The sequence below is a fragment of the Prionailurus viverrinus genome, chromosome C1 (assembly GCF_022837055.1).
Source record: "Prionailurus viverrinus isolate Anna chromosome C1, UM_Priviv_1.0, whole genome shotgun sequence".
Classification (NCBI taxonomy): Eukaryota; Metazoa; Chordata; class Mammalia; order Carnivora; family Felidae; genus Prionailurus; species Prionailurus viverrinus.
Window position 1 is genome coordinate 132,891,576 of NC_062568.1, and position 144,179 is coordinate 133,035,754.

Sequence of the window (144,179 nt, forward strand, 5' to 3'; positions counted from 1 at the left end):
AAGATTTAATTTCCTTTTTCTTGTTTAAATATGTATCAAACCCTACAATGGACTTACCATAAAAATAAATCAAGCTACATAATGTCAGAAAATAACACTTTATGCATATGAAGTTCTAGTGCCATGGAAATAGTAATATAAACCCTCAGTGTAATGCCTGTTTTATCAGCCCAGTGAGATTTAAAATCATGACCTTCTTTTACCTAAAGCATTCAGAATTCTTTGGCATACTGAGCCAGTGGGCTGGCTCTGTAATCTGTCCTGACAATGGGTGAACCACCTTAATTTTGTGAGCCTTAGATTTTTTTTTTAATTTTTTAAATGTTTTATTCATTTTCTGAGAGAGAGAGAAAGAGAGAGAAAGGGCAGGGGAAGGGCAGAGAGAGAGAGAGAGAGAGAGAGAATCAAAAGCAGGCTCCACGGCCGGGAGCCTGATGTGGGGCTCAAACTCAGGAACCATGAGATCATGGCCTGAACTATAGTCAGACATTTAACTGACTGAGCCACCCAGGCACACCTCTGAGCTGTAGTTTCAACATCAATATGAAATGGGAGAAATGCACATTTGGGTGGTTTGTTGAGAGGGTGAGATGCAACAATGTTAATACATTTCTTGACACAAGGGCTGGCAGCATGTTGGAAGTACTCAAAAACAGTAGCATTAACAAATTAATTTGAAAAGACCTTTTCATCCATCAAAACTTGTTATACTTGAATAGATGGGGCAGTGGAATTTTAATTTTAACAATCCCCTCACATTTTAAAATTTAGCAAAACACATCAATGTGAAAATTCCGTTTTTCTTTTGAGTTCAATGAATGAGAAACAAATTTCTCATCAGGAAGTTGTCTATAAAACTTTCAGTGATTACTAAAGCATCCATACACGTCATGACAAAACATTTCCACTGTGAAATAAACTGCCATCAGAGGTACTTGGACCTCAGCCTTCATAGGAACTGGGTTGTTTTGTTTTGTTGTTTTGTTTGGATTTGTATAGAGTTCTGTCTACAATAGTAGATGTGAGTTTGCTGCAGAAGTCAAAATAGACCATGTTACAAGAACCTTAATGGGAGGCGTAAGTGTTGGTAACACTATGTGATCTATATCTCAAAAAACAAATTAACACCACACGCTTTCAGGACATATAGACAGAGATCAATGAAAAGATGTTCTTGCAAATGGAATATTGAAAGGCAAGCAATTGTACACTTCTGCCTTCAGCATCTTTCCATTGAAAAGCAAGTTTCAGTAGAGCAGAGGCTGCTTTTTCTTTCTGTTTTCCTCTTAACGTGGAGCTAGTTCAACTTTCAGGTATCACACGAACCTCTCTTGAAAAGCTCGCCATTAGGAATTATACCTGTGAATACAGTGATTTTATAAAGGGGGGATTTGTCTACAGCCCAAATCGGAAAGAAACAATCTTAACCTATGCATACATACACCACGTACTAGGGGGTTCTGGGGGGCCGCTGCTGTTCCATTCACAGACAAATGGGATGTAGTGTCGAGCTTAGGTGGATGGCAGTGGGGGAAAGAGGGCTGAGAGAAGACAGAGGTTCCTGCTTCGTATATTTTTTTTTTGAAGCACCATCATGCTACGAAGGGGGCCATGCTTCAAATCAGTTCATTATAAGTATTTGTATCCTTTTCCTGTCATTTGAAGAAACATTATGCAATTTAGAAAATTCATGGTGATGTTCTGTTTTCATCGGAGCTCAATGCTGCACCCCACGCCTGCTTTGTTGTTGAAAACAGGGTCTCCTCACAGCAGCTTCTGGATCTGCGGCAGGTGCAGTGGCCAAATATTAGAAAATCTGGAAAGCAAGAAGAGTCAGGAAATGGATAGGCGTAGTGATAGGGATGATCTCTCCCACAGTGAGATGTGTCTCAGGTCTGACTTATTGGTCTATTCTATTAGTAGAAATATGTGTTCCTGTGAAACGAAAAAACTTTGAACCACCATCCAATTAGTTTAAGAAGAAAAAAAAGAAAAGAAAAACTCTATTGGATAAATTGATAAGTCACACTTTTCTAAAAATCCAATTGCCTTTTGATTGGTTTTCTGGTAATTGTCATTAGGTAATCGGAGGCTTTCAGCACATTTTTTCCTCTTGTCAAACACAAAACAAAACTACAGAATGAAAGCAGCCATTACAAGCAGCTTCAGGTTTTCCTAAAGCCAGTTATAATTAAAGGGTTTGTAGCTGCTGTTATTTTGCTCGGGTCATTACCAACATGGTCAATTTTATGGGTCCCCCAGATTTTTTTCCTGATTGTCAGGATAAAAGTTCATTTGTGGTACCTCTAAGTGATAGGTCTTCAGAAGAAAAAAAGTCTATGAATCAAATGAAACTCAATCTGTATTGTGCTCTGCATGAAAACTCTCCCTTTCCTTATCAAATCTCTCCTTGAACACATCTGTCCTTGGGGCATTGTCCTATTTTCTCTCACTCTCCGATCAGCCAACATCAAATGTATCTTTAATTACAGCAGATAATTATAGAAACTATTTTTTTTTCTGGTTCTAGACACCATTCACATTTTCCAACTTATGAGGGCTCTAATTTGAAAGTCCCCCAATGACACTTTATTATTTGAGTCCAGAGATGGTGCCTTTGATATATTCCCTGACTATGAAGGGGAGACTCATCTTTCCATTTTATGGAGGCATGCACTTTTGACTCCATTGATATCAACCTGGGTGAGATCTGTAAATGTACTGTTAGATTTTTTTTTTGTCCCCAGAAAAATAATAAGCATGAGCAGAGAAATCAGTTAATTGCTTAAATCCCCCAGCAGGATGTTAGACATGAAGCAATGGTGTTTCCAACTTCGGAGTTAAGTTCTGCACTTTCCAATGATGAGTTTGAAGTGATAACGGGAGATGAAAAGAGGCTTTGTGATTACCGGGATAAAGTGCTAATCTGTACCACAGAACCTGCTGCAGCCATCCCTAACATTTACTCTGAAATGCTTTCAGCTTTTAAATCCACCCTCCAAAATTAGTAGGGGGTTAAAGTAGAACCCATTGGGAGGTTACATTTATTTAATATTCAGTTCTTTCTTGGATGAAATATTGCAGTCTATCCTCATAGGTATTTGTCAAACCATTAGAGTAATGGTTTATAGCTATTAAATGAAATTGCAGTTCTGTTTGTAAGTTCCATTTACACAGGATAAGCAAAGTGCCTTCATTTAGATTTAAAATACCTGAAATCTTAGCTGCAGCACATGAAGATTATATAGACGGTTAACTAATTCATCACCGTGGTGTGGACACATCACAGATAAACCTGCTCCAGGTGTCTAGGGCACACAAAAGCACACCCTGAGTCACGCTGTCATATACTATGCCATTCATTTTTTCGGGGCTGGGAGGCCTGGCACTGGTTGATTTTTTTTTTCTTTTTGGAACAGCTTACATTCTTTTGTTTTTAGAATCAAATGAAAAGGGTGCTTTTAATCATTGTTTCCAGCTCAGAAATATTTGATGTAGTTTCCTCTGATAATAAATGGAGAAAATGCCTAGAGTTAAAACAAAGCTTTCCTCAGAAACCTTCCACGTGCCTTTTCCCCCATGCTTTTCACTTTATAAGCAATTTGTGCAGACACTGCTGAGTACAAAGGAACTGAGATAAATCAAGTCTTTAGAACTTGACCCCTTTCACTAGGTGATGAGTCTGATTGCTTTCAATAGAAGAGACACTCTTATATTCAAATGATTAATTACCAAAACTCACATTTTGGGTTGGAAGGGATCCTCCAGACCCTGCCCCTTCCTCCAGAGAGTAAGCTAACACTATGCTAATGGCTTCCTACTTTACAGTGCCAGCTCCCGATGGATTCTCGTCAGCGTGCCCCACTTCTATTCGATACTTGATGCGCACGGATGCACACACACATAGAACTATTATCCTCGCGGGTCCTATGTTGCAATGTGGCATGAAGTGTCTTGGCCAGATGCACCTGGGTGTGAGTGAAACAAAGGTCCCCAAAAGATCCCCAAAGGTCCCCAAAAGGTCCCCAAAGATTCCTGTAGGAGGTGGTACCCCTCCGAAGGATAGGTTTGGTTTGAAGACTTGCCTTTAGCCTGGCCAAACTCCCTTACACCTGTGCGGTAGTCTGAGATTCCCCTGCCCAGTCCTTCCTTCCCCTCCTTCTTCAGGCCTCAGAGGAGCTCTCCCTGCCTTCCCCGGCTTCCTCCCCTCCAACCCTCACAGGGATACTCCCCAATTACTCTCTGGTTCATCTAATCCCCTCTTGGTGTCAGCTTCTCAGAAGACCTAACACAACAACGAAAACTTCGGAGTCTTTCCATGCACCAGACATCAAGCTACGTGCTTTATTTTGATTTCTCATATAACCCTCTTGACGACAATGAAGGAGATGCCCTTGGCGCTCTCTTTAGTCTATAGATGATGCAGTGGACATTCAGAGAGTTTCCCATGCCACACAAGTTGCAGGAGACAAAACTGGGATTTGTGGACAGAGGTTTTCAACCCACTGTTTTGAATTACTCTACGAGCTTGTTAAATTTCTTAACTTTGATGGGACTGGTAGAAACCAGAAAAACTCATTTTAAAGTTGGAAGGAATTTTTTTTCTTACGAAGAATACTCTTTGTCCTGAGAAAACCACTTAAAAGTCCGATTTAGTAACCTATATATATATATATATGAATATAATGCAATTCATACTTATTCTAGGAGAAAACTCTGTAACAATTAACTAGAACATGGGTACTCTTAGACCAAGAAACTAAGTGTTTTGTTTGGTAATACTTATTATTAGAAAACTAGTCATGTAAGGATGGCCTGTCCTGAAAGTCTAACATTCATGGCTGCTGGGAAGGGCAAGAAAGTTGTTCAATTTCCATTTTCAGACATCTCACTGAGGCTGGCTTCCTCTCTCTTTTCCTTCTCACTCTCTCTCTCTCTCTCTCTCTCTGACACACACACACACACACACACACACACACACATTCACAGTTTCCTGGAGATAGACTAGGACACCCGATGTGCAGCCCGAGCTGGGTAGAGGACATCCCAGCTACAGTAATAACTATTACCATCCATTCAAAGCCTATCCTGCATCAGGCACTGAATTCAGTGCTTTGCCCACATTAAATATGCAGCATAGCATTTAATCCTTTCAGCAGTTGCTATAAGGTTAGTACTTTTATTGGCATCCCAGTGTCAACATTTATGAAGCCAAGGCTTAAAAATTTTGAATAATTTACTCAAGGTCATACAACCAGTAGGAGGCAAATAACAGGACTCAAAACCAGGTCTCACTGTTGCTGGGCTCCAGCTTAATCACTGGGAGATACTTCAGCTAGAATTCAGACTCCCAGAGACTCACCTCTGCTCAAGCAACACATTTCAGAAATTCTGTACTCAAGGAACCCAAGCAGTCTTATAATAACCTTGTCCCAAATGAGAAAGGAATCATATACAACAGAGTTTTCCCAAATGGTTTATACCATGCCAAACAATGGCCCTCTGTGTTTTAAAAGTACAAGAAATTTTTAGAAACACTGACATTTCAATACAGTTTAATAAAATGCGGTTCTGTTATGCATGCCACTCAAACTTTAGTGTGTTAGAGGAACCACCTAATGGGCTTGTTAAAATACAGATTGCTGGATCTCAGGCATGGCTTTTCTGATTCAGTAAATCACAGAATTTCCATTTATAACAAGTTCCCAGGTAATGCTAAGGCTGCTGGCCCAGGGAACTTAGTTTAAAAACCACTGAAGGTCCCCCTTTTTCTTCCCTCATACCTAGGGTTTAATGTTAGGAAAATGACAAACTAGCTCAGATTCCTGAACCAATGAGAATGATAAGGCGCCAGTTAATGGAACAAAAGCCCAGAGCTGTGACAACAGTACACAGTGGGACTAGGACCCCAGATTATCACGCCCTCAACTCTGTCCAAGAAAATTCTGCCAAAGAGAGATCATAGGGGCTCAAAGCAGTGTAACCCTAACTCTGGGGCAGGGTGGGGCTTGCATCTATAAAAATGATGCTTTGCACATGTAAGACAGTGAGATAACAAGAAAGGTGCACTCAGAAAGCAACCTGTGGTCATTTTATTCTCTTTGCCTCGAGGAGATTTCAGTCAGGTCCCAAAGATTCTCTGGACATTCTTGACCATGAAGATGTCCTCTGGACACATGAATCGCCAGGATGTCTACTGATAATTAAATTACCAAGTTCCATGTAATATTCCATGCTCTGTACTGCATTTCGATTTCAAGCTTCTCCCATTTCCCCAGCTCACATCTGTTTCACATTGGAAACCTATAGTGGAGGAGAGGGGCACTCTATTTCTCCGTCTAACGTTCTATTCCTCTTCTCCCACTTGGTGGGTGGCCAGTGGCATCCCCAGGGTGGAAGGGGTCATGGAGGAAGGAGAAAAGATGCTGTGGAGGAAATCTCACTTCACTGACATGAGTGTAATCTGTGTTGGTTTCCTTGGACCCTTGCGGATTTGAAGTCCTCTCTCCAGCATGCTCAGGTGGAACACGTGATGTGGGAAGCATCCCCCGCTTTGGCCCTCTGCCCATGACCACCCCTCAGCCTCTGCACCTGAACAGAACATAGCAGCCTGTGTTGGCTGAGGTTCCTTCAATCCTTGCAGAAGCACTCTCGGGCTTCATTTTTAAATGCCCCTAAACAGACATTTTTGCTACAGATTACTTATCTGGTCCCTGGGAAACAGAAACTCATGACCTGTCAGGGGAAAGCGGTCCCTTCTCAAACGTAGCCCCCTGCTCTGCTGCCAGAGGTCAGTTTAGCTGTTCTCCAATCTATAGATTTTTTTTCAGGTTTGAATCAAATATACCAGGCTCCCTGATTCTAAGAACCACTTATAAAGCTCTCTAAGTAATGTCTTTGAATTCTTTTTTTTTTTTTTTTCCACTCCGGACTTAGACAGAAAAAGGGATATTTAACCACAGTGTTACACAGCCATACAAATCGAAGTTGGCTTCTAGGCTACTACAAAAGCCCTCCCTTTGCTAAACTGACAAAATTACCTTTAAGTCACGGTCAGTGAAGCCATCCTTGAAGTACCTCACTAAGACGACAGGTGTGAGAGGACATAGCAGTGTAGCAGATGGAATCTCTAAGACAAAGGGACACAATGATATTCTAGAGTTTTCTCCTGAGGGACTAGTGCTATCCTGAAATATCAAGTGTGGAAAACAACAGTTTCTTATTCTACAGTATTAAAGTAATTTTACTTTTCTTTGGTGGCTGTGGAACAATCTTAATAAATAATATAGTTTCCTTGGGTTTTAAAGAATCAGGGATACAAACTAGACAGCAGGTAGAATAGACAGTTATCTTCCTCATGAAAGCCAGCCAAACACACAGTTTACCCCTTCCCCCTTGCAAAATTCCAGTGAAATCACAGAATAGATATGAAAATAAAATCCAAAACAGCACTGGACAGCTAAGGAATAAGTGGAGTGGAGGGAGTAAAGCTGCCAGAAATACAAATAGTGAGGGATCCGTAGAAGATATAAGAAATAAAATAAATGGGAACAAACTGACAATAGAAACAACATAGAAAGAAAGGATGATAAAAGGCAGCCAGAGAACCATGTGAATATTTCAAAGAATCCCTCTAGAATGAGCAGAGGAGTAATTATATCTGGTGGCTCTATCGAAAGGGTAGAACAATCCTGCCCTCGCCCTCACCCATTCTCAGAACATCAGATCCTGTTCAGTTTTCCAAAGTAAGACCTCTGCCACCAAAGACTGTCAGAGAATGTTCTGTGACTGGAAATCAGTGTCCCCATTATGGCAATCATGAGGAAGAATCAGGGTGCCCCTGCACCCAAAAAACAAATTCCCATCGCACCCCACAGGAAATCCTACCAGGCAGCATGGCAACTCTTTTCCTAAATAAATCATCAGTTCAAGAGGAAATAAAAGCCAAAATATATTTAGAAGGCAATGAAATGATAGCACTACATGGCAACATCTATGGGGTGTTGCTGTGCCTTATCCTAACATCAGTATGTGCAATTTCTCCCGACTTAATGCTGGAGCTCCGTGTGTGTGTTTCTTTGACATAAAAATAACTTGGGTTCCAACTTTAGCCCTTAAGATGAGGCACCTCTACACATCATGGCACTTCACGTCGCCTTCACCACTGTGGGGTCCGTTTTCACCCCTGGCACTCTTACAAACACTTCATTTATTTAGCTTGGACTGGGAACTTCCCATGCATCAGCTTGTTCTGCCCTTTTGAAGAGACTCTCTAAATTTATTTCTACTTCAAAATGTGTCTAAATGTGCTTTGATTATTTACTTTTCTCTGCCTTATTTCTCACCACAAGCTCTCTAACTATACTTAGTTATTTGCTATTTCCCAATTTATGCTTTTATTTATTTACTTTTTATTTCCCTATTATTTTCACATGGAAAATATATGTTCACTTTTCACAATACTGTTGGAGCGTCATCCTTCCTGTGAAGCCTTTCTGGGATCCTTCAGAAGGAATTAGTAACTCCCTCTCCTGTGCTCCCATGTCTTTGTTCATCACCAGAGTATGGCAGTACGTACTTTTGCTCTTGTAATTATTCATGTGCCTACGTTCTCTTTAAGCCATGGGCTCCTTTTTGAGACTGATGGAATCGAAATCAATTTTTCGGTACCACTAGCACCTAGCATAGTACAAAAGGTAGGTAGCCACAAACTTATGTAGAATGAATGAATGACTCTCCAGGTAGGAGACAGATATGCCCTGTCTCCTCTTACTTGACGGTAGAAATTACTAGCAAATAATGAAAATTGGTTGGAGAAAACTCAGATGCCTAGGGTCAAATCCACAGTATATTGGGAAGTCATTTCAGTATTTTAGTCAATGTAGAAGCTTGGTAATATGATTTCTTGTAGAAACATTTAAAATTAATTGGAAGAAAGAAAAGGCTAAAGGTTAAAGGGGTCAGTGAGGAGTAAAAGACAAAATTCGGAGTCCTTAAGAAAGGTGTGTAGGAAATCCCTTAGGATGATTAATAAACTCTGATAACCCTTCCTACCTCCTCCCACAAGCTTCACAGGATACAATTACCTTTCTGCTGGTTCTATCTGGAATCTCTGAAATATCCACAGTTTGCCCAGGGGCCATCAGGTTTTGAAGTGTAGTAATGGCTTATAAAATAGTCTAAGAACAAGTTACTAAGTGTGAGCCTCCTCTTTGCTTTCAAGGTGGATCTCCTTTCTCCATGATTTGTCCCAGACTACTCTTGACTCACCATCAGAATGATATTTATCGGGAACTCCCAGTAAATAGAGATGCTTCCCCCATCAACACAAATAATATTGCATTACTTTTCTCGGAAGATAATTACCTACCTGCTGCTCAATTTGTAGCAATGAGTTCATCATTCTTTACCTAATTTCTAGACGTTGACATTTGCAAAACACCTCTGGCTAACATAGTTTTTAAAAACTTGTAGGTGCTCAATAAATGCCTGTTGAATAAATGATTCATTAATATGTTTTAATGGTGTTGGATGGTCTCAAATTTCAGTTTAAAGTATTCTGAATTACACACCCTAATTATTCTTAAAATAATTCATATACAATAAATACTGAACCTCTAAGAAACAATTGCTTCCAGCTATAATAAACCAGTTCAATCAATGATTTTAAATTCTATTTTTTAAATACTCAAAAATCATTTATCTTACTCCATAGTCAAGTGAATTAGCAAGAACAGAAGTATCAAATATAGAGTCTCTAGTTGGCTAAAAATAGATTATTAAAATGTATATATTAAATGATTTTATGAACAAAATAATTCAATAATCTTTATCATCACCAAATATGCATTAACTTATAAAATATTCCTACCCTAAAACCTTACATTTCTAAACACTTTAAGAGCCAGAATTTCTAGTTCATTGGCTATTCTAATTAATGGAAAAAAAAAAAACTATACCCACCCTATAACCAGTGGTCATAACCATAACCACACTAGATTTTCAAAGAAAGAGAATAAAATACACTTACTCTTAAAATAATTTGATTTGTGAATTCAGATTTTGCTTTAGGATATCATGGTACCTCAAATCTGTCAAGGTGAACTTTAGTTACTGAAGAATTATATAAGAGAAAAACCTTGTTGTCTTAGTATTTCAGGATGAATGATATTTTATCAACTATTTATTAGACCAAGGAAGACTTTTCCCCAAATACAATCTGAGCAGCCAGGCTAAAATTTGAGAGCCAGAAATACGCGTATTTGGGAACTTAAAAGAAAATGAAGTGATTGGGGATTTTTTTTTTAACATAAAAAATTAAAATGGTGGTGCATGTTCACAGGCACAAAGTGATTTTAGAAGATGCACTATATCTCTAACCTACACAATAAAGTGATTTAACATGTGTAGTCAATAGCCTTCCCAGGGTCACCATCTTGCTAAAGTCAACTCTACTTGAGTCTGGTGTTTCTAATCTTATTTTCTTGGTATTTTCTGCCTGGTTCTATCTTTCTACTTCCCTGATTGGCTTTTATCTTCTTGACTCTTCTCCTACCAGGTGGTAAACAAATCCCTGCTGAGTGGTAAACAAACCTCAGGGCCAGGCAGGACCTCTGGGAGTTGCAGCTGCCACAGTTATAAAAAGGAGCCTAAACTCTTAAAGAGATGAAGAACCTTTAAAGGAACTAGAGAGCAAAGCCTTGTAGTTTTTCTACAGTTTTACCATTTGTACTAAAGGTGGCTGAAAAGAAGTCAATAAGAGAGAAAGATAGCTACAGGCAATGGAACATGGAGAAGAGCTATTCAAAGCAATGATCTTCAAAAATATTTTCTTTGAAAGAAATAACAAAGCCCTAAGTCAAATATTATTTTACTGGCAACCACTACATTTTCTGCTATTGTAATAATACTTTCTCACATTTCCATGGTGCCTTGAAGTTTACAAAGCTCTTTCCCATATATTACCTCATTTGCTGAACCCAGTATGCTCCAAACTGCCTTTGCAGCCTTCTCTCCAACTCTTCCTCTACCCAGCTCAGGGTCCTTGCCAGACCCTGCGTACTCCTGTCTTTGAAATGTTTGCTGTGATCATCTTTATACAGTTCAAATTTCCTCCTTAAGTTGGCATACCCAAATCTTATTTGGCATCTAAGACCAGACTCAAAATATCACCTCCCCTGAAAAGCCTTCCTTGGTGACCCATCTGGAGGAATCTTACCTTCCTCTGTACGTTATGACAATGTCCATGCTTGTCAGTCAATAATAACCATGTTCTGTGTCTCATTAGATCCATTCTATTACTGTGGTTTTGAAATGTCCTACTATTTAATTTTTCCCCACTAGGTCTTGCCTCCTTAACTAAACTGCAATTCTCATGAAATCAGGTATGAGAACCTGAGCAGTTAATTTTGAACAAAGTGGACCTGATAGGTTATGTTTGGTTGACTGTATTAGTCAGAATTTCTCTCCTAGTGCAGAGGAGTAGAAAATGGAGTGGATTCGCGGACAATTGGTATCTACAAGGAATAGGGATCAAAATAGAGAGTTTGTGCATTCCTCTGTCACATCTGGTACTTTATCTACTTAATTATAAGTTTCTTAAAGGTAGAGACCTTGTCATATTAATAGAATGTATTTCAATAAATTAAAGCAGAAATAAGAGAATTTAGAAGGAAGGAGGTCAACCAGTAATTAAGAAACCAGAGTAAATAGTGAGTATGCCAATAGTAAATACTGGGAAGATAGCCCTAAGTGACCGAGGGTGAGAAATTTTGGAAACAAAAAATGGATTCCTGTGGCAGGACAACCAATAAATGCTTACATCAAATCTCCAAACAGATGGCTTCTGACCTAAGTGGGAAGAACTCAGAAATCTAAGATTACATTGAATGACAGACAGGGTAGGAGGGATTGTAGGACTTCCATCCAGGATTGCTTATGATAATCATTTAGGTCATGAAACAGAATGGGCCAGGGAGCAGATTCTGCATCTTCTATTAATTGGAATTCACAGCAGAGTGAATTGCATACAGCAAGGGCTCAATAAATATTTACTCAACTGAGCTATTGAGACACACATGTTATTTCTGGGGGTGTGTGTGTGTGTGTGTGTGTTGCTTCTTGATTTTCTATTTATTCTAAGATTGACAGGTCAACCTGATCCAGGCAGGAAAAGCTTTTGTCCGTGTGAGGAGAGTTGAATTTGGGAAGCAGACACTACTCACCACATCCTACCCTCCCTGTATCACAATTCTTGAAAGTCTGTCATTTGCGGTTCTTCTTTCTCTAACTCACATGTCAGAAGGAATTCACCACAGAATTCAACACTTCTGTTGTCTCTTTAATGACTGCTGGAGCCCCCGTCACACTCTGATACTTGTGAAAATGTTGAGGTAAATATACTTGCATAAACTAAGTGGCAGTTTCATGTCAGCAGACCCGTGGAGGATTTTGACCCTAGCAACCAATGTACTAAAAGCAACGAGTACATTTGCAAATTACCCCCCAACAATTAGCAGGGTAGAACAAAAGAATATATATTTTTATCTCTCAAAGTTTCTACGGTACAGGAATCTGAGTGTGCCTTGGCTGAGTGTTCCTGGGTCCAGGTCTTTCAGGAGGTTAGTCATGATGTTGGCCAAGGCAGCAGTTATCAGAGGGTTTGACTGGAGCTGGAGGATCCACTTCTAAGATGCCTCACTCCCATGGCAGGTGCATTGGTGCTGGTTGTTATAAGAGGCTGGTTGTTGTACTCAGTTCATTGTCACACCAAACTTCCCACTGAGATACTAAGTGTCCTCATGACATGGTAGGTGATCCAAGAGAAGAAGGCAAAAGTGGCAATGTCCTATATGTTCTGGCTTCAGAAGACACACACTGACACTTCTGCTGCATACTATCGATCACAAGGCCAGACCTAATGCAATGGTGAGGGCTACACAGACATCAATACCAGGAAGGGAAGACCACTGGGGTCCATCTTGGAGGCTGGTTACTACACGTGTGATCTACATGGACAACCCAAACAACATCACCTTGTGACCTGATATAATTTTCGGAAACACTGAGAAAAAAAATAGCATCAGATATATCTCTAAATAACCAATATAGTGTCATTATTATCTAAGATTCAGGAGTAAAGAATTTAAAACTTCTTAAAAAATTATTTGAGGAGCTGGACAAGGAGGTTTTCACCATAAAGTGTGGTGGGAAAATGCCAGCCTCATTTATTTCACCATGAGAGCACCAAGAACTTTAGAGACCATTACAAACGATGGTTAAAACCAACACCAGTCCATCACAAAGCAGAGCAAACAGTATTCTGTGCTTTGTGCATCCTCGTTGGAAGAAATGCAAATCTCCCTCCTTTCCAAAAATGGAAATTTGACATTCTTTAAGATAAATCCATATCCGTTAACAGAAAAAGATAATTAATTGAAATTGATTAAACTTTCAACAAAATTCTCCTCCATTATAAGGAACATTAGAGCAGAGATAGATTGAACCCAGAGTAAATCGGAATCCCAAGGGTTAAAAATATTTAGCATTCAATTGCTGGTTCACTTCTTGCCCTCTGATAACCAGGAACAAAATTGCTTTTCTGTTGCATAAAGTATCTTTCAAATTCAATTGCTTATCTCCTCATTCATTCAAGAAAGAGAGACCTCAGATTTACAGGAACCAGAGCCCATAATACAAATATAGTATATTAAACATACAGCAGACATCTTCTGAAAAATAACCAAAACACAGTCTATTGATTTTAACCTTCTATATCAAGGTATTCTCCAGTGGTCTCAACTGGATGCTGGCTATGAGAAATTCCAATTATTTGAATTTCTATATATAGGATAAGCATTTAGTTATCAACACACACCATAAAACATATTTTCATCTGTTATTAAAGCACTATTACTATGTGGAATTGAATGTATTTCTACTGTGAACTCAACTGCCAGTGAAGCGGGCGAGGCAGCATTTTTTGTAGGAGATTCTCTCTGCAGACCTGTTTTATGAGCACTGTCCTGTAGCAACCTTTGGATTTGCTTTTGGATAAACAAAATAAAACCTCATGGAGAGATTTTTGATACTCCTTCTTCTTTCCTCAGTCCCTTTTCACCTCCTCTTATATGCAATTATTCACTGCCTTGGTTTTAATGAACTGATTCGTTGTTGAAAATTGTCTTTTACAGTAATCACTGTGCCCAATGTCTGCAAGCTTGTACAAACCCTTCTCGTGCAGGATGATCCCTTACAGAATCCCGAGCTTACTTAATTTCAGCAAAATACCAAACAGTGGGGCTGAGATGTACATGACTTCTTATCGCACTGATTCCAATTTTGATTAAAACAAGTTTGCAGACTAGGAAATGGAGCCAAATTAAATGTATTTCTAGAATGGCATGGTAGTTGGTGATATCAGTGTTTGCTGGGATCTCCTAAAGAGCATCACTGCTCTTCATGGTCCAGAGACTAGCAGAATTGGAGTCGAATGGAGAGGAGAGATGAGGGAGAGAGCCAGAGGAGAGAGGAAAGCTGGTTTCAGCAGGAAGGTTAAAAAAAATCTAATTCAGTATCCTCTTTATGCAAGAACCGAGCAGCTGGTTTCTGAGAAAGCATGGTGGGTTTCCCATGTGCTTCCATAGATGATTTACCCGTTACCGAGTGGCTGCGGAAGACCAAAGCAAAAACACTCTGGGCTTTATTAGGTTTTACTTTTGTTTCACTGTTAAAACTTTATAACTCTTGTGATTCATGGCAGATTGGAGAAGAGTAAGTAGAAATGCAGACAATAAAGTTTAAAAAGAATAAAATAAAAGTCATCCACAATCCCAGAATAACCATTATTAATAATCTGGTGCATGTTTGTTCAGGATTTTCCGTTCACATGTTATTTGTCTGGATGAAATCATGCTATCTATTCAGTTCCACGTTCTATATTGTTCACCGATAATTCACTATCACCTCCTCATTATATAACAGTTAGAGGTCCCCCCACCCCCACCCGCTATCTGAAACTAGAGCATTCCTGTGAAAACTTTTGTAAGCTGAAATGGTGTAAAGCAAAAAAAAAAAAAGCAATTACCATTCATTTATACGGAAACATTTTTGAGAGTTCCCAGACCCCAAAAATAACCTCTCTTAGGCTTTTCTGATGCCTTAGGACACATCTTGCTAACAGAGGCAGAAAATAAATCGAGAGAAAGCACAGATGCTCACAGACACAGTTCCAAGCTCTGGCAGCTTGATGCGGAGATGCTGGGCGTAGTTCCCTGGGAGGGAGCTGGGCCGGGCCACTGCACTGCTGGGGTGCTCACTGCCTCTGTAAGAGTTCACTGCAGAATGACTCGGGAATGTTCCTTTGCCTTTTGGCTGCTGCTGCTTCTTCTTCTTCCTTTTTTTTGTAAAAGTAAAAATCCTCTTTTGGCTATCTTTTGGTTAGAGAAAAGTACTAATGTGGATCTTTGGTAAAAGTGAAGCATTGTAACGTGAACTTTCGAAAAGCAGGGAATACCTGTATTTAATATTTCCAGCTATGAAATAATTCATCATACAAATATGCCATAATTTTTTGACCATTTTGGTTTCATTAAATATTTTATCTTTAAATATGACATCAAACACCTCAATAAACAACTTTATGTTTACATTCTGGTCCATATTCCTCTAATTGTATTCCCAGAAAGGATTTCTAGATTAGGAACTTGTGACAGCAATTTATTTATGTAAAAACACTCTCCAAAAGATCATTCCTTCAACAAACAATGTACAGGAAGAGAATATGAAACCTAATCAAGCTCAAAAAAGCCTGTATCCAAAGTGTTGGTAAAATCCTCAGTGTACTTGCTTTTATCTTTTTATCCCCTTCTTTAATTCAAGTATATTCTACATACAGGGAAATGCTCTGGTTTTAAGTGTTATAGTTTGATGAGTCTTGACAAGTGAATATACCTGTAAACCATGCTCCTATCAATATATAGAATATTTATATCACCCTAGAAAGTTCCTAATGGCCCCTTTCTCAGTCAGCCTCCATGCTCAGAAGTTACTAATGTGGTCTCTCCAACTATAGGTCAGTTTTGCATATACTAGATGTTCATACACAATGTATCCTCTTGTGTCTTGCTTCTTTCCTTCAGCTTCATGTTTTCGAGACTTCGTTCATGTGGCAGCATATCAGTATTTAACTCCTTTTGACTGTTGAGTAGCACTGCATGAATATACTAAAATTGGTCTACCCATTCTATTTATTGGTAGAAACTTTGGTTGTTTCTAGTTTTTGACTTTTGTAAATAAAGCTGCTGTGAAATTCCAGTTGAGTCTTTTCAGACATGCTATTTCATTTTTCTTGGGTAAATTCTTAGGAATATAATTTCTGAGTCATAGGGCAAGTTATGGTTAACTTCATAAGAAACTGCCAAGCTACATTCCCAGTGGCTGCACCACTTAACACTCCCTCTAGCAACATCTACGAGTTTCAGATGCTCTAGCTCCTCGCCAGCACCTAGTGTTCAGAGTCTTTTTCACTTTAGCCGCTTGAGTGGGTATGAAGTGGTAACTAATCCCAACTATGTTTGCCTTGTGACTAAGAAGGTCAGTTTTTTAGATACTTATTGACCATGTTTCCTTGTAAAGTATCTGAGCCGCCAAATCTTTTCCCAATTGTTTTATTATTGAGTGGAAGGAATTTTTTTTGTGTATCTGTATTTGAGGACTTTATTTTATGATACTTTTTCATTAGACTAAATATTTAATATATAGTACACATTTTGATGTGTGCTATACAATATTTGACTACAGTCTATGGCTTGTCTAATAATTTTCTTACTGGTGTCTTTTTATCAGCAGAAGTTTTTCATTTTAATGAAATACAATTTGCCATTTTTAAAAATTATTATTTCTGGGGTGCCTGGGTGGCTCCGTCAGTTGAGCATCAGACTCTCAACTGCGGCTCAGGCTATAATCCCAGGGTCATGAGATCAAGCCCTGCATCAGGCTCCACTCCACACTGAGCATGGAGTCTGCTTAGGATTCTCTTTCTCTCTCCCTCTGCCCGTCTCCCCACTCGTGCACTCTCTCTCTCTCTCAAAAGAAAAACAAAACAAAACTTACAATTGCTGTTTATCCTGTTTACAAAATCTTTGCCTACCCTGTTATTCTTCAGTATTATCTTCTAGAAGCTTTGTAGTTTTAGATTTTACACTGAAGTCTAAGATTCATGTTGGATTAATTTTGTGAGTGTTATGAAATAGGGCAAAAGTGTTAAGTTATCCACCTGGGATCCAGTTGTTCCAGAAGTTGCTGTTTTAACAAATTTTTTTATGGGTTGCTTTGGCACCTTTATTGAAAATCTATTGACTTATAAATGTAGGTCTATTTCTGGCATCTGTGTTCTGTTCCATTCATTAAATCAGGAACAGTTCAAAGCAACAGTTGACTCCATAGTCTGCAATGACCACTTCCCCGAGACCCCTCAAATCCCCCAGATACCGCACGAGCTAAGCCAAGGCATTCTCTTCCACTGGTGTCACATCACAGTTCATTCCTCTTACAACTGCACCACAACAGCAAGCCAAGGGCAATTAGTACCCCACTTCCTATCTGTGGTGGAGTCCTCACTGTCAGCTGGCCAGTGGATGCTCCAGCTACAAAATCCCATTTTAAAGTCTACTTCCGAGGACCATTCCTGGCACCAAGTGGATATTGAAACAGAGATTTGCAAGCAGGAGGTTTATTGGAAAGTGCTCTTGGGGATAATAGCCGTGGGAAAGAAAGAGAATCAGGAATGAACAGAATGAGAAGTTGAAAATGCTATTCTCCGTATTTAAGAGTCTCTGTGGTTTTCCTCTCTTGTTGCTGGAGGGGAGGCAGGTGGGGGGATGGGCTACAACAGGTGATGGACATTGAGGAGGGCACTTGTTGGGATGAGCACTGGGTGTTGTATGTAAGTGATGAATCACTGGGTTCTACTCCTGAAACCAATACTACACTGTATGTTAACTAACTTGAATTTAAATAAATACATTAAAGAACAAAAACAAAAGACCCATTTGATAAGGGACTACTACTCAAAGAACTCTAACACTCAACAATAAGAAAACAAACTACTTGTTTTTTTAAAAAACTGGCAAAAGATCTTGACAGACCTTCCCAAAGAAGATACGTAGATGGCCAAAAAAAAAAAGGCTTATGAAACCATTCTGCACAGTCATCACATAAATGCAAATTAAAGCAAGATACCACAACACACCTATTGGAATGGCCAAATTCAAAACACTGACACCACCAAATGCTGGCAACAGTGTGGGGCAAGGGGAACTCTAATTCGTTGCTGGTGGGAGTGAAAAATGGTGCAGCCACTTTGGAAGACAGATTGACAGTTTCTTCTGAAACTATCCTTACCATACAATCCAGCAATTACACCCTTTGGTATTTACCCAAATTAATTAAAAACTTATGTCCACACAAAAATTTGCGTGCAGATGTTTATAGCAGCTTTATTCATAATAGTTCCAAATTGGAAGCAACCACAATAGTCCTCAGTAGGTGAATGGATAAACCAACTGTGGGGCATCCAAACAATGGGATACTGTTCAGCATTAAAAAGAAATGAGCTATGGAGCCATGGAAAGACATGGAGGAAACTTAAATGCATATTACTAAGTGAAAGAAGCCAATCTGAAAAAGACTACATATTGTATTGTTCCAGCTATATGGTATTCATGGAAAGACAAACTATGGAAACAGTAAAAAGATCAGCGGCTGCCAGGGCTTGAGGCGAGGGAGGATAAATAGGCAGAACACAGAGGATATTCTAAACTACTTTGTATGATACTGCAATGGTAGATGCATGTGATTATACATTTGTCTAAACCCATAGAATATATAACACCAAGCATGATCCCTAATGTAAACTGTGGACTTCGGGCAACAATGATGTGTTAGTGTAGGTTCAACAAATGTACCACTCTAGTGCAGGTTGTTGATAGCGGGGAAGGTTGTGCATATGTTAGGGCAGGGGTTATAAGGGAACTAACTCTCTGTACTTGCCATTCAGTTTTGCTGTGAATCTAAAACTGTTCTAAAAAATAAAGTTTAATAATAAAAAAGAAAAAAAAAAGAACTGCTACCGTGGGGTGCCTGGGTAGCTCAGTCAGTTAAGCATCTGACTTTGGCTCAGGTCATGATCTCAGTGTTCATGAGTTTGAGCCCCACAACAGGCTGTCTGCTGTCAGCACAGAACCCACTTCCAATCTTCTGTCCCTCTCTCTCTCTCTCTCTCTCTCTCTCTCAAAAATAAACATTTAAAAAAAAAAGAGGAAGAAATACAATTGTTACAGGTCCTAACCACCTCAGCTCTACAGGTGGCTAGGAAGAAAGGAATCCCCTTCAGAAGTGTATCAAATTGAGACAAGGGAGGGCTAAGCTTTGAACCCCTATATCAGCAGTTATTTGATATGGACTGCCCCTAGGAAGGGCACATAACCTTGAGTAAAGCGTCTTCCTTCCACTGAGGTAACAAGCCTATTCAAATAAAAGCACTGGTTTCCATTAGCTACAGAGTTACAGAAAACATATTTAAGATTGATTACTAATTTATCAGCATAAGTGTGGATGTCTGCCATGGTCCTTCTGGCTCACAAACAGGATAAATAAAAAGAGGAAAGATGGGTTAATTCACAATATGAATATGTTACCCATAAAAGCATGTTCTGAGAAGATATTTGAGTTCAGGCAGTTCTGGGGGGATGTGATCCAAGAAAGTACAAGTGAGGGAGGAGGGCAGTGAGACAGAAAAGGGAGAAAACCCAGTAAATAGTATGCCAGGGTTACCATTTTTGGAAATTGGGGCTCAATTCTGCTGGAATCTAATAAAATATTACTCAAAATGTCTTATAGAGGGACAGGAAAACTAGAGAACTAATCAACCATTTTTCATGGCTTGAAGACTGCCCCGTAGGCACTTGTTGGCTACCCTGCTAAACAAGCCTCCATGGCACTAGAGAAAGCTCTTAGGCTGAGAAGTAAAGATATACAAGTGTCTGAGATAGACAAGCTTTCAGTGTGTATGCAACTCAGACATGGGCCTAAGGAATGTCAGCTGGGTGTCAAGAGTACCTGCTTCAGCCTCTGTTACGTTCTTAATATGCTCTGGAGGTAGCAGACACAGGCAGAAGTACTAAGGTATTCTGTAGAAAGAAGAGCCCTACTACCCATCAATGGGCTCCTGTTGCCCCTTATCCAAGCAAGGACTTAGGCAGTTGGGAGAGAGGTATAACTAATGCTGATGAGTTCAGGTCTCTCATAGTGTTTCCTTGTACTCTTCCTCTATTGGAAGGTGTTACTCAGTTATATCAAGGTGATATAAGCATACTAACATATATTTGTTGATGTAATTACTTGGGGGAGAGCATAGTTCACTAAATAATGTATAATAATGGATGGTATTTCTAAAGTGTGACAATGTTCTAAACATAATGTATGTATCATCTCAATGAATCTTCAAACATGAAGGAATTAAGTATGGTATAAATATTACCCCACATTATAGATCAGAAATTTGAGACACAGAGAAATTGCATTAGTCAGCTATTACTATGATAATGCTGCATGACAACCCAAGAAGGTCACTGACTTGCAAAAACAAATATTTAGTTTTCTTACTAATAAGTTTGTGGGTTAACGAGGATGGCTTTGTGGCCTAAACTGAGAATAGTGGGAGAGGCCCCAGGCTACAAGCTGCAGTTTGGTTTTAAATCTGCTCGAGACTTCTCTCTTCTGGGACCAACAGCTACTCAGAGCATGCTCTTCCCGTGTCTGATGGCAGGAGTACAAGAGACCAAACCAAATCAGCAAGTACGTTTATGATACTCTATATCGGTAACGTTTGATCAAAGCTTCTTCTTGATAACATATCTGAACAAAGTAAATGATACAGCCAAAACTGACATCATTTGTGTGGAAAAACATAGACCCCATGCAAGAAGTGGAAGAAAGTGAAGTCCTACAGAGCATCAGTGCAGTCTACCACATTACCAAATAGCTTGCTCTGGTCACTAATAAATTGTAGAACTAGAACCAAAACCCAGTGTTTTTTTGACTCCTGCTCTGAATCTTTACAATATTCTGACTCCTCAGGAAGAACCATAGGGAGTTAGTGGAAATTTGGTGAAACTGAAAAGCTAACCTTTTAGAAATATATTTTCAAAATTCATGTATATTTGAAGAGTGACTGGTGGGCAAATAGGAGAATGGGAACAATAGAATTCTAGTCTTAGTACTGGGGACGGAATGGTTTGCCAAAGAAACTATAAATTGCTAGGAAATTAAAAACAAATGATCAAAAATGTCCAATAAAAATGAGTCTAGAGCGAGTTTCAAATCTTGATATCACTACCATTTAAACTGTTGCAGTCTGGTTTCTGGACTATTCCAAGCCTCAACTTCCTCCACTGAATAATGAGGGACAGTACTTAGTGCATTTGAACATTATGCTTAAAATAAACCCTTCAAGCTGATTTGAGAGAACTTATGAAAGAGGCCTACTCCCAATCCGGCTCCATAGTATGTAGGTAGCCATAAATGCGAAATTGGGGTGAGCACGATGTAATCCAAATCAATAATAATTTAAAACTCAGTTTGGATACCCATGATATATATAAAGATTTCATACAACTCAATAGCAAAAAACCAAAACATGAAAAAACCAAAAAAATTAATCCAATTTAAAAATTAAAAAAGGGCCTGAATAGACATTTTTCCAAAGAAGATATTCACATGGCCAACAGGTATATGAAAAGCTGCACATCACTAATCAATAGGAAAATGCAAATCAAAACTACAATGAGATTATCACCTCAGGGCTGTTAGAATGTCTACCATCAAAAAGACAAGAGATAAGGGTCCCTGGTGACCCAGTCAGTTGAGCTCAGGTCATGCTCTCACCATGAGCCCACTTCAGCTCAGGTCATGCTCTCGCAGTTTGTGGATTCGAGCCCATGTCAGGCTCTCTTCTGTCAGCACAGAGCCTGTTTCAGACCCTCTGTCTCCCTCTCTCTCTGTCCCTCCCCCACTTGTTCTCTCCCTCTCTCTCTTTCAAAAATAAACATTTAAAAAATGACAAGAGATAAATACTGGTAAAAATGTGTGGAAAATGGAACACTTGTACACTGTTGGTAGAAGTATAAACTGGTACAACCATCCTAGAAAACAGTATGGAAATTCCTCAAAAAATTAAAAATAGAACTACTATATGATCCAACAACTCCATTGCTGAGTATATATTTGAAAGAAACAAAGTTACTCTGTCGAAGAGATATCTGTACCTTCATGTTCACTGAAGCACTATTTACAATAGCCAAGACATAGAAACAACCTAAGTGTTCAATAATCCCATTTACATGGAATACTGTTTAGCCATGAAAAAAAGGATATCCTGACATTTGCAACAACGTGGATGTATCTTGAGGGCATTATGCTAACTAAAATAAGTCAGACGGAAAAAGACAAATACTGTATGATCTCACTTATATGTGCAATCAAAAACAAACAAACAAACTCATAGAAAAAAAAAGATCAGATTTGTGATTTCAAGAAGCAGGTGAGAGGTGGGGGAATTGACTGAAGGTGGTTAAAAAGTGGAAACTTCTAGTTATAAGATAAGTAAGGATTGGGGATGTGATGTACAACGTGATGACTATAGTTAACAATGTTGTATGGTATATTTGAAAGTGGTCAAGAAAGTAAAATGCAAATGTTCTGATCACAAGGGGAAAAAATTCACAACTATGTGAGGTGATGGATGTTAACTAAACTTACTGTGGCAATTATTGCATAATATAGATGTCTTTTTTCATTATGCTGCACACCTTAAACTTATCCAGTGTTGCTTGTCAATTATATCTCAATAAAACCAGACAAAAAATCAGTTTTGGGGATACACTGAATAAAATAAAGCTTCCACAAGCTTATTGACCATAATTAATTTTCTTTAATTCTATCCTAATTTGTAAGAATTTGTTAGACTTTTGTACAAATGCTCAAATTTCTTCTTGATGTTGGGTGTTTAACTGGACAGAAAGTTAGCTGAGTCAAAAATTTCCAACACACTCTTTCAGGGAAGTCTATAGTTTACACAAAGTATTATTTGGCTTTTGTGAGCTATTCTACCAAAGGGCAATGAAATACCATTCCAAGAATATCTCAAATATCAAAGAAGGGAAAGGCCCAGTTGACTTTTCTCCTCTCAAGCTGATTAAGAAAAGAACTATTTAGATTGTTCCACATACTCTGCAGGGTCCAGTTGAAGGGAGAAATATTCCTCCCATTGCTCTATAAGGCCTAATATCTCACAGGCAGTATGCTAGACTCTGGGGTCCTTGAGGCCTTGGAACATGTATTCTTGTCATGTATATTTCTTGTAGCACCTTGTCATGCTTTGCATATAGAAAGTTTCAAATAAAGTTTTGTTGAGTGAGTGAATGAAAAATTAATAAATTAATCTCAATACTTGTTTTTCTCTTTGTATCTACATCAGTCCCCCTGTGAAAACACAGACTGGATGTAGCCTACCAGGAGATTTGGAGCAAGAAGATACGGCTCATGCTTCTTAAGCATAGGAATCAGATATGCGTAAGGTCAAGGAGGAAAAAAATAAAGGTTGGATACCCATGGAACACAGTCAACTGCATATGCAACAGTAGCCATCCCCACAAGCAAAGCCAAGGTAGACCCAAAGATGGAGACCCAGGCAATTCAAGACGACCCAAGATAAACTATCCAGCAGATCTGCCAGCACATCTAATACTGCGTTCCACAATTTAAAAGGAATATGGATGATTTTTATGTTAAAAATATGTGACATAAAACTTAGGTTATTTGAAGAAGGGATAAAATAGGCTAGTTAACATTGTTTGAGGATGTGAGCAGGGGAGGGGCACAGAGAGGGAGAGAGGGAGAGCAGGCTTCATGCTGTCAGCCCATGACCTGAGCCGAAATCAAGAGTTGGCCGCTCAACGGACTGAATCACACAGGTGCCCTGAGATCAGTCCACTTTTGACTTCTCAAGCCAAACCAGAACTCAGCATTTATTCTTTACTTACCTCAGAGCAAAACAAAGTTTGTAAGGGCAAAGCATCCTAAAATGTGCTATTATTATGACAAGCTGCCATTTATTTCCTATCTGTGAATGTTAGGCTCTCTCTCTCTCTCATATACATACTTACATATTTATCTCCATTCTGTAGATGAGGAAACTCATGATCAATACCTTGCCAATGGTTACACAAGTAGCAAGTAACAGAGCAGAGTTCAGTCCAAGGTCTAGCTGAGTCCAGAGTCCATGTTCTTTGTAGTTGCCCACATGATCAGCAGGTCAAAACACACCTCGATCCATCAGAAGCTTTTCTATATCCTTACCTGGAAAAAAAACCTGACTTGTGTTAGATTATCTGATATCTCTCACTGTGTTTTACCCTAACTCACTCAGATGGGTATGAGTTGTCTTTCAGTTTGCTTCCATTTCCTTCCTCTCTCCTTCCTCAGCAGCTCTTTGAACTCCAGTCACTTACTCAAAGTATTTATACCTCTCTTAAATATTCAAACTTTCTTGCTATTAGCAGCCACCTTCTGCTCAGCCTCTTCAGTTCCACCCCCTCCAGCATGTATCTACAGCCAGCCTGCATTAGGCCTGGCATCAAAACGCTCACTGCTGCCTCCCACAGTGTTGACCTGCCATTTCATCGGCCAGGATTAGAGTCAAACACAGAGCCAAGCCCATGGCGCTTTCCCTGTGAAAAAGTACCATGACTTGGGCATTTAAAATGTCCACTGTTTCTACTTTTGTGTTGTCTCTAGGCGAGAGGGTGCTTCCTGAAATAACCCCATAACTTAAATAACCAGCTCCAACTACAATTTGGCTTTTCCACCACTTGGCAAGTCTAGTACCACCTGTCACTGAAATTCTGGTTCGTATTCTGAAGCGGGTATTCCGAACCTTCTTCTCTAACAACGAACAGCTAAACTAACAACTCTCTCTTCCCAGCCCCCGGATTTTCCCACTTCTCCCTTCCTCAACACTGCCTACTGATTCAAGTTGATTTGTACTTGTGTTTAATACCTCAGAGGAGAGACTCCTCCCCGCCCCTTTTCATCTCCACATATACCTGTTCTACATCAACTATTCTCTTCAAAAGGGCTGGGCTTTGGAACAAATGGAACTGAATTCAAATCTCAGCTTTACAATTTTATTTGTAACTATACACCCTCAGGCAAATCTCTTAGATTTTCCCAGGTCTGGTCTCCACAACTTTAAAATGGAAAGAACAAAGCCTATTGTGGAGAGTTTAGGAGATTCCAACACAATGTGGGCACATTTTGGGGGTTTTGCCTGGTCCTTTTTCCATCTCCAGTAATAAAACCACACTCTCCTTTTGGCTTGAATGAAGCTGATTGTCTCCATGGGATGTGATAAAAGGCCCTGTCCTGGCCAATTAGAGAAGCAACACCTTTAAGCACAGGAGTTGGTTCATGGACATAACCCAAGTGGGGCAGAGTCTACCTAGTGACTCATCTGATGATGACTGCGACAGAAACTTCTTATAATTTCTGGGATTGCTAACTACAAGGAGCATGCAAATCTAGAGCTGTTAGTGGCTATTTTTGAAAAAAAAAAAAAAAAAAAAAAAGGAGAGCCAGCCTAAGAATGGAGTTAAAACAGAAGAAAGCAGAGCTGAGAGATTTAAATAGGGAGAATTCTCGCACTGCTTAAGCATCCAATTCCTGGACTTCCTAGTATTATGAGAATACATGGTCGGCTTTTCTTCTGTTAGTTTGAATTGGGTTTCTGTCAAATGCAACCAAAACCTCTGATTAAGAAACATCTGCAGTATCCAGCAGGGTGCTTTACACACACAGTATTATATGTGCATGATATGCTGCTTTAATTACTCTGCTGCTTTCTTTGAAGAACATCTCCCTCTTTACCCATAATGCCCTCAAGGATATTATTCCCACACTTATCACTTTCCTCTCCAACATCTTGAGTTTCTCTGCATATTTTGTTACTGCTTTCAGTGTGCCCAATAGCAAAGATTCATTATTTACATTTTTAAACACTTGTTGGTTTACAAAGCCCTTTCATATGCAATTAATCCTATGGGATCAGTCACCATAACTAGACTCTTCTTTTTTTCAAATATCCCTCCCCCTTTTCTTTCCTATAGCTCTTACCTAGGTTCATCTCACCTGGATAATTGCACTCATTAAAATATATTCCATCTATGAATCCTGTCACTAAATTAAGCTTCCTAAAATGCCACTCTTGGCATGCCTCTTTTCTAGTGAAGAGTCAAAAATATCCCAGATAACTTTTCAAAAAAAAAAAACCCCATCTTTTTTCCCAATTAATCCAATATTGTACCTCAATTGGCACCGCTTCACTTATCCAAACTTATCATAGAACCAGATGGTTCTACCACTTACCAAGATCTATCTCTTACCAGCTATGTGACTTTGGTCAACTTATGTCTCTGCTCTGAGATTCTGATGGCCCTACTGCAACCATGTCAATTTCTTTACCATCCCTTACTCATCCTACACTCATTTCCTCCTGCTATATTTTTTATTTCAGTTTTTTAATTTTTTTTTTTTTTTTTTTTTTTTTTTTTTGAAAAAGCTAGACTGAGCACGAGCTGGGAGAGGGACAGAGACAGCGAGACACAGAATCCAGGCAGACTCCAGGCTCTGAGCTGTCAGCACAGAAGCTGATGTAGGGCTCAAACTCCCGGCCCATGAAATCATGACCTGAGCCAAAGTCAGATACTTAACTGACTGAGCCACCCAGGTGCCCCTTCCTGCTATATTTTTTAAAAAGCATTTTTAGGGGCACCTGGGTGGCACAGTCGGTTAAGCGTCCGACTTCAGCCAGGTCACGATCTCGTGGTCCGTGACTTCGAGCCCCGCGTCAGGCTCTGGGCTGATGGTTCAGAGCCTGGAGCCTGTTTCCGATTCTGTGTCTCCCTCTCTCTCTGCCCCTCCCCCGTTCATGCTCTGTCTCTCTCTGTCCCAAAAATAAATAAACGTTGAAAAAAAATTTTTTTTAAATAAAAAAAAAAAAGCATTTTTAAGGCCTAATTTATGTAATATAAAATTCACCTACTTTAGGTTTGTGATTCACTGATTTCTAGTAAGTTTACCAAGTCATACAGCCATCGCCATAACCTAGCCTTAGGCTACTTCTATCACCCCAAGAAGATACATTGTGCTCATTTATAGTTAATCCCATTCTCATCTGCAGCCCCATCTTCTGTCTCTATAGATTTGCCTTCTCCAGACATTTGATACAAGTGGAGTTATAAACTACTTGGAATTTTGTGTTTGGCTTCTTTCACTTAACATAGTATACCAGGTTCATTCCTGCCTTCATCCTTTGTAGGTTGTGTATCACACCTTTCCCCTTCCTCTCTACCCACCCACATCCTTCATTGTTGCTGCTGCTGCTGCTGCTTTGAGGTACAATTAGAGAAACAGCACTTTTATAACATTATCTTAGACTCACGTCAATTCACAATTTCTATTGTATTCTGAATCTCCAAGGGGCCTCTAGGCTTCAGTTGTTCCTTAGTTGCTTCACACAGTTATCTTATTTTTCTTGCCGAGAAAAAAGAAAACTCTTTATGGAAAGTGTTAGACACACTTGGGAAATAAATAAATGTTCCTTGAAAAAAGTAATGAATTGGGTATGACTACTTAGACTTTTCTTTACCAAGAACACTTTCCAAGCACCATACTCAGGTAGGGCTCACTTTAAGAGATAATTTTTTCTGGGGGGGTGCACCTGGGTGTCTCAGTCGGTTAAGCATCAGACCTCGGCTCAGGCTCAGGTCATGGGATCGTGGGTTCGAGCCCCACGTCAGGCTCTGTGCTGACAGCTCAGAGCTGGACCTTGCTGTAGATTCTGTCTCTCTCTCTCTCTCTCTCTCTCTCTACCCTTCCCCCACTCACACTCTGTGTCTCTCTCAAAAATAAATAAACATTAAAAAAATTTATAGAGAGATAATTAAAATAAAAATTTTAATGTCTGTTTTGGAGAGAGAGAGAGACAGAGCATGAGCGGGGGAGGGGCAGAGAGAAAGGGAGACACAGAATCCGAAGCAGGCTCCAGGCTCTCAGCTGTCAGCACAGAGCCCGACACGGGGCTCTGAACGCAGGGTGCTCAGATCATGACCTGAGCCGAAGTCAGACACTCAACCAACTGAGCCAACCAGGCGCACTAAGAGATAATTTGATTCAACTACAGAAGGGAAAGATCTAGTTGCATGACCTGCTAATTTCTATGCTGCTTATGCCAAAATCGCTTGCTAATGGACTGGACACAGACCACGGCTGTTCGAAACCTTATTCTTCTATCATCAATTTCCCCCATAAACTCTCAAATCTGGGGAACTGTCAATTCCTTGATCCAATGCTTGCTGATCAGTCTCTGCTGGCACCTTAGTACATAGCTACTATCTTGCATATGGTGGGTGCTGAACAAACTTGTGTATAATGAATGAATACGTGAATGCATACATAAGTGACGTGTTCAATTAAGCACGCAGGACCTGGCCTCAGCGATCTCAGGAGACCTAAATAGTCAGAAGCTAGTAGTAGCTTCGGTTAAGAATTCCACTTTGGACATTGCAAATGCTAAATAAAGATCCATACTTACTGCATGTCAGTTTGTCAGAAACATAAATAAAAATAAAAGAATTTAGCTATGGAGACATCACAGGAAGCAGTACAGACCCCAAATAAAAAGCAAGTGAAAAGCAAAAAATGATGATCTCCCTACTTTTCCAGGCTAACTCACTTACGCTTTAGGGGGTTGTTATATGTCACTTCCTCTGGTTAACATTCCTTTCTATCCCACGTTTCATCACCTTTCTACTTTTCTCTTATCATGTTTAACCTTTCAACAAATACTAGTTGAGTACCTACTGCTTGCAGGCAATGCCCTAAGGGCTTGTGATACAGTAGTGAGCAAAAGCAGAAAAAAGCACCATCCTGCATTCATGGAGCTTCCATTCTGGTGGATCATAGGTCATCATGTTTTCCTGCTTCATTGTCTGTGTGCTGGCTCCCCAAAGGCCAGAAATCAATCCTGTTATATCCACAACATCAACTCAATGCCTGCAACACAGTGGAACATTAGTGCATATTCGTTGAACAGTGTGAACACATGAGCTGCCATTTATTGAACATACCAATATCTCATTTAATCTTCACACTTGCCTTAAGAGGAACATATATACCCACCCTTGTATCAGTAACATCTTGCTATCCTGGTTCAGAGAGGTCAGTTAATGTGGCCAAGGCCACACAAGTAATTAAGCAAAAGATCCAGAATTCAAATGCAATTGTTTAACCCCAAAGCTATGTTCTGCTTTTCAAAACAAAAGGATAATATAAGAATAGTCAATAGGATGAGAATTCAGCTTACCTGGATTTGCACGGACCCGATGAAAACACACCTGACTTCCATCCAGCGTTTGGAAGTTAATTCCAGAAGCAGCCACCTATACTGAGACAGGATAAGATGCCAATTATGAAGTCAGTGACAAGAGAACAGAACTGTTATGTATTCTTGAAAACTAATCAGCACCTCAAAAAAGTCATTTACCATTATATCCACGTAAGCCAGTGTATTTTCCTAAAATGTTTTGGTTACCCCAGTCCTAAGAATAAAAGTGATGGGAATTTAAAAATAAATAACAGCCATGTTGTTTGTCCCCAAACCTAAAAATGTTGACGTTATCCTACGTGAAAAATGTATTGTTGTTATTTACAGTGCTATATTGTTTTCTAATTATTACATGTGTCTAAATCTCATTCCCCCAAGCCTGCAGAAAATGCAAAGTCCCTGTGGACATAAATTTCTCTTATCCTCTACAGCATCTAACAGGATGCTGAGTATAGACTTAGCTCAGGGTCTAAAAAATGGAGATAAATTTAGAAAATCTGGTCCAGGGATGACTGTCTTTTCTGTCAAATTTTGCCTCCCAAGATTGTATCCCGTTACTCCATATCATTGAGGACAACGCCAGTCTTTTGTTATATCTTCACATCATTTGAAAAGGCCAAGTCAGTTATTTGTCTCCTCACATGTTAGAGAGAAAAGCAGGTTTTATTTTAAAATTAGCCTTGCTCCATTTCGCGAATTCGCTAGAAAAGGTGCCTAAATTCACATAAATGGTGGGCTGAATCTGTGCTGATAGGAGAGAAAGAAGGCAAGTGTGTGTGCGCACTTGTGGGTGGCTGAGCATCTTCATAAACCCCTCAGCTCCTCGGGAGGAGCTCACAGTACGTGCCATGGAAACAGTGGTTACCATGGAAAGAATGTGCCATGGCGACGGGCTGAAGAAATGCCTACGTAAAACCAACTTACCATGTAACCTTATACCTTCCAGCATTTTAAAAAATATGACAGGATTAGAGCACAGTCCTCTGGGGAGTCTCAGCCCTCACAATGATCTTCCAAAACAATCTAGAAAGCGAGATGATAAACTGCAGGGCGTTGTGTACCTTGCTAAAGGGCCTGACAAGCAGTTGGGTGGAGAAATTGCCAACATCGTTTATCTACGGACTGCACTTCACACTATTAAATATTTCCTGTTAAAACCCACAAAGTATTACAAATGAAGAGAAAACATGGATAAAATTAACTTAAAGGGAATGGTTTCCCGACTTACTGAGATCAGAATTGATGTGTTTCATCTAACTTATCTGTTAATAGGCTTTCTTGATGCCCTCGTGTTACCATAATCTCCAAAGCACTGGACAAACCAGTACATTTGTTTATCTTTATCACTCTTTGCTTACTAAAGAACTTGCTTTTATTAAAGAGATCAATCACCTGCACACAGTTTAATAGCCTGTGCAGTACACACAAGGTAAAAGGAAAAAAAGCAAAAAAGGGTAAGGGGTGAGAGCCCTGTTTTCACAAAGCCCCAAAAGCATTCGAGAGGCAATAAAATAAACTTTCGAGATATATCTCTATCTCTCTACCTACACATATATATGCAATCTTAAAGGTAAAAAACTTGATTATCAAACTTAGTAATCTAAAACATTTCTAAATGGGAAAGTGAAGGCTCAAAAGCAATCATTGTGTCTACTCTGCACTCAATTTTGTCTGGTTACTTTAATATGCAGCCAAACGATGCTAAGTGGAGAGACGTGAGTACGTTATGTGTCTCATACACGGCTCCTCTCCCTTGCTTCCACGGGAGAGCCAGACATTTGTGCCTCGCAGCCAGCCACGAAACCAGGAGTCCAGCCGGGTTCAATGAGGACGTGGTATCCAAGGGCCACCATCTTAGACCTGAGACACAAGGCATTGCTGAAATGCCAGTGTGTAGCTCACTGTCCACATTGCAGAGTGAAGGGATACTGGGCGGCTTTGCTCCTGAAACCGCTCTCCTTCTGACACTGAAGAACAACCCTATCCACAATCTCTTAGTGCAAGCAACATAATATCATATTTTATCTAGTCTTCTGGGATTAAAAATATTGATTGAAATTTTCATTGGAAGCTTTTCTTAAAAGACACTTTCTTCCAAACCTCTCTTTCTACTCCATTGCAAGTCAGCTATTTTTCTTGCCAAAATGCAGGAAAGCAATTAGGCTCAAGGGTTTTATAAGCTGCACCAGTTCAGGGCAAATCTATTGAACTTTGCTGAGAAATTCTTGTTCATTCACTGTGAAAATTTTGATGGTTTTATCCTCTTTCTTGATAACCACTTAGTTTTAGAAACCTGTGTAATGTGTGTAGTGCAGGATTTAAAGAGAGGCCATCCTAATTAAAGTGTTGTGATGTTAAACCGGAAGGTGCTAAACATATTCCTTTGATAACTGCAATTTCAAGCTCCAGTATATGTAAGAAAGAACTGAAGCTGAAATACAAAGGAAATTTAGCAGAGGCAGTGATGGCTAAGAGAAAATATTAAGCTGATCTGCAAAGTGCCTCGCAGGTTTTGAGAATAAAGCAGGAGGAAGTGAAGAGCTGAGCCTTCGTCTTCCATCGGCTGTCCCTGTTGCTGGTGATTACAGCCATCTTTCACCGAGAACATATGGCCGTGTTTATAGCCATCAGGCAGCATTTCACAGAGCTACGACACCATGTGTCCACCAACTAGCCTTCCTGATTACAGTTAATTAGAGAGGAGGTGGGAAGCATTTTTTAAAATGATATTAAAGCACAAGGACGCCCAAAGTTCCCAGGCCTGTTTGCAAGACCAGGTGACAAGAGAGAGACTGATAGGAAAAGCGGAAGAAGCCAAGAGAAGCGGACATTTTGCACAACACTTTCCCTAAGAAATGAGCCAAATACAACAACAGCAAAACAAAGGAAAGAAAGCGCATGAACACAGAGACAGGAGAGCCTCACAATGCACTGTGCAAGATGTTACTTGGGAAACCTGCTAAAGCAAGAAACTACCTGAAAGTCCCTAATGCACTTTTTCAGGGGAAAAATTCCAAACCCAAACTACCATAACAGCATCTCTAAGAGTCACTTTGTAGTTAGCAAATCCAAGCTGCAGGGTGTTCAATATAAAATTACATAGGGCCCTATTATACGCTATTGAACCCATTTCATGGTTCAGCAATGCTGTTTGGTCTCCTTTTAACCTCAAAGTAAAATGCAAGGCAACCTATATCACCAGGTAAATACCTAGCATGATTTAAGAGCCTCAGCTTTTCAAAACTCCCCCCTTTGAATTTGCAACATTTCCTCCATAAGCCCCTGGAAAACAGACTTGGCTGTGGAGGTTTCCAGAGGGAGTGCACTGGGCTCACAAGCAAACGAAAGCCTTAGTTTAGTAATTCTCTTCCTCCTATGGTTTACAGACTTCCCCTCCAAAGGGGCGGCTGTGTGTGGGTGTGTGTGCGTGTGTGCGCATGTGTGGGTGGGTGTGGGTAGGTACCATTCTATCTATTACAGACACTTCTTCCTTTAGGCTCGTTTAAAAGTCTGAGAACACGTCCATTGGTAATTGTGTCATTTTTTTCCCCCTCTATTTCTCTCCTTTGCTGGAACTGGACCATAATGACATTAGATAGGTCGCACGATGGCAATTTAATGGCCTGAACTCAATCCACAGGTACATTGCTGTGGTCGCCTTGGGATCTGTTCTCATTGCTGCAACGTGACAGAAAATACCAGCAGAGTCAGAATGGATGGCCGACTGCACTGGTGAAGATAGAGCATCAGTGAGTGCAGAAGACATTGGCTCTGAAACCCCAGGGCCAGCCCAGCAGCTGCACCCGCACTACCCCACCCCTGCTGTTAACATGGAACACTTCACTCAGCAACATTCATTTACCATGTTCTCTGCTCAGAGCTGAGGGCACAGGGGCAAACAGAACGAACACACACAGGCCTGGCCCTCAAGTGGCTTATTGTTTCTCCAGGGAAAACACATAGGCATTCACATGAGCAAATGCACTAAAACACCAGAGACACCACTGTGATAGACCCACATACATAGTATAATAGTAGCACCTAATAACAATGGAGCTGAACTGCCTTTAAACATCCAGTATGGTTGGAACGGGAGGTGGGGGAAGCATTTATGGTCTGGAAATTTAAGAGCCCGATAGTAAATCCAAAGCACATGTAATACTTTCAAAGGCCCATGTGAGTAAAGGGATGGATTCTGAACTCCCTCAAAGAAAAAATATGAAGATTAGATTGAAGAAATTCCCTGAGCATACTGAGGGAAAAATATATAAATTCAAAACGTTATAGCGGTTATACAATTAACTAAATATGACATCAAGAGCCCTGGTGAATGCTTCCGTGTTTTAGGGAAATTGACCCTCTAATTTTTTTCAGGAAACCACACGATGGTGATAATCTCTTTCACAGGTTTGTTAGAATCAGAAGAGATTGTGTGTGCCTGTGTGTGAGTGTGTGTGTATACATATATATAACATATTTATATATTTATATATATATAAAAATTTATATATATACATATATATTTACATTAAATATAAAAATATAAATATAAATTTATATTAAAATATTTTGTAGAATCTAGGGCACCATTACAGTATTAGTAGATGCTATTGTGGCTCTATTGCTTTTAATCCTGTTTTCGTGGTAGTTAACTCTAAAACAGAGGTCAACAAATTATGGCCCATTGGCAAAACCTGGACCACAGAGGGCCACAGCCATTTATGTATTGTCCAAGGCTTTTATGCTATAATGGTAGGTTCTGTAGCTGGACAGGGAAAATATGGCTTGTAAAGCCAAAAATATTTACTATCTGGACCTTTACAGAAAAGTTTGATGAGCCCTTTAAAAGAATCACGTGATATCAATCTACCTTTCCTTTTTTTTTTTTTTTTGACATTTGTGTTTTTTTGGCAGAAAACCGATTCCTAGGAAAAGTTCTGTGATCAGATAAATGGAAAACACTACATATTGTATTCCCCTCGGGGAGATTAAAAATGTACTTTGGCATATGAAAAACTTTAAGAAGTCCCATATAAAAGAAACCTATTTAGATTCATTTCCCAAACTGAATGGGTTATGTTTTTCTCTATGAAAATATATTAACAAATCTAGTAAATGAGGTGGATTGGCCACCGAAGAGCAACTCAGAGCCCACTTCTGTGCCTTCTGCAGCACAGAGGCCGCAACATTAAATACTTATAGTTCAGCCTGCCTTGTGCCTATCCTTGGCAGTGTTCCATAGCTATGGTAAGATGGGGAGCCACTAGAGACAGGCACCCTTCCAAAATCAACAAGGGAGGCCTCACCTTTATTCTTTCCTGGCTGCCTTTGCCCTCCCCCTCTCGGCCAGAAGTTCGCAGCCGAAGCAGCCACCATGTGCTTCTAGGGCCAGTGAATGAAGGCAAAACCTTACATTTTAGAGAACGGTGGAGTGCAAAGATGGCAGAAGCCTAGGTCCTCGACTGCATCACTGAAATACTGCTCTAAGCCAGAGCTGCCTACTCCTGGACTTCATACCACATCGAATAAATAAACACTTTCTGTTTATGGCAGTGTAGGGAAGTACTTCTCAGGCTTTAATATGTGTGCAAATCACCTGGGGATTTGTTTCAATGCAAATTCTGATTCAGTAGATGTGGTGTGGGGACCTTCCCCACCTCCCAGGTGATGCAGAGGCTTGTCTGTGAATCACACGTTGAGTAGCAAGGTAATTTCTATTCTTTGCAGCAGAATACTGTCATAACTGATAGGTCCTCTGGAATTCATCTTGCAGGGAGAATACTTTGGGAAATTCTGAAGGAGGCTCATCATCAAGCTCCCTATTTTCATGAGGCATTTAGAAGGGAGAGTCCACCTACCATACCATTCAAAGGATTTGGACTTCCTTCCTGCATCATTTCTCATACAATATATTTCTCAGTATGGACCATGAGGCCGTGCAAATCTACAGTGAACCACTGTGTGAGGAGGTGATGCTTTCCACACATGTCCTTGGTAATAATGAAGAGATAATAATGAAGAGATTATTATTTGAACGTCATATAGAATTATAGAATCCTTTAAGATTTATCTGATCCTTTATTTATAGGTATGGGATCTAATGGCAAGAGAGGCCAACTGATTCCCCAAGTCACACAGGAAGTGGAGTGGGGAGGGCAGAGCTGGGTGGGAGTGCACCTGCTCATCAGGGTCTCCGTGCATGGATCTGCCCAATATTATCTCCCACTTTGCACAGAGAACATTTTCAAAAGAAACCGTGGGCTCCTCTGTAAAAGTGTGCCCCTTATATCACATATACATGACATACCAAGAGGAAAAGATCAAGTTCACATTTCCAGACTCTTCCTGCTCCCTGTGTATTAAGTGACAGCAAAGCCAGCCGTTTCCCTTCTCATCATGATTAACCCAGAGCGTTGGCAAATCCCCAACCTATTTAGAGATACAGATCCGCGAGGGAGGCTTTCCTCATTCTTTCTCTAAAATGTAGCTCCACTTGACCTAATTGGGGTTTGGGGAGATTCCAACTCTCACTTTTTTCATTTTTCCAAGTTTAAACCATGGGTTTGACAATGGGGCGTGTGAAGTATTTCCTACCGTCTTTATTAATTAAAGGAAAAATTTTCATCTTAGAGTCTTGAGAGTTTTAAGAACAAATGAAAAGTGGAGGAAATTCAGGAAGGGCTAAAATAGCTGAAATGTTCTATTTTTTCTTTTTAATAATTGGTGCTAAAGAAGGAATATGGGCTTTAGATTTTAAACGCTATCATTGAAAGCAAGAAGGTAGCTTCTAAGTGTTTTGACATGCAGAGGAAGGGTTCAGGGACCAGCCGGCAAGAACTTTGTCCTGCTCGTGTGTTTGATCCCACACCCATGCCTATGTTCTGCCTGCAGGCTTTTAACATAAAGTACTGCTCCTTCATTCTGTGGCTCTCCCTGCTCATTGGGTTTGTTAGGATCCTTTAATTAGTCACCAGTCAATTTTATTTTAAATTTGTATGATAATCCAGTTTCAAAGTTTAACTAACTAAGGTCAAATTTAAAAGGTGATTTCCTCAAGGCCATAAATCCAGACCATTGCATTCCCTAAAAATAGCCATCAAAACTTCTAAATCTTTGTCCTTGTCAATGATTTGAATACAATTTCTGTTCCAAGGACTCTAATGTGACACTAGAGTAAGCATTTACCTACCCAGGAAGAAGTTGCATAGTCCAGAAGGTCCACAGATCTGGATTTTAGACTCAGCTCAGACCCTCACTGGGAACCCAAGCAAGCCCTTTATGCTCGGAGGTTCTTAATTTTATTATCTGTAACCTAGGGATATAGGGCATATGATTATCTTACATGGTATTATGGGTTAAATTGCATCCTCCAAAAAAGACATGTTGATGTCCTAACACCCCTGTGCCTATGAACATGACCGAATTTGGAAATAGGATCTTTGCAGATGTAACCAAATTAAGATTAGGTCGAGTGCGCCCTAATCTGATATGACTAGTGTCTACATAAGAAGAAGAAAATGCCATGAGAAGACAAACACAGGGAGAACCATGTGACCAGAATAGCAGACAATGGAGTGATATAGCCACAAGCCAAGGAATGTCAAGAGTTATAGCCACCTCCAAGAGCTAGGAAGAGGCAAGGACGACTTCTATGGAGAGTCTCAGGAGGAACATGGCCTTGTTGACCCTTTGATTTGGAATTTCTAGCATCTAGAACAATAAGTTTCTGCTGTTTTAAGCCACCAAGTTTGTGTTACTTTTTTAGAGCAGCCTAAAGAAACTAGTACACGTGGTAAAAGTTACTTTGCAAATGTGATTAAGATTCTTGAGGTGGGAAGATTATCTTAGATTATCTGGGTGAGCTCAGTGTCATTACAAGTGTCCTAAGGGCCATTATGAGGGGGATATTTTGAGATGTGAGATATGAGAGGAGAATCTGAGTCATAAAAGGAAGGAGATGTATGACAATGGAAGCAGAGGGCCAGAGTAAAAAGAGATTTGTCAGAGATTTTAAGATGATATGGTACCAGCTTGAAAGATAGAGGAAAAGACCATAAACCAAGGGATGCAGCAGGTCCCTCGAAGCTGAAAAAGACAAAGAAACAGACTGCCATCTAGAGCCTATGAAGGTTTGGGGGCACCTGGGTAGCTCATTTGGTTGAACGCCTGACTCTTGATTTCAGCTCAGGTCATGATCCCAGAGTCATGGGATCAAGCACTGTGTTAGGCTCCACGCTGAGCATGGAGCCTGCGTGAGATCCTTTTTGTCTGTCCCTCTGCCCTTCTCCTGCTCGTGCATGCACTCTCTCTCTCAAACAAACAAACAAACAAAAACTTAAAAAAAAAAAAACTTATAAAAAGGTGGGGGAAGGAGTCTATAAAGATTTCATAGCCTGGCTAGCATCTTGGTGAAAATCATTTTGGACTGCCCTCCAGAAAAGTAAGATTATAAATTCTTGCTGTTTTAAGCCATTATGTGTATGGCAATTTGTTATAGCAGCAGTAGGAAACTAATACAAGATAAAAATTTCCCTGGTTAACCCCTAAACTTGTTTTACTAAAGACAAAGCTAAAAAAAATGTTTAAAAACCAAACAATTATTTTAGTATTGTCATGGTTCTAATTAATTTTAAAGATATACTAGGTACTCAGAACCAAACTTTTAAATGAATGGATAAACAAGTGAATCGAAATAGTTTTAATTCTACAAAGACACACTGACTAAATTGTGTTTAACAGTAATTCTGAAAGGGCAAAGAGCTTATAATAACAGCTTCTCCAATACATACATAGCACAGTGGCTTCCCTAAATATGAGCCTTCTCTAAACGTTCCTTTACTTGATTAATCAAAAACAAAGAAGGTTCTGGGCGCATGGGTAGCTCAGTGGGTTAAGTGTCCCAGTCTTGATTTCCACTCAGGTCATGATCTCACAGTTCATGGGACCGAGCCCCACATTGGGTTTATGTGGAGCCTACTTGGGATTCTCTCTCTCTCCCTTTCTCTCTGCCCCTCCCCCACTTTCTCTCTCTTTCTCTCTCTCTCTCAGAATAAATAAGTGAACGTTTAAAAATTTGTAGAAATTTAAAAAATTAAACACACACACACACACACAAAGTTCCTAGGAAGACCACATAGCCACTGGGATTGAAAGAAGGCAAGAAAAGGGTCCTGAATAAGTTCTTTCCTAGAGTATGCCAATATCCCTACAATCCTCACCCACTGAGAATATCAGAGTTTACAGAATGTGACCAGTTTCCTTTCCAGTAACTTTACTTCTTCAGATCACTCCTGGTGCCTACTTAGCAGCTAGACTCTTCCTTATAAATAGCCATGTTTTCGGCACATTAGGGCATTTCCCCTCTCAGGACTGGAGACAGATGTTCAAAGGATGATCCTAGCTGACAAAGCAACATCTGGCATTTAGCGTCTTGCTGTGACTGATTGTCTGATATATCACCCCAAAGTGAGGAGCAGCAGAGCCCTAGAATGTGAAATGGATCGTGCAGTGCCAAAGCTTCACTAAATGTGGAGACTTTGTATGTCAGAGCAGAGGGGAGAAAGAAAAAAAAAACACACCGTAGTAAACCATGATCGGTTTCATGACTCCAGAAGCCAAACCTAAGTAAGCTTCAAAAAGTTTATGTGGGAGCCATTTGAGAGATACAAAAAAATGTAAGTAAAAGGCTTGCATAAAAATATGTTACTCTCTGGTTGTTATTCCTAAAGCCAGTAGCAATGGTCTGGCTACTTGGCTTTGGTCAAAACCATATATTTTGTGACTCAAGACACAAAAGGTCTTTTTCCCACTGGAGTCACCCACATGTGATGTTAGAAAGAGATGTAATCTTGGGCAAAGTACTTCATCTGCAACTTAGTGTCCAAATATGCAAAAGTGGGTTCATTTCTACCTTATTAGATGGTCATGAGAATTATTTGAAATAACTTATATAAAGTGCTATCATAGCATCTGGCACAGAATTATGTTCTTAAATGATGAACGTTTATTGATCAGTTACCATGTGGTGGGTGGGCACTGTGCTAAGGGCTCTGGCTACGTTATGGAAGGTAACAGAGTGTGGTGGTTCCAAGCATAGACTGCCTGGGCTCCTATCCCAGCTCTACCATTGACTTTTTATACAACCTTGGGAAAGTAACTTAACTTTTGTGTGTGTCAGTGTCCCCATCTCTGAAAGCAGATAGTATTATATCAACTGCACAGATTTGTGGTCAGAAATAAATAAGCAGACATGTTCGACGAACTTATTAACAGTGCCTGGCACATGATAAGCATCTATAAGTGTTAATTAATATTATTATTGCCCCTTAATCTTTGCAACCCTTTGCTGTTGATACTGTCATTAGATTTATTCGGTCAACAAAGAAGCTGAGTTGAGACAGTCTAAGTGAGCTGTGGAACCAGGATTCAAGTACAGGTGGTCTTGCACTTGGTCCAAAACTGGAGGCAATTAAGTGATGCTGGAAGTCAGAGCCCACCAAATCTTTTCTGACCTTTCCTCCACCCTTTCCAAAGTGAACTGACTTTATGACTCTGGCGAATTTCTTAAGCACTCTGTGTCACATTCGTATAATGGGGAAAATATTATTGATGCCTCATCAGGTGATGAGGATTTAATAACATGACCCAACAAATTCCATATCACAGAGCCTGGCACATAGAAAGTCCTCAATATATGTTAGCCACCATAATAAATAACATTAGTAAAAGCCCTGAAGGCTAGCAGTCATTTTGTGCTGTACTACCTTTTGGGGAAAAAAAGTGCAACCAAGTTTTAATTCTCAGTGCTTATCGAGGACATTTTCCTCACTGTGACATTGTCCTAGGACTTTTCTGTAACAGCAGTCTGATTAGCTCTGGAAAAACACCTGGCCTTGGGAAATAGTCTTTGTGTCTTGCAATGATGGACAACACCTGGACCTTTTCTAAGGCTTACCTTGGACTGGGTTTGATGATGAGCAAAGTACCAGCTTGGTCAATGCAGAAATAACTGCTGCTGCTGGCAAACAAGTGACTTTACTGGTCCTGGAGTATTCACTAGTGTAGACCTGGTGGATGGAAACTAAACAGTAGTAGGTGACATCATGGTACCAGGCAACTGGCTGGAAAAGGAAAATCGTTCAAGGTTAAGCACAGGGTGGGGACTATTGGTGATAAAGCAGCACAACCTCCATGGGGGCAAATTGTATTCTCTGAATCATTAGTATAACTCTTGTACTTTTCACACAGTGTCTAAAATGATGGTGGGATAATTGATTTTGCATTAGCGATTTCGAGCATAGTATGTAAGAAATATTACAAGCCTACTCCCTAGTTGCTTGCCAAAGCAACCTTTAGAAACTGATAAGAAAACCTATTCTTTTTTTTTTTTTTTAAGCACAACAAAGGCCCTTCGTATCCCAGATATTGCAGAACAGGACCAGCCCCTCCTCACAGGTTGGTGGTACCCTATTAACTCGGAGTTGTTGGCTGTGACCCATCAAGTAAGTATTCATCGGATTTGTCAGGTTTGGGGGCAGAATACCCAAAACCTGGGTGGTGGGAGTGGATCTAAGTAAACCCAAGGTTGGCTAAAATAGAGTTCTGTTGTTTCCGTGTGGCAAATAGTTCTGCAGGCAAGCGTCCAGAGAGACCTTTACAAATTGTGAGAAATGGACACCCAGAGAGCGTCTGTCTAGAGTGATGTGAGCAGATGCAAGTTTATGTCACCATTACTGAAGTCCCTCTCCTCTCTCAGAGACACTTTAGAATTCGGGAGGCTTCAGGGGTGGAAGCCACCACTCTAGCTTGTCACGTTTGCCCCTAAGATCCCAAATTTCCAAGCCACTAGTGGTCCCTGCAGGACTGATGCTCTTATCTGCCCTACATCAATACTGTGGTAGGACTGGAAGCACCTTGTGTGGGGTCCAGCCTTCCTTGGAGCCTCTTCCCCTGTGGAGCTCAAAGCCCTTGTGATGAAAAGAACACCCCCCTCATCCCTGACCTGATCTCTGACTTTGCTGCTTCTCAGAGACAGCTTCTCTTTTGCATCTTTCACCATACGGCTGGGTGTGGGAGGGTAGAGCCTTCAGGAGACTTGGTAGTTTGACATTTTCCCCAAAACATGCCTCTGAAAACTTCTCCTGTTAGGAGACTTCCACATCTAGGAGCAACTTATTCCATCATTGAGCACCTCTGACCGTTTCTAAAGTTGAATCCCTGTCTTTTACCCACTGGTCTCAGTTGAACCCCCAGCAGCACCCTGACAATGTCCAACCTCAGAATAGTGAGGAAAGTTCATCCAGAGTACTGCATACATAGTAATGACTGCCCTTGGCACCACAGTCATGGGGTTGGGTTAATTCTTGATATCTGACAGGAAACCCAGTGGCACCATGAAGAATTGTCAAGGCTGGATGAATCCATCTTCTAAACTATAATCCTTCAAAAATTTGGAGCCTTTTGAGTTGTCATTTCTTCAGGCAGAACAACACCAGCTCCTTCAGAAATTTATTTCATGTCCCAACTTTTAAGTTCTCTCACAACATTGTTGTTGTTGTTGTTGTTGTTGTTGTTTTCTGAGCAAACGCCACTGTCCCCATCTCCCTCTTAAGATAGAGGATACAGAATTTATCACAAAAAATGTGAAGATGACTATGTGGGAAATGCTGGATGATGAGTCTCCCACCTGCAAAGCTAGTCCAACAAAAGGAAATGGACTATAAGAAGACAGCAGACGTGATTTGGATACAATAAAGAACTTGTGAATTTACTTTTAATTCAGTAAGCTTTAGGCCTGCATGCCTTCAAAAAGTCAATCTTTCTCTTCCTTCTCCTACCTCTTCTTTACTACACTAATGCCAACTATTTTTTTAATTTGAGGTGGCATCTCTTCCAGGCAGACTTCCCTAACTCCTTTAGTCGGGGTTGGGTGCTCCTTCCAGACTCCCGCCACACCTGTGCATGTCCCTGTCAAAGCACCTTCCACCTGCTTTAGATTGTCTGCTGAGCTGACATCCCTTCAACTTGATGGCTGGTGCCCAAGACACTGAATTATCGGACTTTTAACAATGCCTGGCACCAAAGAGGGGTGAAAAATATGTATTGATAGCAAATCGAGTGCTAAAACACTGGAATGAAAACCGTGGAACAATCTGGGAAGGTCTCCCAGCATTCATCGAAGACATGAAAGCTGATAGGTGTGTGTCCCTTGGGATTATCCTTCCACTCATTTACTCATCATTTATAACTAATGTGTGAGGAGAGCTTTGCCCCAGGCATTCCATACAGAGGATGGAGTCACATCTCTGGTACAGAACGATGACACCAAACAGGAGCGAAAGACAAAATCTCTACTGATTGCCAGTCATCTGATAGAGACCTTCACCAGCTAAAGCCCTTCTAGACTGGGATTTCTATGGTGGCCAAGGGATTTACAGTAATGTGGCTATAATAGAAATAAAAGAGGCTAGTGTGGAGGAGGTTTTCTGAGAATGGCTTTCGGGTTCCAGGAGCATGGGTCAAGAGGAGTACACAGGGGATGGGGCTGGGCTTGCTCCTAGGTGCCCTCAGCTCCCCTTCTGGGCTGTCTGCACAAGGCAGGGCAGGGACCACACTGCGCTGCTCTGATGGTCAGGCAGATAGAGCTACAGGGCATGATCACAATCCCAGAAGCACAGGACTGAGAGGTGTGGCAATAAAGGAAACTGGAATTCTAGAGACAAGAAAAAATAAATCCACTCAAGGAACCATCTCAACTAATCGGCTACTAGGCTCTGTTTGCAGAGGTGACATCACTGACAGTGCTTACAGGCAGAATAAGGCCAGATTTGCCAAGGGACATGTGTAGGCTTCCAAGCCTTCTAATCCCTCCTCAGCCACACCCAAAAATAAACTGTAGGAGGAAAATTTTATTTGGCATAATCGGATATTTTTGTCTTGCTTACCTAAACTGTCACAAGTGGTTGGTTAAAATAGCATAAAATGAGTGCTGTTTTATAAGAAAAAATTTTTTTCAGAAATTCCAAATAGGTAAATATCTTTTTTTTTTTTTTTCCAGTTTCCTAAGGTCTTTTTTTGTAAAAAGCAAATTAAACCTATTTGAGGTAGGGCCTGAATGTTATTCAATTCTGTTGGGGCCCTTTACTCTTGGCTGTGGCTACAAAAGAAGATTCACAGTAAATGGGCCTGTGGGGGTGGCTGCCATTTACCCCCATGTTTTCATAAATGGAAGCAGCCAGGCAAAGAGCACAGCTGTCATCATTTTCCACACAGGCACCGGGGGCTTGGGAGCTACTTGAGCAAGGGCCAATATGACAGGCAGGTTTTCTCACATAGCAAATCTAAAATTTTATTAGCAACAATTTGGACTGTTCAGGCAGGTTCAATGTCTTGTGTGTATGTGTAAAAATAGATCCGTTCACTCTTCCTGCATTCACCTTGGCTGTTTCTCACGTCTAAAACTAACCTGTAATAGGCACCCACTGTTCCCTCATATTTGCAATGGTCAGTGATCAAAAGAAGATTGGAGCTGACCAGATGTAAAATGAAAGATTCACCAGATAGACCAGAATGAAAGACTCACCTGGAGCGGAAATCTGAAAGGTTTGTTTACTTAGTCTTTCCCCCGCGTGCATCTTTGTGTTGCAGATTCCAATTGGAGTGGAAATGCCAGGTTGCTCGGAGAGAAGGTTGTCCTTGTAATGTGTCTTGGCCAATTGGAAATTGGCAGCATTTGTTCTCTCTTGAGAACATTTTCTTGCCAAGCTTCTAGGACATTTCCCAAGACCAAGTGGATTGGCCAATTGGACAACATTTCACTAAGCACACAAACTTCTCATAGTGCGATCCAGACTTTTCAGAACTCTGAATTGTTAGCAAAGTAGACAAAAATAATTGAGCTTCATTCTTCCCCAGCCAGGTTCTTCCAAATGTCACCAGCATGGTCTCCCTAAAAGCAAGAAATGACACAAATTCGCTCTAAAGTAAAGCTAATTAAGAGATACACCTACATTTAGAGGAAAAACAAAAATGCAGAGGAAACCACTTTTAACAGATAAACCAAAAATTCAATTGCGGTTCTTATAAGAACTTAACCTTTTGTTCAGGATCAGTTATAACATCATTAACTTTATCCAAAGAAAATATATTTATCCTGGATGCAGAATAGAAAAGGTCAGGTACGAGATTCCAAAACTTTAAAAGAAAAAGATACATCTCTAAATTACTAAGAGAATTCAACCTTTTGGAAAAGCATTTTATATTCATTAAGAACCTTTTTACTGTGGGGGAAAATTCACCAATGGTGAGAATTATGTGTGTTCAGTTCACTCAAGCTCTCCTAAAATCATGGTGTTGATTCATGTGTAATTAAAACACCCTTGGAAAATGTTCTACAGCCTGTGTTGGGGGGGGTCATTAAATAAATTAGATTAATTATGATTTTATAAATGCAATTGTACATTAAATAAAATATCAAAAGCGAATCCAATCACAGCTGTTTGGAAGGATTTTTGGCTGAAAAACTTCACTTATCACCAAATAATATAATTAGGCAATTACCAAGTGACAACTGAGGGATGATTATAGCATCAAAGCAAAAGGGCAAGTCTTAAACTCCCAGAGAAGTCACTCCCAGTCAGACCACAATAAACCAAAGAGGATATTTCTTGCCTGATTTTGTCTGACATCCTGGTCAGCAATAGGTAAGCAATAGCTTTTTAGCAAATGGTGCTTAGACCCACACTCAAGATATGCATTAGGTACACTGGGCACAGGACCAAGGACTGCAATAGTTTCAAGGGCGTATGAGAATGTTTTCATTTACTTTAGAAGCATAAGAAAAAAAAATGAACTTCTAGTCAAAGAAAACGTTTTAATATATAGTATTATTACATTTGTCTAGATACTATGGCAGCCATAAAATACAGTTTTAACTTTTATTTTTAATGAAGCAAAGGGCCCACAAAGGCAAAAGCATCTAGAACTTATGAATTGATTATGTGGCCCTGCTGAGACCCTTCCCATAGGACCACATGGCAAGTAAGCTGCCTTAGTGAGTGGCAGGAGCCAGTTGGGTGTCAGAGGAAAGAAGAAAGAAAGGCAGGTTGCATAGGGGAGAGGGATAGATTGGGGTATGTTCATAAGGCCAAGAGGGTGGTAAGGTTGGGTTTGTAGGGCCACATGAAGAGCTCTGTTTCCCAAAAGGGTAAAAAGGCTGAGGTTGTATGAATAATCCCAGCAGCTCTGTTTTCTTCACCACTGTGTCCCAAGTTCAGATATGACACCTGGTTCATAATAGGCACTAATATTTGAAAACATTTCAATAATTCTAGGGTGTAGCATGGAAACTACTGGCAGAAACGAGACAGAGATATGTCCCTGTCATGCAATTCTTTACCCCATTTCTGTAATTAATAGCACCAGCCTGTACTGATTCCTCAATGATATGCTTACTTCTTTGATGTCCATCTATATCAATGCTTCCTCTAGCTGAGAATAAATTCCCACTGTGGCAGGCTAGGCAGTGGGTACAGCATGGATCTCAGTTTAAGGCTTGACTCCTTCACTAAGCAGCACTATAATTTTGAGAAAGTTCTTTATCCTCTCTAAACCTCAGCTGCCTCCTGTATAACATGGATATCTGTTCCTACATCAGGTGGCTATGAGGATGAACTGAGATAATAATGTGTCAGGTGCTAAGCCCAATGAGTGATACATGGTTAGGGTCTAATGATACGATTTCCTTTTGTGTCAACTATTTATTACCTTGCATATAACCACTCTTAGTAACATTTTTTACTAATGTTCCTGGAATCTACCCCTAAATATTTGTAGTTAACTCATTTTCCAGCGAACTCTTCACCAAAGGCAATGCTAGGTTCAAGAGTGAGGATGGATGGAAGCCAGGCAGCGGCTTGGTAATGCAACTGAGAGTGGACCTTAAACATCTCTGGAGGGATGATGAGATGGACAGAGTATTGGTTGGCAGATGTTTTGACAAGCTACTTGGGATGAGAGACACGGAGACATGAGGAGGAGGTAAGAAGACCAAGTGGCCTGGCTAAGCTGCCTCCACATGTGGGTGGGTCTCCAGAGCCCATGTTTTGTGGGGATACAAGTCTAGGGCCCAAGCTGGGCAGTAGAGGACACCTGAAGGCTGCCACCAAGGGCATACCTGCTTCTCGGTCCTTCCGCCATGAGTCATCCTAGCTTCTAACTAGACACCACACACACAGTTTAAAATTTTGCTTTGAGGGGCACCTGGGTGGCTCAGTCGGTTAAGCGTCCGACTCTTGGTTTGGGCTCAGCTCATGATCTCATAGTTCATGGGGTCAACCCCTGCACTGACGGTGCAGAGCCTGCTTGAGGTTCTCTCTCTCTCCCTCTCTCTGCCCCTCCCTTACGATCTCTGTCTCTCTCAAAATAAATAAATAAACTTAAAAAAGTGTTAAGTAAATAAATAGATAAATAAATAAATACTTTTATTTGAAGATGTGCTAAATATTTGCTACCTGGGACAGTCTCAGCCTAACCCACCTGGAGGGAGCAATGTATCACAATCCCTGCTACCTGCTCCTCTCCTCAGCTCTCCCCCAGCCCTGGTTCCCTCAGCTTTATATACATCATCATTTTCCTTTCTTCTGGTATCCCTCCTGAGCACCTTTTATTCCTCCTTTCATTTCTTCATTTTCAATAAATTCACTCAAACACATTAATATGTTTGAACATGTATTATTTAATAGTATATAATACTATGAGATACTTTGCCAGGCAGAAAAAAGGGATGCTATGTATTTTTTTTGTCAAATTTTACTTTATTCTTCTAACTTAACATTTAAAAAATGACATAAATGACATATCACATTATATTAGTGTCAGGTATACAACATAATGATTCAAGGTATTTAGATATTGTGAAATTATCACCACAATAAGTCTGGTTAAAATTCGTTGTCATCAAATACAGAGGCTCTGTATATTTGAAACAAGGTTTTAATCTTCTCCCTGAGGAGATATTTAAGATGCTAACCTAAAAGCATGGATGCCTTTATTCCATGCCAAGATCTGATATCTGCTGTCTAATTCTTTCACTCATTTGTTTATCAAAAAAAATTTATTGAATACGTACTAATTGCCAGGCAATGCTTTAGGCTGTCCAATAGGGCACTGAACAAGACAAGTCTTGTGCAGGAAAAGACAGATGTATATATAGTGACCAGTGGAGGTAAGTGCAAGGAAGAGAAGGGGAGCGAGTATAGGGACACGAGCCACATCTTTACACAGTGTGGAAAGGGCGGGGATTAGCGGGACAGGAACCTCACTAATTACTACACTTCATTCTTCCTCATCAGTCTTGCCTTTCTGCTCTGATACTCTTCCAGGATTCAAGCTGACTCAATCTTTTATGCTCTCCAAGGTGGTTTCGTCACTGGTTGTCTGAAGTACTAGCTGGATAGCTTCCAGCTTTGGATAGCAGGGGCAGAAGAAGTCAAGGACTTAAGAGAAGGGGATGTGTCAGCTCTGGACATGGCCAGAGTTGTCTTGGAGATACTGGGGAGACAAAATGTTTGACTTTTCAATAGGGTTTCCAGTGAACATCATGGAGCCCACAGTCCCTTCGGGACAAAAGGTCACAATTTAATGAAAAAAACTGTTTAGAAGAGAGGCCAATAATTATTGGTATTAATTTAAAAATATTTATTCACCTAAAAGTTAATGATGTTGAAAACTTCAAATGTTTTCTGGTTGGTGCTGTCATTAAACTTTTCTGTTTTGTTCAGAAGTATCGAGTGGATGTTTTCTCCCACCTTTCAATCTATCAATGTGAATAGCATCAAGACATTAAATATTTATCAGCTTAAATGCAAAGCTTTCACTTGAAATTTTTGGTATTAAATTCTATCTCTTTAACCTGAAACTTTGCTGGAAACATTCCTAAAATTAAGGGGAAAGGAAAAATTCTACACAATGCCAAGGGCTTTGCAGATATAATACAGAATTGTTTCAACACATTGCAAATACAGGTGGTCTTACATTTTCAAGTGGACATTATGCAGTTAAAATGCCACCTATTGGCTCCTTATATCTTCTAGCCCCATCCACTGTTTTTAGACAGGTAGTAGTATTTCTAGCAATTACAATAAGCAAATGGAATACTGTGATCTGGGGGCTTTATAAGGCACATCTTCATTAGTTTTAAATTCTTCTGCTTTATGTATGAAATTGTGGTAAATTTGTTCACTTCAGAAAGTGTTCCACAATTATGCTGTGTCCATTTGAACCCTTTAAATGAAGCCAATTAAGTCCTATTTGCATTATTATTTCTGTTATAGACAGATGATTGAGTTTTATCAATTTCTCTCCTAACAGCCAAATCATAAATGTACCAATTAGACTTAAAATCACACTTTCTCTTCCCTTGTTTTATTGTTAGCCTCTTCTTGGCCTTTCTCAGGTACTAGTAACAATTACTTTTGAAAATATTATTACTTTGGTAAGTTTATAAATAATTTTTTGCTCCCTTGTATGTATTCCAGATATTTAAGCCATAAATTAATTGGGTTTATTTTCACATTCTAGTCATTTCCACAAGAATCCTCCTCCTAGTCAAATGTAGAATTTGTACCATAGAAGACAACCTTAATGCCCTCTGGCCCAGTCACTCCACCTGCAGTAAAGACTTCTGAGTTATTTTTACAGAAGAAAATTCTAGAAAATACAGACATGACACATCACGCAGTAGCCATTCCATTAGGATATGTCAGTTATTTTCCCAGGTCATTTAATTCTGTTTGGCCCTCTCCTCCAAGTGTAAGTCTCTTTAAATTCTTCCCCATTTTCCCCTTGCTCTTTATTTCTTTTATACATTGTTACACCTGACCTTCCTCTGTCATTTTTATTTCCCAGCAGCAATTTCTTTTGGGCTCCCCAGGTCTGCACTCTGTGCCTTACTTTGGGCTGCCTTCCTATGTTCAGAATAATCTCCTACCCTGATACCTTCTATCTTAATCTTCAACTAGCTCCCGGAAGCCCACTTCTGCTCGGAGCCGTGTCTACCGATTTTTCCTGTCAGCCGTGTTCCCCAGGCCCCTCCCGTGAATGCTGTTCTGGCCCAATCAAAGTGCCAGCACTTTAGAAGAAAGACACTGTATGTTTCCATAAAGTAGCATGTTTGATTCTAAAAATAGTATCTCCCATCACAATAAAAATCCTGAACTCAGTGTCAGAGCCTATCACCCAAACCATGGCCAGATCTTCCAAGTCAGCTTCCATTGTTCCTTCAGGCATTTCTTTCTGGTTTTCTAGAAGTTCTAGGACCAAAAGCCCCCAGAAGGTGAAAAGCAAGGATAGATATTTCTTATAATAAAAGGTTAAGAAAATCCATTGCACATATCATATGGGTCATTTTGTGCTAACAGCAAAAGAGCTGACTACTCTTAAGATATAAAAATGAAAAGATGGGCGATTTAATAAAAGTTCTGAGGCTTCACTGGTCTTATCTCTGATCCCTTTTATTTTTAGAGAGATTTCGAAGGGAGTTCACACAATAATAATGATCCATCATCATTTTGTGCTCTAAGCTCAAGCTATTCAAAAGTTTTCTATTGGCATTTCATCTTTTTAAAAAAAAAATTTAATGTTTATTTTATTTTTGAGAGAGAGAGAGAGAGTGAGCCAGGGAGGGGCAGAGAGAAAGGGAGACACAGAATCTGAAGCAGGTTCCAGGCTCTGAGCTGTCAGCACAGAGCTGGACGTGAGGCTTGAACTCAACAAATCGTGAGATCGTGATCTGAGCCAAAGTCGGACACTTAACCAACTGAACCACCCAGGTGCCCCTATTGGCATATCATCTTTAAGAAGAGTAAATACTCCAATTATTCTCCAAATTTCTGATCGCTCTATAGTATGTGCACAAAGCCAAAAGTGATATTTGTCATATGTTTGTGTGTGTGTGTGTGTATTTCATCACTTTTGGCTTTGTGCACATATAGATACATACATTATATATATTATATATATATATATATACACACACACATTATATACATAATGTGTATATACATATACATTATATATGTTATATATATGATGTATCCATCTATTTGTGTGTGTGTGTGTGTGTGTGTGTATTTCATCACTTTTGGCTTTGTGCACATATAGATAGATACATACATTATATATATATTATATACATATACACATTATATACATAATGTATACATATGTACATTATATATATGTTATATATATAATGTATCCATCTATTTGTGTGTGTATGTGTGTGTGTGTGTGTGTGTGTGTGTGTGTGTATGTATCAAAGTAAGGAGAGTGTTCCTAACATAATTTTCATTCTGTTTACATTCAGGAAGAAAAAGGTCTCTACATTTTCAGGGGTTGTCTATAGTATTTTGTTTTTATGGAAACATTAGAAAGAGAGAGCCAATTATGCAAGACCCCATTTAATTTTGATTGCTTTAAAATACAAACTGCTGAGGTCTTATAAGCTCACACTAAAGGAAGAAAAAGACTTACCACCTAATTCCAGATATCTTGTGACTTATGAACCTCCAGACATAAAATCATTGAGTCTCCAGGGCAAGAAAGAGCCTAAAGTAGAAATAAGAAAATCAAGCCAGTCAGTAATGAAGATCAAAACTAAAAACTTCATTCCTGAATAAGACCTTTGTCAAAAATTTTTAAAATTTTTTTATTTTTAATGTTTATTTCTGAGAGACAGAGCACTAGTTGGGGAGGGGCAGAGAGAGAGGGAGACAGAATCCAAAGCAGGCTCTGGCCTCTGAGCTGTTGGCACAGAGCCTGACGCGGGGCTCAAACTCATGAACGGTGAGATGATGACCTGAGCCGAAGTCGGGTGCTTAACCGACTGAGCCACCCAGGTGCCCCTTGTTTTCTCAAGTTTTATATTTGTCCTTTTTTTATTTATTTGTTTTGAGTCTATTTACATCTGGTCGGAATCTTCTTGTTCATTTCTAGTGGTTTCTCCAGCCCAGCTAACAACGAAGATACATTATTTACCAGGCAATGGTAAGACTTGATTTAAAAAAATTTTTTTAAATAGTTATATGTTATTTACTAACTTAAATAAAGGTCACCCACTTAAATGCCTTCAGGAGCCAAACAGCCTATTGCAATTGCACAACTACAAGGCCCCGTTCACTCAATGCTGCGTTCCATGTTAGTGGGGGGCTGGGATTAATAACTGTGTGGAGCTGGGACACCCAGTGGTGCTACACAGCAGGTAAGGTCGATGTGCGGAGCAGCCCTAGACACAACAGTATGAAGCAGAGGGGCCTGTCATGAACTGGAGGGCACAGAACATTGCACACAAAGCAAATGCATGTCTGCAAGCTGAATTTTGGATCACAGGTCCAAACCAGTGATGGTTGGATAAACAGGTCCAACCAGTTTATGATATTCCAGAGCTATTTTAAAGAAGTATTTATCTATGGAAAACTGAATTGTGTCTCCCATTTTATTAAAATTATTATATTTCAGTGTTATGTCTATTTTGGGAGGATTTTCAAAATTCTCTTTTGATTACGGGCTATCAAGGAGGATTTTTAAGTCAAAAGGCACCGCAGCAGTAAGGTCCATCCTATACCAAAAGCAGATGAGCCACTACTTCTGTTTCTTATTATTACAGAAGTGTAGCCTGTCTGTTCCCACAGCAGCACAGAATAACAAATGAGGGTATTATTTAGTCTAAAACACCCAACGCTTCTTTGCATTTCCTCCTGTCTATACCGCACCCCCCCCCACCCCAGTAATTGTCCAGTGAAATGCAATCCTGCTCAGTCTTCCTCAGTCTTGGGGAAGGCATGGCCCTTACCTACAAAAAGCTCATGGTTTGGAGAAGTAACATACACATACACAAAGGACTGTAATAAGAGGAATATGAAATTGCTGCATAAGTTGTTTTTAAAATGTGGTCATTCGTACAAATAAAAGGGAGAGATTTGGGGATATAGGAAAGGCATTTAAAATGGCCCTTACAGGTGTCCCAGGACAAAGTCATGTCAGGAAAGAACTGGTTGGCATTGGGCTACACACAGGAACCATGTTCATGAGGCGTGGAGGCAGGAACCACTGTGAGCAGTTTACAGCATGTAGCCAGATCACAGGGAGTCTGTGGAGAGGTGGGCTGATGAGATTCTGAGAAAGGTGGGCTGAGCTCTTTCCTTACTGGCTGCTCCACCTCACACTCCTTTGCTTTCTTTCTTCGTCTCCTGCCCTCACCTCAAATAATGGAGCCCAGGGCTCAGTATTTGGACCCCTTCCATTTTCTACTCATATCTTTTATGAGCTTACCCACTCTCATGGCTTTAAGCACCACCCTTATTCTTTTTTTTTTCAATATATGAAATTTATTGTCAAATTGGTTTCCATACAACACCCAGTGCTCATCCCAAAAGGTGCCCTCCTCAATACCCATCACCCACCCTCCCCTCCCTCCCACCCCCCATCAACCCTCAGTTTGTTCTCAGTTTTTAACAGTCTCTTATGCTTTGGCTCTCTCCCACTCTAACCTCTTTTTTTTTTTCCTTCCCCCCCCCCCTATGGGTTTCTGTTAAGTTTCTCAGGATCCACATAAGAGTGAAAACATATGGTATCTGTCTTTCTCTGTATGGCTTATTTCACTTAGCATCACACTCTCCAGTTCCATCCACGTTGCTACAAAGGGCCATATTTCATTCTTTCTCACTGCCACGTAGTACTCCATTGTGTATATAAACCACAATTTCTTTATCCATTCATCAGTTGACGGACATTTAGGCTCTTTCCACAATTTGGCTATTGTTGAGAGTGCTGCTATAAACATTAGGGTACAAGTGCCCCTATGCCTCAGTACTCCTGTATCCCTTGGGTAAATTCCTAGCAGTGCTATTGCTGGGTCATAGGGTAGGTCTATTTTTAATTTTCTGAGGAACCTCCACACTGTTTTCCAGAGTGGCTGCACCAATTTGCATTCCCACCAACAGTGCAAGAGGGTTCCCGTTTCTCCACATCCTCTCCAGCATCTATAGTCTCCTGATTTGTTCATTTTGGCCACTCTGACTGGCATGAGGTGATATCTGAGTGTGGTTTTGGTTTGTATTTCCCTGATAAGGAGCGACATTGAGCATCTTTTCATGTGCCTGTTGGCCATCCGGATGTCTTCTTTAGAGAAGTGTCTATTCATATTTTCTGCCCATTTCTTCACTGGGTTATTTGTTTTTCAGGTGTGGAGTTTGGTGAGCTCTTTATAGATTTTGGATACTAGCCCTTTGTCTGATATGTCATTGGCAAATATCTTTTCCCATTCCGTTGGTTGCCTTTTAGTTTTGTTGGTTGTTTCCTTTGCTGTGCAGAAGCTTATTATCTTCATAAGGTCCCAGTAATTCATTTTTGCTTTTAATTCCCTTGCCTTTGGGGATGTGTCGAGTAAGAGATTGCTACGGCTGAGGTCAGAGAGCACCACCCTTATTCTGATAACTCCTTAGTTTCTGTCTTCAGTGCATGTCCTGAAGTGTCCAGACTGGGACATTCAGTTGCCCGTAGACCATCTCTACCAAAAAATCTAACAAACATCAGAATATTATAAGTCCTAAAACTGCCTGGTGTTCTTTTCCAGGTCTACTCTTCCTCCAACTCTCCCCTTCTGGTTGATTGCCTTCCAGATTCTCAGGCCAAAAATCTTGGGGTCATCACCTCAACTCCTCCTTTGCTCACAACCACAAACAATTATTAGAAAATCCTGTTGACTCTACTTTCAAAATACAACCAGAGTTTGACCACTCCTCCTCCCCTTCTCTGCCACACTCTAGACTGAGCCACATCCTCACTCACCTGGATTTCAACATCCTCCTAACAGACCTAGACCTTCCCCTCCTGTACCCACAGGATTCTAAGTGCAGGCACCACAGTGATTCCATTTAAATGCAAGGCAGACCATGTCTTTCTTCAACTCACAAGACTGAAAATGCCCTTCTCTTGCTCACAGGAGAGCCCCAAACTCTTCCAAAGTCTGTGCAAGTTTTCATTCCCTCAACTTCAGCCAACATAGCCTCTTTGCTGCTCTTACAATTCCCACCTCACGGCCTTTGTCTGATCATTCAGTCTGCCTTGGAAACTCTTCCTCTGGACATCCACAGAGCCCTCACATCCTCACGCCTTTTGCTTACAGGCCACCTTGCCACAGGTCACCTACTCCAGCCACCTTGTCAAGAATGGCACCCTTTTTTATTTATTTTTCTTTTTTGCACTTATCACTGTCAATCATAGGTATTTTATGTATTTACCTTGTTTATTCTCCACCTCACTCTTTGATGTAAGCTCCCAGGTGGCAGAGGGGCATGTGGGTTTTGTTCACTGCTGTATCTCCAGCATCCCGGATAGTGTCTCTACATAATAGGAACTCAATAAACATTGGGTGACTGAATGTACAAAGAAGAACCTTAAGTGGTTTCAGGCAATGAGAAACCACTGTAGATGTCTGAACTGAGTCCAAAGAGAGAGAAATGAGAAATAAGTCTTTGCCAAAATCTTGCATTGCATCTTTGGGGTAGAAATTGCATTTCAGGGGCAACTATCCAAAAACAAAATATCAGAAAAAAAGCCATGACTTCTTCCCCTATCCCATCATAAATGCATCTCTGTTTATCTCTGACTTGATAATCTTATCAAGCCAGCTTGGAATTATGGAAAAAGTAAGGATTGGAGTAAAAAATATACCAAAGTTAAATTTCTGATTCTAACAGTGTTGATTTCATCTATAAAGTGGAGGTTATAATCAAAATCCTTTTTCATAGGTTATAAAGATTAATCATTATTATTAATGTATATAAAAGATCTAGCAGATAGTAGGTTTTTATAAATTCCTAGTTCCTTTGATTTAACAATTAATTACAGTACAGCCAGTCTTTTAAACTTACCTGCCCATCTTTTCATAGTCCATTCACCAAAATTCTTGCTAATGTTGTAGGTAGAAATTATCAACCAACATTTGACTAACATGTTCAGCAACAAAATGTGCCCACTATACGATTCTTTCTGCTATTTCATTAATTTTTTCTATGATCCAGGAGTTTAAATTCTGCACCCATCTCTGACTATCCAATCAACTCCCAATCTCTTTCAGTCCACTGGAAAAAAAAAAACAACTATTTTATCAAGTATTTGATTGAATTAAAAGTACATTAGCTTTTTTTGATTGTGTATTTCCTTCATAAAGAAAGCTTTGAAAATTAAATATAAGAACAAAAGATGGGGCACCTGGGTGGCTCAGTCTGTTAAGCGTCCGACCTCGGCTCAGGTCACGATCTGACAGTTTTTGAGTTTGAGCCCTGCATCGGGCTCTGTGCTGACAGCTTAGAACCTGGAGCCTGCTAAGAATTCTATGTCTCCCTCTCTCTCTGCTCCTTCCCTGCTCATGCTCTGTCTTTCTCTCTCCTTCAAAAATAAATAATAAACATTTAAAAAAATTTAAGAACAAAATAAGTTGGGATCACCACATCCCACTTCAAACTGCCCGTATGATTTCTGTATTATGCAAGGTAGACTAATCCAGTGGTTCTCAGACTCTTTGGTCTCAAGACCCCTTTACATTCTTAAAGATTGTTAAGGACTCCCAAAGAGCTTTTGTTTATGAGGGTTACAACTATCAATATTTGGCATATTAGAAATGAAAAGAGAAACATTTTTTAACACAGGAATACACAAAGACACATTCCATTAGACATCAGAGCAATGACATCATCACACATTATATAGCATGTGGAAAGCTCTGCTTGACGGTCAGGAAGGTATGAGTGTGAAAAAGGCAAATGATACCTCAACATTATTATGAAAATTGTTTTCACTTGCCAAACCCTCTGAAAGGGACTTAGAGATACCTAGGGGTTCCTGAACCACGCTTTGAGAACCACTTACCTAATCTTCATTTAGTAACAAATAAATCCCAAAGTCTCGATGACTTAACTCAATGAATATTTATATTTTGCTCACATAAAGCCCATTGTGGCCCGGACAGGTCTTGTGCATCTTGCAGCTACACCATCTGGAACATGTGGCTTCATCTCAACAAGGGAAGAGGCACCTAGCTAGCTTCTAGATGTTCTGACCCAGAAGCACACATGTCATTTCTGCACACAGTTCATTTGCCAGAAGTAACCACATAAATATTTGGTGACTGGATGTACAAAGAAGAACCTTAAGTGGTTTTAGGCAATTAGAAACCACCAAAGATATTTGAATTGAGTCTGAAAAAAAAGTGAAATGAGCCACAAGTCTCTGCTGAAATCTTGCATTGTATCCTTTTGTTTTAAATGTTTATTTTTAAGAGACAGAGAGAGAGAGAGAGAGTGCAAGCAGGGCAGGGGCAGAGAGAGAGACACACGCAGAAATCTGAAGAGGCTCCAGGCACTGAGCCTGACGCGGGGCTTGAACTCATGAACCACAAAATCATGACCCGAGCCGAAGTTCCTTAACCAACTGAGCCACCCGGGTGCCCCTTGCATTGTATCTTTAAGGTAGAAATGACCCCAACCTACTGCAAGGGAGGCTGGCAAGCTGTAAGTCAACCATACTGATCTACTTTAAAACTTCTATGTGAAACACCCTTCTCCAAATAGAACATTTGGAATCAGAGCATCTAAGTTTCATTCAGTCTGCCGAACAGAAACTAGATTCAAGGCATTCAGCCAGACGGTGACCAGGGAAGTTAAATACACTTTCAGCATAGAGATAAAGCTTGATAAGAAAATAAAGAGGGGAATGGATTCAGTTATAGAATCATTACAATCCAGGACTTGTCTGATTTAGTGAGCACTTAGTATGTACAGACCAGTGTTTCATTTTCTTGTCTCATTTAATCCTCACAAAAACTTTCTATGTTATGCCATTATTTATGCCAATTTTTAAGCTGTAAAAATTGAGACACAGAGAGATTTAAATAACTTGTCCAGGGTCCTATGGCTAACACAGGATGAAGCTAGGACTTGAATCCAGATCTGTTAAACTTGAGACAGCAATTTTAACCACTCAGCCTCACAGTACTGTCTCCCTCAGATATCTCTTCCTTGAGAAAATCCTTCATCATCATAAATGATATTTCATCAGGTTAACTTTATCCCCCAAACTGTGTAAGAGACATGTGGCTTAACCACTACAATCCAACAGCATCAATGTCACTTGGAAAATCACAACACCAGTAATGGCTGTGCCTTTGCTAAATCTCATTCCCTATGTTTTCACCACTTCCCTTGAGAGGTCAAAGCTTAGAATGTAAAGTGCATGGCATACTGGGTTCCTCTGTGTGAGGAAAGTCATGTTAGTCTCTCCATCCACTGTCTTCCCCCATTTTTATAGATGAGGAGGCATAGGAAGTACAGAAACATGAGAATCAGACAGACCTATGCTCAATCCCAGCAATGCTACCATTTCTGTGAGCTTGGCAAGGGATTTAAATTGCCAGGCTACCATTTCTTTATGTGTAAAATGGAATCAGTAATGAGATCATTTAAACACTACAGTGAGATAATACATGAGAGGAAGTCTGGAAGGTACATGCACCAGGCCAGTGGCTCCCAACCCTACCCATTTCGCCTGCTCCCTACCTGCATGCTTCAAATAGCATGCCAACCTTTGAGCCCATACAAAACCTGTGAGATTTCAGTCTAGTCTTTTACCCAAATTAATGCATCTGCAACGCCTCACCAGGGCATCCACCTTGGTAAATATAAGAAAAACCCATTCATAGACAACCATTACATAATATTAATGCTTTATTTTATAGAAAGATTGTTTTATACTTTTCAAACAAGTTGAAACACACATGAAGGCAGTTTTTTTTTCCCCTAGGAGGAAAATGCACACAATTTAGAATGTAGAGTTTCATTCTGATTTGCTTAGATTGTCCACTTTTTAAATTTGTGTAACAAACATAGAATCCATATAATATGGTATCTTACAAGAGGCAAAATGTTGAGATCTGGTGCACTTTTTTGTAAAGCTTTTTGTTAATATGTGTCAAGAGTCTGAAGTTACTCCAGGAAGTTCTATCCTGAGTAAAGAAAGTAATCATAAATATGGAAAAGGCTTTATATACAAAGATGTTCAACATGGGATTATTTAAAGTAGTTAAAATGGTGTAATCTAAATTCTCCAAAATTGAGAACTAGATACACAAATTAGGATAAATTCCAAGTATGGTATTTTATGATGTATGTGAAGATTTATGATGGCATGGTATATAATTTAGGAACACATTTAGCTGCCAATAACAGAAAAACCTGACCAACAGTAGCTTTAACAAAAAGAGGTTTGTTCTTCTTACATAACTAGAGGCCAGGGGGCTGGTGGTTGCTGTTTTTAATGTAGCTGCTCATTGATAACATCAGAACTCAGGCTCTTGTGACTGGTTCAGTGTGTCACTGACAAGCCTTGGCTTTTTATCCTTATGCTTCTTGCCTCATAGTTAAGATGACTTCTGTGGCTTCAAGTATCACATCTGTTTTCAGTGCAGGGACAAAGGAAAAACGGCGGTATCAGAAACGTCTCCTCTTACGCTCGTCTCTTTCATCAGGAAGTGAAATAACTTTCCTAGAAGACCCCATTCGTGTCCCATGAGCCAGTGCTGTTTCCTGTGGCCACCTAGCTGTCAGGGAGATTGAGCAAGTGGTTGCTGACCTTCCCTCCTCTGTCGCAGAGGTGGGAATGGCAGAAGGAAATAGTCAATCAGCAGTATGCAGGGGAAGGACCGAAGGTGGGTGGGAGAGAGAATGCAGAATGTAAAAGAGGTTGAAGCAGCCATATTGAAACAAGGCAGTGTGTTGGGCAGGATAACTTTACAATCTGGTCCCAGCCTCAGGATCAACATTCGATTTCTCCCAACGTTAAGGACTAGAGAGTAGGCTGCTTAGGGAGGAACTTTAAATGCAAATTGGGCAGTGAAGCTGATGGAAAGTTGTTTCTTAATTTTTTTTTAAGTTTATTTATTTATTCTGTGAAAGACAGAGACAGCATGAGCTGGGGAGGGGCAGAGAGTGAGGGAGAGAAAGAATCCCAAGCAAGCTCCACACTGTCAGTGCAGAGCCTGACTCAGGGCTTGAACTCACAAAATCTGAGATCATGACTTGAGCCGAAACTAAGAGTTGGAAGTTTAACTGACTAAGCCACCCTGGTGCCGCTGGAAGGCTGCTTCTGTGCCAAGAAGATTCTATACTTTTGCAGAGTTTTCAGCTAAATATCTCACTACATCGAATCTCTCCAATCTGTAAGGTATCCTGGACATGTGAGGGGGCATAATACTGTGGTCAGGACTAGGTATTAGAATCTGACAGACAGGAGCAAATCCTATCTCAGCCACTTACGAGCTGTGTGGCCTTGGGCAAGTTATATGCCTTCTCTGATCTTCAGTTTCCTCATCTTTAAAATGTAAAAATAACAATAACATTATTGCAGTTATTATTATTCGTTATTCTATGAATAACTACCTTACCCTTTGTTCTGAGGATAAATATGAACAGGAATGTATAGCTTATAGCTACATATTACAACAAGCCAACTGATCTTATTTGAGATAAATACTAATTTATCCGGTGCCAGGGAAAAAGTAAGAGAGCAGACTAAGCAGCAGAAGAATATTAGCAAAGGATGATAATAATAGCTAACACTGTTGAGACTATATCATGTGTCAGGAAGTATTTTACTTGGATTACCTCACTTCATTCCCACTGCAAGTGGCGTGGCAGTGATTAGTCCGGATAATTTAGGTTATGCTGTGGTATAAATAACTCTCAAATCTCAGTGGCTTCATAACTACAAAAGTTTATTTCTCACGCAAAATCATGCAACGGGTATAAGCTCCTAGCGGCAGTGCTCCAAGCTGCTTTGATTATTTAGGAACATGCAACCATGGTCACTGAGGCAGGACATAGTAACCATGCTTCTAGCTTCTGTCGGCTTGATGTTTTAACACCTGCCCTACATGCATATGCTGGACATGCCTTGTTCTGGGCAACCCAGCAATATGCCTGAGTCACCTGGCTTTGGCCGCCTGCCTCTCTTATCACCCTCCTACCCCTCTGGAAGAGTCCTTCTCCCTAGGGCGCACTCTCAATTAAAAATCAACCAAACAGGGCACCTGGGTAGCTCAGTCGGTTAAGCCATCTGACTCTTGATTTCGGCTCAGGTCATGATCCCAGGGTGGTGAGATCAAGCCCTGCATTGGCCTCTCCACCGGGAGAGGCTTCTCTCTCATCCTCTGCCCCTCCCCCAATCTCTCTCTCTCTCAAATAAAAAAAAATAAATAAAAACCAACCAAACACCACCACAACCACCTCTTCTATCGGCGCTCACACCCAGGACCACTATCCCCTTGCCCTAATCACTCCAGGTCCAGGGAGCAGAAAACTAGGGACAGCTTCTATGCCCTGGGATCTGCTGAAATAATTCAAACTGGCCAATTCTAGGCCTGCCTACCCTACCTCGCTCATTCCTTCTTGCAGGAACCACAGTAAAAGCCCTGGTCCATAGTTCCTTCATCTCCCTCTGCTTTGTGGCACACCCCGGGGCCCCCTGTGTGACCCTGCGAGGCACCATGTGCCTCCTTCTCAGGAGAACCAGGAGTAAGTAAATTGTCTTTACAGTGGTGATCACTTCCCTATCTGTTGGCCTTAGTATACCTCAAATGTTCCGTTAATACACTGTATTTTAAAACACAGGGAAGAAAGAATATGGAGAAACACAACTTACCCTTGAATGCATCCATCCAGACAAGTTCATGCCCATCTGCCCTGGGGTGAGGAGGTATGGTCCTTCCGTGCATGCGCAGAAGAGAAGAGAACCGGAACCCCGGTGAGAGACGCTTAGGTCTACCACAGGTGGATTTGTAGCCAGCTTCAGAGGAACAACCAGTGAGCTTTCACGCAATGGGGGCGGGGATGGAAAGAGGCGGACGTCTGACCCACGGCCCTTAGAGACCCACACGTGAGCCCGTGGCAAGTTAGCTATGCATTTATCTTTTAGCCACTTTTTTCATTTTACCAAGAGTTTACCTTGGTGCCAAGGAAGCCCACCAATTCCACAGATTCTCTGTGACCTACTTTAACACGTTTTCATCACGCTGTCAAAATAACAATTTGGTATCTTTCCCTTTTCAAATTCCTAGGAACCTAATAATCCTCCACAAGGTTTCAGAAATAATTGCCAGCTGGCCTGCCCTCCTCTGTTCTCTCCTTTTGTGGTCTGCAGCGATTTTCCTACCCTGGGCATTCTGAGGCGCATGGCTTCTCCGTGCTCTTTCCTCATTGACTATTATTACCTTAAGTATTCTTCGGGATGTTACCTTTGTCACCAAGCCTGGCTGGCTCATAAGACAGGCCAAGCCTTCTGTCCTTTTTCTGTAATTTCCTATTTTCTCTTTTTCTCTGTTAAGAAGCCAGTCCACATTTTCTTTTTGTCATCTTTTTTTTTCTTTCTCGAATACTTTCAAAATGCTATATTTTTCTCTTCTGTGACTTTTCCCCCTTTACTAACAGCATCTGTTTTATGGGCCTGCCTCTACCAACTTCGTGCATAGCTGTCTCGCTCCCATTTCTGCCACGATTCTGTCTCAGGTACAACTTGTCCATGGTCCACTTCCCATTTTTATGTCTTTTAAAACATCACCCCTGTCTCTACTTATGTTTCTGTTAGAAATTATTATGGCATTAAGTCATTAAAATCTGTATCACTTAGCTGTGTCATTTTACTGCCACCCTGTCAGAGACCTCTGGCTATAACAATATGATGGAAAATTACTCTCAGGCAAGCAGTGAAAAAGAGAGGGGCAAAGTGACAGGAAGAGAAAACAGAGACCGAACATAAAAGTAAATTACAAAGGGTCTGCACAAAGCGAATGGAAGAATGAAACCATCAATCAATGAAGTTTTTCAATGTAGATGGTCAATTCAAATCATTCTGGTAGGGAAAAAAAAAAAAGGCAGGCAGGCTGGCAGGCAGACAGTCAAAAACTATCCAATACCTGGTCCCTCCTAATGTCATTTTCTTCCTAAATTATTTCTCAATTTACCCTGGTTTAATACATATTTACTGTGTCCTAACTATGTGCCGGCAGTAAATGAGACATATTCTCTCTCCATTTGCACAGACCCCAGAAACTCTAGGGTTTGGTCTGGACTCTAGCTTTTGCAGGCATACATGCAAAGAGGTTCAGAATTTTGTTCTACCGAAATTTCCAAAAATGATTTGTCACCAGATCTGTCAGACCGCAGGAACTGCATTTCTCGGTGGGCTCTGGGTGCTTCTCTCCCTAACAAATATGAAGGTCTAGGTTGCTGGGGACACGGGGAATATGGCTTCCGGTTCCCCGGCTCCTCCCGCAGCATGGCCAAGATGGCTGCTGGGTAAGACCTCACTGCGCTCCCTTAAGCAGTGGAAGGGGGATTGTTGAGCCCACACATGTGGAAGACCTTCAGAGAGAGTGACAGGAGGAAAATAGGCTGGTAAAGGAGCAGCTGCAGTCTATGTAAAATATGCTAAGGAAGGAAGCAGTGGAGAGAAAAGATGATAACTTTAGCTGTTTATTAAGAACACGCGTTCCTCTTTGTCATTTCCTGGAAGAACTGATAAAAGGTTTGAAAGATGTACGGTTACTTTTGGTTTTCTAGGTTGTGTTTCTATGCCTGAGACAACATATCCAGATTGGAGCACATGGGGTTCCAGAATTTATTTGGATTACCTCTGACCTTCAGCACGTCACTTACCTCCCTTAGAAAAAAGGGAGGTAACCTGTTGAAATAGATGAGATGACACACAAAAACTCTGAAAAGTGATCATTTAATCTAAAGATCGTGAGGGGAACTGGAGGCTGAGATCACCGCTCACGTAGGTAGTTCTTTGGCAGGGCTGATACATTCGGCTCATTGGCCAGCCTCCATTTGGATTGCCTGGTGCCCATGCTGTATAGGGCATTAAACATGTTTCATACTACACTGGCCTCAGATGATTCTTGCATATAGTCACCTGAATAAGGTGACCTTTTCAGGTAACTTTATCTAACCCTAGAGTCAAGGATTGTGGCGAGAAAACCATCTAAGAACCTTTTACGTAATCATCACAGTGAGACGGATTTCTGGCAGGGAGTGCTACATCTAACACAATGGCAATATTGATTCGTGTGGTTACCATCTCTGGAAGTCACTGGGACTTGATGTGTAAGGCAAGAGAGCCCACAGAACAGGCATTTGTTTGGAATAATTAGATGAAGTTATGTCTGGAGCTGGGGACATAGTCTCCAGTGAGTGGTATCCTAAATCCTGTACTCTCACACCCCAGTGGTAGAGAATGGGGTCACTGTACTGAAGTGGAACCCATTGTATGACACCTGAGGTATGCCTGACAGGCCAATAGACATAGCTGGACCGAAAGTTAGAACGTGCCCTCAGCAATCAAAATGTCCTGAGCAAGGATTGCCACCTGTGAATTTTAGCCTTTCTCCCAAAAGAGCAGTAGGATTTTTCATTCCTGTTCCCAGGTCACTGAGCGCAGAAAATTTACCTGCCAGGGCTCTCCCCCAACTTGCCTCTGTGTCTGTGCTCTCCATGTGTGCTTTGTGAAGAAACTGCTTAGGTCACTCATGAGTCACATGAACGCAGGCTGAATAGCCACTGTAGAGAAAGAGATGGGTTTTACCCTCAAATGAGGACAACATCTTGCTTTCAGGTTGACATTAAACTTCAAATTGTCCAGGGGCACCTGGGTGGCTCAGTCTTGGTTTTGGCCCATGTCACGATCCCAGGGTCATGGGATCAAGCCCCGCATTGGGCTCTGTGCTGGGCGTGGAGCCTGCTTGAGATTCTGCCTCTCCCTCTCTCTCTCTGTCCCTCCCCTGCTCTCACAGGCTCATGCTTTCTCTCTCTCTCTCTCTCTCACTCTCTCTCTCTCTCCTCTCTCAGAAAAACTTCAAATTGTCCAAAGAGGCTTGTAGGCAAGTGCTACCAGATCCTCTCCACCGGCACCTTAAGCGGCCAGGTGACAACTCCTCTAAGGCACAGTTAATTCCTTCAAGCCCAGAATGAACTTGGCTGCATAAAGCAGAGAGATACAGTCCTTACAATAGAACCAAGCCTTTCATATATCCCACCATTCTGATTCCCAACCAAGTCAAGGGGTTTTTGAAACAAATCTCTCTCAGAATGTCCAAGACAGGCTGGTGTTTCTGCCACCTGCTTACAGAAGCACAACAACCAACAACATGCAGCAACAAAAATCTCTGGGGAATGATCTCTTAGAAATAGGGTTTTGGACACTATCTCTAATTGTCAAAAATCTGAACAATCAGATTGGCTTAATAAATGGCCAGAAAGTATCTGCCAGATTCAATTATTCATTTATCCAGTTCATTCATTTATTCAACAAATATCTATAAAGCCAGACATTCACTAAGTGCTTCGAATGCACCATTGAACAGAATAACCAACAAACATGGTAACAGTAAGCACCATAAACATTAATTTTATAGTATGGTAAAAGTCTTAAGTACTGTGCAAGAAAACAGAACGTAGAGTGATACAAGATAATGTGATTGGGAGGGCAGGCTGCAATATTAAATCAGAATAAACAGGGAAGGTTAAATCAGGGATAGGAAAGAAGGTGAGATTGCATCTAAGCAACATCTCTCTTCCAAAATGTGGAAAGCGTCTGTTTCTCCAGCCTCTATCCATTCTTCTCTCACTAATCTCCACAAGTTTTACATTGATATCCATACCTCTGCCATGCAGCCCTTATGACCCAGGAATGGAACACGTGTCTCTTGCCCAAGGACAGTCAACATAACCCTCTGTCCTGCCCAGTTATTGACTCAAGGGCGTGCCTTTGACACCATCAGAATTACAGATCTAAAGAAGCTATTTCATAGGGGATCCTAAAAAGGATGTCCTCATTTTCTGGCTCTTGTAGGGCAGGCTGGTGTAATCTGGGTAACTGCGTCAGGCATTTTGCCACAGTGAAGCAGCCAGCCTGAGGACTGTATTGGCACTCGGAGGACCAGACCCAGAGCCCAGATCAAATCATGCCTCTGGACGCTTTGGTAATGCAAGCCAACAAATCCACTTTCCTATACAGAACAATTGACGTTAAGTGTTTTGTTACTTGCAACCCAAAGCATCTTAGCTAATACACCAAACAAAAGGCTACTATGGACAGGAGACCCACCTCATGGCGAACATATGTGAAATGTCTTATTCCAACAATCATATCCTAAATGTAAACTCTCTTTATTAAAGTCACAACTTATAGACAGAAATCAACATTTTTGGGGGGAGTCACAGAGAAACAACTTCTTAAATCAGTAAAAGAGATATTTCCAGAAAACTAAAAATAGAATATATTGAATTAGAAATGAAAGGTGCAGATGTTAAGGCAGGCTCCAGAGGATCAATTCTAAGGTAATTTAGGGGAAGGAAATGACAGATGCTCTCAACCTCCAGCATAGTAAATTGTTTCTTGATTCCCTCTTAATGAAAATATTGCACATTCTCGTTTCTTCTCTGCAATATAGTCGATGGATTTTTTTTTTTGCCCTCTTTTTTTTTTTGCTTTTACTTTTTGCATAGACTTGGTATTTTTGTTTTTAATAAAAGTGGAGGTGTTCCTGAGAATTTCTATTGCAACAGCAGGGCTTGAACTTCAGGACAGCTGAAAGGAAGAGTGTGTGCTGTTTCCATGGAAACCGTAGCAGTATAATGTCAGGTACTAAGAGACATCAAGAATGAAGGGATAAAATCCCTGCATCATTTTAATAAACACGTCCTACTTACCATTATTAAACACAGTCTGCATACATGTGCTCTCTCTCTTAATAGCCACTCTTCATAAATTTCTTCTGACCACAGCTAACCTTTCTAAGTTGGTCTTGATTATGCTGCTAAGTAAATAAAGATGAAAAGAATGCCCTTCATTAGAGTATTATAAATGCTTTGTTATTCTGAAAACTCTTTAGACATATATGTTTTAATTAGAAAATAGTACTACGGGGACTCAATAATAAGGGTTAACGTAAACCCACAAAGACAAACAGGTAAATTAAACTGGGCTTACATTTTGTCCTTAGTTCTTCATCTTATATTACAGACCCCATTCTGGGATATTTGCAGTTGAAAAAAATAGTCATCGTCAAAACAGTTCTTACCCCAGCCCCCTCTCTTACTGATGCCTCTCCCCTCAAGTTGATGCTCCTAAAGTACCGTGTCTGGCAGTCTGAACACTAAGTCCAAGCCCCTGTCTCCGGGGCAGCAAGGGATGCAGCCAAATGCTTAGTGGCCCCACCTTGGGGAGATTAGTGAGCCGCTCGCTCTCCAGAGGCAGCCTGGAGAAGTAAATGTCTGCAAACGCTTCTCGCAGCTTCCTGGTCTTTGCTCACCTCATCTTTCCCCAGAACCAGGAGCCAGTTCTCAATCTTTTCCTCAAGGTCTGGCCTCCACACATCCATTAGCAATCAAGAAGGAAGGAGAGAAGGGAGGAAGGAAGCAAGGAAGGAAAGGGAAGAGGCAAAGGGGGATGGGGTGCTGGATAGCACCATAAATCAACTTGAGGGAGGAAAGATCGAGGGGTTCTTCACTCCATCAAAGACCAGTGTACGGACCCTGGTTGGGGGGAATGATTTGTGTATGGTACTATACAAAACCCCTTTATTTTTCTCCCAAATTCAGTGAAGGGAAATTGTGCCAAAGTTCAGATAAAATGAAATAATACTCCGTTAAGGCCAGTGAATAGAACTCAGTGAGCAATGCCTGTCTGTACTGTGGCCTAAGAAATGATAAACACTAAAGGGAAAATGAGCCTTTTCTCCCTTCAGGAGGTAATCATCAGAATCAAAAGTAGTAAACCCCTGGTAGTCAGGGACTTCACAAAGCCACAGGGGATTCACAGCCACAGCCAGAGGCTAAGGGCCTTGTGATAGCTGGCAAGCCACAGAATGAGGGGCTGGTGTGCCAGAGGGGAGCAGTGAAGAGAGGAAGTAGCAAATATAACAATAATGGTCACCCAGTCCTCAATAGAACTCCCCAGGGACACATGGAGCTGAGGTCCAGCAAGTCCCTGGTGAAGGAATATGATTCAGAGCCTAAGATCTGGATCCCCTTTGCTTAAGTGTATCCTTCCTGTTGGGTTCTGCTATAACCCAGAAAAAAAACACCACCACCAACAACAAAAAACAAAAATGAAAACAAAAAAACAGTAGGGCCATCCCTAAATTATCACCAAATCCAAAGGAACCAAAGGAGTGAGAAGCACACTCCTGCCCCCAGGAGGTCACAGTCGAGATGCCAACAGGAGAATTTCTTGTTGGATCCAGTCACCTTCACACACCCTCCACCGCCACACCACTCATTTGAAACCAAATTACTCCAGGTTTTAGGTTTGTATGTGGCATAAATACCCAAACAACAGACTTAGCTACAGATAAAATCCCTAAAGATGATCTGAAATCTTATGAAATAATCTTACAACCTTTTAAAGAAACGATGAGCCTACATTTCATGCCATCATCTGATTCTGTATAAAATGTTCATATGCAATATTAAATACCCTTTTGATTTTATCAGTTTAGTGGCTCTGGAATCATGATGCCAAGAAAGCCAATCAATTTGGACATCAATAATCTTGCCCTTTGATCTTCAATAATATCTGACAGTTTGGAATACTGCATGACCTTCGGATGATTTCCCTCTCTACCCCACATGAAGATTCTCCTACAAAGGAAAAAAATGACAATAGCAAAAGTGATTACCATTTCTTGAGAAACGAGGATGAGAAAAGATAGTATTCCAGAAGACATTGAGCCAGCTAGTTAACTGTAATAACAGATTTTTTAAATGTCAAGACTTCATTAGAGTTGAATATCTCAGTGGGTGTTTTTTTAAAAATGTTCATTTATTTCTGAGACAGAGTATGGGGGAGGGGAGGGGCAGAGAGAGAGAATCCCAAGCAGGCTCCTTGCTGTCAGTGCAGCACGAATGTGGGACTCGAACTCATGAACTGTGTGATCATGGCCTGAGCCAAAATCAAGAGTTGGACGCTTAACCGACTGAGCCACCCGGCACCCCATGGTGGGTGCTTTTGACTTACCATCTTCCTAAATCTGACCTGCCTCATCATGGTCTTACTATCTCAAGGAATATTCTATGGGGAAAAAAGGATCCAATCTCATTGACCACAACTGCAGAGAATCTTAAATAAATATTTTTAAGTGATGAAGGATGGGACAGGCTTCCTGATCCTCACTGAGTCTCAGAGAATGGGAAGAGTAGGAAGAAATACAGTTGGTATCTATAGCCAATTCACACAGTTCAGGCTTGAAGATAATTTAGAGAACATCTAGTCCAGGTGTGGCCAATTCTTGTCTAGCATGTTGGATTTGGCCTCTGACATTTAAAATGAACTGACACCACTTGCATAGGCTTACTTGGGGCATGCACTATTGGTTTGCCAGAAACCTTTATGGTGTAGCTCTATCCACATTTTATCATCTGCACGGCCTTTGACATTATTCACTCAGCCGCAAGAAAACCTGAAAACCGTGCTTCAGGACTATTCGAGAATTTGTTCAAGACCACAGCATGATAGAATTAACAAAGCATGTGTTTGTGGAACTAGGAGTGGAGACAGGTGAACATAGGAATCTCCCAAGCTCTTCCTCATCCACAGATAATGTGAGTCAACTAGAGCTGAGGCAGGGAAGTCGCAGCCAAAGGAAAAAGTATTTCTTTCCCTTCCTTTTCTCCATTGCTCGGGACTGAATCAGATCCCCCCACCCCCACCCCCACCTCCAGTTCATGTGTTGAAGTCCTACTCCCCTAATTTGATATATTTGGAGATGATTCTTTGAAAGGTAATTAGGTTTAGATGAGGTTGAAATAGATGTGGTGCCAGGAAACGGCGTGCTGTTGTAAGAAACGCCAAGGCACATGGGGGCAGCTTCGGAACTGGGTAACGGCTTGCCAGAGATATGGACAATTAAGGGCAATTTTGGTGAGGTCTCAGCTGGAAATGTGGGACGTGTTATTGGAAACTGGAGGAAAGACAGTCTTTGTTATAAAGTGTATTCTACTGGTTTGCAGAGGGTAGAACTTGCAAGCAGTGAAACTGGATATTTAGCTTTGGAGATTTCTAAGCAGAGTGTTGAAGGAGCAACTTGGAGCCTCTTGACTGCTTAAAGCAAAATGTGAGAAGAGAGAAATGAAGAGGAAGTGAAGAAGGAAGTGTTAAGCAGAAAAGAACTTAAAGGTTTGGAAAATTCTCAGCCTGTCTATATAGCAAAAAGAAAAAAAAAGAAAGAAAGAATGCATGTTCAGAACATAACACCAACAGCCTGGCTCAATAAAAAGAAAATAGGATTACACCAGCAAAGACACTGCCATTTTGAACAAAGGGAGACAGCAGGACAGAAGGAAGGAAGGCCGCCAGACTTGCTGGATTTGACAAGACCGGCCCATAAAACTATTCAGCTGTGAATGTTCACTATTCCTTAAGGAAGGGAAGAAGGAACCCTGAAAGGGATTCAGACGTTGTAACATTGCTTCTCCCACCACGGTCCCAGGGACTAGGGCTGGTTCCTCCTGGGTCTCCAAAAGTAGGGGGCCTCTTCTGTTTCTGAGGCCAGAGTTCTCCCAATCCAGTCCCCCAAGGGTGGTACCTCACAAAGTTGAAGGGCAGGGAGGACTGAGATGTGGGAGTGAAGTTGCCTCCACAGTAGGCCCAGAAAATGAGACTTCGAGCCAACGCGGATTATTCTCAAGCCATAAGATCCATTGGAATTTGCCTTGCTGGATCTTGGACTTGCTTGGGACCTGTCACCCCTTTCTTCTTTCCAACGTCTCCCTTTGGAACAGCAATATATATTTTCTGCTTGTCCCACCGTTGTATTTTGGAAGCACACAACTTGTCTGATTTCACAGGCTCACAGCTGGAGAGGAATTCTGCCTCAGGATGAATCATACCACACGTCTCAGCCATATCTGTCTTAGATGATATTTACACGAGACAGTGGACTTTAGACTTTCAAGTTGATGCTGGATTAAGTTTCAACACTGGGGGCTGTTGGGAGGGAATGAATGTATTTTGTATGTGAGAAGGACAAGGATTTGGCGGCGGGGGGGAGGGGGTGGGCAACCGCACAATGCTATGGACTGAATTGTTAGAAACTAACATAGCTACCATCCCACACCCAAGGCTTCCTGAGCCAACTCATACCCACATCCCAGAGCTTGTGTGAAACCGGGCCAGTCTGTCACATCAAGAGTGTAGCAGAAATTCTGTTGGTGACATTAGGGTTCTAATTTTTTCCAAAGGAGCATTTTCAATTGCAAATCTGTCCATTCACCTCTGAACCCTTGTTTCGTATTGAACTCAACGAAATTTCGGTGTAATAAGATCTTATTTTTAGCCCTAATCATTATATTTATTTTTACAACTCAGCTTTTTTTCCCAACATAGGAAATATTCTGGATCATAGATCATCTTCTAGATTTCCAAACTAAAGATAAAAAAAATGATTTAAAGGAAATTTTATCATAAGTACAACCTTAATGGAATTTGCACTTCTGACCTTTGAAATATGAATCCAAAATTTGACCTATCAGACTACACTATTATTTCGTATTCTCCATAGGCCTGTCTACACACTGAAATCGGTTCTCAGATTGCTCTTTCAGAGAGTTCTCCAAGGTCAACAAAACCTGAGATTACAAATAAAAAATTAATTTAAGAAATCAAATAACAAGTATCACTAGGGTCAGGACAGAGTCTTCCTTCAGTGGTCAGGTCCATACCCAGGGCAAATGGCAGGCAAAGCAGCCTTACTATACTAGTAATACAGTTGTGTGTGTCTGTGTGTGCGTGTTGGTGTGTGTTTGAGAGAAGAGAGAAGGAGAGAAAGAAAGAGTGGGGGCAGAGAAAGAAAAGATTGAAAGAGAGAGGGAAGATTTCAGTTTACCAGAAAATTGCACTATCAATACATCACTCTTTATTTTTTTATTTTTGTTTGAGACAGAGAGAAAGAGAGCAGGGGATAAGGGGAGAGACAGAGACAGACAGAGACAGAGAGAGAATCTCAAGCAGGCTCCACACTCACTCCCACGACCCTGGGACTATGACGTGAGCCAGAATCAGGATTTGGACGCTCAACCGCCTGAGCCACCCGGGAGCCCCAGTAAGGCACTCTTTGGAATAAGATGACATTTGCAAGGTTGCAAGAGCAGAAAATATGGACATGTAATACTGGAGAACAGGATGCCACAGACTTTTATTTCTAGCTGGACAGTACAAATTTTGCAGTTTGGGGATATGGCTGGGCTCTCTCACTTCAGTAATCTGCCTTCCTTCAAAAAGAACAAGTTAACCCTATTTTTATTGTTCTATATGATGTTTCTATCAGAAAAAAATTCCAAAATTGAAACGTAAATGAAGACCAGGTCAAGCAGAAAGAAAGTCTTTAAGAAGGGGAAAAAAATCACCACTAACTGCATGACAGCCTTCGCTAACAACCGCTCGCTCCCACTGCTGAGTGTTTGCTGGGTTCTCCTGTTCCCAAACCATAATCTAGCTCACTAGTGCTCATTTTCAGTTAGGAGTGTCTCCTCATTCTTTTTTTTTTAAAGTTTTTTTAATGTTTTATTCATTTTTGAGACAGAGAGAGAAAGAGTGTGAGCAGGGGAGGGGCAGAGAGAGAGCGAGACACAGAATCCAAGCAGGCTCTAGGCTCTGAGCTGTCAGCACAGAGCCCGATGCGGGGCTCGAACTCACAAACCGTGAGATCATGACCTGAGCCGAAGTTGGACGCTCAGCCGACTGAGCCACCCAGGCGCTCCTGTCCTCATTCTTATTATGTATTATTATTCGTGAAAACTAAAATGATAAGTGAAGCTTATGCTTCTCAAATCAGTTTAGGGCTTCACTTATAAACATGTTTTCAAATAGGTGAATTAACCCATAAAAACCAGTTTGGTTTTTTGTGGGTTGTTTTGTTTTGTTTTGTTTTGTTTAAATAAATACATCACTAAAGATCTTCGTTCAGTACATAATTGAAGCCCAAATGTGAAATTATTTTTATGACGGTTTTCTATAATGATGGGTCACAGATAGAAAAAAATAAAAACAAAAAATTAAATTAAATTAAAAACCTACAAATGAGGTGTAGGTGCAGAGAGAAATGATGAACGGGGTCTCCTTGGATCACCTCCAGACACAGGGCCACAGCAGGGACAGCAGGTCACTAACGCTGGTCAGGATCTCCAGCTGACCTCAATGGCTGAAATAAGTTGAATGTCAGCCTACCTTGTAGGAAACATCAGAGAGAAGACATATTTGTTATTAGGGTTTACAGTTTGGTATTGAAGATTTACAGTATCTTGAATCATATGCCAATTTCGTTTCCAATACTTTGACTCAGCATCACATTCTTACCATCCCTGTCTTTCAAAGGTTCAACATTATGTTATTGGTTCTAGTATCACTCAGTTCTTTACTTATATTTTCCTTGTAATTCTAAAGTGGTGATATTTTGAAGATTTAGGGAATAGATAGCACGGTGCCTTTGAGATCAATCACATCAGGCTCTGGGTCCTAGCTCTGCCATCTACTAGTGATGTGGCCTCAAGGCTAATATTTCCCTCTATAAGTTTCAGTTTACTTATCTGAAAAGATGATGGGTAATAAAAGCCATTGTTATGAGGTTTCAATCCATAACAAAGTGGGAATATGCCAGCAATCTCTCCTCCGAAGGTGGCTGTTTTTCTGCCAGCTCTTTCGATGTTGGTGTTACTCAAGCTTCAGTGTCAGACCTTCTCTTCTTCCTCTGTGTTGACTCCTGATGGGGATGGGGATTACAATGCACTTTATTTTTTTCACCCACTGTCCCTTCAACTTTCCTCTGTGTCACTAGTTCTTTTCCTGCCATTGGTTGACTTTCCAGTTATTCTCTTGTTACACTTAGCCAACAAAAAGTCCCAAAGTTAATGAAATAGAAAAACTCAGCCATATTGGTAATTAACTTGTCTCATATTGTCTGCTATTGGATGCTTTAAGCTCAGTTTGGACTTTTGGTTTTCACCTCTCTTCCCTGAGAGTGCAGTCTGAAAGCCAAAAGCAGCCGTGGTCAGCCTCTTCTCTCTTCCTTCAGGTGGTGCTTCTACTTCTCCATTATGTTGCTACCCGGTCCACAGAGAAGCATGCGGAAAGCAGGAGAGCTCCAAACTGACTGGCATTGTGTGTTGGCATATAGTGACAGGCTCTCTGTTTGAAGTTTAGTCAGGGGCACCTGGGTGGCTCAGTTGGTTAAGCGTCCGACTCTTGGTTTCAGCTGAAGTCATGATCTCAAGGTTCGTGAGATCAAACCCTGCATCAGGCTCTGTGCTGAGCATGGAGACTGCTTGGAATTCTCTCTCTCCCTCTCTCTCTGCCCCTCCCCTGCTCATGCTCTCTCTCTCTCAAAATAATAAATAAATAAACATTCAAGTTTAGTTTAGGCAGATGTTTACAGATCCCAACAGACAGCCAGAACCCAACATATCCCAAACCAAGCTCATTGCCTTGTCCCCACCAGACGCTCCTTTTAACAGTTGTGGGTTTTTTTGTCTGTTTTGTTTTCTTCTTTTGCCTTGTGCCACCAACCATCAGTTGAGTAATCTGATAAATCTAGAGTCATTCATGTCTTCTCTCTCTACCTCATCTCATACCAAATTAGTCACCACTTTTCCTGTTTAGTGTATTTACTGACAGCCTCTCCAATGTATTTCCTCTTCAGCAGCCTCACCACCACTGTCCTGTTTAGGATCTGGGCATCTCTTCTTTGGGTTATCCTCATGGAGTCACAGCTGGTCATCCATCACTTGCCAGACATCACAACGATGGCATCTTTTTATTTTGCTTTAATGTCTTTCTTTTTATAAAATGATCTTTGTAATGTTACACTGATCCTGCCATGCTCCTGCTCAAAATCCTGCCATAACTCTCTCTTGCCAAAAGGACCATCCAGATTCATTTATCTGCCTTTTAAGACTCTTTAGTTCACACTCCTACCTACTTCCCACCTATTTTACTTCATTGTAGCCTGATTCTCAAGAAGCCTCTGATAAACCACATTTCCCCAACCTTGGAAGATTGTTCTCACTTCTGTGTCTTTGTATATGCTGTTCCTGTTGCCTAGGTTACACTTCCCTTGCTTCTACACTTGGAAAATTCATATCATCTCCTCCAAAAAGATACAGCTCATTTCCTCACCAAGCCATGTTAGTTTGTGGCCGTTCTTTGCCCCTACTGCACTTTCTTCCTAATTCTCTGATAGAAACTAGTTAATTTCCATTGATACCTTTCTCCTCCATTAGACAGTGGGGTTCTTGATTTGGGGAACAACAAAAAAATCAAGAAAACTTGATAAATTAGTGAATATACCTATGAGCTGAACAGTTGGAAATTAACAAAGCAGAAAGAATGCATAAGGTGAGGAGGCTGGATTCTTTAAATATGAATTTTCTCTTAAGATAAACAGAATAAGACTGTTCAATCATGAGCTATTTTTTGCAGAAAGGACTTTCTGTTCTCAATTCCTAATCAAAATGTCTTTTTTTACATACTTCTATGTATGATCCTTGGGCTGGAGAATGGAGTGTTCTATATATCTTTCTGCTAACTTGGGGGGAAAGGGAAGGAAGAATTGTACGTATCGATATGCAAACAAATATGCTAACTGTGATTCTGCAGTGTAAGACATTGGAGGGCAGAAATCGTACTTTGTTCATGCTGCACCCCACACAAAGCTCTTGGTTCACTGGAGATGCCTGATATTTTAAGTACAAGCAAATCATTTGTCCCCCCAAATAAACTCATACATGCTATACCCATTTTCAAACTTAGAGTTCAAGGACATGGATCAGATAAATCTAAGAGTTAAAAAAAAAAACTTTCTGAAAGAAATGGGTCTTAAGGTGAACAGTGAAACTACATTCACTGGGTGCACGAATCAGAATAGGTTGGCTGTGGCGATCTCTGTCTCCTGAAGTTTTCTTCCAAGAGAGCATGTAGGGGAGTGTGGAGGAGGATAAGGTTGGGAATGGTGGGGAGGTGGGCAGGCTCATTTTTGCAATGGAATATACAAAGCAGGAAGTAAAATGGATGCCCCTCTGAGTACCAGAATTTCTGGACCACAGAGGCTGTCCCCCAACATTATGATATTCCTATCCTTTGGATTTACCCATCTTGTTTTGTAGAATCATATTTCCCACCAAACTCCTAACTCCATGCACACTAAATCCTTTAGCAATGTGGTACTCAAGAGGTTAACATGATGGGCAAAGTGGCTTTCATTCCCCCCAGGAGGGCATCTTGGCTTTGCTCAGCTAATGTTCTACATTCTGCTAATGTGAATGACAACTGCGGAATTTCCGATGCCCAGAAAGGAAAAGAATATCATCAAACATTCCAGCATCTCCCAATTCTCCCTCCTACCTCACTGAGCCTAACGCTGTATAAATGGCCTCATTTTTAACAGAAGTATGACAAACACAACAATAGCATCATTTTACAGCAGCACTAAAGCACATTTTTAAAATGCATTCCATTTCAAAGCTGCTCTAATCTAAGCCTTTTGGAGTCGTTATTCTCGTTTTCTTCAGAAGCAGCCTGTGTTTCTGAACGCCACCAGGAGAGCTGAGGAATGTGGATAGCATCTGCCAGGGACGAGGGGCTGCCTCCCAAGTCTTTAGTGATTCACAGGTTGTAAATGCACTCACTTGATTGTGTGGCTGTACATTTACACCAGGAGTTTATAAATGGGCATTTGCAACTTACAAATGGCTAGTGGTTAATATCACTCCCTAATACAGTCATAAATGCCAACATCAGATTCTCTACCATATCAGTGTTGATAGGTATAATTCAGATTTTTTTTCTTAGTGCTTTCTTTTATCTAGAAGGTACGAAGTAAACATCGTTTTGCTTACTTTTACTTTTCCCAAAATCAATCTTAAATAAATCCTTCAGTTACAAATGTGTATTTTCAGACTATTTTGAATTACCTTGAAACACTTCTCATCTAATGGACATATTTACTTTATAGAACATGCAGTTTGCTATCGATTTTGTATGCGATTTGGTCAAGCTGACAGCTACGAGCAAAATGCTACAGAGGAGTTGCTTATGGTTGTCCTTATGACCAAATATCTACTCTGTACAGCCTGAAGTATCATGAGGATTATAGCCCTAACTGCCAGTTTCTGTTTTTAAAATATCTCAGGGCAAAAGGACAAGCTGACCTAATCAGGAGGTCATTTGAATAGATTTTATAGTGCAAAGCACAGCTAATGCCTGGTTGGCATTCCAACCCAGAAATTTTTTTTCATCTGTGATTAATGGACTTGACATCCATTTTCCCTTTGCTTTTGCTAACCATGTAGTCCAGGATTTATTGTTAAATACCACTGAGATCACAGGAATCTAAACTCTTATGGCTGTGAAAATATTGTGCCAGAGGCCAGAGTTTCTCCAAAGAGTTTGTTTAGATCATACTAAGAAATATAAAATGGTTCATGGTCTTGGTCCATTGACTGCCACAATTTCTCCAGTGTAAGATACTTTTTTTTTTTTAATGGAAAATGGATTGCATGAGTTAGTAAACCCATAGTTAGGTGGTGAGATTTTTAACTAACTTTTAAAAGGGTAGCAAAACAAAGAGGGAATGAAATGGAGGAAGAGGATATCCATCTGGTCTCATAAATGGTTGACCCTTCCATTTGCTCTGCTTGTACAAAACATTCCGGTAGTTGGAAATGAGAAGGGTAAGAATTGGAAAACCCAAGGCATCTTTCTCTCATTTCACTGATTTAAATGATTCAGAATTTTGCTTGCATAGACGTGAGACATATCCTCCTAGTTAATCTGCCACTATCAGGACATAATGTTAAACTCTTAAAGGATTCTCCTCTCCTTTCTAATCATTAAATAGTCTTCTGGTGCACAAACTAAGAGCATCTGCCATTCGTATCTCTGAAGAGGACACAAGGTACTGCCATCAAGCCTTCGTGGTTAAGCTATTAGGTGAGAAACCCTGGCCTACGTGACCTTGGGCAGGTTATTCAACCCAATCTCAGATTCCCCACATGTAAAACAGGAATAGTTATAATACTTCCTTCATAGGGTTATTGAAAATATTTTAAAAAATTTTTTAAGTTTATTCATGTTTGAGAGAGAGAGAGACTGAAAGAGTGTGAGCAGGGGAAGGGCAGAGAGACAGAGACACAGAATCCAAAGGAGGCTCCAGACTTCGAGCTGTCAGGACAGAGCCCGACGCGGGGCTCGAACTCACTAACTGCGAGATCATGACCTGAGCTGAAGTCGGATGCTCAACCAACTGAGCCACTGAGGCGCCCCGAAAATATTTTTAAAAAGCAATGCACAAAAGGTCTGAGCACCTGATTAAAAATAGAATCTCAACAAGTATTAGCTATTATTTTTATCAAGTAGCTGAAATAGTTAATTGCTTTTAAAAAGTGAGTAACATATTTTTGTTCACAAGCCACATTAGACCTAAATTGGATTTACCAAATCTGTCCCTTAATACAAACCACAAATGATCGTGTGATGTGCATATAAAAACAAATTCCCAGTGAGTGGAGAAAAATGGCAACCCTCGTATCCTCGGTTCTTAGAGGATAATGACAATTTCAACATTTTTGCTCATTTGCTACACTTTATAAGTGGAGTAGATGTCCTGGGTGAAGCCTAAATACACGTTAATGGTGACAGCAAGGAAGAACAATGGACCAATACATGTAGCAGGGTTCAGGTGATTGTTTTATTATGAAAAGAAATCAACTGTTACTCAATTAAACCACCATGTGTGAGTTACAGGTGTCACTACATGAATGTGTTGACTGACTAGGGCTCTGCTGTGAAATGAAACATTTGAAATTTAAGCATACTTTTGGAACAATACACACATTTTCATTCACTTGTGAATTTTAATGCTTTTGTGAAAGCGTAACATCTTACTTAGAGCATATAAATGATTGGTTTCAAAATGAGACCTGTAAACACAATGTGGGTTCATTAATTGTTCATTATTCCTGCCTGCTGCAAACATTAGCCCTGTGACTGGGCTCTGGCTGCCGCATACATAACACACACGCTGCATTTCAGTCCTTCTCTCTTCTGTCCTGGGCTAAGACAGTGCAGAATGAGCACCGCTAGCGATTCCTAATGGAGGCTCTAATTCCTACGTAGAAGCAAACAGCCAGAAATTAAATCAATTCAGTCTAAAAACATACAGTGGCAATGCCATTTCACAAGGGATGCTGTTTAAACAGTTAACTCTGAGTGAACTCTTCCTGTTCTTTGATTGGGAAGCGTTTCAGCCCTTAATTACTGTGTTCTGTGAGTCTGTGACAGATCGTCCCTTTTTTACAGGCTTCTTGCCAGGATAAAGCAGGCTTTTTTTTTTTTTTTTTTTTTCAGAAGACTACACTTAATTAGAGCTAGAACAATTAACTCTTTGTGGACTTGATCTTGTTTCACCACGAAATTTTGATTCTGGCTGGAATCATCTTCTCCTGTTGTCTTTGCAGAAATTGTTTAAGTAAAAACAATTTGGAGCAAAAATTTACTATCTGTATCAGACGTAAAACTTTGAGGTTTTTTTTTAACGTTTATTTATTTTTGAGACAGAGACAGACAGAGCATTTACAGGGGAGGGTCAGAGAGAGAAGGAGGCACAGAATCTGAAACAGGCTCCAGGCTCTGAGCTGTCAGCACAGAGCCCGACGCGGGGCTCCAACTCACGGACGGTGAGATCATGACCTGAGCCCAAGTCAGACGCTTAACCGACTGAGCCATCCAGGCGCCCCAAAACTTTGAGACTTTTTTAAGTGTAGTAAACAAAATTATAGGGGCACCTGGGTGGCTCAGTCGGTTGAGCGTCTGACTTCGGCTCAGGTCATAATCTCACCTGAGTTTGTGAGTTCAAGCCCCGCATCGGGCTCTGTGCTGTCAGCTTGGAGCCTGGAGCCTGCTTCGTTTCTGTGCCTCTGTCTCTCTCTCTGCCCCTCACCCACTTGTGCTCTGTCTCTCAAAAATAAATAAATGTATAAACAACGATTAAACAAAATTGTAAAATTTTTAAAAAGCAAATGGGAGCATTTCCACCACAGTAATAGAAAGAGAATGAAGGGCACGGTGGAACACAGGTTTTCTCTGATAGCTATGTGACCACAGGCCATTCATCTAGCCTCCCCAACTTTGTTTCTTCCTGTATACAAGGAGACTGGGAACACCTAAGTCACAGGCTTACTCTGGCTATCCCAGCATACATCAGGTGCTCAATAATCGTGAGCCAATCTTTCCTGTCCTCTTCATCCTTGATCCTAAAATAAGACACTCTGCATTTTAATTTTTTGACTCTATCTTAGAACACAGCAGAACGGCCGTCAATCTGACGAGCTTTCAAACCAGTAGCACCCTACCACCATCCTGCTCCTCAGAGAGTGTCCTTTTGGGTGACGCTGTCTGTTCATAGATCTAAGAAGAGATGACAGACTTGACTTAAAACAGGGAAGACTGGGATATGAAAGGTTATCCTGAATGATAGAGAATGCTAGGAATGGCAGAGAAAAAGGATTCACTCTTCATTAGTGATACCCAAATAAAAATTGATCGCATTAGGTCCACCATAACAAAGAATAATTCACTCTGCAGTGTCTTTTAAGATAAAATACGAAGTTTCTTCCTAAAAGTAATTTAGAAAAAGGTGGGAAAAATTCATCTAGCTAAAGATGGCTCTATTGCTATTTCCCTTTAGTTTTTTTTAGAAAAATGACTTTATAGATTTTGAAAAAATGGTACATGTTCATTACATAAAAAGGAAAAATCAAGTGATAAGGTAAAGAATGATGAAAAAAAAATTAAATCATCAAAAACATACCATCCCCAAATGGTAGCATGGGATTGACACACTTAAACTTCTTCCCCCTTTTGATCATTTTGTTTGTATGTTGTTCAGGTTTATAGCATTCACATTCTGTTAAATGAAGTAGATTTCAAATTTTAGTTCTGTATTTAGAGGGATTAAATGCTGATCACTAGTATTTTTTAATTATACTTTCATCATTTCAAAACTTAAATTTTTGGATTATGTCAAACCAGTTACATTTGGGTTATTTGTTTTGCAAATTCTGGATTCCTACAGTTCATGAACACAAAAATGTTTGTTCATTATGCTTCAAACAAAGGACAACTTGCTCATATGAAAATTTTGGGAGTATGCATTCCCCCAGAATGCAACATACTGTTTTCTAGCATTGATTATAAAGGGGAAAAAAATCTAATATAAATCTGCTATTTTCCCCTTTGTACATGACTTGAATTTTGTATTGATGCCAATGCCCAATTTATTATTTTCTTTAGCCTTCAGGTTCAATAACTTCACTAGGATATATACTAGTATTAATTACTCTAACAATGTTTTCCTAGTACATGGGACCAGTTGATCTGATTCAAATCTTTACATTATTTCTAATGTAAAAAATTTTAAAAATTTTATTTCTGTACAGTTACTTCTGGAATCAGACATATGGCCAAGAGAATGTGAGGCCATGCACAAGGAGTGCCCAATATACCAAGCAAACACTAAGCAAAGAAAGCTACCATAGTGAAACTAATACCAGACACAGTAGATTTAAGGTAAGAAGGATTACTAAGTATAAAGAGGGACATTTGGTAATGTTAAAAAGGTCAAACCCCAAAGAAATAATATAATTCTATAATTGTACATACTTAATCGTCTCAAAAAGCTAAAACTGACAGGATGACAAGAACTAGATAAATATGTTTTCATAGTAGATTTTAACACACCTCTTTCAATATCTGAATAAGTAGATGTTGAAATATTACAGAGACACAGACTATTTGAACAACATGATTAACAAGCTAGCCCTTTTTTAACATATATAGAACACTGTTCATAATAACTATAAAATGCATATCTTTTGGATGTAAAATAAACATTCACCAATAATAAGTCAATCCAATAAGTTTCGCTACAAAGCGTATCCCAACACATTTCAAAGAACTGAAATCAAAGAGAATCTATGCTCTGACTACAGTGGAATTAATTTAGAAATCAATAACAAAAGTGTCTAACTCTTGATTTTGGCTCAGGTCATGATCTCAAGGTTTGTGAGATAAAGCCCCATGTAGGGCTCCATGCTAACAGGACAGAGCCTGCTTGGGATTCTCCCTCTACCTCTCTCTGCCCTTCCCCCACTCACATGCACACTCTCTCTCTCCCTCAAAATAAACTTAAAAAAAAAAAAAGAAATCAATTAACAAATGATAACTAGAAATTTATCAAATACTTGAAAATTAACTGTTTTACTTCTAATTGATCCATGGGTGAAAGAAGTCAGTAAGGAAATTAGAAAAATTTTTAACTGAGTGAAACAAAAATATCAAAACTTGTGATTTGCAGCATATGTGATTAGACAGATATGTTTAGCATTAAAATTCATATATATTAGATAATAAGTAAAGACTAAAATACTAAGTGATTTAAGTAAACTTTAAAAAACAGCAAGTTAAATGCAGAGAAATTAGAATAAAGGAAATATTAAAGATAAGACAGAAATTTAAAAAATAGAAAATTCACACACAGCAGAGAAAATCAGCAAAGCCAAAAGTTTATCCCTCTAAAAAGTTAAAATTAATAAATTCCTACCAAGACTTATCGAGAGAGAGAGAGAGAGAGAGAGAGAGAGAGAGAGAAGGCAAGCACTACCAAATTCAAGAATGAAAAGGGGGCATCAGTATAGATCCTACAAACATTTAAAAAAGAAGACATTATGAACAACTTGATGCAAGTAAATTTGAAAATTTAGAAAAGATTTTCCTTGAATCAAAGCTAAAATAAGAAGAAAAGAGAAAATATGAATAATCTTATATCTACCAACCATATAGAATCCTTTAATTAAAAAATCTTGCCAGAAAGAAAACTCCAGTCTCCTATGGCTTCATTGATTAGTTCCACCATTTAAGAAATACAGAACAGTAATCTTACACTTATTCTATGAGAGAATGAGAAAAGAGAGACCATATCTTAAAGTGATTTTAATTTTGCCAGGAAAACCTTGTTACCAAAACTTGATGAGGACATTGCAAGAAAAGAAAATTATGTGACTCTCTCTTAAAAACATAGGTAAGAAATACTAAACAAACCAAAGCACTCATATACATATCAATAACCTCTACAAATCAACGACAGACCCAACAGAAATATAGGCAAAAGACTTCAACACATGATTTAATTTTCTACTTATGCTGTAACAAATTGACACAAAATTAGTGGATAAAAATTATACAATTTATTATCTTACAGTTATATAGTTTGGAAGTAAGAAATGGGTCTCACCATGCTAAAATAAAGGTGTTAGCAGGACTGCATTCCTTCTGAATGTTCTAGGACAGAATCCATTTCCTTGCTTTTTCCAGCTTCTAAAGGGGGCCTGATTCTTGGGTCCATGGCCCCATTCCCACATCTTCAAAGCCAGTAACATTGAGGCCAGTCCTTCTTACAGTGCTATCTCTGGTTCTCTCTTTTGATTCCATCTTCCACTTTTAAGGGTTCTTGTGATTACACTGGGCTGATCTAGATGTTCCAGGGTAATCTTCCTGATTTAAGACCAGCTGATTAGCAAACTTCATTCTATCTGCAGCCTTAAGTCCCTCTTACCATGCAACCTATTTACAGGTTCCAGGAATTAGGATATAGACATATACACATACCCTAATTACAGGATATAGATCTTTAGGGAGACATTTTCTACCTACTACAAAACACATACAAAAAAGAACATAGAAATAGCCAATAGAAATGTGAAAAGGTGTTCGACTTCGTTAGTCATTCAGAAAACGGAGATTAAAGTCACAATAACATACCACTATACCCCTCAAGAATGGCTAATATTAAAAAGTCTGTAGAGATACAGAACAATCAAAATTCTTGTATATTGCTGGTAAGATTTTTTTTTTAATGTTGATTTAATTTTGAGAGAGAGAGGGAGACAGAGGATCCAAAGCAGGCTCTGTGCCAACAGCAGAGAGCTCAATTCAGGGATCGAACCCACAAACGGCAAGATCATGACCAGAGTGAAGTCAGACGCTTAAGGGACTGAGCCACCCAGGTGCCCCACTGGTGAAATTTTTTAAATTAATGCAACCACTTTGGAAAACTAGAACATAAGATATTAATACTCTAATACCCAGCAATTTCATTTCTATGTCTATGCTCTTGAGAAGTAAATACATATATGCAGCAAATGACATATAGATGCATATTCAAAGCAGCAGTAATAGTCACCAACTAGAAACTACTAAAATGTCTACATATAGAGAAATAAGTTATAGTGTATTCACACAATAGACTGTTATTCAGCAGGAAATCTGAACAAACTTCTACTACATAGAACAGTATGGATGAATCCTACAAAATATGTTGAGTGAGTGAAATCAGAGACAAATATTATAGGATTCTATTGTCCTTCACATACAGTTGAAAAACAGAAACGACTAATCTCCTGTAATAGAAATCAGAATAGTGGTTACCTTGGGGCAAACTATACTTGAAAGATGGCATGCGTTTGGCTTTTGAGGTACTCGTAATGTTCTATTTTGTAAAAATACAATTACAATTTTTGTAATTTTCTATGTATGTTGTATTTCAATTAAAGTTTCAATATAGCTATTGAAATAGCATATGTACTTTGTGTCAGAAAGCTTGAGACCTTATTTAGCTTTCAAGGATATATAAAAACAGACTCCTGGTAAGGCAGGCTATCGTACTGAGACAAACTTCACAGTAGACAGATGCTTCCTGTCAGAAGAGCCAAATACCAAAAGGCAAGAGGTTAAAATGAATTAAAATTTATCTACTCTAGAATCAAATGAAAATGTTACAGACCCCAGAGATTATTCTTATATTTAGACTTTTTCAGTGACCTAAAAGTAGTCATTTGAAATTAGTTAAGTAACATTATATTCAACCTTTTGAAATGAGAGTTTTGCCTTTTTATGAGAAATTGGCATTTTCATCATCAAGGAGGTACACAACCTTCTTGACACAGTGATTCTCCAGCAAAACTATTCAATTTTTTTAAAATACCATGCTTACCAAAAGCCCTGGCATGATCTGTCCACAGAAAAAGGAACGGCAGCAATGTGTGCCCACAGGGGCAAAAAGAATGGAAATTTGCAACTGTAAAACCAGGAATCGAAAGCATTATAATGAGAATTCCCACAGTAACATGACTAAATCACTTCCTGTTCTGGTTTTGATGAATCACACAAGGGTATGAATAACAATAAAGTAAATATTTCTCTTTATTTGGTGCTTTGTTTGTAAAGACCTTTCTTACTGATAGGCTTTATTCGAAAATCAGGATCACTTGAATGAGATCCACCTTGGTTCAAATCCCAGTCAGACTCCTTACGGGTATCCAACTTTGGACAAATTTCTCAAGTGAGTGTCAGTTACCTCCCATGTAAACAGGGTAAGAACTACCGTCAAAGGTTTAAGCGAGGATGACAGCTAAGTCCCTGGAAGGTGGTACAATAGAGATAATAATATAAGGCCCATGGCCCTTGATGAATGGTAGCACCTGCTACTATTATCACATTTGACTTTTATAACAACCTGTGAGGACAGGGACTGTGTTTACCTACCAAAATGCCTGCCTCATAGTAGGCATTCAGTAAATGTTGGTTTCATGAGTAATAAATTCATAAGTGAACAAATAAAAGGAAGTAAGGCAAGATCCACTGTCCTAATCTTGTATGAGAAAAGTGAGTTTTATCTGAGGTCCCACTGCTACTAATGAGAAAAGCTGAGTAGCAAACCCAGTTTTTCTTACTCCAAGCCCAGTGCTCTTTCCTCTATTCAAGCAGTGTTCGTGACAATATTTACTCGCCTTGCTCTGGATGTTGGCATTTTATCTTCATTTTGTATGTGTGATTTGTTCTAAGTTAAGGAGTGTCTGGACTCAGCTCAGGAAGAAATTCAGTAAACAAGTTTCACGCTTATGCTGATAGCATGTGATATTTTAAATATACCTAAACTATGATAAAACGTGGAAGCACTGAATTTATATAGTGCGTATGTTTAATACAAAATAAAAATATCACCACAGAAAGAATTGCGCAAATAAATCCTCCCTGGGTTGTTGTTTTTTTTACTTGAAGCTATTGCCTTAGAAAATTAAACATAGCCAGATAAATGTCTTTCCCAAAGGCATCATGGTAATTCCAAAGTGGCATGTTAGGTCATTTAACTAAGGTTTAGAGAGTTTCTTCAACTAGCTGACATCTGGGCTGTCCACGCACCTTGCCTTTACTGTTGGAAATGTGTTCGTTGAGGCCAGCATGCCGGGAAACTTATGTGCATGTCCATAGAATCATAAAATTGCATTTTAAAATGTCAGTATGTTAGCCAACATAGTACGTGCAGAATGGAAATGATCCAGGAGTGCAGGGAAGCAATAGAGGCTTTAAGTCAGGGGAGAAGTGTAAAAAGTAGCAATGAGAGCAGGTAGAAGAAGACGCTGGAAAGGAAGCCAGCGAGATTCAGGACAGGGCATTAGGACAGGACCCAGGCCCTAACCCGAGGAACTGTGCTCAGAGATGCTGCTGACCGCATGTCACGGGGCTGCCTCTAGGCAAGGGCAGAGCTAAATGCCTGTGCCCCTACAGTAAATGGAAGGAGGGTGGACTGAGAAGTCATCTGGGAGAGAAAACTTTCCAATGCAGATATGAATTACACAGTGAAGTTGCTAGAAACAGTGTAGTGCAGTGAAGGGCACTGGAGCAGGAGATTTATATCCTGTAGAGTGTTTCACAGTAGAGGCTTTGGCACCAGTCATACCAGTAATTGGATTTCATATGTATTTGCTATTACTATCAATATTATTGTTGACATTTTTTTCTCAATTACATTTTTAAATGATTATTGCTAATATATAGGATATCTATTGATTTCTTCAAATGTATATCCAGTTATTTTATTGAATGCTCCAAATGTTTCTTGCCAATGCCTCTAGGGTATATCCAAACTCAACACGCTTTCAAACCAGTTATTCTTTAGAATAACTTTAGAAATGCTTTAGAAATTCTCCCACGTCTTCAGAAAAGGCATGTTCTGCCTTTTCTGTTCTGCTTCCTTTGAGTTCTTTACACTGGCTCTTCCCTCTGCTTAGAACACTGCTACCTCCATCTTCTCTCCCTCACTCCCTTTTTTTTTTTTAATATATGAAATTTATTGTCAAATTGGTTTCCATACAACACCCAGTGCTCATCCCAAAAGATGCCCTCTTCAATGCCCATCAACTACCCCCCCCCCCCCTCCCATCAACCCTCAGTTTGTTCTCAGTTTTTAAGAGTCTCTTATGCTTTGGCTCTTTCCCACTCTAACCTCTCTTTTTTTTTTTTCCTTCCCCTCCCCCATGGGTTCTTGTTAAGTTTCTCAGGATCCACATAAGAGTGAAAATATATGGTATCTGTCTTTCTCTGTATGGCTTATTTCACTCAGCATCACACTCTCTAGTTTCATCCACGTTGCTACAAAGGGCCGTGTTTCATTCTTTCTCATTGCCACGTAGTACTCCATTGTGTATATAAACCACAATTTCTTTATCCATTCATCAGTTGATGGACATTTAGGCTCTTTCCACAATTTGGCTATTGTTGAGAGTGCTGTTATAAACATTGGGGTACAAGTGCCCCTGTGCATCAGTACTCCTGTATCCCTTTCTCCCTCACTCCTAATAATTCTTTAGGTTTTAGGTTAAACATCATTTCTCCTGGAACATCTTTATCTCCCCTGCCACCACCCCCCACCACCACATCCACCAACAAAATCAGATTGAGCGCCTCTGCTGCGTGTTTGCATGGCAACCCTACATGTGAACATAGTTGCCTCATCATAGAACTATTCATGCCTGATTGAAATTACTTTTTTTCAGTATTTCCCTGATAGACTATTAGGTTCTGTGAGTGTAGAAGACATGTTTACCTTTACATTTTCCCAAGCCCCTAGCATATAGGTCCCATAAGAGTAACTAAAAACTACTTAGTTACTGTTTAGTTAGATGAATGAATGAATGGGTCAAATCTAAATTCCTCAATATGATGTATAAGGACCTGAAGCCTGCTTACCTTTCCGGTATCTCATCTTGCCACTTAGTACAAAACCATGTACCTACCAGTCATTTTGAGTTATTTCATTTATAACATATGCTAACTCCCCAATTACCTTTCTCCAGAACACGTCCCACTCATCCTTGAGAGCTCAATTTTGTTGGCTTCCTCTCCCCACCTTTCCCTGCCCTCCCTTCTTTCCCACCTCAATTAAGTGCTCCTGAGGTTCTTTGCCAAGACACTCACTTAAGGACACTTCTTAAGGTTTTCTGGAGCTTTCTGCTTACTAGTTAGTATCTTCCTCTAGATTATAAACCCTCAGAGGACGTAGAACGTGTTTAATCCAGTTTCTCATTATCTTCTGGCACATAATGGGCATTTAATAGTTGTTGAATGCATAAATGAACTAAAAGTTAACTCATCTTTAAAAATATAAACAAAATGTATGGCATTGTCCAGGCCTTTCCTTCCTATTCTTTCCCACCAGGGACCTGATGAATCTTTACAGAAAATGTTAATGTTCCAATTCTGTTTGGATCCTTTACCTTTCATTATTTTTCCAAATTATCCACAGATCCTCTTCTGCATCCTATACTCTCCAAAACTGGAATTGCTGTTTTCTTTCATGAGAGCTTTTATTACAACTGTAAAGACTTCTGAGCCTCTCTGTCAGCAATTGCTCAACGTTTACACTTGAAGTGTCAGGTCTTTAATAACTGTATCTCTGTAGATTTGGCACATCCTGTTCCTACCAGCTATTGTTCAGACCCACACAAGTGCTGAAATATGAGACTTCCTCTCCTTCTGTCTCTCTTCAGATGCCTGTTACCTCTTCAGCTAAAAATGGAGTTTGTCCATTTCCCTGAGCCACACCTCTCTGTTGAGTCTATGTGGCCTGTATCTTAAAGGAATAGATATGCTTGTCAGTCAGTGGATTTTTCAGTATTCACATCATTGGGATGCAAAGAGTATTATCTAGAATGAGCACAATACTTGGCATCTCACACTTTTACACTTTGTTTCACACTTGGCTACAGCCACATGGGCTTAAACTATTTAATTATGTCATGCCCATTATGGATGGGTTTTGTTGCACCTTTACAAAATAAGGAGTGAGGAAGGAGTAATCAGTGCAAATCAGCCACCATTCTGGAGATGCTCTCCGAGATGCAAGGCGATGACAGGCCTGCTGTCTCATCTCTGGTACCAAAAACGTCACATAGCTTCATGTATCAGACAACATCTACCCTGGTTCCCATTGTCCTGGCCATTAGCCTGTCTGTTCTGAGATAAATTCACCACTGTGCTCCTGCTCTGCTCTGAATCCCAATAAATCATATTTCCCAGATTCCTTTGAATGGTGTCAGGGATAAGTCCTCCCTGTAGCTCCAGAGAAACTAGATTTGACCAGAGAGTCCTTTTTTTCTGCTGCTGGGAGTTCCATTTCCCACCACACAGCCCACCTTCTAAATTTTGACAACATCAACTTCTTTGATTATTTCAGCCCTAGGGATGGTAGTGGTTTCCTGTTCTTCTTACTGTCTGGGATGCTACACCAACCCCTAGGTGGCTTTTGTGGAAAGCCATCATCTGTGGAAGCAATTTTCAATACTAAACTCTCTCTGTTGAAACAGTTAGAGAGCCTTATGTTTCCCTGACTGGACCCTACTTATTCATATCTGGAAAAATCCAAAATGTTCAACAAATAAATCTTTTAAAGTAAATAATATTTTAAATATCTTAAATCCTTGATGTAAAATAACTATAAATCATTGATAATATTTGTCTTCTACCCCCTCAACCTGCGGTATTTATTTGGAATTCCATTTTGTGCTTTTTTAGTTAAAAATGTGAAAGAATAATAGTTCTGGTTCATATTTTAATAAAAATCCCATTTCAAATTGAAATCTTAAAATGGAAGTCACAGGATAAGTAGGAAGGAGAGTCTGAGGGCAAACTGGAAAGCCCAGACCTAAGACTATCACATCTTGTATTGGAGAACCTAAGACATTATTTCAGGTAGAAAGTGGTCCTGAGCAAATTTCAAATAACTTGGACTCGGTGAAGTGGCAAAAAACTTCCATCTTTCCAAAATTTTCTGAATATTTAAGCATCTAGATGTTTTACAAGGCAAATGAATAAACAAACAAAAAGCAGAATCAGACCAGGGCACCCGGGTGGCTCAGTCGGTTAAGCATCCGACTTTGGCTCAGGTCATGATCTCAGGTTCGTGGGTTTGAGCCCGGTAACGGGCTATGTGCTGACAGTTCAGAGCCTGGAGCCTGTTTCAGATTCTGTGTCTCCCTCTCTCTCTGCCCCGCCCCCACTCACACTCTGTCTCTCTCTCTTAAAAATAAATACATATTAAAAAAATGTTTTTTAAAAAGCAGAATCAGACCTATAAATACGGAGAACAAACTGATGATGGCTGTGGAGGTGGGGGGGCAAGGGTGGGTGAATGGGCAAAATGGGTAAAGGGGAGTGGGAGATACAGGTTTTCAGTTATGGAGTATATAAGTCATGGGGATGAAAGGTACAGTGGAGGGAATATAGTCAGGGGTATCACAGTAGTGTTGTATGGTGACAGATGGTAGCTACACTTATGGTGAGCATAACATAATCTGTAAAGATGTCAAATCACGATGTTGAACACCTGAAACTAATGTAACATTGTGTGTCAACTATTCTAAAACAATTTAAAGAATCTAGATGTTTTAAAGAAAATTCCTGTATGCTTCAAATTTTTATGTTAAAAAATTTAATCTAAATATATAAAAATATTGAATCATTATGTTGTACACCTAGAACTAATATACCATATGTATGTTAATGATGCCTTAGTAAGAAAAAATTCAATCCCTTCTGTAGATAACTTGACGTCTTAAGTTCCTTGACAGTCTTTAAAGCATCATCATTTAAAAGGAAGTTATATTTTATATAAATTGATGTTAAAAACAGAAAGAACATTGCTGCTGACATGAAGCCAACAGCCCAATAGCTTTACAGTCCAGGGGATGCAGAACCCTAAAATTAGCAAAACATTGCTCTTTAAAATTCAGTAAAACTGTCACTTTTTACCCCACATCATATACAAACACTCAAAAGTCATCAATGATGGAATTATCTTAAGCTCCCTACAAGAAGGCTATGACTGGGGGGGGGGGTCCCTGGGAGGCTCAGTCGATTGAGCGTCTGACTCAGGTCGTGATATCGAGGTTGGTGAGTTCAACCCTCACATCAGGCTCACTGCTGTCAGCGTGGAACCCGCTTCAGATCCTCGGTCCCCACCTCTCTCTGTGCCCCTCCCTCTCTTGTGCTAGCTCTCTCAAAAATAAATAAAAACACTAAAAAAAAGAAGGCTATGACTGGAAGTCCCTTGGACACTTCAAGAGCAGAGGTATCTCATAGGAGCTCACAGTGACATAAGCATTGGAAGTTAATACTCATTCTCGCTGAAGCTTTCTCTCAGCCCTTCTGGAATAACCAGCCACTTCACCATGTGCTTCCTGGGCTCTATGGCTAAATGACCACATAGTCCTTAGAGATTTCCTTTCTGAAAGTCCTTTACTAGACCTCTGACAGCAGAGGTAATCCTAGGGATAGACTTGAAGAAGGCAGGACGCTGTGGGGACAAAATGGAAGTAAGCCATCCAGGTTCCTGATCTTCTGTTCTCCACTTCCCCCTAATATAGCACAGATAGGTGGGACACAAAATGCAATTTTACGAAGAGCACCGCTTGTCTGGTCTCCCCACTGAGAAACAGGCTCTTTTCTGCTGAGTCTACCAACTTCATACATTTACACTGAGAACTATCAGAAAGTGTTTCTTTTAATTCCAGTGTTTTTATTAAAAGAACTTCAAGTAAGAATGACCAAACTCTTAATATGGTTTACTAAACAATAGAAATCTACATTGCATAGACATTTCCTTTATTACATCCCAGAAAGATAATCATCCAGCCTTGTTTTCAGTGCCTCCAATGATGTGGAGCTCGCCAGCTCCCAAGCCAGCCATTTCATTGCTAGACAGTGTTAATATTTGAAAGCACTTTCTTAGGCTGAACTAAATTCTCTCTCTTACTTTTAATAGCTATCATTTATAGAGTCATCGTGATGTGCCAAAGATTGTTATTTCATGCAGTACTTCTAACTAAACCTCACAGAAACCCTACAAGGTAGACATTATCCCACTTCTAGTTGTGAAAAATAAAGCTCAGAAAATTTCATTTACCTGCCTAAGATCACAACAAAGCAAGTGTTTGCACCCACTGTGGTTTTCCCTAATATGCCACACCGCCTCCAACAACAAAGAAATTAAATTCTTGGAAATGAAAACATTAACTATTAAATAAAGCGTCATCCTTTAAAGTGTCATACCTTTGGGATATTTACATATGCCCTTTCTCCACACAGCTGGAACAGTTGCTTTCAGGCAACAGAATGATGATCTATTTTTTTACTCCCAGTAAATCTGAAGGGTTTTGGAGAAACAGACAAATGTCTGGGTATTAAAATCTGTCTGTATGCAAAGATATATGAATATGAATAGGACCGCCATGTGTCTCTCTTCTCATCTATGTACAAACATAAACACACACACCCACACACATATACACATAAACACCTATGCACACAACAAGAATCAAGAAGACCTGATTTTTCATCCTTACAAGAATGACGGAGGTTTCCCCCACCCACTTACCATGGGCGAGAGCCAAAGTAAACTGCAATGCCGGTGGTAGGTGGGAAATGACGAAGCAGAGGGGCAAGGGGAAGGGGAAGCATTTCAAATGTGAGGCTCTTATAAACCAACCCACTGCCAGGTGCAGCTTCCTGAAGAACCCAGCACTGCCCCACCCCACAAAGCTCACAAGGTCTGGGGGGAGTCCGTAAGGCTGAATAAGGCCAGATCCTTGCCACTAAGGAAGTCATGATCTAGTGGGAAAACACCAATAAATAACTCTACCTGAAGCATGCACACTACAATTAATATCTTTAGTCCCTGTTAACCACAGGGTGCCCTCAGCAGAGTGGTTGGAAGCAAGGAGGTTGGGTTTGAAAGCCGGCTCTACCAGTGGAGACTACTGCTGACCCCACTCTGCTACCAAGCTATGGTTCCTACACTTGGTACTCCTTGTAAACTGACTCTTAATACAATTAGGGGGTCTGAATGGTGGTCAAGATGATCATGGTGAGGGGGTCTGAATGGAGGTCAAGAAGATCACCAGGTGGTTGATTTCTAGCTACATGACTGTTATTTTATATATTATCAGTAGCAAAATCATAATGTGTATCACAGTCTTTCTCAGTCTTCAAACCCATGTAACTTCCAAAAGTTCAGCATTTACCCAAAACCCTGAACAACATAAAGGTCATAAACTTATAAGGCTAGTGTGACCAACCGTCTCTTTCTGCCTGGGACCAAGAGGCTTCCCAGGATGTGGGAACATCAGTGCTAAAACTGGGACCCTCTTGGGGCGCCTGGGTGGCTCAGTCGGTTAAGCGTCCGACTTCGGCTCAGGTCATGATCTCCCAGTCTGTGAGTTCGAGCCCCACGTGCGGCTCTGTGCTGACAGCTCAGAGCCTGGAGCCTGTTTCAGATTCTGTGTCTCCCTCTCTCTGACCCTCCCCCATTCATGCTCTGTCTCTCTCTATCTCAAAAAAATAAATAAATAAACGTTAAAAAAAAAAATTAAAAAAAAACAAACAAAACAAAACAACTGGGACCCTCTTGGGCAAAACCAAACAGTTGGTTAACCTGACACGGCCGTCTCTAGATTTCACAGCGGACCCAGGTCTTCTGGGGGCACTGATCCACACCTCCCATTCAATAGGCTTAGGAAAGGTGACAAGGGACCCTACGCAGGCACACTCAGAAACCAACCAATCAAATAAGAGGGAAATGGAAGAGGCAGGTAATCTGGGTGCCAGGGGACACCTCAGAAGGAACATTTATTGCCAGTGCCCTCCCACACACAGAAGAGAGAGCCCTGTCACGGGAACTGATCGATGTGCTGACATTCCCTGAGCTTCAATATATAGCAGCAATACGTTTTTACGAAGCTACAACCTTCTCCTCGAGAAGGAAAATACAATAGTAAATTACTGAACACTTAAGCATATATATCATTCTAGGGCTCAGTTTTGTGTCCAGAGTACGCTGCAAAGGCAAATTCAATAACTGTCAAAGACGAATATATACATATTCATTCCTTCAGCAACGTCTGCTGAGGGCCTACTACACACAAGTCTCCTCGCGGGCTCTGGGGACCCACAGGGAAGCGAAGGACTCCGCTCTTTTCTGTCAGGCATCTTATTTAAATCCTCCACCGTGTTCATAATCTCCACTTCCTAGTTTGGGGCTATTCTAACCTATATAGACTTGTTCTCCAGGGCTTGGGCCGTGCACAGAAAACATTCAGTAATTCAATTGCCTCACTTACCATGGCTCCCCTAAGAAGAGCCATAGCCAACGAATTTTTAATGCATCCAGCCTACGTTTTCTTCTTTGGGAGCTTATTTCTGTCCACCAGCATAGCTTGGGCATCAGGTAACCGCAGAGACGTATTAAAGACAAATGAAGAGGGAAAGCCCGACAGGAAGAAAATTATTGTTGTAGCCATTACCTACCTACCATTTCTTGTACTGCATCAGTACGGGGACCCCACCCCCACCCCCTGATTCATTATCATTACCTCAGCCCTAAGGTCTTCACGCCTTTCTTCTGCACCCGGAGGAGCAACCACCCTCTGCAAAATCAGACAGGGAAACACAGGCGGACCCAACCCCACTGATCAGAATAACACATTCCTGTCTGTAATCTGACATCGCCCTCTTTTCAGCTAAACTCAGACACCACTCCATTGTTTTAGCTGATGATGCCTGACAGGGCAGATGACTGAGGCAGGTGACAGACAGGGTTTCAATAGAGAGAGAAGCCTGTGTAAGCTCCGGCCTGTCTGCTCCAGTAAATCTCAGGTTTTATCAGCTGGGTGCAACTGGCTCATTTCGCCCAGATCGGTGGCAGTCCATCTCTGGACAGCCCCTTGTCAGGGACAGCCTTCAGGTGCCTCGGCCCGCCAGGTCTGACGGGAGTCCAACCTGGTGTGAACAAGGATTAGCCCGGAGGGCTGCGCCAGACTCCCTTTCCTCGCGCCGCGGGGCGGAGACACGAGGAACTGAAACCGGGTAAACTTGCCCGCGCGTCCCTCCGCCGCCGCCGCCGGCTCATTTGCATCTGAATAAACACGAGCGCTGACCCGGCGGCTCTGGCGCCAAGAACGTGGCCCGCGCCCCCGCCAGGAGGGAGGTTTCAACGTCGTCCTGGCAAAACCGGACGGCCTGTCAGAAACATGAAAACGGCTTTTGAAATCTGCATGTCTGGGGGAAGGCATAAAATATTCATGCCTCAGATTAAAATATTTTATTGAATTAATATTGATTTACGATTAATTTTTAAATAGATTCATATTTCATGAGGCACTCACGATGAGCCCACCAATTGGGCCTCAGTGAGTGAAACCAATTACACAAATCGTTAAGGAAGCGACCAAGAAAGCAACTCTTCGATGCCTGGGAGGAGACAAAAAGAACGTGAAAGTCTGGCTTTATGATAAAATACACAGAGTATCTATACAGTGACTGGAAAAGAAATCTCATCTCCCTGCTCGCTTTGATACAGCTTTTTCTTTTTAATGCATGCCAGCGGGGCATCCCCCTGTCAATTTTTTTTTTTTTTTTTTTTTTTAGAAAGATATCTATGTTTGGCCTCACATTTGAAAACTTCACCGCAGTGACATTTTTTTTTTCAAAATTGCAATTAATTCTCCCCTTCCGAGAGGAAACTGTAATAATAATAGCAACCAAAAAGGGAAGCTTCGTTAAGAGCTTCCTCTCTCCACTATTGGGCAAAGCCTTTCAGAAAAGTGCTGACAGCTGAAAACAAAAGACATTGATTGCTGCACCCAATTAGCATCTTCAGACACAAAGCAATGGCGGGTAAGATGAGGGTCCCCGAGCGCTTTTGAACGTGTTCTATTTCAATCGGAGCCCGGGGAAATTAACTTTTCCCCCTCAGCTCTCCCACCAGGCTTCCCAGAATCATACCTGTATTTTTGTCTGAACATTCAGATAGCCATCGTTTCAGCGAGACCCCTTTTGGTAAAGAAAATGTTTTTTAATTTATACAAGATATTTTTACAGCCTAAGTAACAGACCCAGTTCATCTTTATTCATCCTTCTTTTCTTTTTATGTCTCATTCATGTCTTCCTTTTCTTATTCAACCATTCTAAATTGGGCCATCCTTGTTTGGCTTATTATAGTCAGGCCCTTTCGCACAAAGCACCAGTATGTAAAGTTATAGGACAAAATAAGGATTATTCTTCACTTTGTGATGAAGTGTTTTAATGTGAGCGTGAGGATTTGAAAAGGCATGGGGAATCTGCAGGAGATGCTAGACTGGGTTAGAATAGCCACATGGGGCTAAGATGATGCCCAGGGTCTCCTAATTAGATAAAGCCATTGTTTAGATTCAGACAATACCTGTTTACAGTTCAATAAACAACTTGTCACAGTTGCTTGCTCAAAGCAGACCTAGATGTCAGTGCAAACAGTTAGTACAGAGGTAGTGGAATAAATTGGTCTCCTGAGTAAATAAATTGAGCAGCAATGTGAAACAGCCTCATCAGTACTGAGGAAGATAATCATTTATAAAGGTTTAAAATGGCGTTTCATAAGTATTGACATTTAGAGAAATGTCTTTGCCCATCTAAATGCCTACCCCCACCTTTTCCTATTTTCAGCAGCCACTAAAAAAGAAAAACAGTAATAAAATAAAAAGAAAGAATAAAGTATGTCTGGGGTCATTCCATCAAAGTTGTATAATGCTTTGTATATAAAATTTAATAAGTACTCAAAAGATGCCTGGTTTTGATTCTAAATTATGGGTAAGTATGGCACCTGCCTTCAAGGATTTTCCATTCTGTCATCGCAAAGTGGAACCAGACAAAAACCGGTAAGACAGTGGAAAGGTCATTTGGCCAAACATGCAGGTTTGTTGTTGTTGCTGTTGTTGTTTCTTGCTGATGAGCGACTGAGTGATGAAGGGAAACGCAGTAAAAGAAAGAACAGAGCCGAGGTACGTGCTTAGAAACTGTCGTCAGGGAGATGAAGCAAGGGAAGCAGGAAGAAGAAATAAGGTGACACCATTTGGTGACTTCTTTTATGAGGATAATGACTGCACATAGTGGCATTCCCTTTCCCAAAGATCTTTGAAAAAAGTGTCTGTACTGGGAGATGTAACTAAAGAACTGAATGTAAGGCTTTGCAACAAATTGCTATACATACAAAAAGAGAAATCACAGAGACCCTATTGGAGACCCCCATGCACACGTAAACACTAGGAAGCAGAATGGCAAATTCCAATTCTTTAGAAGTTGCAACAAAACAAGGCGTTAACATTTACTCGCTGCCATCTTTAAACTCTTCCTGTAATATACAATGTACACCAGCCCACAATAGGACCAGAAGGGGAACAAGAAGCCTTGTTCCCACCACATTCTCCCTTCCCTTCCTTTCTTCCTTCCTTCCTGCCTTCCTTCTTTTTTTAAATCTGACCATTATGCACCACCCCACAGAGCCTAAGTGAAAGAGCTCTTGCCCTAAAAATGGTAGAGGGCACGTCCCCTTTTAGACTAATTTAACCATCTCAGCGTTTCATTTAAGTGTCCTCAATTCTGCCACCACAAATAATGTTTATTTGCCTTTAACACAGAATTTTTAAATCTTGCACTTGGAGTCTACAGCAACAGAAGCCTTTTTCTGAACCAAGAAGAAAAAACCAGAGTGCAGTCAATACTATTATAAACCTCATGATCCTTTCTGGAGATGAATATTTAACATCTGCCCTGTAACTCACACTCCCTGTATTCCTGGCTCTTTACAACCACACCTGCTCTTTCAAATGGAGTCCCCAAACTGACTGTAAGACTTCTTTCCCTAGCATTATGTTGTGGTCACAGGCCTGAGAGCACATCATGCCAGGATTACTGCTGACCTGCCCTCCGTGGAAATCTGAGCTCAGTGGTGTCTTTATAACATGTTAGCTTTCAAGGCTACTCTAGACAAAATTGGCAGTGGATGTAGTGTTTCACCTCTATTCCCAGCGTCCATGTTCTGAGACAAAATCTCATTTACCCCATACTTCTCTGAAGGGCCCAGTGCTCTTTTAAAACCTCTCCTTGGGCAGGCACAGCAATGCAGAGAGCAAAGGGAAGGAGTTGGGATGAGAAAACCCAGGTTCGGGTCCCATCTCTCGCTGGCTGCATAACCTTGTCCAAGCCACTTAGCCTCTTCAGAGCCATTCCTCGGTTGTAAAATAGGGATAATAAAATCACTTACTTCCCAAGGAGGGTATACATGCTGCAGTTACAAAAAAACAAATTGAAGTATTTTGAAACTTCAGGGGCCAATCAGGTGCTATTTCCACAAAACGTTGTTCATTCATTCAAAAATATAACTGAATACCTACTATATTTAAGACTGGATACAGTGATGAATATGGTGGGTCCCCTGTGCTTGGAGACACAGTCTAACAGAGAATGTCATGGAAAGCATACTTTGAATAGCATAAGATTGGAACCATAATAGAGTATTAAGAAGTGTTATGGAGCCACAGGTATGGAAGCAACTAAATATTTTGGAGGCAAGTCATGGAAACTTTGTTATTATTTTTTAATGTTTATTTTCGAGAGGGAGAGAGAGAGAGAGAGAACACAAGAAGGGGAGGAGCAGAGAGAGGTGACAAAGGATTCAAAGCAGGCTCTGTGCTGACAGCAGGGGGCCTGATGTGAGTCTCAAACTCAGGAACTGCAAGATCATGACCTGAGCTGAAGTCAGTCGCTTAACCGACTGAGCCACCCAAGCGCCCCAAAACTTTATTATTATAGTGCATATATATAATGGGCAAATGTTAAGCCCTACCACTTAACAGGGCAGAATAGATTTTAACTCTAGTTAGTCTGAAACTCAAGAAATAGAATTCTAATACTTCAATATTGAGTCTTAACCTGCAATCAAAGGAGGTGGAAAAGGACCACCAGGGCCTAGTCAGCTCCTGCTCACGGCCTCCAAGTCACATGGACATGATCACTGCAGTTAAGGTAGACTCCCTGCTTGTAACCATGGAAGTGAATGGTTAGAACCACCTTAAGTCATTTTATACCATTTATTCAGCTGCGTTTTTTGGATCTTGATTCAAATACATTAACTGAAAAAAGTCTACTTTAGATGATGAACCTATTTCTGGTTTAGAGGTTTGGGAAATCCTGCGGGGACAGTGTTGAGCAGACTCTTCCCCAGCCCACCCTTGTGTTGCTACCGATCCCCAAACTTGTCTCCTCTACAAAAACCTTCTGACTGAGATTACCAGTGCCCACTGGCGGATGCTATGTATGGATCTCTAGCTGGACCACACAGACAACTCCAAAACCAGACTTCCTGTCAAGACTGACAACTGCTCTCCTCCTAAGTTTCTTGTCTCTGTAGAAGATACCACCACTTTCTCCTTTACTCAAGCAAGAAAGCAAGAATTTCTTCTTTTCTTCTCTCTTCATCTCACCTCCCTCCGCTAACTGTGTCAACCCTGTGTCCTTACCATTTTTCATACCTATACCATCCTCTCCTTCCCCCTTTGATTGCCAGAGTTCAGCTGCGTCACCCTTTATCTCAGTTTGGAAATAGCCCCCTAACTGTCTCCCCGTGTCTAACCTCACTTCCTGTAATTCATTCTCCAAATGCTACCAAAGTGATAGTGATCTTTAAAAGCTAAGAAAGACCATGTATCCCTCTTTCTTAAAATCCTTCAAAGGCTCTCCATAGTTTACAGAACAAAGAGCAAAATTCTTAAAATGACATAGGAGACCCTAAATTATCTGTCCTCACAGTTGTCTTGACCTCACAATTCTTACAACTCTGACTCTTCTATGTGGTTTCATAACTTCCTGCCTTTGTTCTTACTGAATCCCTTTGCCTGAGAAGTCTGCCTCCTGTCTTCAACCTCCTGTCCAAACACCTACTCATTTGCCAAGACTCATTCAGTCACCCTCTTCTCTAGGAATTCTTTATTTATCTTACCAGAACTTTGAGATAGAATTGACCACCCCTTCCTTTAGGCCCTCCCCCTGCACTTTGCCCAGATATCAAAAACATGTCTCCCTCCTCCTGGAAATAAAACTCCCAGTGACAAGGTCCATAATCAGTTAATTTTGTATAGCCACTACCTGGCACAGTATCTGACATGTTTGGCACTCAACTGATGTTGTGTGAATGAATGAATAAAATGTGCAACCTGTTCTGTGAAAAAGGTCACAAAAGCCTAAAAAAGTGACTTGCATATAGTAAGCAGTCAATAAATATCTGTTGAATGAATGAATGAACGAATCCTTTCATATTTTGCCATTGAACTGGAGATCTGGTCACTGTCTTTTATGTAGTCCTTCTCCATATATATTCTTTGTCTAAAATAACGATGCGCAAAGTAGGCTAAAGCAGGGTGTATTATGCCATTATCAAATGCCGACATAGATTGGAGATGACTTTGCTGGCTAATTATTTCATTACTGAGAGCTCCTTGAGGGCTTCCTTCTTAGTGTCAACCTCCTCAAATATATTCCTAAGGACTCAAAAAAACAAACAAACAAACAACCCCCCCCCCAAAAAAAACAAAAACCCACTCAACTGCTTTGTTTTTCCACTCAACTGCTAAACAACAACCAAACCAGAGCCGGAAAAATTATACTACCCCAGGGAGAAAACATCATACAAATTCTACTTCTAGTATGTTTAGATCTCTGAGATTTATATAAAAATTCAGGGTTAACCTTATGAGTGTACAGAAAAGACATACTTTCTAGAGGTGTGATGAATTGTCAAATATTTACTACTACTGGCACACTAGAATGCTGAAATTTCTATTACAAAATGATAATCTTTGGCTTCTTGATCTTTAACAGAACCTTTTAAAATGTAGATACTCCTGGGTAGAAGCAGGGTTGGTAGGTAGCCTGTATACATGATCAATAAGGAGAGGGTGGTTGTGACTGGCAATGGTTTTTATTATTCAGTGCTAGTAAATTACCAGATGTTAAATATATTGCCTATACTGCAGCCAGGAAGGAATCCCACCCTGAGCTTCATTTTCCTAGATTTAGATTGAAAGGGCTTTATAGATCATCTAGTACCCCCCATATTATGTTTAAGAGATTGATTTTTTCATGCATGTACTTACACATTTTTTCATTCAGCCAATCTTTGCCGAAGGCCTACTATGTGCCAAGCACTTCTCAAGGAACTCGAGACACAGGAATGAACAAAACAGACAAAAATCCAAGACCTCATATAGCTTGCATTATATTGGGGAGAGATAGACAATCAACAATATATCAGTAAAATGTATTTTTTCTTGGCTTCTCGGGTTTGCCAAATAGTGATTAATGAATAAAAATAAAATTGGGAAGAGGGAGAGAACCTGTGAGGCAGAAAGTGAAGGTGGCTTCCAATTTAATTTCAGCGATCAGGAGGTCATCACTGAGAGGATAACATTTGAGAGAAGACTGGTGGTGGGTTGGAGCAAAGATTGCAAATACCAGAGCAAGAGGGGTTTTCCAGGTAGAGGGAAAAGCTAATCCAAATATCATGAGAGAGGAATTCATATGATTTGTTAAAAGAAAAGAACAAAGAGAACAGTGTGCTTCGTCTCGAGAGAACAAAGGGAAGAGAAGTAGAAGATGAGATCAGAGGATGAGTGAGGGAGTCCAGTCATCACAGAACCCTGGGGGACATTTTCAAGATAGGTTTAGGCTGGGGCTCCTGGGTGGCTCAGTCGGGTAAGCGTCCAACTTCGGCTCAAGTCATGATCTCATGGTTTGTGGGGTTGAGCTCCGCATCAGGCTCAGTGCTGACAGCTCAGAGCCTGGAGCCTGCTTTGGATTCTGTCACCCTCTCTGTCTGCTCTTCCCTCACTTGTGCTCCGTATCTCTCTCTCTCTCTCCCTCTTAAAAATAAATAAACATTAAGAAAAATAGGCTGAGTGAGATGAGAAGCAATTGGAGGGTTTGAGCAGAAGAGTGCCATGCTTGGACTGACTGTACATGTAAAGGACCATGCTGCTGCTATGTTGAGAAGAGACTGAACTGGGGCAAAGACAGAAGCAGATAAACCATGCAGGAGTCTGTTGCACTGATTAAGGTGAGAGGAGACAGCAGTGTGGATGAGTGGTAGTGGTAGTGGATGGTGAGACGTAGACAGATTCTGGATACATTTTGATAGTGGAGCCAATAGGATTGGCTAACATATTGATTATGAGGATTGCAAGAAAGAAAAGTGACAAGAATAGCTCTGATTTAGGGGCACCTGGGTGGCTCAGCTGGTTAAGTGTCTGACTTCAGCTCAGGTCCTGATCTCACGGCTCATGAGTTGGAGCCCTGTGTCGGGTTCTGTGCTAACAGCTCAGAGCTGGGAGTCTTTTTCAGATTCTGGGTCTCCATTTCTCTCTGTCCCTTCCCCTCCCCCCCACTCTCAAAAATAAACATTAGAAAAAACGAAAAGCTCAGGTTTCTGGCCTGAGCAACTGGAAGGATGGTGTTTTCATGAACTGAAGTGGAAAGATTGAGGGTAGTGTGTGTTTTGGGAAAGGGAGTGCAATGATCAGGAGCTAGTCGGGGCATTTTAAGTGAGAAGTACCTAGTGGACATCCAAAGAGAGGAGTTGATTATTTAAATGAGAAAATGTATAAACAGGGAAGCTGTGAATTATATCAGGTCATCCAATCACAAAGGCACCATCAAAGTGGGACATAAAATCGCACCCTGGAGGGAAGAAATAGAACTCTAAAGGGAAAAGAAAGACTGAGACAATGACAGATTCTGCCTTCCTCATTGTTTGGCCAGGAAGTGAGTGGCCAGACCAAACTGAAGTCTCATAAACCACAAGCGAAACTGCAAAATGTCATTCAATTGCTAGTTTCTACTGTGCATTTTTCCATTAAGTTCCTGATTGTGTCTACTAAATTTATTTTAACATGGAACATTCTTTAAGGGTTGTGCGATGAGAATGTAAAGGGAGAATGGTATAAGCGAAGATGGCAGAAATCTATTTGAACTCTTTTACCCACATGGACTGCAGACACTCCTTGCATATCAAATGCCAGAGCAACTTAGCGTCCCTGGTGGCAGCTCCTAGAATTTAGATTGGGAACAAGACCTGTTCAGGATATGAAACAACTGGGATATGATATGGTGTTGGGCAAAGTGAACGGGAAGAACTTTCACATTTCGGGTTAATTGTTCAAAAAATATTTGGGAAGGGGCAAGATTCTGAACTACTCATGCAATGACAATATTCTTTTGCAGAGATCTAAAACAGTGCCCAATTCATAATCTTATCTAGAGCTGTGAACTTTCAAGGGGTCATTTGGTTCATCTCTGGCCTGGAAAAAACCTTACAGGACAACTATAAACTGGGGAATATTTACCATATTTGCCAGCAGAACACACAAAAGGGGAAGAAAGACAAGTTGGACCATTATTGGTGACATGATGGAGACGTCTAGATATCCAACCTATGTATACCATCAATTTGCAAATGGCTACTGGGGTTCTGAAATTGATGACGATCTCAAATGATTTCCACTTTTCAAGCTTTTATCCTATTAAAAGCCATCTACCACAAATCTGCTTAAGTACTTTTAAAAGACAGAGTATCAAAAAAAAATAGAGTACCCAATTCATACAGCCACCAGCCACTTACTGGGAAGAGGTTATGCAGGGATCTGGACCAGATATGATGGTTTTCATAGTTCATTGTGAAGAATTAAGAACGGCGATTTGAGACATAGTACCTGTAAGAAAAACATAAGCCAAAATCAGGCTATGCCAGTTAGTTACCTATTATCTCTCAGTGCCAAGTCAACCCATCCTCTCTGCTTCTTTGCACTATATTTTCAATATTCCCTTGCCAGATGGATTCCTGTTACTTTCTGTCAGTGAAAGAGACTAGTGTGAAATTGAAAGACAGGAGGAGGGAAGAATGAACTCTTTTTCTATTTACAGTTCCTATAAGTTTTCCTCTAGCAGCAGAAAACAAATACCATACCAACATTGCTTCAGCCCCTCAGGGCTGGCTGTGCCCCTTCAGCGACAGAGTACCAGCGACACCATGCACTTTTCAGAAAGCATGAGTCTCTCCCCCAGAGAGTTGAACAATAGTCACAGGGTAGCCTCCTTAGAGATCCACACAGCAGCCACATGGTATTCATCACTCAAAGCGCCAGCCACACAGACCAGTCCTCTGAGCCACTACCTATACCAGCGCCCTTTTGTTCCTTCAACACCAAGAGTAGTAGCTACTTTCACACATACTAATATTGGACTTAACCTTCACATTCCTTTTCTGCTCTTTAAAGCTTCTAATACTGGTGAGTGGTGGTTTTAAAATATGTCACAAATTTTTCAACACTGTTGTCTCTAAAGGGTGGACCCTAATTCCCCTCCCCTTGATTGTGGGCTGGACTTAGCGACTTGCTTCAGATGAGTACACTGTGACAGACACGATGGTGTATGGCTAGGTCATCAAAGGTATCACAGCTTCATCCTGCTCTCTCTCTTAGATCACTGCCTGAGAGAAGCCAACTGCTCTGTCATGAGGACACTCAAGCAGCCTTGTGGGGAGGCCCACGTGGTGAGAAACTGAAACTTTTTGCCAACTGCCAGCAAGAAGCGGAGGTCTTCCTGCCAATAGCTACATGAGTGCGCCATCTTGGAAGCGGATTCCCCACCTTCAGCCAAGCCTTCAGATAACTGCAATGCTATCTCACAGTTCGACTGCAATCTCATAAGGGATCCTAGGTTTCTCCTGGATTCCTGGACCTCAGAAGCTATGTGAGATAATAACTGTATTATTGCTGTTTCAAGTTATTAAATTTTGAGGTAACTGGTTTATTGGTTACAACACATAATTAAAATACCAAGTAACCAATTCCTTATATTAAAGTTCTCCATTTGAAATATCTGTTGTTGGCTCCTGATTGATAGAAGACTTGGTAGCATGAGTGGACCCAGGAAGCTGACCCTCAAAGATAGGATTCTATAATTGGGTTATTTACCTCTTTAGCTTTACAATTTAGCGTGAAATCTCGTTGCCAATGACAAATGGGATGCTGGTAATCTGTAACAGAAAACAATAGCAAAATGACTTAAATTATGGCTGTGGCTTCTTGGGATGAATTTCCTACGGAAGGCAAGTCTTTGAGTAACAAAGTAGCTGAAGTCCTTGACAGTTACAGTAGTAAATGTAATTATAAGAACTGGGAACGAGCTTTCTCTCTGCCATCAAGTCACAGAAGACAAGGAATTATCTTTAGTAGCCATGAAAGAACCTCTTATTTCTTGGATTCATAAGGCAGGTATGACTAATCAAAATATAATTTTGCGAGTTACATAATTACAATATGAGATGAATTAACAGACAGAGTTTCTTATGTAAAAATTTAGGAATTGTTTAGAAGGAATGAATGCCTGAACTTGGAAGGAGGAAATTTTGTTCAACTTAGACAAAGTTGAGTACTTTTAATCTGATATCTCTGAGCCTCACTTGCCATCAGAAGCAGCTCCTTAGGTTCTGAGGTGCATAGCCTTACCTTTCCTGAAGACTCTATAAGCTCCTCTATGGCTGATGCCTTCAAAGAGGATGTGTATTCTCCTCATCATCTCTCACTGCCTCAAGACCTGCAACTAGAGTTGTATCTCAACACAGTCCATGGAGGCAAGTGCCAAGTCACATGTGGAAGAAGAGAGTTCATATTCCAAAATAATAGCAAGATTTTTGCAAATAGACATTGGCAGAAACTTAGAGGATGACTATGGGAGTAGATTCTATACATATTAGACCAAGAAGGGTAAAACATAATATTGGATGAAGTCAAGTATATTATTATGGTTTAACTTAACAGAGAATGAGGTAAATGTGAGGAGTTTCAACAGTTGGCTTGGATGATTACTGAAACATGGACCTAATTCAATCAGGATGAGATGCCAGAACTTCCTTGGCATAAAATAGAAGACCAAAAGGCTTAGAAAGATAGGAACCCTGGAGTAAACCTGAATATCCACACAAACATGTCCCTTGAGAGTCCAGAGTACTCCCTCTTCCCTTAAGTGTTGAGAAATGCATTAATGATGCGGCCACTATATGCTTAGAAGAGCTTTATGGTGGATGGCTGTCTTTCATAAGCTAGGGATAATGGTGAGAAAAGCCACAACTGAAATGGGCTTTCTGATTTTAAAGTGGATAGTGAAATTCTGGAATGTTAGGGGCCAACTTAACCTCTAAAGGCAAGGTTTGCATAATTACCATAATAAACAATTATATTTGACCTGCAGGTATCTGCAGTAAGGCTTATTGATCACAATGTTTCAATAAGACAAATAGGTAGCCCACTAACTAATTATATATATCTATATTATATCTATATTAATATATCTATATTAAGTATATACTATATCATAATTACAATTAAAAATTCTAGCCCATTGCTGCTCAGCCTTTTGGCTAAGATCAAGTATAAAAATTGTAGCCCAAGTGAGCAGAAATCTATCTGGGATCACCACAATGGTGAAGCACCTCTTCTCCCCCAGTGCAGCCCTAACCGAGTTCATAAGCTCAGAGTACAGGGGCTTTATCCAGAATCACCATAATTATATTCTGAAATATTTTCTAAGCCTTCCAAAAGGTGCTTATATATAGGGTGATCACACTCTGGGAAAAGGAAAACATCCGGTCCTATCTCAAGATTACTAGATTCTAGCTCTCTTGATTTATACTGCCACTGTGGTCCACTGGTCAATGTGGAGCTTATGGAGGTCAACTGATAAAGTGGATTTGGGGGCCTATATTTGTATCCCCAGACCTTGCATATATAAGTTGAATAGTCATGTTTATAACAGAATCACCATGTGACCTCTCTTACCTCTGGAGGTAGGGCTGTTATGGTATAATAATGAGGTAGTGGCCTCTGAAACATTCTCTCTCAACCAGAGCAGTAAGCCACAACTGAACACGATGGAATTACAGAGTGCATGGAGTTCACCAAAAATCTGAAAGGTGAAAGCATGATAACTCATATCACATTCCAATGTAATTCTCCTTTTTTTCCTATGCAAAATGCAGGTGGATAGTGGGTTGTTATAATGTCAGGCAGGTCATTATTCCAAATGTGGCAGCTACTTCAGATACAGTATTTCATTTTTCAAGGGGTAAATAAATACAACCTCTGGATCCTGGTAAGCAGCTATTGATCCAGAAAATGACTTTTTGTCTATTCCAAATTGCAGGTCCCACCAGAAACAGTTTGTTCTCACTTAGCAAGGACAGCAACTCACCTTCACACTCTTGCATCACAACTATACCAACTTTCCCATTGTCTGACATGATCTAGCACTCAAAGATGTTGATCGTCTTGGAATTTTACACAATATCACGTTAACTACCTTGATGACATCATGTTATTGAACCTTATGAACAGGAACTAGCAGGCACTTTAAATGCCTTAGTAGCATGCATTCCAGAAAGTGGGAAATAAATCCCTCAAGTTTTCAGGAATCTGAAACTTAATGAGTCTTTCAGATACCCAGCCCACTTGCTAATACCATTGACCATAGATAGTCTACTAAACAGAAAGTCTGAAATAGATGATCCCAAGTGATATCAACTATTAAAGGCTTCATCCCATTAAAAATCATATATGACAAATTTGCATATCTTGAGTATATTCTGTATCCAAAGTGAGCAAGTAGTTCCTTCCAAATATCGAACATTTGCTGAGATATAGTAGTTCAAGGACCTGAACTGTGCATGACATGACCTCATGCTGCAGTCTGTAGGATTAGGTTTGGGGGACGCCTGGGTAGATCAGTTGGTTAAGTGTCCGACTCTTGATTTTGGCTCAGGTCATGATCTCACTGTTGTGAGATTGAGCCTGCATTGGGCTCCATGATGAGTGTGGAGCCTGCTTGGGACTCTCTCTCCCCACCCTCTGCCCCTCCCCCAGTTGTGTTCTCTCTCTCTCTCTCAAAATAAATAAACCATAAAAACAAGAAGAATGGTAGGCTTGGTACAAGGGGATTACACCATCTGTGCAAGTCAACAGTACAGACAGTGAGGTTCTGCAACAACTACTATTTCCTGACACTCTCTCATTACTAATTAATCCCAACACTCTGTCCTCCTGAACCTGGACTCAGTCACAGAATCCTTCCAAACACGGTGTAGCAAATAATATTCACCAATGCATTGTGAGAAATAAAACTTTCTTTCAAAGTAGAGGGAATCCAGGTGCAAGCATATTGGATGGAAATCACAAAAACCAAATGAGAGGAAGAGGGAGAAAAGTGAAGGGTAAAATCTATATAAACCTTAATAAAAGAAAAAGGAAAAGACCCACAGTATCCAGTGTAGTCAGGGAAAGAACTATCACAGATATGTTAGCTCTGGCAATGGATACACAGAAAATTCTTTCTGAAGAAAACTCATCTGTTTAACACTGAAGTATTTCCGGGATAGAGGAACCATGTTCTGAAGAGGAGCCATGTTCTGAAGTTATGTGGGAGTTAGGCATCGGTTTGCCCATTTCTGCAGGTGCAAAGTGGACGCCTAGAAGCATCTGCACCAGACACAGAATAACAAGGATCTCACAGGCATCTGAGGACAAACATTGGAAATCTTTCTACTATTCTGAAAAAAAAATGAGAGTAGTATTTAATATCTACTTCACTGAGGCATAATAAATTTCTGTATTAAGAAAACACAGCTCGCAAGCAAATTAAGCAAGACACTCAGACCAAAGCAACAGATAAATGGGACAGAATTATTAGAACAGATTATTGGGTTCTTCTGTTAAAGAGCCCTGAGAAGGTTGGAACTGAGAAAGTTGTAGTCCATGGCTCTTTGCTAACCATATCCCCCAAAGGAACAAGCAGCAAACTTTTTACATTAGAGGATCTCAATAAAATGTGTGTTGAATTAAATTGGAGTTGGCAAAATGTCAATTAATTTTTTTCAGTTTTGCTTTTTAAATTTTTACATATTTCAATTAATTTAACAAAGACATTAGAGCTTTTCATTTCCCCAAATCCTTTCTTTGATCAAAGCAAGGAATAGACTGACAAATTAATTCTATTCTAATTCATGTCAGAAGCAACACTTCTCTTAGAAATGAAAAGTAAGTAAGCAACACCAAACGCTGGCAAGGATGTGGAGCAATAGGAACTCTCATACGTTGCTGGTGGAATTGTAAAATGGTACAGCCACTTTGGAAGACAGTTTGGCGGGTTCTTAGAAAACTAAACATATTCTTACCATATGATCCAGCAATCACACTCTTTGGTATTTACCCACAAGAGTTGAAAATTTATGTTCACACAAAAACCTGCACAAGGATGTTTATAGCAGCTTTCCTCATAATTGCCAAAACGTGGAAACAACCAAGATGTCCTTCAGTAGGTGAATGGATAAATAAACTGTGGTACATCCAGACAAGGGAATATTATTCAGCACTAAAAATAAATGAGCTATCAAGACATAAAAGGACATGGAGGAACCTTAAATGCATGTTAGTAAGTGAAAGAAGCCAGTCTAAAAAGGCTAAATGCTGTTTGATTCTGCCTGTATGACATCTAGGAAAAGGAAAAACTGAGGAGGTAGTAAATAAATTAATGTGTGCAGTACAGAAGAGGGGAGACAAATAAATGGAGCACAGAAGATTTTTAGGGCAGTGAAAATACTCTGTATGATATTGCAATGATGGATATAGGTTACTACACATTGTTCTAAACTCATAGAATATACAATACCAAGAAAGAACCCTAAGGTATATATGGAATTTGAGTGTTTATGACGTGTCAATGTAGGTTCATCCTTGGTTAAAAAACTTAATAAAAACTGTTCTGGTGCATGATGTTGATAACAGAGGAAGCTATGCAGGGATGGGGTAAATGAAAAATCCCTCAACTTCCCTTGTAATGATATTTTAAACCCAAAACTAATCTAAAAAATTAAGTCTTTAAAAAAATAAAAACATAGAAAGTAAGCACTGGCCTGAAATAGGGCATTGTTTTCAGTTGACATAGATCTGGAACCACTAATGAATAGTAGGAAAAGAGTACCTGTTAGACTATCCGTATTCTTACAGTTATACAGGCAGAGAAGAGTATCAGTGGCTTCACTGACACAATCACTCTTTTCCAGTCATGCTGACCTCCTTTTGTCCACATCCCAAACCTGTTCCCACCTAAGATTTTTACATTTGCTGTTTCCTTGCCATGAACACTCTTTCCCCAGATACGTGCTCTCTAACTCCTTCAAGTATTTCAAGTCACTTTCCCAGTGAAGCCCTCCCTGGGCAGCCTAACTAAAAGTTCAACCCACTTCCCTCCTTTATTCGTCTTATAACCTCAGTACATATTGCCATCTAACGTATCCTACATTTTTTTTACCTTTTTATTCCATTGTATATCTCCCCTGCCGCACTAAGAACTCTGTGAAGACAGGAATATTTTTTCATTACTATATCTTCATCCTTTAGAATGGTGCCAAGCAAATAACAGATCAATAAATATCTGTTGAATGAATAAATGGACATGCAATCAAGTTAAAAATGTGAAATGAAAAATGTCAGGAAGATACAGTGTATAGCCTTCAAATCTTTTCTCTTTCCTCCTTATCCCAGGAAACCTTTTATCCAGATCTTGAATACACTCTGTTTTATAATTTTATTTCAAAAATACCAAGGTGTTTGGGGAGAAGACAGCCAGCACTGATAAATTATGAATGCTCTAGGAAATTTCAAAAATTCTATTCTCTGCATTGTTCATAACACATTATACTTTGACATTTATAAAAATTAAAAACAAATAGAAATTAATCCCATCTTTAAAATATGAATTCTATATTCCTATACTCCTATTGGAGTATATTTACATCACACATTTTAAAAGTTCATATAAGTTTTAGCTTTAAAATCCATTACTGCTTCCCACTGTAGAATTTTTATATCAATGGATATTTACTTTTGATAGTCATTAATATTTCTGACCAATATATTTGCTAATCTAATAATACTCTTTTTCATTCTTTGCCAGTACTATTAAAAAATTTTAATACTCAATTTTTAACTTTCCTCCAAGGGCTACTTTCTGAAAGTAAACCATATACTCTACAAAATACAGGCAAACTGTTGAATAGCAAAGCCTGACAATATTTATACAATGTGAATGACCCAAAATATGCAATTGTGTAAACATTGCCGCTGGACCAAAACTTTTAGCTATAAACCTACTGTTGACATGCCTGTTAAGGGTTCTTAATGGACAGAGGTCCCGAGAAGAGATTGAGATAGAATTCCACAAGGAAGTCCACTCATGTGATCCACTCTGAGTGGATTTTTGGAAAAGAAGACAGTAAGAGGATTATTTTGAGATTTTAGATTTAGGGGATTTAGGAGAGAATGGCCTAGGGATACAGAAAGCAATGACTGCAACCAACATGCCCCAAGCAATTCAAGGTACAAACCTTCTCTCCTGATGATGTGTTGATTTAGAGTCAGGAATGAAATTTCAACTTTAGCAGTTTTCAGAGTTACATTAAATCAACTTTTGTGGCTCACAATGAAGCAGAGATTATTCGGATCACGTTAGAAGACCATACTCATTGTTTGCAAACTACTCCCCATTGAAGCAAATGCAGTATTTTTCCCTTTTTGACCCCACATAGTTATTTTTCATTGTTTTAAAATAGAACAGAGAAGCATTTTTTGAGGTTTAGTTTTTTAATTAAATTATTTATTATTTTTAAAAATTTACACCCAAGTTAGTTAGCATATAGTGCAATGATGATTTCAGGAGTAGAATCCAGTGATTCATTCCCTACATATAACACCAAGTATTCATACCAACAAGTGTCTTCCTTAAATCCCCTTAGCCCATTTAGCCATCCCCAACCCACAACCTCTCCAGCTCAGTTTGTTCTCTATATTTAAGGCTCTTGTGTTCTGTCCCCCTGCCTGTTTGTATGTTATTTTTGCTTCCTCTCCCTTATGTTCATCTGTTTTGTATCTTAAATTCCACATGAGTGAGGTCATATGATATTTGGCTTTCTCTGACTAATTTCACTTAGCATTATACCCTCTAGTTCCATCCACGTTGTTGCAAATGGCAAGATATCATTCTTTTTTATTGCCAAGTGGTATTCCATTGTATGTGTATACCACAACATTATCCATTCATCTGTCAATGGACATTTGGGTTCTTCCCATACTTTGGCTATTGTCAATAGTGCTGCTATAAACATCAGGATGCATGTGCCCTTTCGAAACAGCACACCTGTATCCTTTGGATAAATACCTAGTAGTGCAATTGCTGGGTTGTAGGGTAGTTCTATTTTTAATTTTTTGAGGAACCTCCATACTGTTTTCCTCCATACTGTTTTCCAGAGTGGCTGCACCAGCTTGCATTCCCACCAACAATGCAAAAGAGATCCTCTTTCTCTGCATCCTTGCCAACATCTGTTTTTGTCTGAGTTGTTCATGTTATCCATTCTGACAAGGGTGAGGTGGTATCTCAGTGTGGTTTTGATTTGTATTTCCCTGATGATGAGTGATGTTGAGCATCTTTTCATGTGTCGGTTGGCCATCTGGATGTCTTCGTTGGAGAAGTGTCTGTTCATGTCTTTTGTTCTTTGCTTCACTGGATTATTTGTTTTTTTGGGTGTTGAGTTTGATAGGTTCTTATATATTTTGGATACTAACCCTTTATCTGATATGTCATTTGCAAATATCATCTCCCATTCCATCAGTTGCCTTTTAGTTTTACTGATTGTTTCCTTCACTGTGCAGAAGGTGTTTGTTTGTTTGTTTGTTTATTTGTTTGTTTGTTTTATCTCGATGAGGTCCCAATAGTTCATTTTTGCTTTTGTTTCCCTTGCGTCTGGAGACATGTTGAGTAAAAAGTTGCTGTGGCTGAGGTCACAAAGGTTTTTGCCTGCTTTCTCCTCGAGGATTTTGATGGCTTCCTGTCCTCTGTTTAGGTCTTGCATCCATTTTGAGTTTATTTTTGTGTGTGGTGTAAGAAAGTGGTCTAGGTTCATTCTTCTACACGTTGCTGTCCAATTTTCCCAGCACCACTTGCTGAAGATATTGTCTTAATTCCATAGGATATTCTTTCCTGCTTTGTCAATGATTAGTTTGCCATACATTTGTGGGTCCATTTCTGGGTTCTCTATTCTGTTCCCTTGATCTGTGTTTTTGTGCCAGTACCATACTGTCTTGATGATTACAGCTTTGTAATACAGCTTGAAGTCTGGGATTGTGATGCCTACTGCTTTGGTTTTCTTTTTCAAGATTGCTTTGGTTATCAGGGTCTTTTCTGGTTCCATACAAATTTTAGGATTGCTTGTTCTAGCTCTGTGAAGAATGCTGGTGTTATTTTGATAGGTATTGCATTCAATATGGAAATTGCTTTGGGTAGTATCAGCATTTTAACAATATTTATTCTTCCAATTAATAAGCATGGAATACTTTTCCATTTTTTGTGTCACTTCTTCAATTTCTTTCATAAGCTTTCTATAGTTTTCAGTGTATAGATTTTTCACCTCTTTGGTTAGGTTTATTCCTAGGTATTTTATGGCTTTTGGTGTAATCATAAATGGTGCAATTCCTTGATTTTTCTTTTTGTTGCTTCATTATTGGTGTATGAAGTGCAACTGATTTCTCTGCATTGATTTTATATCCTGCCATGTTGCTGAATTCATGGATCAGTTCTAGCAGTTTTTTGGTGGAATTTTGGGGGTTTTCCATATAGGGTATCATGTCGTCTGCAAAGAGTGAAAGTTTGACTTCCTCCTTGCCGATTTGGATGCCTTTTATTCCTTTGTGTTGTCTGATTGCTGAGGTTAGGACTTCCAGTACTATGTTGAAAACAGTGGCAAGAGTGAAAATCCCTGTAGTGTTCCTGACCTTAGGGGGAAAGCTCTCAGTTTTTCCCAATTGAGGATGATATTAGCAGTGGGTCTCTAATTTATGGCTTTTATGATCTTGAGGTATGATCCTTCTATCCCTACTTTCTTGAGGGTTTTTATCAAGAAGGATGCTATATTTTGTCAAATGCTTACTCTGCATCTATTGAGAGGATCATGTGGTTCTTGTCCTTTCTTTTATTGATGTGATGTATCACATTGATTGTTTCGTGGGTATTGAACCTGCCCTGCATCCCAGATATAAATCCCACTTGGTCATGGTGAAGGATTCTTTTAATATATTGTTGGATCTGGTTGGCTAGTATCTTATTGAGAATTGTTGCATTCATGTTCATCAGGGATATTCGTCCGTAGTTCTCCTTTTTAGTGGGTTCTTTGTCTGGTTTTGGAATCAAGGTAATGCTGGCCTCATAAAATGAGTTGGAAGTTTTCTTTCAATTTCTATTTTTTGAAACAGCTTCAAAACAGTAAGTGTTAACTCTTCTTTAAATGTTTGGTAGAATTCCCCTGGAAAGCATCTGGCCTTGGATTCTTGGTTTTTTGGGAGATTTTTGAGTACTAATTCGATTTCTTTACTGGTCATGGGTCTGTTCACATTTTCTTACTTCTTCCTGTTTCAGTTTTGGTAGTGTATATGTTTCTAGGAATTTCTTCCCAATTCATTGACATATAATTGCTCATAACATTCTCTTATTATTGTTTGTATTTCTGCAGTGTTGGTTGTCATCTCTCTTCTTTCATTCTTGATTCTATTTATTTATTGATTTTATTTATTTATTTATTTATCTTTTTTCTTTTTGATTAAACTGGCTAGGGATTTATCAATTTTGTTAGTTCTTTCAAAGAACCAGTTCCTGGTTTCATTAATTTGTTCTACTGTTTTTGTTTTTGTTTTTTCATTTCAATATCACGGATTTATGCTCTAATCTTTATTATTTCCTATCTTCTGCTGTTTTGGGGTTTTATTTGCTATTCTTTTTCCAGCACCTTTTTGAGTTGTAAGGTCAGATTGTGTATCTGAGACTTTTCTTCCTTCATTAGGAAGGCCTGGATTGCTATATACCTCCATCTTATGGCTGCTTTTGCTGTATCCCAGAGGTTTGGGGCTGTGGTGTTATCATTTTCATTGGCTTCCATGTACTTTTTAATTTCCTCTTTATCTTCTTGGTTAACCCATTAATTCTTTAGTAGGATGGTCTTTAGTCTCCAAGTATTTGTTACCTTTCCAAATTTTTTCTTGTGGTGGATTTCAAGTTTCATACCATTGTGGTCTAAAAATATGCACAGTATGATCTTGATCTTTTTGTACTTGTTGAGGGCTGATTTGTGTCCCAGTATGTGATCTATTCTGGACAATTTTCCATGTGCACTCAAGAAGAATGTGTATTCTGCTGCTTTAGGATGAAATGCTCTGAATATATCTGTTAAGTCTATCCAGTCTGGTGTGTCGTTCAAAGCTATCGTTTCCTTGATTTTCTGCTTAGATAATCGGTCCATTGTTGTAAGTGGGGTGTTGAAGTCCCCTACCTTTATGGCACTATTATCAATGAGTTTCTTTAAGTTTGAGATTAATTGATTTATATATTTGGGTTTCTCCACATTTGGAGCATAAATGTTTTCAACTGTTAGAACTTCTTAGTGGAAAGACCCCTTAATTATGATGTAATGTCCTTCTTCATCTCTTGTTACAGTCTTCATTTAAAGTCTAGATTTTCTGATATAAGTATGGCTACTCCAGCTTTCTTTTGGTGACCATTAGCATGATACATGGTTTTCCATCCCCTTACTTTCAATCTGAAGGTGTCTTTAGGTCTAAAATGGGTCTCTTGTAAACAACATATAGATGGATATTGTTTTCTTATCCATTCTGTTACCTTATGTCTTTTGATTGGAGCATTTAATCCATTGACATTTACAGTGAGTACTGAAAGATATGAACTTATTGCCATTGTGTTGCCTGGAGAGTAGGAGGTTCTGGTGGTGTTCTCTGGTCCTTTCTAGTCTTTGTGTTTTTGGTCTTTTTTGTTTTATCTATCTCCCCTCAGAGTGTCCCCCTTAAAATTTCTTGCAGGGCTGGTTTAGTGGTTACAAAATTTTTTAGTTTTTGTTTGTCTGGGAAACTATCTCTCCCTCTATTTTGAATGACAGCTTTGCTGGATAAAGTTTTGGCTGCATATTTTTCCATTTCATCATGTTGTATATATCCTGCCACTCCTTTCTGGCCTGCCAAGTTTCTGTGGATAGGACTGCTGCAAACCTGATCTGTCTCCCTTATAGGTTAAGGACCTGTTTTCCTTTGCTCCTTTCATAATTCTTTCCTTGTCTGTGTATTTTGTGACTTTGACTATGATACGCCTTGTTGATGGTCAGTTTTGTTGAATCTAGTGAGAGTTCTTTATACTTCCTTGATTTTGATGTCTGTGTCTTTCCCCAGGTCAGGAGTTTTCTGCTATGATTTGCTCATATAAATCTTCTATCCCTTTTGCTCTCTCTTCATCTTCTGGTACCCCTATGATACGGATGTTATTCCTTTTTAATGAGTCACTGAGTTCTCTAATTCTTCTTTGTGCTCTTTTGCCTTATTTTCCCTCTTTTTTTTCTTCTTCATTATTCTCCATATACTTGTCCTCTATATTTGCTGCTCTGCTTCATCCATCTTTGCCACCATGACATCCATCTGAGATTTCAACTCAGTTATAACATTTTTAATTTCATCCTGACTAGATTTTATTTCTTTTATCTCCACAGAAAGAGATTCTATGCTTTTTTTTGACCCCCACTAGTATTCTTATTATCGTGATTCTAAATTCTAGTTCAGCCATCTTGCTTATATCTGCATTGATTAAGTCCCTGGCTATTATCTCTTCCTGCTCTTTCTTTTGGGGTGAGTTGCTTCATTTCATCATTTTGGAGGAAGAAAATAATAAAATTTAAAATAAAATTAAAAAAATTTAAAGCAACACAAAAAATCAAATAAAGAAAGCTATATTCTAAGTGTGTTTTGGTCTGATTGTTGAAGGAAGCTTGATAGAGTAGAGAAATAAGGGAAAACAAATGAAAATTTTAAAAAGGAAAAACAGTAGGAAAAAATTTAAAATTTTTAAATTTTATTGGCCCAATAAAATGAGATGAATAAGGTAAAATAGACTAAAAATTTTTATAAAAAATTTAAAATATAGTAGAAAATTTAACGAAAAATAATTTTTTTTTCTCTTTCTGTGTCAAAGCATAAGAAACTAAACAAAAAAATGAATAGATGGACCAGCGAACAGAATGAAATCTACATGAAATTACATCCAGTTTCCTTTAGAAGTAAAACTATGAAGCACTTTCTAGTCCATAAAGTAAGCAGGTAGAGAGACTTGTGGTGATCCTCTAGGGCTTGGTTGGCGCAGTTGGACAAGGCTTCGTATAACTGCTCCATTCTCCACGAGGTGGCGCTGCTTAGCTTACTGTGGTGGATCAGTGAGGGTCACAGGTACATGTGTAAGGATGCATGGGAGAGGTGAAAATGGCATCACACAGCTTCCCAGTCTCTAGCATTAGAACTCTGTGCTCTTACCAACCAGCCATCATGCACCCCTCCTTTGTCTCAGGCTTCTATACATTCCCTGCTTCTATACTGTCCATGTCCAAGCAGTCAGCTTGCCAAGCAGTACCTCCCTCCATAATTTTATCTCAGATGGGGCTGTTTCCAAACCCCTCACTTCTGAGGTTCCCTGAGGCTTTGACCTGCTCTGACTCTCTGGGGGAGGGTCTCACCAAAAAATGGCTGGGTGCCAGCCGTCCCCAGGAACACTCATGTGACTATGCCACTTTAGAGGCCCAGAGACTGTGGCTGAGTGCCAGCCCACTCCAGAAAAATTTCTCATGATCCTATAGCAGCAGCGGTTTAGGGACTATGGTAAATCACAACACACATCTGGCACCAGTCTTCACCACACCCTAGCATCCTTGTTCCAACACCAGAAAATGTGGCTGTAATCTGGGGTTCACTGGGACCTTTGTGGGGAGACTTCATGGCTTCTACCCAATGTCCTCCCAGCAGAGGAGCCACCTCTCCCCGTGTGGCCCAAGGACCCTGAGGACCCCACTGTCTGCTCCTGGGGATTTTCCCTTACCACCAGAGCTCTGCCAGATAGTGAGTTGCAGAGTTTCTGACTCTGTGCTCCCCTGTTTATAGAGTCTTAATAGTATTGAAACCCTTTCCTTTCTCCTTTGTCCCTTTCTTCTTAAGTTCCTTGTGGGCGTTTCTACTCTTTAATTCTAGCTGCTTTCATGGAGAGTACTTTTCCTGTACTCCCCTCGCCCCCCCCACCCCGTCTCCATCCTCTCTTCACAAACAAAAACAGCTCTGCACCCTCTGCAGCTTTTCTCCCCCAGTTCACCTCTTTGTGCTGTGTACCTGTCAAGTTCTGTGGCCCAAGTTATGTAGATTGTTGTGTGAGTCCTCAGATCAATTTTCTATTTGTGCAAAATGGTCTGGTGCTGACCTGGATGCATTTCAGGGATCAGAGAAGCAGCAAATGTCCATGTTGCTCTGCCTTCTTTGCCCCTCCTCAAACCAGAGACTCCATTTCTAAATAGAAGATAAGGTTAAATGTCTTTTATAAGCTGTTGAAGGCCTGATGATTACATTTTAATTCAATTATTGAGTTCCTTTTCTCCCTCAAATTTGAAGATCCTATTTTATATATGGCTACTTAACATATAATGTATTTTTTTTTATTAAATTATCTTTGCTGTCAACCCAAAACACATAGGTTCAAAAGTTCAGAGATTTTTTTGTCTCTATTGCTGTTTTATTCACTTATGTATCCTCAAAATATAAAGCACTACCTGGCACATAAAAAACACTGAATAAATATTTATAGAATGAATAGACGGATGGATGGATGATACTGTTAGTAGCCTTCTATGTAATCTATAATCCTCATATATCTACATAAATATGAGCACCATAAATTTGCTTAAAAGCTAATATACAGACCAACACTTCTTAGCAGATATAAAAGGGGATTCTGGCTATGAGGAGCTTATAGTTCTGCCAGGGAGACAAAACTAACCCATGACATAATTAGAGAATAAAGAAATACAACGAAACCATGAAATAGTTACTTAGACCATCTATACAGTCAATGTTCACAGGAGGAAGAAAAGCAATGTTATCTTCATGGAAAACTTTGTGGAGAAGACTTGAATCAGGCCTTGAAGGATAAGTATAATTTCAGTACAGAAAAAGAAAAGCAAAGAGCCTATACAAGTTTTGAAATCATGATTCATGGTAAAATCCAATAAGAGTATAAGCTTGAGGAGATCCAGAGATTCACATTAAAGAAATTAAGGGACACCAGATTATGATATATTCTTACTGTCAGGATGAGGATTCATGCATCTCTGATTCATCAGAAATATCTATGCAGTGTTTACTATATGCCAAGAACAGTGCTAAGTGCTGGGATCAGAAAGTGAACACAATAGGAGCACCTGAATGGCTCAGTCTGCTAAGTGTCCAACTTTGGCTCAGGTTGTGATCTTGCTGCTCATGTGTTCGAACCCCGCATCAGGCTATGTCTGTCTCTCTCTCAAAAATAAATAAGCATTTTTTTTAATTAAAAAAAAATAGAAACAAAGTGAACGTGATAAATTCCCTGCCTTCATGAAACTCACATTCTGGTAGAAGAGATAGATAAGAAACACATGAACAAATAAAACCCTCTCATGAGGGACGCCTGGGTGGCTCAGTTGGTTAAACATCCAGTGTCAGCTCAGGTCATGATCTTGTGGTTCATGGTTTGAGTCCCATGTCAGGCTCTGTGTTAACAGCTCAGAGCCTCGAGCCTGCTTCGGATTCTCTCTCTCTACCCCTCCCCTGCTTGCACTCTGTCTCTCTCTCTCTCTTTCTCAAAAATAAATAAATATTTTTAAATTATTTTTTAAACATCGTATCAACAGTTAACACGGATCTTAAGAGATGTAAAACATGTCAATGACTAGGAAAGTTTAATAAAGGCTAGGGTAGTCAGAGAAGGCTATTTGAGTTCCGTCTTTCATGAGCATGGGAAAGGAACTGTTGATAGCCAAAATATTTCAACTAATTCCTGGCTATCAATATGGAAAGAGTACAGAGACGTGATTACTGAGAAAAAAGGACCAAGGAAGTCACATTACAGTGTAGGCACAGAGGGAATTACAGGTAGGTGGGGACCTGACCTACCCTGCCGAGGTCTAGAGAGGCCTAACGCACAAACATGGCATGTATGAGGAAGGTTGAGTGTAAAACATGGAGATTAAATGGGGATTAAATCAAACTCTGGGGACAGCATAATAAATGCCAACAACCTCATAAGAAAATAATATCCAGAATGCATTACTCCTAGGTATTTACCCAAAAGAAATGAAAACAAATACTCACACAAAGACCCATACACAAAGATTTGTAACAAGTTTATTCATAACAGCCCAAAACTGAAAACAACCTTACTAATCTATCAACTGATGAATTGCTACAAAAATTTTGGCATAGCCATGTAAGTAATGCTGCTCGTAAAAGAAAAAAAAATCTATGGATATTTTCAATAAAATGGATGAATCTCAAAAACATTATGCTAAATGCAAAAGGCTAGACACAGAAGACTATGTATTATATGATTCCCTTTACATAAAGTTCTAGAAAACATCAAAACTCTTGTGAGGAAAAACTGAATAGTGATTGCCATGGACATAGGGTAGATGGGGTAGATTGACTATAAGGAGGAACTAGAGATTTTGGGGTGATAAAAAATGTGACTAATGTCATGATTGTACAGTTACGCAGCTGTATACATTGCTAACTTCTATTGTACACTTAAAATTGGTGAATTTATGTATGGGGACAGATGGGAGCTACACTTATGGTGAGAATAGCATAATGTATAAACTTGTTAAATCACTAAGTTGTACTCCTGAAAATAATGTAACATTAGTATCAACTATACTCAAATTTAAAAAAAGGCAAATCTCATCTTATGCAAATTATACTTCAAAAATTACAAAAATGTGATTCATATGTCTCCTACCCAGCATTGTGAACCTCGAATGCCAGAACTATGTATCACTAAAGCCTGTCACAGTCTCCAAAACATAATAAAAAATTTAATAAATGAAGAAATAAGTGAACAAGTGAAAGTGTAATTGGTACAGAACTCAGTGTCCGATAAGAAGTCATAAAAGAATGCTTTGCAGACCTTAAATCCTGAAAATACTCTATATTAAAGTTTTTGAGGTTCTTGGAGGACACTTGAAACTTCTTCCTACAGGTCTTGATTTCTTGTCAGTCAGTCTTTATAAGACTGCCTGATATCAGGGTTCTTTCTTAGCTTTGGCTTCTGTCCAGTGAAAGTTCCTGGTGAGATTTTATACAACCTGAAGTATATTGATATCCCTATTACTGCTCTAAACTCCTGACATTTCATTTCATTTATTGGTCACCTTGCCAAATGACACTCTCCAAGAACTTGTATTATCGTGTTCCTTTGGCAATTTTAGAGAGTTGTTTGGATGACCTGGGAATAAAGTTTGATTCCAAGGTGAATCACTTCATATATAATTTAATTTTTAATAATCACAAATAGAGTCTTTTAGCTACTTTGTCCTCAAAAAAATAATTTTACTTGTCAACAAAGTCTGAGCCAGCAACATAGATTTAGAAATCAGATTTTACTCTGTTACCTTAAAAAAACTTTTAAGGGTTATTTCTTCACAAGAACAATAGATGTGTTGCACAAATACAAGTCAAACTTCCAAGTGAGCAGATTGCTTCGATTTACCTTCTGAGAGTGAGATACATCCCAGGAGACACTGGGGGTCCTTCAACCTACATCAAAGTGATCATTAATGAAAAACAAAGCCGCGGCCAGAAGACCAAGCATTAGCAGTCATCATATCTGCCAGGCTTACTCTTTCCCCATGGGCTGTGGCTCAGCATGGCCCACCTCAATCCTGTAGGGAAACAGAGGATGTGCTTCCTATAGTCACACCTTGGTGGATGAACCACCAACATGCAGGTGTCAGTTAAATGGTAAGTTATATTGACAGAAATAGTTGTGACTAGGAAACATCACACTAGGAAACAGTAGAAAGTTGGTCACAGATGTGGGAGGTCTACTCTGGCATAAATTCATATATGGTTGTCACAAACAACTGCTTTCTGGACCCCCTGAGATAGGAGGAGGTCGGCCATTTGGGCTGATACTTTCTTAGAGGAATCATTGACCTGTTTCCCACCCCAGGGTTCACATGGAGAACCACGAGAACAGACCTCCCTAGTAAGTCCAAATTGGGTAGCAAGTTCATATAGTTTATAGGTTTGTAACTAAGTTTGGGAAGAAACTGGAATCACTAAATTACACAATAAACATTCTATAAAAACCTTAATTGAAATAAATGTGAGAGCCACTGTAAAATGTCCTCCCCCCTGTGGCTGCTCAAGCAGTTATGATTTGCACATTTCACTTCCGGGTCACAGGTGCTGCACAGTCTTATTATGACATCCATCATAGGCTGTCACATACTTGCGTGCTATCCAAAGAAATTAGCTGGGCATATAATGAAAATCTGAATGCCCAGAAACCAAAGAGAACACAGTAACTATTGTATTCTTTAGAAAATTTTTTAAAGAAAAATTGGAGGTTTTTATTTATTGACTGATGTGGACATAGAGCGAGACTAGACAGCCAAGTACAATGCAAGCCCAACATTTGAAAGAGCCATGCTGAACATCTTCAATTCCTAATCCAAGAATGTGGAAATGGGTACTCAGGTTCCTGGAGTTTTTCCAGATCACACTGCCAATAGAGAATTCCAGGTTTCCTGTGTACTTCCTCAAACCGCCTTTTCGACTTTTACTACATTTTGGAGCGGTTTGTATCAGCTTGAATACTTGCCCAAACTGCATCATGAATCACTGTTTTCATCTTCTAAGATGGCTCAGAGCACAGATCAAGCTACCACCAACTTCAACATTCCATGCACTAACTCATTTACATCTTACATTTTCTGGCTAATTGCTAATACTTTTTCAGATCCTTTTATTTTGTATTTGCTTCCAACATAAGTTTCTATTTCATGATGATTACTCTGTATGTAATGATGTTAGATAAATAGGTAAGAGAAGGCTTGCATTCTCAAGAATAAAACATTGCATGTCATGTTCCACATTGTGAGAAGCATCCTAGGAATAAAGGCTGCTGGCATCTGAATAGCTGACCATATTTACTTACAAGTTCAGTGTCCGCTTAATCATTTTTTGATGTAAAACTACACAGAGGGACATTGGCCATTTTCCCATAGCTATCACATTAATTTACTGTAGAATCAAAAGTACCCCCTTAAAATGTCTTTCAGTTTATGATAGCCATTCCTTCTATCAAATGCTTAGTACAAATGTGAAAGTATGCTAAAAAGGAAATCATCATTCAATTGCATTGAATGTTTTACATTACATTTTTCAAAACCTCTCATAGAATATGTAACTTTTGAAGAAAGCAACGCTAACGTTTAAAATAGCTGAGATTTTCATAAATAAAATAATTATTGGATCACATTAAATCCACTGACTCCTGGCACGCCTGGGTGGCTTTTAAACATCCAACTCTTGACTTCGGCTCAAGTCATGATCTCGTGGTTCAAGGGTTTGAGCCCTGCATCAGGCTTGGGATTTTGTCTCCCTCTCTCTCAGCCCCTCCCCTGCGTGCTCTAAATACATAAACAAACAAACAAACAAATAAATCCACTAACTCCTGATTCTATAGAATTTACTCAGCTATCCCTCAGCTGAGGAAAGTACAATGTCACTGCTTTAGAGCTATTTATGATAAAGAAAACCTCGAGATTAAACCAATTTAGATCGATGAGCTCCTTCAGAAAGTTGGTAATACTGTTGTAAGCTCTGAAGCAACACACCAAGCAAATCTGACAAATAGATGCTCTTCCTAATGTGTGTTTCTATGATGTGGGGGTGGAGCAAGGAAGGGAGGCTATTTAGAAATTAGTCTCCATTTGTCTTTATTATCTAAACGATTAATTTTCCATGGTACGATTTATATGTTAAACCTCTGCTCTCATAAAAAGTCCTACTAACATCTATTGCTGAGATACTCTACTATTTGTTTCAGCTGAATAATTGGTGAAGCTTCTATCAAATGTTTGAGATCTTGGATTTACACTGTATAACAGGCACATGGATGCAAAGTAGCATGATACACTCATATGTTAGGTATTAGAAGGTTATGATATGGGCTCAGTGAAAATAGATAGATAGATAGATAGAGACATTGACATAGACAGACATAGACATAGACAGAGACATAGACGTAGACATAGACATAGACGTAGACATAGACATATAGGGAGAGAGAGAGAGAGAGAATGTTCCTGAGCTTTCAGCCACTTATGATCCCTCAAAAAGGAACTTTAGCTCATTTCATAATGATGATATTCATAAAGAACAGTTCTTGCATGGGGCTGGAAAGGTTCGGTATCATCAACCAGGTCCACGTCTTTCTTCCTTCACAGAGGAAGAACAGTGTTAAGCTATATGTGACCATCTGATCACTGATGAGCATGAAATTGTAAGAACCTGTTTCATGGAAGGTAATAAGCAGCAGACTTCCAGACTGGGAGAGGCATGCAACAGAAACAGCGTTGTTAAGACCATTGATATTGGAGTCTGTTACACTGAGGTTTTGAAGCATCAACACTTTTTACGCTACATATTAACACTACAAAAAGCTCCCAAGCCTCAGTTTCCTCATCTATAATATAGGAATGATGAGCTCTTCTTTGAAAGGTTGTTGAAAAACTAAAAATGACTTATGGAACAACTTACAACAATGTCACTTCTATAGATACCTCTCAATAAGTGATAACAAGCATTTCCATACTATTCAGTATTTTGGAACTTGGGCCAACTTTTCCAAACAACTGCTTAAGCCCAGTCCAAAAAAAAAAAAAAAAAAAAAAAAGGGAAGAAAAAAAGGATTAATTTCTAGAAATTGGGGTAGAAAATTGTATTTTGTGATAAAATCTAAACAGCAATGATTAAGAGGATCCTGGGTCTATAAACTAAATGAGCACGCTGGGGAGAATCCAGTTCTTGGGGTTGGACTTAGCTACTGGTGATGGGAGATAAGAGGAAACCAGTCCATGGAGGTCAGAGATGATGAATAGGCTGTAGGCTGATGGCAGCATCACAGAGATCTGGAAAGAGGTACCAGATAGCTGACTCAAGATTTTTCTATAATCTTGTACTCCATGAAATGAAAGAAAAGATACGTTAAATGAAAAAAAAAACAAAAAAAAACCAAAAAAACAAAAAACAACAACCAAAGACCAGAGATTTTTAATACATTCTGGATTGAACTATAGAAAGCCAATTCATTTGTGGAATCAACAAATATTTATTGAACATCTACTAAGTGCCAACCTCTATTGTAGGATGTGAGGTTTGAGCAGTATAAAACAGAGAACAACCTTGTGCTCATAAAGGTTATAATTAGTGAAGGCGGTAGGAATTAAAGAAGTAAATAGGTGAATAAGATTATAGGTGATAATTGCCCTGAAGACAGTAAAACAAGTGAAATTAAGCTATAGATGCTGTACTGCACACCCCAGATCACCCTGTATCTGAATGGACTACATTCAGTATGCTAGAACAAAATTCTACAGACTAGATAGCTTATAAGCAACTGAATTTTATTCTCATAGTTCTGGGGCTTGAAGTCCAAGATCAATGTGCCAGGATGGTCAGATAATGGCCTCTCCAAGCATGCAAACTTCTCATATTCTCACATGGCATAAGGGCCAAGGGAGCTCTCTTGGACCTTTTATATAAGGGCATTAATTTTATTTAATGCCAGGGTGCCTGGGTATCTCAGTCGGTTAAGCATATGACTTCAGCTCAGGTCATGATCTCATGGTTTGTGAGTTTGAGCCCCACCTTGGGCTCTATGCTGACAGCTCAGAGGCTGGAGCCTACTTCATATCCTGTCTCCCTCTCTCTCTGCCCCTCCCCTGCTTGCAGTCTGTCTCTCTCTCTCAAAAATAAATAAACATTAAAAAAATTTTTTTTAATTTTGTTTAATGCCTTCATGACCTAATCACCTCCCAAAGGCCCCACTTCCTAAAACTATCACATTGGGCTTGAGGATTTCAACATATAAACTTTGAGGGCCACATTCAGACCATAGCACCCTATTAGGACTGAAACCTTATTCCCCCAGCTGTTGTGAAGGTTGTAGACTCCACTCTCAACTTACAAGGTCAGTTCTCAGGACAGCTTGTATCCAATGACTAGCCAAGGACAGGGTATAAAAACACAGCCTCTCCCCCAACTCAGTACAAATCTAAAGGGCCATCCCAGCTTCTGAAGCTCCCATGCTGTTGGCCAAGGCCTTATGACAATAACATAGCTAACTTCTCAGGTCACTCAATGCTACTCCACAACCGGTCATCTTTGAAACACTCAGAAGTGAACTTCCTACATGGAAATGTCTGTCCCAGAATCTACTCTGTAGGGATCTGTGGTAGGCAGAATTCTAAGATGCCCTCCCTAGGATTTCTGCCACCTGGCATACATATCTGGTATAACCCCCTCCCACTGAATGCTGAAAGAACTTGTGAAATGTGATGGGATGTCACTGTCCTGAGTAGGTTATACTATATGGCAACAGTAAAGGAGTTTTTCAGATGTAATTAGACCACTAATCAATTCACTCTAAATTAATAAGAAGGGAGATTACCTCAGGTGGGTCTGACCTTATCAGGTGAGTCCTTGATAGAGATGTCCTCATGCTGGCTTTGAAGAAGACCGCTGCCAGGCTGTGGCAGAGCCCTGTGGCTAAGATCTGAAGGCAGCCTCAAGCCAAGAGCAACTCTCAGTCAACAGCCAGGAAGAAACAGGTTTCTTTGTCCTTTAGCCACTAGGAATTGAATTCTGCTAACAACCTAAATGAGCTCAACAATAGATTCCTCCTGGGGCACCTGGGTGGCTCAGTCAGTTAAGAATCTGACTCAGGCTCAGGTCATAATCTCACAGTCAGTGAGTTCGAGCCCCATGTTGGGCTCTGTGCTGAAAGCTCAGAGTCTGGAGCCTGCTTAGGATTCTGTGTCTTCCTCTTTCTGTGCACCTCCCTCCAGATTTATTACTCAAAAGTAAATAATCATTAAAAAAAAAAAAAAAGAAATAGACTCCTCCTTAATCACACTTCCAGGGTGAATACAACCCAAATAAGACCATACTTTACTCTTGATTTTATTTTTTATTTATTTATTTTGAGAGAGAGCGTGCAAGCAGGGTAGGGACAGAAAGAGGGGGGAGAAAGAAAATCCCAAGCAAGCTCTACACTGTCAGTGCTGAGCCTGATGTGGGGCTCAAACTCACAAATCATGAGATCATGACCTGAGCTGAAACCAAGAGTCAGACACTTAACTTGACTGAGTCACCTGGGCACCCCTACTCTTGATTTTAGTCCAGAGTCCAGACTTTGGATCCACAAAAACTGACGTATTAAGTGGATGTTATTTTAACATGTTAACATTGTGGTAATTTGTCATGTGGCAACAGAAAACTAATACAAGAACACAGCCTGGGGTAGATGATATTGATTAAAAAAAATGAATAATGACAGCCAAGACCCAGAACAAGCACTGTAAAGATGGCTGTAAAGAGACAGGAAATGGTGACTTTGGAAAAGTCTCAAAGAGGCTCCAAATTTGCAATCAATAGATAATATAGAACAGGAGAGAGCTGTGGGGCTGCAATCAGGAGTGATGATAGAGAGATGGCCGTGGAAACGCTGGGCCAGGGATTCCCTCCCCTTCCTTGGTATACATAAGACAGCTAGTAGCAGCATTTTGCCCAGCTAAACCCTCAGAAATAGTTTTTTAATAAGGTGGGATTTTGTTTAGAAAGGACCCAAGATGATGTGCTAGAAATAGGGAAAGATACACAGCAGCAGAGCCTGTGGTAACTCCAGACCCCACCAGAGATTTGAAACAGGGAAAAAGACCATTCCACTTAAGGAGAGGGTGACTGTGTAAGCTATCACCCGAATCAGTCTTCTTTAGAAGGGGGGCACTATGAGTAATTATGATATAACAATGGGCATAAATTGAGAAGTATGGCCACACTACACAGGAGTGAAATGCATGAAAGCACTTCGTCCCAGAATGAAGTCTTCCTTTAGCTATTATGGGACTTTCAACATATTCTGCATCCTCTACAATCTTCTGATTCACTCCACCCACCTATACAGAGTCTGCAGGCAGTCCTTCCACTCACAAAAGAGGACTTTAATCTAACGGACTAAAACCGAGCACAGGAAGCACATGTCAAATACCTTTATTAAAGTCAGCACAGCCCTTTATACATATAACAAGGGAACCGAAAATGCTAGTTTTTGTAGAAAACAAAGAGCATGAAAAAAAAAATTCAAGCCAAATAAACATAATGACTGGCCCTTATGAAACAAAAATGATATAATAACAGGAGAAAATTTTAGGATCATTTTAATTTCAGAGACATTCAAGAGGATCTGGCATTAATAAAACAAGAATAGGCTAATATGAAAAAGGAGCAATCCAAAGACAAGAAAGAGGGTTTAGACATTAGTTAGGTTTGCTGAAATTAAAAACTAAAATAGAAAGGCTTAATAGATAGAATCATTATGAATGACAGCAGATAAAGACAAGATCTCCCAGAACATTAAGCAAAAAGAAAAGATGAAAAAATATGGTAAGAAATACTCAGGTTCCTGGGTGGCTCAGTAGGTTGAGCATCCACCTCTTGATTTCAGCTAGTCATGATCCCAGGAATGTGGGATCAAGACCAGCATTGGGCTCTGCACTGAGCGTAGAGCCTGCTTAAGATTCTCATTCTCTCTCTCTCTCTCTCTCTCACTCTCTCTCTCTCCCTCTCCCTCTCCTCTACTCTCACCACTCTCAAATAAATAAAATGAAAAAAAAAATTTTAAAGAAATATAGACAACAAACCCAGAAAAATCCAAGAACTATTTAAGAGCAATTACAAAAAGAGGAAACCAAAGCAATAAATGATCAGGGAGGAAAAAAAGCATTGAAATGAGGTCATTTCCCTGAGCTTAAACACACACATATGCATGCGTGCAAACACACACACACACACACACACACACACACACTCTCTCTCTCTCTCTGTCTCTCTCTCTCTGTTTCTCTCTCTAAGTTCCATATTGAAATGTCATCTGAGTGCCAAGCACAGAGTAAAGATACATACTTAGAAATACTCTGATAAGGTTTCATAAATCCAAATATAAAAAGAAAATCTAAAATTTGGAAATCAGGGTGGGATCAGCTTTCTTCACATATGAACTCTGAATGTTTAAAACAGTGTCACAATTCCTTTGAGATTCCTAGGGAAAATTATTTTGAACCTATATTTCTATAACTAGTTAATTATCAATAAAGTGTAATGGCAAAACCAAGACATTTTCTGACAGGCAAGAAGTTAAAAAGCTTACCACCCACATACACTCTTTAAAAACAAATTATTTGCACATGTATTTCTGTAAAGATATGCCATGCTAAAAGCATATGCCTCTTCTGTCAATAACCAAAAAAAAAAAAAAAAAAAAAAAGGGAGAATAGTTAGGAACTCAGAAAGGGAAACAAAATGCTTTATCTAAAAGTCATTCAAGTATGAATAAAATTATAATGTGGCATGATTTTGAGTTCAAGACAAGAGATTCCACTTTTCCTTGATGCTTGGAGCATGTGCCATTAAATGCACATATATAATGACATAGGATTACATTTCCTTCTTTTGGGATACCATCAAACTACTTAGCTCTTCAGTGAATAATACATATATCATAATACAATTGCAAATGCTATTTAAAGGGTATTCAGCTTTTCAAATCGACTTACATATGGCACACAGAAAATTTAATTATAGTTATAGACCAGAAGTTAAATGTTTTGAAATTTTATAATATTTAAGTAATATTACTAATATAAAAGTAATACAGAAGTCCGAATATCACAACTGGGAAATAGAGTCAGCTGGGGCCTGGCAATGACATTTATTTAATTAAGCATCCTTTGAATTATTGATTTAAAGGTTTTAAAGCTCATTAATTCCACCCTCTCTTGCAATGAATAAGGACGGCCAAGAGTATATCCAAGCCACCAGGGAGCCCCAACTATGGGTATTTGAACATACAGAAACATCATTACAGAAATAATTTACTACACCTCTAATGTTCCCATTTGCTCCTTACTTTTCTGTGACTTCACTGTTTTCCTTTTTCTCATAGTCTCTAGCACACAATAACAAATAATCTATGATTCCTAGATTTCATGGCAATCTTCAATTGTACAACCGAGTCCATACTTAGCTTCCATAATGATGTATCTCAAATATATTATGAGCCTCATTTTCTCACAAGATAAAAGTACACTCTTGACTCTGATGAGCAGGATCACCTCTTTAAGTTCTTTAGCATATTAGTTATTGTACCCTAGAATATACAATACATAAATCCTATAATCTCATCAGCCTAACACATATGGATTTATCGCTTGCTCAGCAGGGAGTGGTGGTGTAGAAAGTTCAGCTTCATTTAGGGACCTACGCTAACAGGTTCTACTATCTTCATTCAATACTTGACTTTCAGGTAGTGGCAGGTGTGGACATCCGGCCAGCAGATGGCATAAGAGAGAATAAAGGGTTGTATGGGGGTCTTATGGGACAGATAAAAAAAGTGGGATTCATCACTTCTTTTTTTTTTTTTTAATTTATTTTAGAGAGACAGAAAGAGAGTGCAAGCAGGGGAGATGGGGAGAGGGAGAAAATCTCAAGCAGACTCCACGCTCAGCACCGACCACAATGCAGGGGCTTTATCCCATAACCCCACAACCCTGGGATCATGATCTGAGCCAAAATCAAGAGTGTGCTGCTCAACCAGCTGAGCAACCCAGCTGCCCCTCATCACTTCTATCTACATTCCATTGGCCTTCACATAGTCATATGTTCACATTTATTATAAAGGGAATCTGGAAAATACAGTCTAGCAAATTGCCAAGGAGGGTAGGGAAAACTGGTTTGGTGGACAGCTAGCCAGTTTGCCATAATTTAGAGTGTTATTTAAAGGGTTTTTAGTAAATGTTTATTTTCAGAGAGAGAGAGAGAGGGAGGGGCAGAGAGAGAGAGAGACAGAGAGAGACAGAGAGAGAGAGAGAGAATCCCAAGCAGGCTCCACACTGTCAGCGCAGAGTCCCACGTGGGGCCTGATCTCACGAACCACAAGATCATGACATGAGCTGAAATCAAGAGTAGGACGCTTAACTGACTGAGCCAGCCAGCTGCCCCGAGAGTGCTATTTAAAGTTTTTTTAAGGACAAAAATGTGAAACACTTGCAGTGTGGTCAACCACTGGCTCAGCTCTATCTCATCATTTAGCCCGCAAGTAGCTGTGGGACAGGAAACATGGCTTAAATATCTTTGCTTTCTTAGTTCCTTCACTTGCACACGAGGTGTTGGAGAAAAAACTTGAAGGAATTAATTTACTTAATTATATTCTAGTCGCAAAGGCAAATTAATGCAGCTACCAGAGTGAAAAATAACCTCTTTCCTCAATGAAAAGATCAAGCCAAGTATTTTTGAACTGATTATATTTTTATTAAAATAACTACAATACAATGAACCCATAATTGGTTACTCCGAATAATAGCTGAGTTAGTGAATTTCAATATTTGTTTTATTATTGAATGCAAAAGCAATGGTAAAGACTGCAAAACATAAGCATTCTCTCATTTTTCTTAAGAGAATAGAAACATGCTGGAAATGTTTAATGATACAATGAATTGGTAATTTCCTAATTTGCCTCAAAAGAAGCAGCATTTATCAGGTGAGGTTTATGCACGTATGCTGCAGCAAACCATTAATGTAATAAATCCAAATCCCATAAATCAACCAAACAGATAAATCTTCAAACATAGCAACTGCTACAGGGGCACCTCAATCTCCAATTTAGGAGGTGAAACTTCAGATATATGGATAAAAAATTATACGAGGGGCATGGTTTGTGAATCCGCAAACCAAACGAGCAGTGGTCTGGAGAAAGAATGAAAAAGAGATTCCAAACGTCGTTCATTGCCTTCTGTAGTTTAAATATGAGATATTATACCTGTTAAACACAACCAAAGAGCAAGAGAAAAGGATTGATTGTGGGTAGAGGTACATAAGTACAAAAAATGATGTTTGAGAGCTATGTGAAGCAAACACCCTTTATCAAACTGTGATTAACAGCAGTATCACGAGGCAGATAGAAAAAGTGCGAATCCGCGAGTGGGCTGTTTAAAACCGTGATGGTGGAAACTTGCTGAGAGAGCAGATCTCAAGTGTTCTCACCACACGCACCAAAAACAAACAAAACAAAACAAAACAAGGCAACTGTGTGAGGTGATTGACGTGTTAACAAATTGACTGTGGTAATCATTCCACAAAGTATACATACATCAAACCGTCTCACCGCGCACTTTAAATATACACAATTTCTGCATGTCAGTTATGTGTCAGTAAAGCTGAGGTGAGGGGTCTGATGGAAGGTCACAGTAAAGACAAGGTCCAGGATGTGGTCGTGGGGTGAGTGGCCAGGACAGCACCGAGGACCAGACGGTTGGAGAAGAGCAGGCCAACAACTAAGAGGCCAGTTGACTGGGAAGACTATATTGCAAATAATCCACTTGTGAGGAAGGAAGGCAGAGCTGGTGCTGGCTAACTGACAGGGAGTCAGGAACTAAAGACACAGGAACCCAGGGCTCAGGAGATAACCAGCCACGGAGACGTGGGGGTAGTGGGTAGAGTCTGAGGACATGAGATTCAAAGCTTGCTTTTCCTAGAGGGCTAATAATGGTTTGCAAACATCAATGAAAATACAAGGAGGGAGGAAACATGTGTGAGAGAAAACAGACACCAAATGATAGAGCTGCAGAGGGAGCAGCATCTTCAGGGGAAAACCAGGAAAATATGGCAGATTTTGTTAATGACGGACTATTGTGTTCTCTCTGCGTGAATAGCCTTTCAGGAGTTGGCGGGATGCCTTTGCTAAATGGTGCTTCACGATGCTTTCCATGACTAAGCAGTGCATTCAAACGTGCTAAAAGACTGCAAAACCATTTGAGACTCCTTTTCTCACACTCTTCATACTCTGAGAAAGAGGAGCCAAGGAAAATTTGAGGCCTGAATGTCCAGTCTTTCAAGGCTAGTGAACGATCTTGGCAATTCAGGGGCCATTCTGATACATCACCTTTTTTTTTTTTTTTTTTTTTTTTTTTCAAATTTCATTTGCTTTTGTTTTATGTTTGGGAAGTGCTCGTTAAAATGGAAGCTTGGGGGGCACCTGGGTGGTTCAGTCGGTTGAGCGTCAGACTTCGGCTCAGGTCATGGGCTCATGGCTTGTGAGTTCAAGCCCCATGTCGGGCTCTGTGCTGACAGTTCAGAGCCTGGAGCCTGCTTCAGATTCTGTTTTTGCCTCTCTGCCTCTCCCCCACTTGCACACTGTCTCTCTCTCTCTTTCTCCAATAGAAATAAACATTTTTTAAAAATTTAGAAAAAGATGGGGCACCTACGTGGCTCAGTCAGGTGAACATCCAAATTCGGCTCAGGTCATGATCTCACGCTTGGTGAGTTCGAGCCCCGTGACAGGTTCTGTGCTGACAGCTCAGAGCCTGGAGCCTGCTTCGGATTCTGTGTCTCCCTCTCTCTCTGCCCCATCCCCACTCGTGCTCTGTCTCTCTCTCTCTCTGTCTCAAAAATAAATAAAACATTTTTAAAAATGTTAATATAAAAAAAAACCTTATAAAAAGAAAAAATGGAAGCTTGGGTCCCAAGTAGTGACTAGGCCATCTGATGATGAGAGCTGACTAGATTAGCATGCTAACCGGGTGACTAGGCCAAGGGTTTAAGCCAGGCAGATTTCATCAGGATTTCAGAATGGCGCTCGCACTCTTATATTGGAAATGTGTTATAGTTTACATTATTATAAAAGAAATCTCACTGGGGCGCCTGGGTGGCTCAGTCGGTTGAGCGTCCGACTTCAGCTCAGGTCACGATCTCACAGTTCGTGAGTTCGAGCCCCTTGTCGGGCTCTGGGCTGATGGCTCAGAGCCTGGAGCCTCCTTCTGAGTCTGTGTCTCCCTCTCTCTCTGCCCCTCCCCCATTCATGCTCTGTCTCTCTCTGTCTCAAAAATAAATAAACATTAAAAAAATTAAAAAAAAAAAAAAAAAAAAAAGAAATCTCACCGGATTGGGGAGTATGAAAGGAGACAGGGAGAAAATTCCTCAACTGTTTTTTTGACCCCAGAAACCCTATAAAACTAGTTGTCATCATATTTAGTATTTTACACTTATACAAGTCAAATGTGGTTTATAAGAACATTTTTAGAAAATTATCCTTGGGATGTGGGGTCTTTCCTAAGCTGGAAGCCATGTACATTTATTTAGAATTATGACCTTGGGGGCTTTATGACCACATCCCAGGATTAGAAATACATTTTACATTTTAACTCAGTGTAAGTACACATTAACAAAGCCACATGCTCCACACGTGAAATAACATTTTCATGAAAAAGTATCTGTTCATGGATGTCAAATACTCCCTCGAGTTTGTACTCTATTTCCTATTTTACTTTTTAAAGTTTACTTATTTATTTTGAGAGTGGGGGCAGAGAGAAGGAGAGAGAGAGTCCCAAGCAGTCTCTGTGCTGTCAGCTCAGAGTCCGACGCAGGGCTCAATCCCATGAACTGAGAGATAATGACCTTAGCCAAAATCAAGAGCTGGATATTCAACTCACTGAGCTACCCAGAACCCCTATTTCCTATTTTAAATACTGGCCATGACTTACTAAACTAACTTCATGACCCACTAACCGGTCAAATGACAGTGGGAAAAACGCTGATCTTTGTGTGGTGATATGGAATTGCCTTGTTCTTTTTCTTTTTCCTATCAAAGGTAAAATGTTTATTTCTCCTGTTTCTGAAATAGAGCAAATGCCACTATCTTAAAACAAATCAATAACCAGCATAAGAAAATACCTGTACAGTAATCCTAACAGCTAACATTTACTGTGCTGGGCATGGAGCTAAATGCTTTGCATTCTTTATCTTACTAAATCATCACAGCAAACCTAGGAGGTAGGTACTCTTCCCAAGGTACATTTTCCATTTTACAAATGATCGAATTGAGGGCTTTAACCCTACAGTACACTATATTGTTCACAACTGCCCCAGTTTTTCTCACCACGACTTACTGGCTACTAATGGACATATCAGGGGACGAGACAGGGAAGACATCTTTGGAGATTTCTATTCACATCATGTTTATCCCCCCCCACATGGAGCACAATTAAAGAACTATACAATATATATCACCTTTTCCATGTTCATTATCTTTACAACTCAACTTCTTAAGGTAGTACAGCTTGAACTTCAGAAAATTCACACAATAGCTTTCAGGATTCTGATGCTTTTATCTGTTTCTATTTTCTATTCGCTGGTATCAGATGGCTTCCCGTCTCCTCAAAATGCTGCTACTAGGTATCTAATTTAACATTGTTAGTGGCGGCCAGAGAAACTTGGAGATATAGCCATTTCATCAATTATCTCCAGCTGAGAGGATTTAGTGCTTTTAAATAGGGCCACAATATCAAGTTCATCTACACTATTAGTGAGGTCTTTATCACTGCCACGTTCAGAAAGTGCTAAAGCATTTAAAACGGGTTTTCTTTTGCCTTTGTATTTTGGGTGCAGTTCGTTTTCTGGCTTTTGCAGAACTTTCATCTCCAGGAGAACCACCACTCAAAATCGAGTCAAGGCAGAGCTGTGGAATGAACACCCTTTAGGTCCAGCAAAGAGTTAGCATTTACTGTTCTATACCAGAACCTACACAAACCTTCAAAAGGAATAGAAAGAAGTCTTATGTGATCGTTAGTGCTGTTCATCAAAGACTTCTACTCTTTCCATGTGTACAGTGACGTTGCATTTCTCTACCCCTCAGAGTTAGGCATGGTAAAATGGCTTGCTTCGCAAATAAGCAGCGTCACTTCCAGGTAAAATTTGAAGAGCCAGTATGAGATTTGCAGTGCTCTCTTTCTGCTGTGTTCTGTCAGCTTGGGTCTTAAAGTAAGACCAAGTGGGAAAAAGTCCTAAATGACCTATAACAGGGAGACTGTATGAATCATTAAAAACAAAAACAAAAACTATCTGTTGCTTTAAGCCACTGAGTCTTGGGAATTGTATCCTGACTGATACGACTTTCTCTGACCCGTTAAGTCTCTGAAGAGATTTTAAAAATTTTAAAAACACACCAAGGGAGAAAAATAGTTTAAAAAGTACTAAATAAAAATGGAAAATTGAAATTATGTAAACATAAGATAAAAGAGCAAAGCAATAGCTAAGTGAATAATCATAATAGTTGGCAGTTAAACATGGGGAGCAATTTCAACGTGAGGCATCCAGGAGGCACAGGGAATAAGAGGAGGTGTGAAATGGTTTGTGTAAAGGTGCAAAGGAGGAAATAAACAAGTCACATGAGCAAAGCCACATTTGAAATGTGGCAAAGCCACATTTGTTTGTTGAGGCAAAGAACTAACAACAGAAATACTTGAGGGGGGAAGAAAAGGCAATTGAAAGGGGGATGCAAAAATCAGACAAGGGAGCTCAGGCATTGATATTAACTTACTCATCCCTCTTTACTCACTCATTCGTTCAGTCATTCATTCATGTATTCAGTAAGTATTATGAGCTAGGATCTCTGCTAGCCAGATGCTTGGAAACCAAAAAGAAATAAATTATGATCACTAATTTAGATCTCATCATTTTGTAGGGTTCACATAAACAAATGATCCCAATATGGCAAGCTTATAATTTATTATAAACGTTTATGCTACCAGAAACATCCAAGCCAGGAAGGAGTTGATTTACACATAGGGAAGGGTGTAAATGAGGAGAAGATGAAGGGATCTGGTAAGGCTTCAAAATAAAACATGGCTTTTGAACAGATTCTTCAAGGATTATTTAGCACACAGATAAGGGAAGGAAAGATATTTCAAGGTGAAGAATATCAATTCATTACTCATTGTTTCAACATCAGTTTTATGTAGGCATTTTCTTAAAGTGCCCTGTGTGTTTGTCTCACTACAAGGCTAGTAGGTATTTATCAAACACCTACTACCTGCCAGGTACTGTGTTTGGCTCAGGATACTTGGATATCCTTCCTCGCTTCACATTCCACCTGGGAAACAGGAGATAATTGATTAAACAAGTAATTGCACTCATTTGTGACATGCGTTCTGACAGCGGAAAGCTATGCCAGAACATAGCAAGGGCACCTAATGAAGTCAAAGGGCGAGGAGGAATACTGCCAGAGGGAGTTGCCTTGAGCTGAGATCTAAAAGCTCAATAGGAGCTAGCCAGGTGACAAGGAAAGGGAAGATAGTTCCAGGGAAAAGGACCCACCTACATGAAGACTTGGAAATAAGGCAAAGAATATGATGCTAAAGAAATGAGAAGCCCAGTGTGGCTAAAGGGGGGGGAGGACAGTAGAGGACCATGCACCTGGGGAAAGGGCAGGAGCCAACTGCAGTGCAGTTTTTATCCTAAACTCTGCCGAGAGCCTCTGAAATATTTTTTCAGGGAGGGCATGATAATCTGTGCATTCTAGAAGACATCTTGTGTGGCAGACAGGAGAATGGCAAAGAAGCATACCCAGAGATAGGGAGATTAGGTCAGAGGCTTTTGTAGGGATCCAGGAAAAAGACAACGGTAGAGGTAGAAAGTCGTGGGCATATTTGAGAAGTACTGAGAGTAGTGATGTAATTTTATTTGGAGCTATGTATGAAGAGATAGAGAAAAGCTGAGGATCACTGTGAAGTTTTGTTTTCAAATTTTGACCAGTGGACATGTAGCAGTGCCATTCAGTGAGATAGGGACACAGGATTTGCAAGTCAGTGAAAATAAAAAAGAATCACATATGCAGAGAACCAGATTCCCTCAACACAGTAAGAAATGGAGCTCTACCTGGATGCAGGTGAAACTTGATGTTTGGTTTTCAGCTAAGATTGCACATGCCTTTCAATGTCTATGTGAAGGCAGTGGATTGAAAGGCAGAATCTGCCAGATTCAGACCAGGAGATTGAAATGATCTGATTTCAAGTAAAAAGATAACTCTGGAGACAGTGTGGAAGGAAGACTGAAAGAGAAGATGGCTAACAATGAAACAATAGATTAATTCAATTGTCCAGGCAAGCTTATTGCCTAGTGGGGTTCCAGAGGAAGGAACAGAATCGAGACTTAGGGGAAAGAATCAATAGATTTTGATGATAACTGCACATGAGGGGAATAGGCAAAGAGAGGTGCTGAAGACGAGCTGGATATTCTAGTTCAGGAGACTAGAGAAGAGGAGATTCCATTCACGGAGGGTTGCTCTTTGAGAAGAGGAGGAGTTTCAGAGAAAACATGATATATTTGGTGTGGACGTGTTAAGTTTGACATACCTGTGGGACACAGAAAGCAGTCAGTAATGTTTTTTGTAATCGTGAGATAGGTCTGGAGTTGAGGAGGCAGTTGGGAATAGGAGATGCAGTTGTGGGAGTCATCAATATCTGTTGGAGCCCAGGGAATGGGTGGTAATTGCCCAGCAGGAACAAATGGAAAGACAAGAAGAGAAGGAAGACACCTTGGGGAACTCTGATGTCTAAGGAGTTGCTGGATGCAGGTGGATGATTGCGATTGGAGCCACTATAGCCTCTGACGCTGGAGACCCACTGAAAGACAAAAAGATTTCAGGATGCTTGACAGGTATCTACATGATAGAAGGATTGAACAGCGAGAAGCTGGTGGAAGGGAGACCAATGTAAGAACTAACAACAGACCAGCCCCAGAGAATGGTAAATTTCAACGCCGTCATAAATAACATGTAATGAGGATATAAATGCCAATAGGTCTTTGACCATAATGAATAATAAAAATATCAAATTTTAGTTCCTTTCTTCATGCAATCAGTTTTCCCATAAAGTGGGCAGTTTCTTATTGAATTTTTATCGAATAAAAAAAAACTAGATAAAAAGTGACTGTTCAGTTACTAGTCGAGTCAAAGAATAACAGTAACTATTATTAGTTGGGCAAATGGTCCAGAAAGAATAGAAAAAGAACTTACAGTAAATTTGGCTGTATGACTACTCAACTGAGAATCTGTCATGAGGCACCAATTTAAGGGTGCCTGCAGCAGTGTTCAGTTCCAAACAAGGTCAGTAAAAAATGGCAAGAGCACAAGCAAAGAGGCTCCACCTACTCATGCATAATGCTCATTCCATAGCTATCTGGAGACTCCGGGACCACTCTGGAGTTGTGTTTTCTAAGTCCTGGCTAGCACGTGTGTGACATGATGATGTGTCACTGCTTACCAAGTGTCAGTGCAAAATATTAGTTTTGAATTTTACCAGGCATCTCATTAAAAGGAAAAATACACTGTAAAATTTCCAAACATAAGCCTCTGTTTGTCTTTCACCTGTCTCGGAGAAAACCATGGACAGGAAGATATTTGTCTCTATCCATGGCTGGGGCCCCAACGAAGTACTGTATAATGGAGTGAGTCATTTCCCTGTAAGCAATGATTTGAAATATGCTGTAATTATGATCTTGCTCATGTCACAAGGAGAAAACAAAACATCTGAGTACCATTACTCTGCCTTACGAACTGTCAACTCTTCATCGATGATTTCATCACACACTGGTAATGACCATTCGGTGCTTTTACACTCACAGAACTGCCAGCTTGATTTGAGAAGAGGAAACTTAGAAAGTCGGGGTGTTGGGTTCATAATTAGCTTTATCACGACAATCCAGGCAAAACCCAGAAGCCTATATTTTAATTGGCTTGCTAACATATATGAAAACGACATTTCAAATGAGATTATTTTTTCTAAATTCAGAAATAAGGGGAGAAAAAAAGCAACAGTTATGTTTTAAAATCTCTTAATACTTACTATTAGGAGGTTAGAAAATTATTGTCTGTTTAGCATAAATGAACCTGACATTCTCCTAAAGCTAAGATTTTCTTCCGTGGAAAGGTGCTCAGAGGCTATGGCACAAAGAGCTGGATTAATAAACTGGGATGGAATAAATGATTGTTTTAGTTTTCTAGGGCTGTTGTAACACAACGCCACAAACAAGGTGGGTTAAACAACAGAAATTTATCGTTTTGTAGCTATGGGAGCTAGTAGTCCAAAGTCAAGATGTCATCGAGGTTGGCTTCTTCTGAGGTCTTCTCTCTTTGCCTATAGATGAGCGTCTCTCCCTGTGTCTCTCCACACCATCTTCTCTCTATGAATGTCTGGTTCCAAATTTCCCCAATTTATAAAGACACCATTCACATTAGATTAAGGCCCACCTAGTGACTCATTATAACTTGATCACTTGTGTAAAGACCTTATCTCCAAATAAGGTCACATATTAAGGTACCATGGGTTAGGACTCTAGCATTTCTTTTTTGGGAGACATAATTCAATCCATAACAATGGTTAGAATAATCTTTTGGGGGAGAGAAAATGAATGGCATCAAGTCCATCCATTTACCTGCTATCTGCTATCCACTCTCCCCAGGTAACAAGGTAAAACAGACAAATCAGAGATACATTACCACGGAGTTCAATAGCTAAGAGGAGTGAATTGGTAATGCCAGTCCAGTTCCTTAAGGACAAAAATATTAACAGGTAATTTTCCTGTAGATGAACCCCATTATTGCCTCAGTAAAGCCGACTAGGGAAAATAACACCACATGCTATGTCATTTATGACCATTACAACTCACCAAATGTTTAAGTTCTAATAATGTGAAACTACTGAATTCTACATTAAATTTTCTCTATCACTGACATTCCTAGGCATTCTAAAAAAGTAGCAAAATATCTTCCTCTCTAAAGCTGAACAAGAGGATGATACTGCAATGCATCAAATCAAGATGAATTTGGGCTTTGCATCTAAAAAAGTCTGAAGACACTTGGACTCATTCCCCCACTGACCTGGGCCCACAGGGATGTTTACTCTGAAGACAGACAACAACCTTACCACAATGTTGCCATCATAGCGGCCCAATGGCAGGCCAGTGGACCCTTTTCTGCTCTGTGGCATCTTCATGAAGATGACAGGCTCAGAAAATAAATTCTTTTCCAAGGAAATAATCCAATACGTGTAAAAAGATGTCCATCTGAGAATTATTTCTAGTAACAACTTTAAATGCATACTCAGGGGCGCCTGGGTGGCGCAGTCGGTTAAGCGCCCGACTTCAGCCAGGTCACGATCTCGCGGTCCGTGAGTTCCAGCCCCGCGTCAGGCTCTGGGCTGATGGCTCAGAGCCTGGAGCCTGTTTCCGATTCTGTGTCTCCCTCTCTCTCTGCCCCTCCCCCGTTCATGCTCTGTCTCTCTCTGTCCCAAAAATAAATAAACGTTGAAAAAAAAATCTTAAAAAATAAATGCATACTCAGTATCAGTCAGTAGCTCAATATCAATCAATTATGTTATATTTACTCTATGAAAGATTTTTCAGTTATCAAAAGTAGCAAACACAAAGATTATATAGTGGCCTGACCATGGGATACTAGAGCAAAACACACAGGTGACAACTTCATTCATGCACACAGAGCCTTCAATCAACTTGTGAGTGTCCCTAAAAAGACAACCAAGGATTACCAGATAGCTGAGAAAATGCTTTAACATCGAATGCATAACTCAAAACAAAAAGGGGGAGGGGGGACTGATTGGAGGAAAGACACTATGAAAGAGGAAAGCCTCAAATAAAAAGCTATCATTTATAACCTTAGAGAGATATCGAAAGATAATAGCATCCACAAAATAAGAACAAACATTATTTCATAACTTTTCAAGGAAAAAAAATTAGAGTTCAAAAAATTTCTCCAAAAAGGTAAAGCAAAAAATGAGACACAGAGAGAGAGAGAGAGAGAGGAAGAGAGATGAAAAAGAAGTAGAAAATATGAAGAAAATTAAGGGTAGATCAGGAACTTCAACATCAGATAATAAAAGTTCCAGATAGACATCACAGAGAAAATGGAATGAGGAATATTATCAATAAAATAAATAAATAAATCAGACAAATATCCCAGACTTGTAAGGTAGGAGTTTCAAGAATTGAGAGTTCACCCAGTACCTATCACAATAAAAAAAAAAAATGGACTTACATCATAGCATAGTATCATGAAATTTTGGAACACTTGAAACAAAGAGAAAGATCTAAAATTTCCAGAAAGAAAAAAATCAAGTTATATTGCAAAGGATCAAGAATCAGAACGGTGTTCAGTTTTTCAAAAATAATAGAAGCTGATATATAAGGGAATAATGACTTCAACTTTCATAAGATGACTTACAACCTAGAATTCTATATCCAACTATATCAATACTAAAGACTTTTCCCAAACATGCAAAATATCTCTAATTTGGGTTCCCTCAGAAACAACCTCTGAGACAAGGATTTTAGTACAAATAGTTTATCTGGGAGGTGATCCTAGGGAGCACTGTTAGGGGAATAGTAGACTAAGACAAAGAAGAGAAAGAAACAAAACAAGAATGCTTTATTGGATAGGTCACCTCAATGGACAACTGGGACTCAATCCTTTTGAGAAACTGCAAGAGACAAAACAGGCACCAAAATTGCCCTCACTGGCTGAGAGGGCTTCTCTGGTTAATAGACCAAGAAAACCCCTCAGAGGTGCCTGTCTATCCAACAATGGATACAAAATTTCAAATATCAAAGGAATCTGGGGAGGGTACCCACAATATTTGCTACAGTCACGAAGTTATAAAAAGCAGATGCTTCATCAAAATGCAGGAAACAGAGGATGCGACTCTAGAGAAAGGTGAAGGGCTCCTCTTGGGATGATGGTAGATGGAGATAAGATGATAACCAGACAGCAGCCAGCTGAGAGTTGGAGAGGTCAGGAAAGATGTGCTTACATGATCCAATGTGTTTCATCAGAGGAGACTGAAACAATTGAGGGAGTAATTGAAGGTGAACAAGGGCTAAGTACACAGAAGATCAAGAACACAAAAAAAGACAATTATTAATCCAAAAGAAAAACAAAAAGTTGTGCAAGAAAGGAAAAATAATTATGGCATACTACGTGAATGAGGTACTGTTTTTTCTCTTGATAATTCATCACATATGTACATGGAGACCTACCACATATTTTAAAGCCGTATCTCTTAGTAAGAATGTATTACAATTCATGTAACATCCCCACTATGATAGATATTTCAGCTATCCCTGTTTTTTTTTTTTCTATCACAAATAATACTGTAATGAACATCCTTGAAATTTTCTATAGGGTGTATTACTAAGGTGAAATTTCTGGATCAAACAGCACATACGTTTAAAGTTTTGATTTTTCATCTCCAGAAAATTTTCATCAATTTACATACCCACCAACAGCACAGTCCTTTCCTATGTATCTTCTACAGTGGATATTATCAACCTGCTTTTTGTGGGTTTTTCATTTTGATAATTAAAATTAAAAGGGTAAGGGGGCAATTTCTTTTTTTACTTAATTATACCTATGTGACGGGGCACCTGGGTGGCTCAGTCAGTTAAGCGTCCGACTTCAGCTCAGGTCATGATCTCACAGTCTGTGGGTTCGATCCCCGTGTCAGGCTCTGTGCTGACAGCTCAGAGACTGGAGCCTGCTTCGGATTCTGTGTCTCCCTCTGTCTCTGCTCCTCCCCAGCTCACGCTCTGTCTGTCTCTGTCTCAAAAATAAATAAAAACATTTAAAAAAATTATACCTATGTGTTATTTTATTTTGTTTCAGCGAATGATTTTTATTTTTATTTTTTTAATTGTCACTAATTTTTATGAATTGTCCTATATTTCATTTGAGAAATGAGAATATATATTTTCCTTCTCCTTACATTCACATCAATCTTTGTTGAAGGATATGGATAGAGAGAGAGCTCATGTGTGCACAAGCAGGTAAGAGGCAGAGAGGGAGGGAGAGAAAATCCCAAGCAGGCTCTGTGCTGTCAGCACAGTCCCACACGGGGGCCTCATCCCACAGAACTGAGAGACCAAGATCTGAGCCGAAATCAAGAGTCCGACACTTAACTGAGCCACCCAGGCGCCCCTCAATGAACTGTTTTTAAACTAAACTAACACAGATAAGCTAACGCAACTGATCAATTTAACTGTATCTTTAAACGGTATGGGCAAATTTTTCAAAATAAACAGTGTTTTAAAGACATGAAACATAATAGTTGTACTTAATGCTGACTTATTTTACTCTGTAAAAATATATAATC

General features: G+C 39.9%; 2 long non-coding RNA genes across 10 annotated transcripts; both read right to left on the reverse strand.

Moving 5' to 3' along the window:
• Positions 1-22,186: 22,186 nt before the first annotated feature.
• On the reverse strand, positions 22,187-84,821 carry LOC125172247 (uncharacterized). 9 transcript variants are annotated; one of them, XR_007154663.1, is made up of 12 exons: positions 84,705-84,797; positions 82,947-83,206; positions 72,683-72,828; positions 66,319-66,425; positions 64,058-64,167; positions 61,253-61,314; positions 51,032-51,106; positions 44,082-44,447; positions 40,455-40,620; positions 29,480-29,560; positions 28,974-29,169; positions 22,187-24,417 (listed from the first exon to the last, which is right to left on the reverse strand). It is a non-coding gene; the product is annotated as an uncharacterized LOC125172247 (long non-coding RNA). The 9 variants fall into 9 exon arrangements; XR_007154659.1 differs by having other exon boundaries at positions 61,253-61,396; XR_007154666.1 differs by adding an exon at positions 68,087-68,250 and having other exon boundaries at positions 61,253-64,167.
• Positions 84,822-103,532: 18,711 nt separating this feature from the next.
• Positions 103,533-105,500, reverse strand: LOC125172251 (uncharacterized). Its single transcript, XR_007154668.1, has 3 exons — positions 105,415-105,500; positions 104,881-104,942; positions 103,533-103,617 (listed from the first exon to the last, which is right to left on the reverse strand). It is a non-coding gene; the product is annotated as an uncharacterized LOC125172251 (long non-coding RNA).
• Positions 105,501-144,179: the final 38,679 nt, after the last annotated feature.